Source organism: Panthera onca, chromosome A3, assembly GCF_046562875.1.
Source record: "Panthera onca isolate mPanOnc1 chromosome A3, mPanOnc1 haplotype 2, whole genome shotgun sequence".
NCBI lineage: Eukaryota > Metazoa > Chordata > Mammalia > Carnivora > Felidae > Panthera > Panthera onca.
This window is the reverse complement of record NC_138341.1, coordinates 57,610,228-57,718,271: the sequence shown is the minus strand read 5'-3', so window position 1 is coordinate 57,718,271 and position 108,044 is coordinate 57,610,228. Positions and strand designations below refer to the sequence as shown.

The following is a 108,044-nucleotide window of genomic DNA, read 5'->3' as shown; positions in this document are numbered from 1 at the left end:
GTACATGTTGCTGGCTCCAGGTAGATGGTGTCAGAAATAAGTCGAATTGTAGGACACCTCGCTGGTGTTGTAGAATCGCTGGGTGGTGTTGGGGGCCACCCCACACACATATACACACAGATGCTCTGGAATTTGGTATCAGAATCAGAGCTTTTCGTAGCAAATGTGCCTTCTTTCACTAGTTAGTGCTACTGACATGATGCATCTCTAGGTGACTTTTAATACCTATATTCAACATTCCTGCCATCTGCCTTTTTGTAGAATAAAAGCATACTACATTGGGGCTCCTGGGGGACCCAGTCAGTTAAGCATCTGACTTTAGCTCAGGTCACAATCTCATGGTTTGAGAGTTCGAGCCCCACATTGGGCTCTACACCGACCGCACGGAATCTGCTTCGGTTTCTCTGTCTCCCTCTCTCTCTGCCCCTTCCCCGCTCATGTGCTCCCTCTCAAAAATAAATAAATACTTTTAAAATGTTTTTAAAAATTAAAAAATAATAAAATAAATAAATAAAAGTATCCTACATTTAGTTCTATGCAAAGCTGATGGTGGCATTCACATGAGGAATTACAGTACTGAAGAATAGTCAACACAGATTTTCTTTCTTTCTCCCTTTTTCTCTTTCCTTCCTTCTTTCTTCTTTCTTTCTTTCTTTCTTTCTTTCTTTCTTTCCTTATTTCATAATACATGTCAGCCAGTATTTGGAAAATTATCCTGCATCCTCAACCAGTAAGTGCCCTCATGGCAGGCCCTATCGTCAGCTCTGGATCAATGAGCACTTGTGTCTATTTTTTCATTTTGAGTCATGTAAGCCAATGTGTTTACTTCCCCATGGTGCTTGTGTTCTCATCGCAATAGCTATCAAAACACATCCAAGTGACTGCTGGAGGTGCCACAAAAGTATCAAAGAAGAGCGTCCAGCTGGATGTCCAAATGAACACTTTCAAGGAACCAATGAAGAAACAGGACAAAAATCGGCAGTCAGGTATGGAGTTCTGAACCCCTCTGACTGATAACATCAGACACATGAGAGGAAGAGATGGAAACTGTGAACAGTAACTAGAAGAAAGGGTAATAGGAGACTTGTCACAACCTCAGTGGGTTTGAAGAGAACGATATCACAACACATCTCCTTGAGCCCAGGCTGGATAGTTTTGATCTGGATAGAGTAATCTATGAGTAAGAATTCCAAGTTGCAGACAACAGAATCCACTGTAGTTACGAAAAGCAAAAAAACCCTGGTTACATGGTTTTCGTGGGGAGCATAGAGAATTTCTGAGGGTAAGGAAGCAGGTGGGTTGCTAGTAGCCAGGAACAATGCAGCTAAGAGTTCTGAGTTCTGGAAGGACTGTTCTAGCAGAAGTTCCATCGATGCCACTGCCCACCACACCACACCTGTGCTAAAACTATATTATTGAAGAATATGTCTGATGGACGAAGTGTCATTAGAAATTTGACAGCCTTGTTTACCTTTCTGGGAGTGGAAACCCCCTTGCGATTTGGAGGACTATTTTTAACTTTTGCACATTCTCACGTGGAGGCACTTTTAAGACTCCATTAATATATCAGTCAGGTTTCAGTCGACAAAGAAAGGGAAGCAAAAGAACAGGTGTGCGAGGGGGAAGGAGGACTCCTACACCGAGCTTACTCAGGTCCTGCCCCCCTGCTGGCCCTCACCACCGTGACCCATTAGGTGCCAGCCTGGCTTCTCCTCTTGAGGTCCCCAGGCCCTCCATCCTCGATCCTTTTCTCCCAGGCCTGCTTATCTGGCTGAAAGTGAAGACATCAGGGAAGGGTAGTTGAAGGAAAGGTGCCCTTCTCACTACAGCAGCAAGGGGTTTGCAGGGGCGTGAAGGGCCGATCAGCGTCTATTGTGGGCGGGGCCACATGGACTACACAGAGCTCAACACTTGTCCCGTGTATGCCGCGGCCTTGTTGGCTACAATGAAATCTCCTTTCACCTTCTGCTCTGACGTCTTCTCACACTTACAAACATACTTTCCCCTGTGTCATTTCTACCTGAGGGATGCTGGGGACTTCCAACAGAGCACAGAGTTCCTCATCCGCCAGCACGCTCATGAGGCATTCTTTTGTGAACAGCAAACTACTGGTCCTACAGCTAAGTTTTCTGCTTTTTCTTCTTTTTTTCCTTCTCTTTCTTTTTAAAAAGAAATGGTTTGGAATTTCTCCAGATAACCAAAGCCATTTTCATTGGGGACCAATAGAGTCCTTACTGGAGCTAGGGGGCCACCCTGTGGCCAAGTGTCAAAAAACGAGGTCCAGGGTTCCCCACCACTACCCGACCCCCATGCATTTCTGCAATTAATCTTTTCACTCAAAGAGCAGATAGGAACACCAGGATATTTGCTAAGCTTCTGCTCAGAATGTTCTATTGGTCTTCCAGGATAGACTATTTAGGCCACATATGTGGCTAGACCAGCATCATCAGCATCACTGAGGAACTTGTGAGAAATGCAGATCTTCAGGCCCACCCCAGACCCACTGAATCAGAAACTAGGGGTGGGGCCAGCCATCTGAGTTTTAGTAAGCCCCCAAGTAATTCTGACACCAGGTAAAGTCTGAGAACCACCAGTTTAGACCCACTGGGTAAAAGGGCATCTCGCTGGGCTAGGCTAGCACAGCCACTGTACTGATGGTTACTGATTATAATTATTGTGGCACTCGTTCATTCAGCAACTGTTGTCTTTCATTCATTTAACTTTTATCCAGTATGTGGCAAGAAAGTCTATGTGATTGGAGCAGAGTGGCTGAGGGAGAGTGAAGGGAGGGAGTTTTGAGAGGCAGACAGGGGGCCAGGTTGTGTAGACAAGTAGATCATGATAAGGCCTAATGTGTCCTGGCAGCCCCTGGAACTAAGCAGGGAAAGATATAAGACTATCTTATAAATAATCACTTCGGGGGTTGTGGGTGGAGGGATGGGCTAAATGGGCAAGGAGCATTAAGGAGGACACTCGTTGGGGTGAGCACTTGGTGTTGTATGTAGGGGATGAATCACTGGAATCTACTCCTGAAATCATTATTGCACTATATGCTAACTAATTTGGATGAAAATAAATAAGATAAAATAAAATAAAACAAAATAAGATAAGAAAATAAAATAAAATAAAATAAAATAAAATAAAATACATGCACATTAAATAAATAATTGCTTCGGCTACGGATGGAGAGCAGACCATGGTGGAAGCAGAACAGATAAGAAGCTAGAACAAAGCTCAGGAGAGGGGGGGTGGTGACTTGGATGGGGTGTGGCAGCTAGAGGTGTTGAGATGACTGGATTCTGGGTGGATTTTTGAAGGTAGAGTCAGTAGGATTTACAGATGAACTGGATGTGAGATGAGACTGGGGGAAAATCTAAGTTGATTCTAAGATTTTATGCCTGAGCAAAACTATATTTAATGAGAAATAATTAAGTGCCTACTAAAGATATACTTAAGGTGTATTGCATACAGACCAAATATCTCAGTAGGCAGGACCAATTAAGTGAAAATTATGGGTTGTTTTTCTTTGCACATAATTCTTTGTTTTAGTCAAAATATTTCATCTTTCATAAAAATAGGTTTTAATTTCGATAAGTAACTTGGTGGAATTTCATAGGCCATGTTTTCATACACTGGTATCTGCAATGAAGGCAGAGGTTGTGCTTAAGGTAATCAAGGGCTATTCTTCATATTAGAAGTTGAAATAGAATTCCTTTACCAATTTGCTACTTTTGTGCTTCCTGCGGTACAAATTAGCAGCAATTATGCATGCTTGCAAACATACATTTTAATATATAATAGAGCCAGCCATACCCTCCCCCATTTAACTTAGGAGTCAGATACTTGGCAACCTCAACTATTTGGAACTCAGGTATGAATTCCCAAACTCTACTCAGCAGCTTAAGTGATGTGTCCGAAATTAAGGTTAATGATTTAATAAGCTTAATTATTTGATTTCTTCTGGCAACCTTCCATTCTTCCCAGGTTTAATCCAATTCAATGAATGGTTATTGACTGCCTACTGTGAACTGGGCACCCTATTAGGTAGGCTGCAGTGAGGAATGTAAAAGGGACAGCAGAGAGCAGATTACAATCACATGGGGGACCGGGGCGCAGACCAGCTGTCTGCTGCAAGGAGGAGGGAGGGCATGGGAAGACCACCGCCTACGAAAAAAGAAGTCTCAGATCTTCTGAATTAGCACTATTAATAACACCAGATAATTAAATAGCTCCCTAGGCTAGAGTACAGCCAGCTCAGTGTCTGAGCTTTCCTAATAATGACGAGTCATAAAATTAAAAAGGAAAACAATTGTTAGCAACTCAATTTCGTATTGGGAAATGACACAGACATTTTAGAAAACGTTTAACCAAAATAATTAGCATTTAACTTAAAGGGGGTCTTCTCTAGTTGTCTAAGTGATTAATTAAATTTGGACTGTCTCATTTTCATTAGAATTAATAGGATGTTAATTAAGTGTAAATGTATTGTAAATGTACCTGGAAAGTTCTATTAAGGAAGAGTTTGAAAACTGAATCTTGACCGGCCAAATAGACTGCTGGTTTGGATCTTTTCACATTAATGGGCTACAGGCTAGGTGAATGTGTGGAACAGGGAATGGGGAAGAATTGCTAACTTGTTCTTGTTACCTTGGGTTCTTTCCTTTCTTTAAAATCTCCCACAATAAAAGGTTTTTTAATACACATAAAACTAATAGAATAGCGTAAAGAACCTCCATATATTTGACCCACTGGTTGACGCATTGATAAATCTCATTTCATCTATACCCACCCACATCCCCCTCCTGCATTACTTTCTTTAAGTTTATTTATTTTGGGAGAGAGAGAGTGAGCAGGGAAGGGGGAGAGAGAGAGAAGAGAGAGAATCCAAAGCAGGCTCTGTGCTGTCAGCACAGAGTCCAAAGCAGGGCTTGATCCCACGAACCATGAGATCACAACCTAATCCAAAGAGTTGGATGCCCCCCTCCTGCATTATTTTGAAGCAAATCCCAGACGTCATGTAATTTTATCCATGAATATTTCAATATATATTCCTAATAGGTAAAGACTCTTTAAAGAAATTCCCAAAATTCCATGATCATATCTAAAAAATTAACAGTAATCCTTTAATGTACTCAAACTCTGGTCAGTTCAAATTGCCATTTGCTTCATAAAGTTACATTATGTATTAGTCTGCTATGAAGATAAATCCACTTGTTTATGACTTAAGTGCAGTTGTTTTCATCCACTTGCTTATGACAAAGACAAAACCCAGTTGTTTTTAGAAGTTGTTTTGCTATAAGACTGAGGTTAAGTTGTGTCAAGATGCCATCATCTCTTCTGTGGAAGCACTCCAGAGCTCAGTGCTGAGGGGCCCTGCCCGGGCTTATACATAAGGACGTAAGAAACAACTCTGGCAAGGGGACAGTTAGACTATAAATACCGAGAGTTTGTGAGGACATCAGAGAGTGTTTAAGCACACCTGTACTTTGCTGATCTAAATAGTTCTCTGAGGACCTTGGGCAATTAGGTCCTGCCTTGGTAAAGGCTGCAGTAAAGATGACTCTTTCCCCCAGTCGTGAAAGCTGAGCAGCAGCCGTAAAGGAGATCCTCTAGCCCACCTGCAATGTGTCCTAGCAACTGGAGATTTTTACTTTTGCCCTGGCCGCTGGACGTCAGATCTAGGTTAGTTAAACCGTCTCTCCTGAGTATAATCATATACCTCAATTAAATTTAGACTTTGCTCCTTTCGTCTTTCCTTGCCCGGGACAATTATGTGATTAATCTATCATTGGTTTGGAGATTGTTATTTCCTTGCTGGCTTGAGACATTATCCTGTATGCTATTGGCTTGTGAAATTCCCACAGTGAACCTGTGTTGAACACAGCTGACCCTTGAACAACATGGGTTTGAAGTGCCCAGGTCCACTTCTACGCAGATTTTTTTGGATACAGTACTGAAAATATATTTTATCTTCCTTAATAACATTTTCTTTAGCTTACTTATTCTAAGAACACATATATGTATATAACATATATATATATATATATATATATATATATATATAACATACAAAAAATGTATTAATTATTTGTTATCAGGAAGGCTTCAGTCAACAGTAAGCTATTAGTGGTTGAGTTTGGGGGGAGTCAAATTTATACGTGAGTTTTTGACTTACATGGGAGGTTGGTGCCCCTAACCCCCATGTTGTTCAAGGGTTAACTGTAAATTGCTAGCAAAGTCATACTCGGTCCCTGAGCATTAACTTGCCTCCCCAAACAAGTTATAACTTTTAAAAAGTTTATTTGAATTAGGATCTATATCAGGTCCACACTGCAGTTGATTGGTATGTCTTAGTCCATATATCCCCCATGCCACCCCACCTGTGCCCTTTAAAACTTTTCAATTGCTCGGGGCGCCTGGGTGGCGCAGTCGGTTAAGCGTCCGACTTCAGCCAGGTCACGATCTCGCGGTCCGTGAGTTCGAGCCCCGCGTCAGGCTCTGGGCTGATGGCTCGGAGCCTGGAGCCTGTTTCCGATTCTGTGTCTCCCTCTCTCTCTGACCCTCCCCTGTTCATGCTCTGTCTCTCTCTGTCCCAAAAATAAATAAAAAACGTTGAAAAAAAAATTAAAAAAAAATAAAAAAAAAAAAAAAAACTTTTCAATTGCTAAATGAGAACTTCTCCCTCCCATTGAGTAGTGTGGTGTGAAGATGTACGATTTGGGACTGCTGCAAACCATTTTGCTGCTGTGCAAGGGGAAAGCCCATCAAGGTCCCAGCGGGAAACAGGTGGCACAGCTAAACTGGGCAATTTGAGGAGCAATTAATATATATATAAATATATATAAGGACGATTCACCGTTATAAGCAAGGTGTAGGGAAAACTCCAGAATAGTGAGGTATCTTAGGGCTATTACCACTCTAGATCTACAGAGGGTGGTGACTGGAATACAGAGACAGCAAGAGCTCTATGGAGACAATCACCTCACAGGTGAGGGCTGATGGTAATCTGTTGTGTGCCCCAACAAAGACAGAAGTTTAATAAATACCCCAACTGTCCTCTGAGATCTTCTAGTGCTCCACACTGGCCAAACCCAAGTGGAAGGCAGAGGGCAAGGGAGGGCACCAGTGTAATCCAGTAAGTGACTCTAAGGTCACTGAACAGCATGCAGAATAGAAAGACATGAAGAGGCAAAAAGAAGATATGAAGCATAGGTATTGATGCCAGGAGAGGGGAGAGGGAGCCAAAAGGGGCAGGAGGGGGTGTGAAGACAAGCTGACACTACAAAAGGTAAAATAGGAAAACAGCAAAACCAGATCACTTGCGGTGCTGAGTTGCTGGATCAGATATCACTTGAAGCTAGATGCTTCTGTATTTCTCAGTTCTATGAGCTAATAGATTCTCTTTATTGTTTGAGTATTACATGAAACATAAAGAAACCTCATAGATGTAAGAAGTCTCCAAGTGTGATTGAGCTTTCAATAAGCAGAAATAGAGAAAGAACTTTCTGGAAATAGGGAACAGCATAAGCAAGGCAAAGGTGGAAAAATGGGGGGCACGATTAGGGATCCACATTTGGGTAGGCAGTTAACTGGCCTACCCAAGTAGGCCAAGTAGAAAAGTATTAGGAGAAGATACAGGAAAGGTAAATTGGGTCTGTAGAATGGAGGTCCTAGAACTTCGAGGTTGAGGATCTGGGAGCTCCTGCAATTGGCAATGGTGATCCGTGAAAAGTTGAATTGTGCTTATAATTACTATTTTCTTGATGGTTTTCAGGGGGTTCTGGGGAAGGGGCACCAGAGCTGGTACATGTAATTGTGAATAACTTGATAGCACGAAAAATCAGTCACTACAAAGCAGGAGAAAGAGGCTAAATGGGACCCAGCTGCAGAGCTATACTGAGGGCTCCTTGGCTGCCATGAAAATCTGATCCTGGTCCCTGCTAAGCACCTCTCCTGCTCAGGTTAAGCTAGCCCCACTTATTGTGTCCTCCCAGGAGGCCCCAAATTGTTGCCCAGCTGACTATAATAACCACTGCAAAATCAGCTCTCCTCAAAGCTACTCCTAACACCAAGGAAGCTGGATGACAGCTCAGAGCTTGGAGCCTGCTTCAGATTCTGTGTCTCCTCTCTCTCTGTTCCTCCCCGACTCATGCTCCGTCTCTCAAAAATAAATAAACGTGGGGTGCTTGGGTGGCTCAGTCGGTTGGGTGTCTGACTTCAGCTCAGGTCACGATCTCGCGGTCCGTGAGTTCAAGCCCCACGTCGGGCTCTGGGCTGATGGCTCAGAGCCTGGAGCCTGCTTCCAATTCTGTGTCTCCCTCTCTCTCTCTGCCCCTCCCCCATTCATGCTCTGTGTCTCTCTGTCTCAAAAATAAATAAATGTTAAAAAAAATTAAAAATAAATAAATAAATAAACGTTAAAAAAATTTTAAAAAAGAATACAGGTTGTAGAGGTGCCTGGCTGGCTTAGTTGGTAGAGCATGCAACTCTTGATCTCAGCGTTGTGAGCTCTAGCCCCATTTTGGGCATAGAGATTACTTTAAATTTTTTAAATTTTAATTTTAAAATATATTCTCATCACAAGAAAAAAAAATGCTAGTTGTAGAACCAGACTATTTGGTTCAACTTTTAGCTCCATCACCTACTAGTTGTATGGCCTTAGGAAGTTAATCTCTATGCACTTCAGTTTCCTCATGTATAAAATGAGGATAAAAGAGGCACATGAATACCAATAATAGTATTTGATAGTAAAACTCTTGCTGAGATTAAATGAGAAGTATTAATATGTGAATTTCTTAGCACCGCCTGGTACATAGTAAATGCACCAGGTACACAGTAAATGCCCATGAAATGTTAACTAGAATTATTGTAATGGCTATTAAATTAGAAGTTTCAATGGAGGCACCAACATACAATAGATTTTGGATACTAATGTGAGTTGTGAGTTAGCCTAATTTGCAGGATTTTCCAAGTAGAGAGCTGAGATCTATTAGAGAAATTACCCAGATCGAGGCTATCAAAGAGTCCTGGTGGTTGGACATGAGGAGAGAAGAATTCCTGGAGCATTGCTTTAGAGTGATAAAGAAGGGGATTGGTAGGCATTGAGCTAAGTATGACTCCTCAGCTTGAAACCCACCCTCTGCACTAGGCTTCAGGATTCTGGGTGGGGGCTCTCCCTTGCCAGCCGCTCATTTTAGGCGCTGCCAGTAGGGGGCGGCAGAGGAGATCACAAGACTGGAGGAAGAAGGGCTTTTTCCTTCCTGCCTGCATACTGTTCCTGTCGCCACTACCCTAGCAATGTTTCTTCACCTTGGCAACAACAGTTCACGCCACTGGGGTCAGTTGATTGAAATTTAGTTTGCCACCTCCCTCTGATGGTAGCTCATCACACCCCCTTGGGCATCCTGCGTGAGCCGGCAGGCACCCCCTCCTCAGAGGTCTGAGTTTCAGCTCCGCAGGCCCCTCAACAAGCTTCCACATTAAATAATTCCAAATGCTTCTCTTTGCGCCCCCAGCCCTCGGTGTGGTAGTGGCTTCATGCAGATGCCGTCTCCATGAAATCTTACTGTCCTTTTGCCTTTCAGTTCTACTTAGTTAACAACTTTCATGTTAACTTTTCTCAGTTAAAATCAACTATGTGGTTTCCGTGTCTTGACTGGATCCTAAGAGGTGGGGGGTGCCTGCCTTCACCCAGACTAAGTGAGAGGGGCATCAACCAGAGCCCTTAGAGAGCTGGATGTGTGTCCTCTGCAGCTATGGAGGCAAGTGGATGAGTGTCTCGCCCTCACTCACGAAATCTAGAGGCAGGAGACAGGCTGATGAGCTGCTTTGGAAAGAGAATGGATGGGCCCTCATGCCCAGTTTCTCAGGGCATGGAGCATGAGAATGTGTCTCATGGACGCGACCGTAGCCGAATGAGAGAGAGATGGACCAGCGGGGTGGTCTCAGCCAGCCACTGAAAGGCCTACCTGAAGGACTAATGGGACCACAGCTGAAAGGAGAAGGTCTAGGTGATGCTTAGAGACCGTGTGGAGGGAGCAAAGAATCTGCTGCATCCCCACGTTGAGAGGACTCAGGTGAAGCCAGCAGTGGTAGGGTTCCTGAAAGCGGACCCCACGAGAAAATCTGTTTATATGCCTCCGGGCCGGGAGAGCAGGGAGCCATCCCACTATAGTACCAGGTGCAAACATACTTGGCCCCCTCCAGCTCCTACCTCCTGTAATCCGAGGGATCTAAAAACAGAGTTAGAACGCTGGGGTGGAGGAAGGAGGACTGGAGCTGGGAGCAGGTGAAGACTGATTACTTCTTCCCCTCCCTCCCCCACCACACCTCATAGCATGCCCTTGTAGGGAGAGGGGAGAAGATGTCACATCAGATTGAGAGTTCTGACTACTTAGGGCTGATATCATAATGGCTACACTGGGACTTTGTGATTTTTCTTTTTTCTTTTAGCGAGAGACAGTGAGAGCATGAGGAGGGGAGGGGGCAGAAGGAAAGAGAGAGAATCCCAAGCAAGCTCTGTGCTCAGCGCAGAGCTTGGCATGAGGCTCGATCCCACGACCCTGGGATCACGACCTGAGCCAAAATCAAGAGTTGGATGCTCAACCGACTGAGCCACACAGGTATCCCAAGACTGTTTATGACTTAAAGCAATAACCTCTTTTTACTTAAAGTGACTAGAAAAATAACGAGGCTTGCAGGATTTGATGCAGGTGAGGGAGAAGAATTACTAACCAGCCCCCCAAAGAGATGATGGGATTTAATTCTAATGTTGCTGTTTGGTGGGGGGGGTTGCCTGGGTAGCTCAGTCGGTTGAGAGCATCTGACTTTGGCTCAGGTAGTGATCTCCCAGTTTATGAGTCTGAGCCCCACATCGGGCTCTCTGCTGTCAGTGCAGAGCCTGCTTTAGATCCTCTGTCACCCTCTCTTTCTGCCCCACCCCAGCGTTGTCTCTCTCTCAAAAATAAACATTTAGGGGCACCTGGGTGGCTCAGTCGATTGAGCGTCCAACTTCAGCTCAGGTCATGATCTCACGGGCCGTGGGTTCGAGCCCCGCATTGGGCTCTGTGCTGACAGCTCAGAGCCTGGAGCCTGCTTCAGATTCTGTCTGTCTGTCTGTCTCTCTCTCTCTCTCTCTCTCTGTCTCTCCCCCACTCATGCTCTGTCTCTCTCTCTCAAAAATAAACATTAAAAATGTTTTAAAACATAAACATTAAAAAAATAAAGTTGCTGTTAGGATTATACATCATACATTCAGCTTTTTCAACTTACAGTCAGATTAGTAATGCTGATAACAGTGTAACTCCTGTTAGTAAGGCATCTTATGTTCTCTAGATATCAGAGATGTTTGTCCTCTACCACTCTCTGCAGGAAAGCTGTGAGCCTTCAGTCAGATTTGCCCTGTTCAAATGTGTCCATGTTCTCTTTGTTTTTAATGGAGAGTAGGGAAGAGCTTTAGTAAAAAGCCCCAGGAAATCTCTTGAGTTCTGTTTAATGTTCCCTTTTTTCCTAAGTACATTTTCAGAAATAAAAAGTACTTTTAGCTCTTAGGGAACTAAGTTTTGCAGTTGACTCTGAACCTGGTCAGACATAGCAGTGGCCATCCGGGAAGGAACATTTTCCTGATCAGGCCAAGGGTGTAAGTAGAAACCGACTGCCCTCCCACCATACATGTCAGGGAGCTTCCAGAAGGCAGACTCCAGCATAGAGAAGATGCTCTGCTGATGTTTTGCTGAACAAACACCGCACTTGCCTCCTCTGTCGACAGTCTGTGAAACTCTTTGTGACAAAATGGACTCCACCTTGTGGTGATACTTGAGAACTGCACCACTAACCTCTGGTTTCCCCCAAGGGCAACCAGGATCACCATCCCCTTTTTCCTAGTCCCTTCATACCTCCAGGTCTCTTAAAAAAGGAAAAGCAGGGGCGCCGGGGTGGCTCAGTCAGTTTAGTGTCTGACTTTGGCTCAGGTCATGATCTCGCGGTCTGTAGGTTTGAGCCCCACATCTACGCTGTCAGCTCAGAGCCTGGAGCCTGCTTCGGATTCTGTGTCTTCTTCTGTCTCTGCCCCTCCCCTGCTCATGCTCTGCCTGTCTCTCAAAAATAAACAAACATTAAAAAAAAATTAAAAAGAACAAAGTGTGTGATGTCAAAAATTTTTTTAAAAACAGGAAAAGTATACTGGGGCTCAGTTGGTTGAGCATCCAGCTTTTAATTTTGGCTCAAGTCATAATCTCATAGTTATGAGTTCAAGCCCCACATCAGGCTCTGCGCTGACAGCATGGAGCCTGCTTGGGATTCTCTCTCTCCTTCTTTCTCTGCCCTTCCCCCACTTGCCTGCACACACACAATCTCTCTCTCTCTCTCAGAATAAATAAATAAACTTAAAAAAAAAAAAAAGCCCCAAGTATATCAAAGTAAATATCATGCAGGCATCTTAAACACAATTTGCCTCAAACTGTTGTGGAATCACTGAGCACAACAGTCAAGAAAGACTTATTGAGATGTTGTATGGTGCAACTTAGTACATTTAAGTAGCATGGGGACAGGACCTGTGGGCCAAAAGATCTGCACTTTTACTGTATGAAGCTGGTGGTTATATGCTTAGTGCTCTAGAAGGAGGGGGTGTGCAGGGAGTATTAGATCATAAATGTTTTCTTCAAACTTCTACTCGTAAAATTACTTTCGAAAGAGTTCTCTGGTGCTTATCATTCAGCCTGATACTAACTATCGGTGAGATGTACAGGCAGTCATGAGACCCTTTAAGAACATAGCAACCAGGGGCACTTGGGTGGCTCTGTCGGTTAAGCATCTGACTCTTGATCTCAGCTCAGGTCTTGATCTCAGAGTTGTGAGTTCAGGCCCCATGTTGGGCTCATACTGGGCATGGAACCTACTTAAAAAAAAAAAAATGTAGCAACCAGTAGGTATTTGATCCTTGTCAGAACTACGCAGGTTCTAGACTGGCCTTCTAGGTCAAAAGTAAACATTTTTCTGCTTCTATCCCTCATCAAAACCATCTATATTCTTTATTCTCCAAGTCTCTATATCCTCTTCTATCAGTATTATGCATTTTCTTTGATTTCTTCAAAGCCACAATAGGCTAGGTGCTTTAAAAACATTTTCACATTTAATCCTACAATAACCTGAGAGACTGACAGATGTTACCATGACCATTTCACAAATGAAGAAATCTAGGCAGATGGGCTCAGAGGCTTTCAATAACTTGCCCAAGGCCACGCAATTAATGAGTGGGGGAGTAGGATTTGAACTAGGGCACCTGGATTGACAAACAGACTCTTTCCACCAAGCCACGCTGCCTCTTGGTTGATAGGATTTTCATCTACTCAGGTTTAGAAACTGGAAATTAGTAAGGCGTTCTTGATTCCTCTCTCTCCTTCATCCACATGTGAAGACGGTTTACTGACACCACCTCCTAAATGACACTGGCACTTGTCCTTTCCTCTTTCCCACCGTCACCATCTTACTTTGGCCCTTCCCCGTCTCTCATATGAAATACTTCAAGAGCCTCCTAACAGGGTGCCTGTCTCTCCTGCACACTACCCCACTGAAGAGAGGTCCTGGTTTTAAAATCTAGATCTGCAGAGGTACAACCCTCCCCAGAGGACATTTGGGCACATGTATCAAGAGCCTTAACAACGTCTATACCCTTTCAATCAGTAATTCTATTTCTGTGACTCTACCTACAAAAAAGAATCCCGCGTCTATAGAAAAAGCTAAATGCACAAATAAATGATGGGGTTTTGGAATGGTGGGGGTTAGGAGCTGACGGCCAAGAAAGAATTCTTGAGATGTCTTTGGTGCAAAAAAGGTGATTTTATTAAAGCACGGGGGCAGAACCCGTGGGCAGAAAGAGCTGCATTGGGGTGGTGAAGAGCGACTGGTTATATACTATGGAGTTGGGGGCTGTAAAGGCAAAAGGGAGGCCCCCAGAAAGACTTTCGTATGCTAAAAAGGACTCAGAAGATGCCAGGGACCTTGCCATTGTCAAACTAAGGCTGTTTTCCCTCTAGTAAGGCATTACCATTACAACAATAGGGGGTTCCTGGAGAAAATATATACTCTGTGTTTGTCTCAAGTATTTGTCAATGGGCTACAGGTTATAAGGAAAATTAATTTTACCTGCTGTTTCCTTATTGCCTTTGTTCCCCACATCACTATGGTGGGGAGGGTGATATTGGGACTCCAGGAAACTGAGTCTACAGGTTTTTGGAGATTAGGCTATGGATAAGATTGCCTTTTTCTTGTAATTTACTAAGATAGTTGTAAACTGATGGAGACTCCTGTCCTGCACGACTGTGATCTCTATCAGCTGTTTGTTTTTCTTCCTTTCCTTTGTGCCTGAGGAATATCACATATGTTCCACCTGGGGATGGGGTGTCAGCTTGCCTTATGCTCCCTCATCACAAAGACGGTGAGAGTGATGAGGTTTTTGGGTGATAGTTCGGTTCATGGGGTCCTGAGCCAATGGCCAAGAAAGAATTCTTGAAGTTGTGTTTGGTGCAAAAAGGTGATTTTATTGAAGCACAGGGACAGGACCCATGGGCAGGAAGAGCTGCCCCAGGATCATGAGGAGAGATTGGTTGTACACTATGGAGTTGGGGGAGATAAAGTCCAGGGGGAAGTTTCCAGTGAGCTTTTCATATGCTAAAGAAGACTCACAGGATATAGGAGGGCTAGCTACTGTCAAGCTAAGATTGTTTTCTCCCTAGCAAAGCATTAACATCAAGATAATAGATGGGGCGCCTGGGTGGCTCAGTCGGTTGAGCGTCCAACTTCAGCTCAGGTCACAATCTCGCGGTCTGTGAGTTTGAGCTCTGTGCTGACAGCTCAGAGCCTGGAGCCTGTTTCAGATTCTGTGTCTCCCTCTCTCTGACCCTCCCCCGTTCATGCTCTGTCTCTTTCTGTCTCAAAAAAAAAAAAAAAAAAAGACAGTAGGGAGTTCCTAGAGAAATGTTTTACTCAAGTATTTATTTGTCAATGAGCTGCAGGTTGTAGGGAAATTTAGTTCTATCTGCCATTTCCTTTTGCCTTTGTTTCTCACATCAGGGGCAGTATTATTGTTGTGGTATATTCATCCTCTACAACTTTTTTAAAACTCCATTAGGGAACAAACTGTCTAAATTAGTTCATTTCGGGGCCTGGGGGGCTCAGTTGGTTAAGCATCCAACTCTTGGTTGGCTAAGGTCGTGATCTTGAGGTTCATGGGTTCAAGCCCCGCAACGGGCTCAACGCTGACAGTGTGGAGCCCACTTGGGATTCTCTCTTGTGCTCTCTCTCTCAATCTCTCTCCCCCACCCCATCTCCCCCTCGGCCCCTCCCCCATGCTCACTCGCATGCTCTCTCTTCTCCCTGAAAAATAAATAAACTTTAAAAAATAGTTCTTTTCAACTCTAAACTAATAGGAAATTGTGCCCCAGGCCATCCTGGGGAGGTCCTTGGAAGCCCCTGCAGCATGGGTCATCCTTTGTCACTGTGGAGGCCCCCACTATCTCAGTTTGCCTGGTTCCCTCAGGTCTAATATCTCCCTAGCTTACATGCCACCCTTGGGGACACATGGATATTTGGTGGGGCCATTCCTTGCTGTTCCTTTCCAAGGTCTGGCCACCTCCCAAGGTGTTGTCCAGGAGCAGGGCACCCAGCCCTGGACCCCTCCCCCAGCCTGAGGATCCCTCGCCTGGTGAAAGTTCACCAGTGCCTGCCCTTGCAGGTCTCCCTCAGAGCCATTCCCTGTCTCCTCCTCCAGTCACTGAATCACCCTGGGGGGGGGGGGCGGTTAGGCTTTTGAAAACAAAGCCAGGAAGGGAAGTGTTTTGTAGGCAACTTCTTTCAGCTCCCACAAATCTCCTTGGAGGAAAGTAAATACAAAGCCCACCACCTGCTTGAGGAGGAAGGAAGAAAAATAGGGGGGGAAATCCCACATTAGTATCTTAAAAAATTATCTTACCTTGAGAAGCTGGAGCAAGCAGTGTCAAAGTGTGAATATTAGACATGAAGTCTGTGGGCTGCACAGAGATGCTGACGTAGTCTGGGCATCAACGCATTCACCCACTCATTTATTCCAGATGCAAATTTCTGAAGTTTTGGTGAAGATGGCTGAAAGAACAGATATTATCACAGCGACTGCACTTGGCTTTTCCAGTTTTATAGTCTCTGAATGCCTATAGAAATCTCTCTCCTGCCTGTAGCTTTTTCTTGGCCCTATGACCAATGATCCCATGTTCATCTCCTGCCCTGCCTTCTGAACCTCACCTCCATGTCTCCAGCCGATGGAGAAAAACACGCCTCCTTTCACTTTATGTCCCAAACCAACCTTGTTGTTGTTGCCCTGAGCCAGCTTCCTCTGCACATGTCATTCCTGTCAATGAGATGGGAGTGTATAGGCCAAGCAATGTTCCTCTCTACACTGTCCCCTTCTGGGAGCCTCAAAATGCCTGCCAAAGGCCCTAATTTAGGGGCTTCTTTGCAGAAGTTTTTCTGTCTGGTACCATCTCAAAGGCAAATGTGGAGGGAGCCCACATTTCCCTTCCACTGAAGGGAACCCACTAGTGGGAACCCAGTCACAAAGGCATCCAAGCTAGTGGCCAATCTGGACCCTCTCAGTAGCTTGGAGTGAATGTGCTAGCCAGCCAGAACACCCTCTATTACATGGTGGCCAACCACTCAGATCATCTCTCTGGGGGCTTCAAGTGTTGGAGAAATGAATAAAGTACTGAGCTTTCAAAGATGGCCGAGGGGACTAAAACAATCCCTGGTGTCTAGCTTGGAGACCCCTCTTCCGGGTTCTTCTTTGGCCCTGTTTGCCCTGTTTGCCCTGCACACGAAAACCCGCCACAGATATGGAAGCTGACAACTACAAATTACCCTTCCCTCCCTTCATTCGGAGCTCAGATCTTTGGAGAAACGGTCTCCTCTGAGCCCGCCAATGTTAAATAAATCTCTGACCCACCAAGATCTCCGAGTGACGCTTAACCAAGCGTTCCAGCCTGGTTCTGTAACACAAGGAGTTATAGTCAGAGGGAGTTGAGACAGCAGGAGAGTCAAAGTGGAGATGGAGATAGAGTTACCTTAGTGAGTCCCCATGGATTTAAATTCGGGCACTGGGACCTCTGTAGATGTTCTTTCTCCTATAGCAGGTGAACTTTCCAGACAGTTGGGGAGTAGAGAAGAAAGTGTAGGAGATGTTTGCTCTGTCTCTTCCCTCTCTTCCTACTATCCTTTTTCTTTTCCTTTCTCCTTTATTTCCCCTGCCCCCTCCCCTCCTCTTCTTTTTCTCTGGCCTACCCAGCATCTGAATAACCTCCTGGTCTGAAGGGACGCCCCTGTTGCCTGAGCTTTGGGAGAAGACAGGTCACAGTACCCGCTGTGAAAGCTGACAGCGTGGGGTACTTTCTGCCCCACACCCTGGAAGCTGGAATTTGGCAACATCAAGACCCTGCTACTGAATCAGACACTCAGAATCAGTTGAGGAATAATTGTAGCATCATCAAATGTCAACAGTGGCAGCATTTAGAAAGTATACAGTGGCCTTGGTGCCAACAGAGCATGCAAGCCAAACTGTCCCCATGGGGAGAAAAACTGCAAATCTCCAGGAACTGTGAAAGGGGACAGGGATATACCCTTTATTTAGTGAACTAGTCATCAACTGCCGTGAAACCAAGGACTCCAAAACACAGCAGGTTCGAGGGACAAACACTTATTGTGCCACAGCTTCTGTGGCTCAGGAATGCAGACCCTGCTGCCTCAGGGCCTCCCACCGAGCTGCAGTCTGGGTGTTCACGAGATTGGGGTCTCACGTGGAGGCAGGTCTTGGGGAACATCTACTTCTAAGCTAGCTCCCTTGGTGGGCGGCGGGATGCAGTGCCTCACAGGCTGTTAGACTGAGGGTCTCCATTCCTCACTAGCTATTGGCTCGGAGCCTCCCTCAGTTCCTTGTCACATGGCTCTCCTCTCCGTGGGGAAGGTTACAGCAGCCAACTTGCATCTGAGTCAGCGAGGGAGACAGAATGTCCAAGATGGACGCCCCACAAGTGACATCCCATCATCTCTGCCACCTGATGTTTGCTAGAAGCCAATCACTAAATCTATCTAGCTCATACTCAAGGGAAAGGGATTACACAAGGGTATGAATTGTAGGAGGGAAGGGCGGGGTTCACTGAGTGCCATCTCAGAGGCTGCAAACCACAGATTCATGGAATATTAACATTTTGCCCCATTTGCTCCCCCTCCCCTTTATGAAGCCATAGCTGCAGATACAGATATACGGGCTTAGGGACGCCACCCCCCCAGCCCCGCCCCACGGTTAAAAAGCCATGTTTAACTTTTTTTTTCCTTGATTTTAAGGAAGCCCTACACCCAACATGGGGCTCGAACTTATACCCCCAAGATCAGAAGTTGCATGCTCTCCCAACTGAGCCAGCCAGGTGCACCTCCATGCATAACTTTGACTCCCCCAAAACTTAACTAATAGCCTACTGTTGATCAGAAGCCTTAAAGATAACAGAAACAGTCGATTAACACATATTTTGTATGTTATATATATTTTATACAGTATTCTTATAATAAAGTAAGCTAGAGAAAAGAAGATGTTATTTAAGAACATCATAAGAGAAAACATATTTACAGTACTGTACTGTATCGAAAAAAGTCTATGTGTATAAACAGATGCATGCAGTTCAAACCTGTTCAAAGGTCAACTGTAGATTTGGATATATCTGTGTGTATATCATGTATACATACATACACACATACACATACATACTTTTTTTGGTAAAAGTGTCAAAAATAAGTTACAGGTATCGAGACATTTCACCTCTAGTTACTTCAGCATGCATCTAAGAATGAGGACATTTTCCTCCATAACCATAACATAACCACACTATACCTCTCCCCAAATTTCCCAAAGTATCTTTTATAGCTCTTTTTTTTTTTTTTCTGCTCCAGTATCCAGTCGAGGTCCCCATGTTGTTTTTGATTGTTTTATCTATATCTATTTGGTCCCTTTTCATCTAAAACAGTCCTTCCCAATACCATCTGTTTCTGGTTTTTCACACTGTTGACATTTTTGGAGAGTTCAGGCCAATTGTTTTGTAGAACGCCCCATATTCTGCAGATGATTATGTTCTGATTTCTTTTATTTATTTTGAGAGACAGACAAGAGAGAGTGTCTGTGTGTGTACAGGCACGCGCGCAAGAGGGGGAGGGGCAGAGAGCGAGGGAGAGAGAGAATCCTAAGCACGAACTGTGAGATCACGACCTGAGCTGAAATCAGAGTCAGGCGCTTAACCCACTGAGCCACCCAAGGGTCCCTGCTGATGGCGGTGTTTAACTTCTCCCTGTATCCACTGTGGTTTTTGTAAGCAGGAAGTTAGGTTAAACAATTCTGGAAAGAATACTTAGGTGGCACATGTCTGGTAGGACCACTGTTAGTGATGTTCGATGACTGCTTGATTTCTCTTTTATAAATGCATAATAACTTCCCTCTTGTCATTAGTCATCTGTGGGATGGTACTGGGAGTCTGTGTGAATATCCTGTTCCCCAACAACCTTCCTCCCAGCCCTTTAGCACCCAGGAATAGTCCTTGACTTGCTTAATTACTACATTTGGGGTTGCAAATGCTGATTGTCTAATCTATCATTCCTTCTACATGTGTCACTCTGTAAAGATGAACTTTTCTTTTGCTCCCTCTATTTCTCATGCTCAGTTTCTTCATTTTAGAATCATGATGAATTCATGTTTTTAAAAACTTATTATATTATAATCAATTAGCATTATTCCTTCAATGTACAAATTGTCCCAAAGTTGGCCAGTGAGAAACCCTTTCAGGCTTTTGGGTTTTTTTGTTTGTTTGTTTTTTAAAGTTTTACTGGGATAGAATTCACCTTCTGTACAATTCACTCATTTAGAGCATACAATTTCATGATCTTTAGTTCATTCACAGAGTTGTGCAACCATCAGCAAAATCTATTGATTGATTGATTGATTGATATTTTTTTAGAGAGAGAGAGAGAGAGAGAGAGAGAGAAAGGATCTTAAGCAGGCTCCATGCTCAGTGCAGAGCCCAATGCGGGGCTCACTCTCACAATGGTGAGGTCATGACCTGAGCCAAAATCAAGAGTCCAACGCTCAACTGACAGAGCCATCCAGCCACCCTGTCAAAATCTATTTTAGAACATGTCATCACCCCCCCCCCCCCGCAAAAAAAAAAAACATTACCCATTTAGTGGTCCCTTTCCATTCCCCCAACTCCCTCTGGCCTAATCAACTATTAATCTACTCTCTGCCCATATAGATTTGTCCTATCAATGGGCTCACATAGTATGTGATCTTTTATGAATGGCTTCTTTCACTTAGCATTATGTTTTCAAGGTTCATCCATGTTGTGTCAGCTTGTATCAGTACTTCTTTCCTTTTTATTGCCATACAACATTCCATTTTATGGATAGGCCACATTTTGTGTGTCTATTCATTGGTTGATGGACATTGTAGTTATTCCCACTTTCGGACTATTATAAACAATGCTGCTATGAACATTCATGTACTGGTATTTGTGTGAACTCACGTTTTAATCTTGGGATATATGTAGGAGTAGAATTGTGGGTCATATGGTAAGTCTATGTTTAACCTTTTGAAGAGCTGCCAGATTTTCCAAAGTGGCTGCAACATGTTACATTCCTAGCAGCAATGTAAGAGGACTCCCATTTCTCCGTATCCTCACCAACACTTGTTATTACCTATCTTTTTGATTGTAGCCATCCTAGTGGATGTGAAATGATGTCTCATTTTGGTTTTGATATGTATTTCCCTCAGGCTAATGATACTGAGTCCATCATTGAGTCAATGATATTGAGTCCTATGATAGCTTTGTTTTACTCTTATGTTTTTCTTCCTTGGGGACCCTGATGATACATATGTTGGCTCTTTGTCTTCTGTGTCTCTCACTTTTTCTCTGATATTTTTACTTCCTTTCCAAATTTACTCTTGGTTCTCCTGTTTAAATTTTTTTCCTCAATGTCCTTTTTTGAATTCTTTGTCTAACCTATTTTCTCTTAGACATCATATAATTTAGTTTTAATATCTCAAGATTATGTTTTTCTTTCCTGAGTTCAGTCAATCCTCATTTTGCTGCTTTCTATTTTGAGCTTTTCAGTATCTGATTTTTAAATATTCTTTATAGCTGCTTTTTGCTCCCTAAATGATATTTAATTTATGTTAAGAGAACTGTGCTGCAGTTTTCCTCTGCGTTTTGGTTGTATTTTCATTAGCTAAAACGGTTTGATTATTATTTTGTTCTGCAGTTATCTTATATGGATGTCAGCTGCCATTTGCTGTTTATTCCAAAAAGTCTTGGATCCTCCTAAACCAGAAATAAGAGGTGGTTCAACTGAGGGGAGACAACAGTGTAGGAGGCCTAAGTAATAGGTCAAGGTTCAAGCAACAGCTCAGAAGGAAGGAAGGAAGGAAGGATGATTTCTTAGGAAAGACATCTCTGGGGGAAAATGGAAATGTTAGATGACTGTGAGCATTTTAAAACAAAGTGCTGGTAGAAATATGACACATTTAATGGAAAAAGTAAGGACAGATACAATGAAATCTGTGCAGGTAAAAAAAATCTTTAGCTCCAGGAAAAACAAAAGCTGTAAGAGAAAGGAAACATACCATTGTACAGAACTCATTAGTAAAGAATATTTGACTTAAATTATGAAAACTGTGTTATAGCAAGTATAAGGTGGATGACAGAAAATAGGAAAGGGGTATAATAGGGCTCAATCCTCATCAAACACAGTAAAAAGTCAGCAGATCAGATCCCATATTCATAAATCAAAAATAACAGTACATTATTTGAAAATATGTAAATAACATAAGATAAAGGTAAAAATTTGAACATGAAAGCCTCTAATAAAAGAGATTATGGGGGTTGAATGGGCCGTAGACTCCTTTGTCTTACAAGTCTTTTAGTAAGACATGATTTTTTTAAGCTTATTTATTTATTTTGAGAGAGAGAACAAGCCAGGGAAGGGCAGAGAGACAGAGAGAGAGAGAGAGAGAGAGAGAGAAAGAGAATCCCAAGCAGGCTCCACACTGTCAGTGCAGAGCCCAACATAGGGCTCAAACTCACAAACCAGGAGATCATGACCTGAGCCAAAACCAAGAGTTGGAGGCTTAACCGACTGAGCCACCCCGGCGTCCCTAGTACTACATGATTAAAAAAAAAAAAAAAAAAAAAAAAGAATATATGTACATATTACTTTAATAACATAAAAAATATAATTAAAAAAAAGATCAGTTGAAATGCCAGCTGGGAGATAGTACCCTGAGAGTTTATAGTATTGTCCTTCTGGGTGAAGTGCACACTCTGAGCCAAGGACCGCTCCAGTTTCCCCCACAGGAGGCAGATGTCAGTGAACCAGCTGGTGAAAGCAAGTGTGGCACCTCTCAAATTATTCCTAATGATTCTCCTCCAAAACGTGTGCTTCCCTTTCCTCCACATCAGTTGGTTTAGATATTTAAGTGCAGTACTCACACCAGAGCCTATAACAGTGGTTCCTACGGACTCGAAGCTGAGATTGGTGTGGTCCTCTCGTGCCACTACAATGTTGGCTGGTGACTGGTCCTGACCAAGGGGACAGAGGCAGGAAGAGTATGACTAGAGCCTAGGAGATCTCCTGGGACACCTTATCACTCCATGCCAGAGATACACGCTAATGGAAAGGTACTGCACTACATGCAGGCAGGTCCACTAGGGCAGACTCCTCGAGAATAAAGATTTGGTTCACCCTATCGGGTAAAGAATCCTGGCCAGCTTGAAGGTAAGGGGAACCTGGAATGGGTAATGGAGAAGGGAAATAATCAATGTCAATGAAGCCTTATGATGAGGTACACCACTTTAGTGGTGTTTCTTTTCTTGCTGTGTTATGTACAAGTGTAGATTTTTTACCTCTCATCCTTTTCTTTCCTCTCCTTTCATTATCATATTTTTTTTTAAATTTTTTTTAACGTTTATTTATTTTTGAGACAGAGAGAGACAGAGCGTGAACAGGGGAGGGGCAGAGAGAGAGGGAGACACAGAATCTGAAACAGGCTCCAGGCTCTGAGCTGTCAGCACAGAGCCCGACGCGGGGCTCGAACTCACAGACCGTGAGATCATGACCTGAGCCGAAGTCGGACGCTTAACTGACTGAGCCACCCAGGCGCCCCTAATTATCGTATTTAAAGTATATTAGTGATGGTTTTAAATTTTAGTCTACTGCTACAACACTGAGATAGGATGATGGTGAAAGTTAGAGGAAGAATGGACGCTCAGCTACAGATGTGGACTTGGGTGCTGGGAGCCAAGGCCATGCTGCTCCAGCACTCTGGTTAGGGTGCATGCTTGCACTTCTAATGCCACCATTAATTGTTTTTCAATTCTTGTGATAATAGTTATTCACTCAAGACTCAGTTTTGTACAGGACCATTGGCTCGTCCTACTCTAGGTCATGCACCAGTGTTCTAGCTACCAATAGGCAAGGAGAGTTCTGGTTTCTATCGTGGCTTCCTCTAGACCCATTGGCTTCTAGTGTGGGAGGAGAGGCCCGGACTCCTTCCAAGACTGAGAGTACGGGAGGCTCCCTCCAAATTGGATATTCAGATGCTGGGTAGCCAATAGGAACTCCATGACAGTCCATCCTTAAGTCTGCCCAATGCAACCATCTCTCCTACAACAACAACAAAGGCACTCATCCTCTCCACAAAAGACGACAGCTCAGTCTCATGAATTATTTTATCTGCCCCCAAGTCCACATCTGTAGGTGATGATCCATTTTTCCCCTTTCAGGGGATTTCAGGTGGTTCCTCAAAGATAAGATTACTTGTCAAGCAAAAACAAAAGATGCTCAACAGAAAATTACAAAATGTCAGAGCTGAAAAGAACCTTGGGAGTCATCCATTCTACCCCCTCTTATTGATGAGTAAACCATACAGGGTAGAAAATGATAAAGGCCATAGGAAAGGTACACACACACCAAGTGCTGCAAATTTCAAAGGAGGGGCAGTGCAGGTCTCCTTGAAATTAAGGGGAGGCTTGATGAAGGTAGGGGGACCTAAGCTCGGACCTGACACACAGTGGGTGGACTATCCTGGTCTTTTGCTAAATTCTGAAGTACTTTTCTGCTCATAGTCTGCTTCTCTTAAATTCCTCCAGCCATAACTTACTTGGCTTTTTGAGATCTTACTCGTTTGGCCGTGATTTTTTTCCACATTCCCTTCATTCGGATTTTGGTGTCTTTGACCTGGTTGCCTATTTGGACTTGGCCCGGTTCTCTTTCCAGCTACGTGTCTTGGCTGGAAAACACCTGAGTCTCAGTCCCTGGGATTAGGTGACTCCCCCAGAAGTCTTAGGAGATTCAGAGAAGTCCAAGGGTCACAAACGCAAATGCCTTCTGATTTCAAGCAGGTAACAAATGTGTGAAGTGGCTGGCTGTTCATTAATACACAAGTGGTGCTCACGGGATTTAAATTTTTATTGAAAACCAAAAGCAAATAAAATTAATGTGCTGCCCAAACAAAACCATCTGTAGGCTAGTTTCTGCTTTTGCTGTCAAAAGTTCCTGACTCTTGGTTCAGACAAAACCTGTAGCTATCAGGGCAGGTTCAGGAAAACCCAACAAGTCTTTATGTCCTAAACTGCCTGCGGCCCAGGAGTTCCGTGATAAGGAATTTATTACGCTGTCCACAGCTGAGGTTCAGACATTTACAGACCTGTTTTATAAATTAGTGAGGCATTCAATGTAGCCCATATTGCCGAAAGTGCTGTTGATGCAAAAGGATCAGAAAGGAGGAACAAGTCTATGGGTTACAATGTGACCCCTTCCCTACCCCACGGTGGTAGTCCCTCTAAGCCCCAGGATTCCGCTGGGCAGTAGACGCTAAAGAGCTGGGTCATTAGACTCCTAAGTCTCACTGCTGACGAGGGTGATGCATCATAGCCTTCCACAATCAGGATCTCACTTCCCCTCGGACTTCATCACCGATTTCCTATCAGACCGGGCTGCTCCCAGAGCCTCTGAGTGTCTGCCGGCCCATTATCCAACCCTTCCCACACTTTCCGAGCCTGCCTAGGTCCCACCTCACTGCTGAAGCTGTCCCCATCCACTCGTCCTGGACACTGCCCTCCCAACCCCGCGCGCTGGTGCCCGGTGGCACCTTTTGGGCCAGGGTCACACGCCTGCGTGTTAAGATGCGAATGCGAACACGCACAGAAAAAAACTCTGAGACCGCCCCCTCCCCCCCCCCGCCCCGCCCCGAGGCGGCGCTCCAGAAACACAGCCGCGTGCCCTGCGCAAAAATGAATGAATGAACACGTGACTCAGGGTGCGACCTACACGCGGGGAAAGAGCACCCTTCCACACACCTCCAAGACTTCATGCCCCCGCAGGACCTGACTCGCCCAAAACAGGAGAACCTGACCCCTGAGCGCGGAAGGCGAGGGAAGAAGGTTGCACGAAAATCAGGCTTCCCACAGGCCAGAACGGCACGAGGGGCGGGCTCTTTTTCGAACAGGTCGCATATTGGTTGAGCCTCCAGCCTTAGGGCTGGGATTGGCCGCGACGCGCCAAAGGATGCCTCCGCGCGGAGAAGGGGCGGTCCCGAAGGGCGTGGCCGGGGCTCGGTCCCGCCCCGGGCGTAGCGGGCTCAGGCGTGAGGGCCTCGGTCTCCACCTGGGACCCCCGCGTCGGGGCCGCAGCGTCGTGTTGCTGGCGCCGCAGGCCCGGTCAGGGAGTCCGAAGCGCTTGAGGCAAGGTAGGCAGCTTCCCGCACGGGGGTCGGGGTTCTGCAGCTCCCGCCCGCCCGGACCCTCTGCCCAGCGGTCGCTCCAGGTCTGCGAGGCCGGGCTGGGCGCGTCGCCGGGCCCTGAGTACCCCGCCGGGAAGGGCACAAAGCCTCCCTGGGGGGGGGGGGGGGCAGGGGGCAGGGGCGCCTCTTGCCTTCGCCTCCATCTTGCAGGCGGCCCGGCGGGTGCGGGGCGCGGCGGCAGGAGGCCCGGGTTGGAAAAGCCTGAGCTCGGTGAGGCCGAGCCGAGGGGGCGCGCGTGTCCACGTATCCTCCGGTCCGAGCAGCTGCGCGTCTCGTTGGCCCCGGGCGAATTCACTTTCCCTCGCGGCCTCTCCCGGGCGTGTGCTGTTTACCCTGTGCGCTCGCCGGGGCCCAGGGAGTAAGGGGCTCGCGCTGCTCCGGTCGGGGCTAACGCCGAGACCCTCTGTCACTAGCTCACGGCCCTTCCCACGAGAAAGATGGAGACGAATGATGCTTTCTTCGTGCCGTGAATGCAGCAGCCCCCGGCTGCCGAGGGGAAAGCGCAAAATGTCTTGCTTTTTTGCTTAGAAAGGCCACCCTTTTCGGCTGTCATCACTAGAAGTGTTCTCAGCAGCCTGGAGGCACATGCTCAGGCCCTTTGTAATTATTTGGTTGGGTTCGGTGTATTGTTTGTAATAAAAATCAGCGGAAACCTGCCAGTGCGGGAGCAGATTGGACCTCACTGGGAATTCCTCGGGGGGTGGGGAGTGGGGCCTGCACGATACGCTGTATTCATAAACACCCTAACAGCTCCCAGATCTAGGGTGGGAAGGATGTTGTTAAAATGCCAGGCAAAATGTACTAGATCAGTTTGCCTAGGGTTTGGTTAAAAGAAGTACAGGTCACCACTTCTCATCCTGTTGCCTCCATCACCTGGGTCAATGCTAGACCACTCAGTACTGAAAAGAGCAAAGAACTCCGTTTCACCTCTTCTGAAAAGCTTTTAAAGCTCTTCCCCACCCCACAGCTAATAATCTCTTGTTCCTTTAGGCTACCTTCTATTGCCTCTTTTTTTTACAAGCGTCAAGTTGTGTGGTTTCCTCAGCTCCTCGCACAGTGCTTGGAACAGAGAAGGCACTCAGTGGACGAAGCCAAAAGAAAACAGAAAAACAGCAGTGTAGCCAAAAGTTGGCAAAGCAAAAATTTTCATTCCTTTAATTTGTTGGACCAGTTATTATTACTGGTTAGGGAAGCTGTTGACTTCTGGCTCTCTTAAGTCAAATCAGGCTTTATCTGCCAAGTTACTAACTCTGGATACATTATTTAACTTCTCTGTGCCTCAGCTTCCTTATCTGTAAGATAGGAGTTATAATAGTACCTGCTCCATGGGTTCTGAGGATTAAATAAGATATTGACATAGGGGTGCCTGGGTGGCTCAGTTGATTGAGCGTCCAACTCTTGGTTTCAGCCCAGGTCATGATCCCAGGGCCCTTGGTCGAGCTGTGCCTAGGGCTCCACAGTGAGTGTGGAGCCTGCTTAATATTCTCTCTTTCCCTCTGCCCCTCCCAGGGTTCCTGTGCTCTTCCCTCTCTCTCTCAAAAACTAGTACAAAAAAAAAAAAAAAAAGATATTGATATAAAGTGCTTAGCATAGTTCATGGCTCAAAGAAAACGTTCAGGAGCAGTTAGCAGTTGTTAGGATAAAAATAAACAGATACTTCAATAGATTTACTAGAATTAAGTATCTATATAGTACTTGACCCTTCAGGGTCTCTCTGCCTTTTAGTCCTTATCTGTGGCTTGATTTTAAAAAGTCCTTAAGCCTTTCGTGATTTTCCCCCCATAGCAAAAGTATTCCATAGGAGACTGTTATTCATTTAGAGCCTTACCACCCACTACAGATTGATGAAGTGCCAAATAATAACTTGGCCAAGTACTGCAGTAGGAGCTGATATACTCTTAATGTGGTCTGATACCCAGAATGGTCCTGTAAGAGCAGAGGAGTAAAACAGATGGGGCCTGTTGTGGCTAACAGGAAATCTTCAGGATGATTGCTTCAGCCAGAATGGCAGAGCTTGTGGAGATGGACTTGGGGTGGCTTCTTTTCTTAGAACTTTGTTCACATGAAGAAACTGTCTCCTGTCTTTGAAGTTGTTCACAAACACTGTGAAAAGTGGAAGAAGCCTTCTCATTGGCTTTAGACCTGTTTGCCAGACCTAGAGGTGGCAGATACAACCCCTAGGGGCTATTGCCTCACTTCCAGGTTTTCCTGTACCACCTTCTGGGGGCAGGAAGCAGGCCAAGTTGTACATTTCCTTTCAGCTGGAGGTCCCCTTGAACTGTGTTGATTTCTCTTAAATTATTTGGAGTCATCAAGACAAATGCTGTCTCTTTTTCACTTGTAACTATCACAGGAGAATTCTGGTCTCTGATTCTGTTTTTAATGTAGGCATAATGAATCTTGAATCTTTTCTAGGGAATACGGTTCTTTCTGGATATGCCTTTCCAGCTGTAACATACTTATAATTAGCTATTATATTAAAAACCTGCCACAGATGTGAACTTTTTCTAGTGTCCTATTGCAAAGACTTTAAGGACATGGATCATAAATTTCCTTCCCAAGTGTACCTGGCATAAGATAGGCAATCACTGGGGCACCTCGTTGGCTCAGTCAGTAGAGCATGCAACTCTCGATCTTGGGGTTGTAAGTTCGAGCCCCACATTTGGTGTAGAGATTACTTGAAAATAAAGCCTTAAAAAAAAAAAAAAAAAGAGAAGCACTCAGTGAATGGTTACAAAGCCACTGTAGTGGTTCCTTTCCAGCCTGCTGAAACAGGCTTACTGATTAACCTGGTGCTCCTGAAACATTACTAATCGCTTGAGATCTTGCTCAAATGCAAATTCTGATTCCAAGACTCTGGGGTGGAACTTTAACATCTACATTCCCAACAAGCTCTGAGGTGATGCACATACTGCTCGTCTGTAGACCACACTTTGTAGAAAGGTACTAACATAAGTACTTGCATTTGGTTTTTAGAAGTATTGCTAAAACAGATTATGTTTCCTTATGGGTTTGGATTTACGATCTTTTTTTTTCCTATTATGTTATTCTATTTTTAACAATTCTATTTTAATTTTTAACTTTATTTATTTTTATTTTAGAGCATGCAAGTGGGGGAGGAGGCAGAGGGAGACAAAGAATCTCAAGCAAGCTCCACACTCGGTGTGGAGCCTGAGCTCTAACTCACAACTGTGAGATCATGACCTGAGCCAAAATCAAGAGTTGGAGGATGCCCAATCGATTGAGCCACCCAGGCGCCCGTTTTTAACAGTTGATATATTTTGTTCCAAAAAATGATTCGAGAAGTCATTCCAAGGTACTTTCAGTATAACAAGATTTTTCAATAAAAGTAATTGAGGCAGATAGGTTGAAAGAAAAGTAGGAGGAAGTCAGGGGTGAGAATAGTATAAAAGGTGAGTGCCTTTCTGTCCTAAGCTTTTTGCTTGAGGAGGATTGCAGATTTGGCCCTGAGCTTCCTAGTAGTCAATGCAAAGAGGAAAATTTTATCAGTTTTGCCAATACCTATGAAGTGAAAACAAACTGGCTGTTCAGTGAAACAGTTGTTTTTGTTACTGAGACCAGAGAATTCTCCAGTGGTTTCTCCAAAAGAGGATCCTTTGGTACAGTGAGTGACATTGTTATCAGTCTTCATACATGTGACCTGACTACCTCACAGAAAATGCCCAGGACAGTAAAAGCAGTGGCCTCTGGAGCTGCAACCCTGTATGCCAGGGCCAGCTTCCTTAGACAGCAGGAGAGATTTTTGTTACAGGAAAGCTGGTTTTCTGCCTGCTCTATGGTGGGAATAGAGGATACGGTTGTTAACATGTTGAGTCCTCCACATCCTTGTAGTTTTTTTGAGTTTTGTTGGATGGGGACAGTTTGCAGAGGAGGCCAGAGAGCTTGCGTTCCAGTGGACAGGAGGCTGGGAGCTCAGCCAAGCTCCTTGTAGGTGTGGTAGTTGCATCTCTTTTGAGGCCTTCTGAAGACCTGCTTGATGAGTTAGAAGACTGGCCTTGCTGCACGGCTATCTGGTGGTCCCAGTCAGCCTGTGAGTGAGCGAGTGAGAAAGTGAGGGGAGCAGCCTGGCCACAGCCCTCCCACCAAATTGATTTAGAGGAAGCCAGTGGCTCCTCCTCAGGCCCTGGAGGACTGTCTCTAACTCTAAGCAGAACAGAGGGAAGTCGCCCTAGGAGGAAAAAGAAAGGGGCTGCTGGTGCCCAAGCATCCTGAGGATGGCATCAGCCCATTACCAATCACGGGAAACACGTTTACCCTCCATAGCTTTGAACCTCTTCTTCCTTTTCACTTGGCTTGAACCTTCAAAGGAGGTGGACGCGGCGCTCAGGGTGACCTGCCCCACAGGGAAAGACAGGGTCGGTGTGGAGGACTAAGGGACTTGGGGTCTTCAGCAGCCAGGGAAGGAGCAGGTAGAATGGCGGTTGCTCTTGGCTGTTGACCTCCCAGTCTCAAACCTGTGGCTCAAAGCCACAGCATTCCTGGCACCCACCCCGCTCTGAGGCAGGCCCTGGCCTCTTGTGACTGCCCCTTTTGTTGGCCTCCCCCACATATATATTTACCCCCAACATGGTGCTTCCCACGCCTGGATTGGCTTCTGCCTTTAAGCTTCTTTCTCCCATAAATTAGTTCCCCCAGAAGCTTTCCAGCAACCTGAAGATGTTGGATCCTACCTTGCCCCCTCCCCTGTTCCTTGTGGGCAGTTTTATGTTTTTAGGGAAAGAGCAATAGTACTAAGAGCCTCTTTGTCTGGTTCTCTGGCCAGATTCTGCCGCAATGTGTGCATGGCATTTGCCGCCTATACCTGTGGCCTCCTGTGAAAACACAAGGAGTTTGAAGCCTTTGGCCCCTAAACTGGTAGGGCTTGCTCTGTCAAGTAATACGTAGTCTGCGTGGCTGGTACAGGTGGCTGGCTGTGTGCTTGGGTACAGAGATGGGCCTTGCCTGTACACAGCTTCCCTGGCAAAGTTGGTATAAATCAGATTATCTCAGAGGGAGGTTGTGATTTAATGAGTCCTGGAGATAGTCTTTTTTTTTTTTTTTTTTGGCAGGTAGTCCTTTTTTGATTGGAGGAGGATTGATCCCTGGTTGACCATTCCTCTCTCAGAATGGTTTAGTTAAGAGAGGGGCATCATCCCTCCCCCTAATTCCCAGCCCTCCTTTGTCCATCCTGGATGGGAGTGAGTGGGAGGAAGGCCTGGCAGCTGTGACAGGGCTGCACGAGAAGGGTCAGATGTCCAGGCTTACAGAGTCAGCGTTGCCACATACGTGACGTATGAGCGTATTTTTACTGTAGGGCAAGCGGATGCCAAGCCTACATCACTCCTAATTATATATATCTGGTAGGTCATATGGCCTCTGCCGGAGACTAATGAAGAATTTTAATAGAGTCCAGGTGGTTGCTACACTATCCTGAAGCTTATGTGGTTTGTCTCTTGGTTTGGCCAAGGACAGGGCAGTTCTGGGACATACAGATTTTTCAGATGGAGGGTTGAATTCATTGTTCGTTGTCTATGCTCCGAGGGCTCCAGGCACTCATTCCGACCTTGTGGTTCTTCCCTGGTAGGGAGGAGGCCGGCTAGCTCGCAGGAACTCTGTAAGATACGTTATCTCTGAGCAAGGAGGCCCCCCACAGAGTAAGTAGTAGGTTTTGTAAAGCTGTTGACCTGGGAGACAGTGTTGGTTCAACACCACAAGTCATATTCATGGTCCAGAGCAGACCATTTTGAAATGGTCTTTGAAATGGGTGCTTTGAAAAGGAGTTAAGCTGCTTCTCATTGGAAGTGTCTAAGTGGAACCCCTACCTCCGTCCTCACCCCAGAAAGTTAGAAGAAATGATGTGTAATGAAGCTATAGAAATGAGGGCTGGACCTTCATGCAGTATTACAGCTGCCCACCTGGCAAGCGTGGATGGAGTTGAGGCTCAGAAATCTAAAACTTGTGCATTTTCTAGGCCACTTCATCATGTTTGATGTTTTAAAAATGCCTTTGCTTCCAACAGTCATCACTTTCAGTTTTCCCTGATTATTTCTATCCCGGTTGACTTCTACTTTTGTATTCTGTAGCATCTTATATACAACTTGAAATGCACTCTTACAGACTTTGAAATCTTTTCTTTCACATGTATCTGTCTCCTCATAACTTGTGGAGCCAAGGGGAGAGCATGATTTGGTAGGCAGATTAATAAGTAAGATTAGGAAAAGACTGTTTATCCAGACTGAGGAAATAAACCTGCCTTTTATGCAGTACTGTTTCCATGAAAATCATTCAGTCTCAGACCATCTTACCTGGTTGCTCAAGGGCCTCTGGCGACAGTGTTAACCTAGTTCAGGTTTGTCTGTACACTTGAAAGTTACCTAGGGTGTCTTCTAAGTAGCTTATAATTCTAGCTCACCACTCCCAACCCCCCAGAATAAATGGATAGCTTCTTTTTGAATAATGAGGTCCAGACAGGACAAATTAAAACTACATCATCAAAACAAAGACCGATCATTTGCACCCTTTTTTTGCCCCAGCATCATATTTCAGCCCTCGTTGCAAGACCACACCCTTTTGGTGGAGGGAGAATTAGCCACCCATCAGGCCTGACTCTAGCCATTGAGAGAGTTTCTAGGAATGGAGCAACAGTAGAAGTTGGGGGTTACAGGTTAGATTTTCCCAGTTCATGGTCTCCACGTATTTCTCTAGTTGTGAAAACAGAATTTGCCTGTCAACAGCTTCATGTGTAGTTTTTTAACTAGCCACAAGGTGAGGATGTGGCTCCATGAACATGTTGCAACAGGACTTGGTCACTCATCTCTTTGTCCTGTCATTCTCTTCCCTCCTTCATGTACTTTTCTGCTTTGTAACTTGTTGCCTTTGATGGTTCAGAAAGAGCTTGGGTTCTGGAGTCACACAGTCCTGGATTTAAATCTCTCTGAGCCTTGGTCTCCCCCTCTGTGAGGGAAGATAAGAGGACCTGCCTCCCGTGGGAAACTCACTCTGGCATGCTGCTGGTTGGGGTATAAATTGATGCCATGCCTTAGAGGGCCACTTGGTAACGTATGCTGAGGTATGTGCAGGTACCCTTCGCCTCAGCAGCTTTTCTTCTGGATGTTTCTGCTGTGCACGTGCTAGCATGCATGCAAGAGATATGTGCCCTTGATGGTTCTATTTGGTCAGTTGTTCGTTGAAGCATGGGTTGTAATAAGGAAAGATTGGAAATAATCCCAGTATTCACAGATAAAGGGACAGTGACACTTTTAAGGTGGACTATGGTACTGGGCAGTGACGTAAAAGAAAGAGGAAGCTCTCTGGGTATTGTTGAGAACAGATGTCCAAGATACTGTGTGTGTGTGTGTGTGTGCGTGTGTGTGTGTGTGTGTGTGTGTGTGTGTGTGTTTTAGAGGGAAAAAAGGAAAGAAAGCGTTCTGAACAGGGTGTCCTGTACAGTGCTACTTTTATGAAAAGAGGGAGAAGGGTGAAATAGATTGTTGTGTTTGCATGTACATCAAGAGCTCAGTGAGAGACCTATGTACAGAATCAATGAGACTGTTTACCTGTTTTTATGGGAGTATCTAGTAGTAAATATTTTGCTTGAGTTATATGAGAAATTGGCTGCTTTTTCTCTCTCTGTTGGACTCCTTTGTTGCCTGTAAGGTGACTTGTTACACTGATTCTGTGCCTTACACTCCCCCCATGACACTGTTGGCACCAGCTGACCCACAGCACACTCCGTGTGCCAGGCAGTGTCTTAATGCCCTGCATCATGCAGGAGCTTGTTACAGTGAGGAATGGGGACAAGGACAGAAGGAGACTTATATCTGCAGTGCATTTTATATTTCATCCACAGATTACCTGTCAAAAAAATTGTTCTGCCCCATGCAGCGGTTGTGAGAAGAGAGTCAATGTGAATTGTGTGCTCTGCTTTAGAGTCACCTCCGAATGGGTCTGGAGCCTCGTGTGCCCAGGCAAGCAGAGTAGGACCCTTTTCCAGTACCGGGCGGGGTGTTCTGAAGACATAACTGTGCCCCGCCTGGTTTCCCCGGTGTGCAAGCTGAGCAGGATGAGCCCCAGTCTTCAGCCTCCGCCTTCCCCGCTCCTCCTGGCACCTCCTCTTGCTATCACTGCTTCTCCTGGTCTCTGAGGAAACAAGGCTATTTTTGTCCAGGTTCTAGCTTTGAGGTTCGCCCAGTGCATTCCAGGTGACCGCCAAAATCCTGGGCACTTTTGCTTCCCTTGTTCCCCTTCCAAATCTTATGGGAGTCGTTCCCTCCTTCCAGCTTTTTGGCCTGGCCCCGTCCACCGGTGCCCCCAGGGGCAGTTGTTGCGTATACTGTTAGGCTGAGGGGAGCTAGTCTCTGTCTGTAATCCCTGAAGCTCTTACTGGAACAGGCCTATTTCACTTTCAGCTCCCAGATTGTTCCGTCTTCCCTCCGTGAGTGCTCGCCCAGGTTGTCCCTCACCTGCCTGCCCTCCAGCCGGCCCAGGGCTCTCACTGTCATATGCATGCATGCTTTGTGGCCATTACCACTGTCACCCACCTGGATTTCCCTCAGTGCGAGTTAATCATAACCCGAGCTGGTGGGAGAAGAGCTGCTGCTTGCTCTCTCTCTGGCAGGAATAAATCGCTACCTGCTCCACCGCCTGGGATGTGGTTTCTGTGCTTTGAGAGAGGGTCCTGCCTCCTCTGCCAGGCAAAAGCAGGCACTGTATGAAGACCCTGGGCTCAGCCAAGCCCCGAGCCTGCCCTGACTTGCTGTTCCCTACGGCAGAGCGGTCAGAGCCAGGCCAGAGCTGCCTGCTGATGGGAGTATTGCAGCAAAAGAACTGTCGTGGGGCTGGCCCAGGGAGGGCCCAGGCCGGGCCCCTTACCCCAGTGGCACTAGGCCAAAGGGATGGGGACGAAAATGTGGATTTAAGCCTGGTCTCTGATTTGGACCTGTATTGACCCTCCTGGGCACCTGGTGCTGGGGCTGGTACAGGCCATATAAAAGCAGAGGACAAAATGGTTTGCTCCTGCATCCCCTTTGGAAGGCTCTGGGGCCAAGGAAAAGCCAGACCTGTGTTCTCTTCAGAGGAAATAGACACCATTTGTTCTTTCTTTTCTTTGGCCAAAACAGGGAGAGAGGGAGGGAGGAAAGAGGTTGTCCTTAATTTTCTTTTTTTAATGAAATATAGTTGACATATTAGTTTTAGGTGTACAACATAGTGATTCAACAATTGTATACTTAACAAAATGCTTACCACAATAAGTGGATAAGTATGGTCACCATACAACATTATTTCAGTATATAGATTATATTACAATATTATAGACTATATTCCCTATGCTGTGCTTTTCATCCCTGTGATTTACTTACTTTATGACTGGAAGTCTGTACTTCTTAATCCCCTTTATCTATTTCACCCATCAACCCCACCCGCCGCCTCTCTGGCCGCCACTAGTTCTCTATATTTATGAGTCTGTTTCTTTTTGTTGTTGTTTTGTTTTTTAGACTCCACATATAAATGAAAACATATGGTATTTGTCTTTCTCTGAGTTCTTTCACTTAGCATAATACCCTCTAGGTCCATCCATGTTGTCATAAATGGCACAGTCTCATTCTTTGTTTATGGCTGAATATTCTTGGTAATATTCCATTGTATGTATGCACCATATCTTCTCTGTCCATTCACTATGGATGGACACTTAAGTTGTTTCCGTGTAATGCTGCAATAAACATGGGGGTGCATGCATCTTTTCAAATTAATGTTTTCAGTTTTCCTCAGTAAATATCCAGAAGTGGAATAACTGGGTCATCTAGTACTTCTATTTTTAGTTTTTTGAGGAGCCTCCATATTGTTTTCCCCAGTGGCTGCCCCAGTTTCAATAATTTACATACACTGCACAAGGGTTCCCTTTTCTTCACCTTGTTGCCAACACTTGTTATTTCTTGTCCTTTTTGTTCTAGCTGTTCTGACTGGTGTGAGGTGATGTGTCATGGTTGTTTTTTGTTTTTTTTTTAAATGTTTTGTTTATTTATTTTGAGAAGGAGAGAGAGGATCCCTAGCAGGCTCCTTGGTGTCCGTGCAGAGCCCAACAGGGGGCTCCATCTCAGGAACCATGAGATCATGACCTGAGCCGAAATCAAGCCAGATGCTTAACTGACTGAGCCACCTAGGCTGCCCTGTCATGGCGGTTTTGCTGTGCATTTCTCTGATTAGTGATGTTGAGCATCTTTTCATGAGTCCATTTACCATCTGTGTCTTTTTTGGAAAAATCTCTATTCAGGTCCTCTACCCATTTTTTAAATCACATTATTTGGTTTTTTGGTATTGAGCTGTATGAGTTCTTTATATATTTGGATATTAAACCCTTATAGGATACACGATTTGCAAATATCTTCTCCCATTCAGTAGGTTACCTTTTCTTTTTGTTGGTGGTTTCCTTCACTGTGCAAATGTCTGTCTTAATCATTAAAAAGCAAGGTTTCCTGGACACAGATGCAGAAAATACATCTTTTTTTTTTTTTCTTTCCCATTTTGTAGAGAGCTGAAGGCCTCAGGGGAACACTGACCTAGTGACATCTCAATGGCTTTGGGAGAAGAAAAGGCGGAGGTGGAGGCCCCCGCAGACACCAAGGCCCTGTCCTATGGGCAGTGGAGCTGCAGGGAGCAGGAAGTGGACACCCCAGGGCTCACGAGCGGGGAGCAGGAGCAGCCACCACACCTGGAAGCTGAGGGAGGGCTTGCATCCCCGGTGTGGGGAACAGAGAGGCTACCTGCCCCTGCCTGCTGTGACAGGGCTGGCCCCAGCCCCTCTGGAGCCTACCAGCCACAGGCCAACAACACCAGAAGGGAGCCAGTAGCTGGTAGATCTCAGCCTGCTCTTGGTTGCCTGCTTCCTTCTGCTGGCCCGGGGACTGGAGACCTTTTGCACTCTGTGGAAAGCCAGGTAGGTGATAAGGCAAATGGGACTTTAGATTTAACTAATGTGGTCATTTGGCAGTATGTTCTAGCATTCTTCTCACCCTCTTACCTGCTTTCCCAGCTTCTGTACAAGGTGGGGACTTAAGGGAGTCTGGGTGTGATGATTTCTGATTTACAGGCTCACCTGGAGAGTTGGGCCCTGGGGACTCTGTCCACAGTGTCTCCTGTTCCTCAAAAGTGTGACTGGTGACCTTGTGAAGACTGGGGATGCTATGGCCAAGATCTGTTGCCCAGAGGGCTAGACCACGGGGCCGTGTCTTGTTTCTGACTTGGTGGTCTGAAGTCTTCAGGGGGAGCCCTGAGGAGACTTGGGTCCAGGGCTGTGGGCTCCGAGACTGGATCCCCTGGGACCCAAGGAACCTGGCAGAGGCTTGGAGCCCCCGTAGTAGGCGGCACCGTCCTTGGGGAAGAATTTCTTGCGCCTCCCTGACTGCAGGGAAGCCTTGCCTAGTACGAGTCACATGGATCAAGGAGTCCTCCTTGACTCTGTGACCTCAGACGTATCACCAAGTCTTTCAGGCCCTCAGAAAGGTGAGGGCCTTGGGAAGGTGACCTGAATGATCTGTCCCTTCCGGCTCTGGCATCCTATTATGTTCTGCTTGCCAAGGCCTTCCACAGAATGGCTTTGATCTTGTTAGTATCACTCTGGCCTCGGCTGCTGAATACTGCCCCCATGCAGTTCTGTCCTGTGAGGATGCTCTGAGTATGCCTGTCTGGGAGAAAACAGAAACTGGACCCATCTGCCTGGGAACCAGGGGTGGTGGGACGTTCAGGGCACCCGTGAGAGATTCAGTGAGGCAGGAAGCACATAAGCAAACATAGAAATGGGCTATTTTGTGAGCTTACTAAAAATGGGCTGCTTGTTGTAGTACCTGTTGTTTGTTGAGCTCTTACCCTGTGCTTTTCACATGTGAGCTCCTTTCATCCTCGTGTCCTGAGGAAGTGGTACCGTTACCATCCCCATTTTACAGATGAGGGAAGTGAGGCCCAAAGTCATACATCTGGAAGGTGGAAGTTAGGGGTTGGCATCGAGTCTGTCTGGTTCCAAAGCCCACGCCTTTAACCGGTGTGCTATCCCGCCTCCCCCGGGGCAGGTTCTTCACTGAGCAGATTAAAAACTCAGAGGGAAGAGGCTGAAACGCGTGACTCGCTTTGCCAGCGTTCAGTTCCCGCAGGTGTGAGCGGAGCAGGGTGTGGCCTGGTGGATCCCTGCCCGTTGGTTTGGATGTGTTTCCTTCACACAGTCAGAGGTTTCTTCTGCCCGGGATGCGCTTCTCAGAAGTTAGGTGGCGGGCTCTGTAGCACGACAGAGCTGTCGGAGTTGCACCTGCTCTCTGCTTGCATGGAGGCCAGAGGGCGAGATCGGTTTGGGGAGGGCAGTCTGCTTCCCGGAGCACGCAGAGTTTCCGTGCCGGAAACTAGCCGCACGCTGTCCGGTTCTTGCATCGGATAGCAGACTCTAATTTCAAGACCTTTCCTGAATATCGTCTAGGCCCCCAAGGAACATTCCAAAGTTGTCCTTTAAGAACGAAATTTGGTTTGCTTTGCTTTTACTTGACTGCTTTTTCTTCCCTCTGTCATTACAGATGGAGGAGACCAGGCTTTCTGCCTCAGAGGAGCTACCTCAGACTCTTACTGTTCCCAGAGCCACAGGTCTCTGCTCAGGACATGATGCTGATACCGAAGATGACCCGTCCCCAGTTGAGTCGCCACGGGTGCTGGACCTCAGCCAGCAGCCTCACAGCTCAGGTTTCCCTTTCCCGACAAGATGGAGGTCTGTGGTGAGCCAAGGGACGGCTGTTCCTCAGTTCTCCAGCCGCAGCGTCTCTGCCTCCTCCCCGGGCAGCAGTCTCCAGGGTCACCAGGAGAAGGCGGAACCTCAGAGTTGCTCCATTGCCAAGGTCTCATCCTCCCTGGAGCTGGCCATGCCCCACTCAGCCCCCTCTGTGGGGTCAGTGCCACGGCTCCAGTGGTCACCACAGCCTGCGTCCTCTGGGGTTGATGCTCCTGGGCTGGGCAGGAGGCGCCTCTCCTTCCAGGCCGAGTACTGGGCCTGTGTGCTTCCAGACTCCTTACCTCCTTCCCCCGACCGCCACTCCCCACTCTGGAACCCGAATAAAGAGTACGAAGACCTGCTGGACTATACTTACCCACTCAGGCCCAAGCCTCACCTCCCAAAGCACCTTGACAGCCATGTGCTGGCTGACCCTGTGCTGCAGGACTCAGGTGTAGACCTGGATAGCTTTTCTGTTTCCCCCGCGAGCACCCTGAAGTCACCCACTAATGGCTCCCAGAATTGCCCATCAGCAGAGGCCTCTGCCCTGCCATTCTCTAGGCCCGGAGAGCCAAGCCTTAGGCGGTGGTCCTCTGGCATACCCCAGAAGCAGGGCAGTGTGGGGTTGGCGTCTTGTAACCAGCTCACATCTACCCCCAGAGCCCCGGGCGGTAGGGATGCTCCTTGGGAGAGCAGAGAGCCAGCCCCGAGGGGTGCGAAGGACTGGCTACCCATGGGCAAGCACCCTGAGGCAGGCTCTCCCCAGCGGAGGACATGGGAGAGAGGGTGGCCCTTGCCCAGGACAGAGAGAGAGAAGGGAGCCAGCCAGGGTGTCTGGCACCCTGCCTGCACAGAATCTGGATGGAAACCAGAAGAGGAGGTGGAAAGTGATGACGAGTATCTCGCCCTGCCCGCTCGGCTGACGCAGGTTTCTAGTTTAGTTTCACATCTAGGTTCCATCCCCACCTTGGTAACCCTGCCCACGGGGGCTGCCGAAGGGCAGACCTCCCTCGACGTGTCAGACAGCGATGGGCCAGCTTCCCTCCCGTCGGACTCTAGCCAAAGCCAGCTTCCTTCTGAGGCTGCCCTCAGAGGGTCCAGGGGCCCTGAGGGCCAGAACCACCGTTTGCTCTGCTCCTTCATCCATGCAAGGGGCTCTGCAGGGGAAGGCGGTCTGGGGAACAGCCAGGCCCTGGGAGTCTCCTCTGGACCCCTGAGAGCACACTCTTCTTTGCCAGCTGTGTGGGATCGGCATGCGTTCTTAGACCTAGATGCTGCAGGGCAGCCTCCTGGGAAAGGAGAGCCCGGAAAAGAATCACTCGTGCAGTGTGTGAAGGTAAACTCCACGTTCAAGAGGCTTTGCCTAGAGGGAGCTCTTCTGCCAGTGCACGGGGAATCAAATTTAGTGACCTTGAGCACTTACATGTGCCAGGCACTGTGCTGTGCCTTAGTTTACTTGATTCTCACACCTCTGCCCGATAAGGACTATTGTTGTCATTTCACAGTTGGGAGAAAGGCCTTGAAGGGGTAGGTAACTTGCCCACCCAAGGGCTGGAGCCTAAGTTTAACCATTACTCCTGGCTGCTTCCTAGAGCTCTTGACCTTGAGGATTAAGAGGTATTCTGCACGAAAAAGGTCCGGGCTCGATTGTCTGAACTAAACAATGGTAAATGACTTTCTTGACTGCAGGACTCCTCAGAGCTTCAGTTTGATAAAGTGGTGGCACTTCGGAGTTAGAGTCACTTCATGTACTGTTTCCTAAGACATTTTGATCACCAAACCTCTTGTGGACTCATGACTCTCTGGAGATAGAATTAATACCCTGTGGAATGAGGTCGTCAGCATCAGGCAGATCTGAATTTCAATCATAACACTGCCATATTTGGAATTTCAGCTTAGTCTTTTGAGTTTGCTCATTTGTAAAATGTGGAGCCTTGCCTCTCAGGGATGTTGTATGGATTACAATGAAACTTTTTTTTTTTTTTAATGTTTATTTTAGAGACACAGAGTGCGAGTGGGGGAGGGGCAGAGAGAGGGAGACAGAATCCCAAGCAGGCTCCAGGCTCTGAGCTGTCAGCACAGAGCCCCATGCAGGGCTCGAACTCACGAACTGCAAGATCATGACCTGAGCTGAAGTCGGATGCTTAACCGACTGAGCCATCCAGGCACCCCTACGTGAAATAATTCTTGTTGAGGGCTTTGTATAGTCCCTGACACTAGGACGTTCAGGTATGTGGCTCTCTGCACATGGAGAGTCCCACATATGGCCTTGTGTCCTGGGTGAGCGCATGGACACTGCACACACACAGCAGCACAGGTGGCTGGAAAACCTTGAACCAATGAGCCAATGCAGATGTTTCCATTTGTCCCGTGAAGCAGGTAGGACAAATGTTAGCATGTGCCTCTTTTGTGATAAAAGACTGAAATACTGCGAGGCAAAGTGCTTGTCTCATAGCCTCCCTAGGGTGAGTGGCCAGCAGGAGTCTAGGAGCCAGGTGCCCTGGGCATTGTGGGAACAGAACAGGGACGAGCAGTTGTAATTCACTTGGTTTCCTGCCGTAGGTTCAAGTTAGTCGCGATTATAGTCATTTATCTTCTGTTTTCCTCAGGGACAGTTAACAAAGTTAGCACTGGTGCTCACTCGAGAATTGGTTTCCGTGGTTGGCATGCTTTTGGGCCATTCCCTGTCCACGGCCCCTCCCCTTAGCTGCTCTCTTCTCACGTGCAGAGCAGGCTTTTCTCAGCCTGTCATTTTTGCTGTCACGAAGGCTGAGGGGAGACAGCCAAGGTGGGGCTCTTCATATTGCGCTGGCAGAGGTCTGGAGTCCGGGTGGGAACAGGTTGGGGGGAGGGAGGGGAGTGACCCCTCAAGTGAGGGAACGCTCCAGCAAAGTGCAGTCTTTCTCCTAGAATCCCTTGGATTGCAAATGTAAACAGCAGTTTGGTCAGTAACACCATGTGTTCTTTTATTTGCCTACAGACATTCTGCTGTCAGCTGGAAGAGCTGATCCGCTGGCTGTATAACATAGCAGATGTTACCGACCACCTGATTCCATCCAAGTCCAATCTTACAGGTCTCAAGTCTTCTCTGCAGCTTTACCGGGTAATACGTGGTCCTGGCTTCTTAGCCACCAGAGTGGTGGCTAAGTACTTGATTACAAAGTAAAAGCTCAAATAACTGATACTCGGTATGTTACGGCACAATTGACTGTTCTACCTGAAATCTAATCAGAGGTCCTTTCCAAATTCTTTTTGTTGAAAAACTGCAAAATGTAGTTCTCTCCCAGGCCAAGAAGAGTTTGGAGAAAATCTATTCATCCTCTGTCTAATATCCTTAGGGATGATTTGTAATGTAATTTTCCAAATGTCTCAGGGATTAAGTATAGATCTGCACTAGTCACGGAGTCACCAGTCACATGTGGCTCTTCAGATGAAGGAGAATTAAAGATTCCTATTTCTGTTACACTAGATACAACCACAAGTGTCTGGGCATCACATTTGTCTAGTGACTACCATATTGAGCAATGCAGATAGAACATTTCCATCATCACAGAAAGTTCTTTTGGAAAGCACTGACTGGAATTTGCTTCTGTGTGTTTTGTTTTGGGGTTTTTTGGTTTTGGGGGTTTTTTGCCTCTTTTTCATTAAGGTTCCGTTATTTTTAACGTCTCTGTGTGTTCTGGTTCATTTGACTTTAGATCAGGTGTATCTGGAATGATAGTTTGTGCCTGTTCTAGAATAATTATCAACAGGTTCCCCCTTCATTCTCAGAAGTGTTCTGAATTGGAGGATCAATTCTACAGTTATGCAAAGTATAACATTAACCTTGACTGAACTACCCAGAGGCCCGTAGCACTGTCTGGTTGGCCAAGCATTTTTAACCTCTTCTGAAGGAGCAGAGGTAGTTAGGAATTGTGGTCTGAGCCTGATGCTAGTCTCGAAAGGGTTTTCTGAGACAGTTCTTTGAATTTCTGTAACCTAATCAAGTGCCTTCAGAGGAAGATGTTATTGACCCTTGCCTCAGCCAGAGTAGCACCAACCCAGCCCCCGGCACATCCTGGCGGGAGGGAGGAAAGGCCTTTGGTGTTCCAGCTTGGAGCCGAGTAAAATTTAGGGAGGGGCCTCGACTGGGTAGCCAGCTGTCCTGCCTTAGTGGGAGTGCTACTTCCTGCTGTGTGGAGAGAGGTGGCCCTGAGTTCCTTGCCCAGAGTGTGCTGGAGGGAGGAGGAGAAGGCTGAGTGTGACAGCGCCCTCTGCGCGCAGCTCCTGAGTGTGCTTGTGTAGCTGAGCAGGGTTCACCCCTTGGGGGTCCAGGGGCAGTACCGCTGTGGGGAGAGGAAACTGCCTGGAAGTTGCCCTCAGAATTATCTGGGTGGTCTCTCCAGAGTGCCTCGGCCCCATCCCCGTCAGAGCAAGTGCCAAGTAGAACAAGTCCATTCCCTCCATTGTATCCCTCACTATCCTTCTCTGCCTCACCTTCCAGGCTGGCCAGAGCAGCTGTCTTGTTTTGTGGGTAGAACTGAGATTTGAGCTGGGAGTTAACCCTCACAAGTCAGTGAAGACTGTCCCTCTTGTGTCACCACACAGCTGTGTCATAAAGCACGACAGCTCTGTCAGCCCCTTCCCCACACAGAATGGTGCAGGACTCATGAATATGTATGAGCTGCCTTGGCGCCCCCCCCCCCCCCCGCTTAGATAGCTCATACAAGCAAGTGTGTGTGTGTCCACATGTTGTTACTGTGACTCTGTCTCACTCTCTGTCTTAACACGGTAGGTTTATGGCAGCATATAAACTAGAGAATACTAAAGAATAAAATAATCAGCATAGGTATTAGGGCAAAAGAAAACTAAAGAATATGGTTAAATCCAAGAGTAAAACGATAACTTGAGAATGTGAACCACCAAGTTCTGTACCCTGTACTAAAGGTTGTCATGGATTTGACTTTACACGTCTTAGTGTTAAAGGAACATCAAAACAGTCGGCTATAATAACACTTGGTACCCATGAGGAGAAAAAAAGTCAGCTACTTGGGAGACTCACAGCTTCCCTGATGCCTTCCCCAAGGTCTGCACAGAGTAGGACGTTCCGGGAAGAAATGGGTCGAGGCACCTCTTACGTGGCTCTCACTTCCCAGGTCCGTTAGAATAGAAGACATTGTATTTTGAGAATCCCATAGTGAGTTGTGAGTTTAAAGAAAACCCAGTGAGGTATAACAAAAAGAACCCCTGCCCCCCAAGCTGTTCATGAACCAGGCTCTGCCAGGGAAAAGAAAACTCTTTTGTCAGACTGTAAACAAAAGAAAAGATTGACTCTGTATTTATTTTGGGTTCAAAGAATCAAAGAAGGGAGAGTTAAACTAATGTACTGTTTACTTGGGGAATTCTGAAGATCGAGTGGGTTTGTCTTCCAGGTGAGAGGGGAATAGAACTACCTTTGCAGAGGATCATTTTGAGTAAGTTTTATAGAACAATAGTAACGAAGCTTTTTTTCTTTATTTTCTCATATGCTTTAAGCAATTTAAGAAAGATATAGATGAACACCAGTCCCTGACTGAGAGTGTCTTACAGAAAGGGGAGATTCTTCTTCAGTGCCTGTTGGATAACACCCCAGGTGAGATGCTTGAAGATTTGAATTGAGCCCGCGCTCCATCCCTCGGCAGCAGGTCCAGGGAGCCACACTGTCACTGGTAAAGACCCCCCTCCCCCCAACTGCCATAGATTCCTGTGGCTGCGGCCCTCCCACTGTCGTTGCCCCACGGCCACAGGGGGAACCAGTCACGGTCAGAAAGGTAAGTTGAGTAGAAGGCCTGGAGCCTGCAAGAGTGACACACTTTTACCTTTTCCTGGTAGTGACCTGCACAGGAGTGCTGGTTTTAATCCAGCGGTCTTTGGTTCTCTGTTAGGATATACACAGTAGGGAGCCCTCAGGGGTTCCGTTCCTATCCCAGCACAGGCTGGACCCCTCTCTGGTTATCTGCTTTGTGTTCTGCCTTGAAGGAGACTTGTTTCAGCATCTGAGAGCAGCCAGTCTGTTCTAAGGGAGCAGACTAAGGGAAGAAGTGAATTGATGAGAGAAAGGGACAGGTGGATAGTGGTATACCAAGTAAGCTCAAGTTCATTCTGTAGGATGGGCTCCCCACTTAGGAAAATGTGAGGTCACAGACATTAAGAGTATGCCTAAGCCTGCAGGGTGCAAGGATTTACAGTCGGCCTTGCCCTTGCTGAGGGCAGATGGGAGGGGGAGGATGAGGTGGGGAATGCTAGCTTTAAAGCAGAGAACTGATGGATCGCCAAAGCAGCCCCTCATTTCCTAGAAGACTAAACAACCAAGAGCTAAAAGAGCCCATGTAGATTATGCCTCAGTTTTGGAGTGAGGTGTGGTTTATCCCGGGAACAGACCACATTGTCAAAGCTGGGCGGGGCCCTCGGGCTCGAGAGGCAGTGAGGTGGCACTGTCCTGACCAGCAGCGGTGGGTGCGTGTTAGGCAGGCGGTATAGGGCGGTTTCTCGACCTGGGCATTATCAACATCTTGGGCCACGATACTTTCTTTGTGAGGAGGGTTGTCCTGTGTGTTGCGATGTTTGGCAACATCCCTGGCCTTCGGCCATTATATACCAGTAGCACCTCTTCTCCAGTTGTGACAACCCAAAATATCTCCAGACATTTCTTCCCCTGGGGAGAAAAATGACCAGGGTTGAAAGCTGTGAACAGGCAGAAGGGTTTCAATGGGACAGGGAACTACTGAAGGATTTCTGGCGGGGATTATCCAGTGTGAATTATGTGAGCCCTTGGCAATCCCCTGCCCTCAGGAGGCCTTTGTTTTGGCTCTTGCACTAGGGTTTTTTGGGTTTTACGGGGGCAGAATTCAGTACGTCAGCCTGCTCTGCTGCATGTAGTTACATCAGCATCGTGCTGAACACCGTGTGCCAGGCACTGTGAAGTAGTTAATGTACCAATTTTTTTTTCCCATTTAATCCCAGCCTCGTGAGATAGGTACTCTTCTTACTCTCACCTCGGAGTTGTGAATTTGCCTGAGACCATACAAGGAGTGGCAGCCTGGCTCAAACCCCTTTCTGCCGACTCCCCTGCTGCTGTGTCTGGAAGTGCAGGGGCCTGAGCAGGAAGGGAAAGCCCTCCATACCAGGAAACTCTCCCAGAGGCCGCATGAACAGTGGGCCTCTTAAAAAACTACAGGTTCTTTGACCTTCATTTAAAAACCAATCCAGTAATAGTTCTCGGTGCTTAATCTGTAATAACATTTCACTTTGCCCTTGTCTCAAAAGGAGTCTAAAGGTATTTTACTGCCAAAGTAAGGCATTTGGGGTTTCTGTGATTTTCAGATACATGCGCAGGCTCTTTAAGACTGACACACTGCCCCTCCCGTCCTCGGCTTGGACTAATGAGGAACTTTGGTGTCGTGTGAACATCACAAGTTCCCCTAGACGTGCACAGGGTTTCTCCAGCTATGTGCAGGACTGCTTAGCTCTCTGTGGGGCGCACCTCCAGAGTCCGTAGAGCCTGGGCACAAGCACTCCTACCCAGTTTCACGGCCTGCTTCCTTCTGCAATCACCAGTGCAACTGTAGGGACAAGAACCAAACTAACTCCCCCTCCGAAATGTCCATCTCAGCCTCCTGCCGAGGCCTCCCTGTGGGCAGCTGGCTTTTCGCTGCGCTTAGGCTCAGTGCTTGGGTGCCCGTGTCGCCAGTCCTTTCTGGAGCCCACACTCCTTAGCAGTGACGATTCAGGCTCCTGTGTGTATGTGTTCAATTAAAACAGGAAAGTCTTACTGGGAAAGATTACTTCATTCTTACTCCCAGCTTTCCTTTTACTTGGCCCCAACCAAATACTCTAACATCCTAAAATAAATGTTTAGAAAAAAAAAAAATAAAGGTCCCCGAATTCTGACAAACACACAGGAGGACTGAGCAAAGGTCTGGAGGGGAAAATCCAGCCCAGTCGCTCTTATAGACGAGCTGTACCGTGCACCCTGGCCGCACTCCTCTGCCGGGCCTCGCCAGGACGGCACTCCGCCCAGATGACATGGCACTCATGTGGCTTCCCCGGGGGCCTGATCTCGGCACAGCGAGCCTATGTCCCTTCTCCTGCCACCCGTCTGCCAGCATCCCCTGCAGATACGCAGCTTCCCCTTTCCCTTCCGCTGCTGGCAGATGTTGCAGCTGTAGCAGGAAACCAGAGAGAGTGTTAACACAGCTGATAAAGGCTCAGGAAGCTAAAGCAGCCTTTGTGTTTCACAAAGGAAATAAGGTTTCTCAAAGAAAAACAAGCCTGCTGTGTGTGATGCACTCTGAACCTAGCCTATCCCTTCCGCAAATGAACACTTGGCCTGTAGGAGGAAATCTTGGCCTTACTAACCTCTTGTCTTACTTAGCCTGCTTTCAGGTAATTTTCTTTTGAAGTCTGTTCGCTTAGGGCCCAGAAAAGGTTCACGAGCATTCCCAAATACGTTCCCAGACTAGCTGCATACATGCCAAGTAACAGTTCCCCAGCCAGTAGAAGCTGTTAGGAACCTGGCAGCGGGGCCCAGTGTCCTAATCTTGGCATATTGTTTCGTCTCATTTAAGCCTCCTGCCCCGTAGGGTCTGGGTGTGCCCTGTGTCTTAACTCTAAAGGTCAGATGATGATAACCAGTCACCAGAGCACCCTGTTTCTGTGCCTTTTGGTGAATTACGTAAATCCAGAGTGAAGCCAGTGAGATTCTTTGCTCCGCTTTAATCATAAGTTCACAACACAGATTCTCCAGCACAACAAACACCAGTCAGTGAGATTCTTTGCTCCGCTTTAATCATAAGTTCACAACACAGATTCTCCAGCACAACAAACACCAGTCCCTAGAGAGTCACCGTTAAAAAGAGTGGACATCCTGAAACTATTGCCACGTTCCTGTTTTGTGTAAAACACTGCACCCTTATATATGATTCTTCTAAAACACACATGTTGGGTGTTGGGGTTTTTTTTTGTTTTTTGGTTTTTTTTGGCTTAAATGCTTTGAACTTCATTTGTTAGTGTTAAAGGATGTCCTCGGGAGGATCTCGAAGCAGCCCAGTGAGCTGGAGAGCCATGCAGATCGCCTGTATGATGCCATCTTAGCTTCCCTGGACATGCTGGCCGGCTGCACCCTCATCCCTGACAACACGCCAGTGGCGCACAGGAGCACCGACGTGAAGGGGATTAGTCTGGTGAGTAGGCAACCCGAGAGAAGAAAACGTGTCCACTGGACCCCAGTGCCAGGTGAGGGTACAGAGCTCCTGCTCTAAAGGTTGGCTGTCTCTTTGAAGACTGTTGAACCAAGAGTGACTGAAACAATGAGATGCTAGAAGACCCAGACGCTGAAAAAGGGAGATGCTGCCATTGCCAGGAAGAAGGTTGGGGGTCTTCCTGTGGGAAGCTGGCTCACTGAGGTGCTTTCCATTAACTCCGTTTCATCCCCACTGCCCACTAAGGACTAGGGTGCCCCATGCTCGCACTTCCGTGGCAGTCCCTTCACCTCCAACCCCTCAAAGACAACAGTGGCAGAACTCCTCTGTGCCTACTTTTTTATATGTGTGCGTCTCCAGTAGAGGGCCATTCTCAGGCTGCCTGTTCTGGAGGCTCTTCTGGCCCATCTTCAAGCAACTTACTGATAAATCCTCACCCCTCCCTTCCCAACAATGATCTCTGCAAACTCCCTTCTAAAAAGGGCTAGGGGATAGGTGGGGTAACGTGCCTTGGAGACTTAACAGTACAACTTTCTTTTCATCTTTGGGAAAGTCCAACAGGGAATGATAGGGAAAAGGAGCTGAGAGCAGAGGGGGTTCGTGCCCAGTGTGGGGCCGCCACTGCCCAACCTGCTTTCCCTGAAACTTCCTCTCCTGCAACCAAAATGTGGTGCGTCACTCACAGACCTTCTAGGTAAGACTTCACTGTGAAAGTAAAGGATAAAATCCAGGTGTGTCCACTTGGGACAGGGAGGCCCTGTACTTGCATCAAGGAAATCTGAGCAACAGTCATTGTAGTTCTAAAATGAACACAGTGCCTGCGGGTGTCCTTTCTTCCTCTGCTGCATTCTGCCTGTAAAAATGTTTCTCTTTCTCTTTCAGGCATCTTCTAAGGCAGAGATGTAATCTGTCGGCTAAAACCTGGCTGGTGGGAAGCTTTCAGGAAGCCCTTGTAAGAGCCATTTATAACGCTGAAATCACAGGGGGAACTTAACTCTAATGTAACTAGTTTTAAAATGCCTTTCTCTTCCCTGAAGTAAGGGCTATTGAGTTCCTATCTTTATTTAAAATGAATCCTTCCAAACTAAGGTTTTCCTTTTGGTGCTTCTCAACAAAAGCATGTGGCTTTGCAGTTTTTGATAAAATAATGCTAATAAGGCTTACAGGCCTTTCATCCCCTTCAATCCAGCTAAAAAGAGCAGAGCTCCTAAAATAGTCTACCTGATACAAAGGTCATTTAAAGAAGGTTCGTTTGAGAGAGAAGGTACCAAATACGTGGAATTCTCAGGCATACCAGAAGACCCAGGAGACTGAAAAAACTGAATGGTTGGCCAGGAACTTGAGTCTTTTCATAAACTTAAGCTTAGGTTTATAAATCCCCCTTGAAGATTTTAGAAGAGACTTTAAGTCTCCAAATCAATAGTTCTCAAATTATTTTGGGTTGTTAGGACACCTTTTAAGTTATCTTAGGGGCCTAGTAATGCTCCGTCTGCCTGCCTAAGATCTTAAAGGAAAACGTGTCAGACAGAGGGAACTGCTACTGAGCTTTGCAAGACTATGGACCTGATTATCCACACCTAAAGGGCACCTCTAGGAGGACGCATCTATCCACGCATTCCTACTCTGTCTTGGAAGAACAGTCCAAGATCAGGGAAGAAAAGGGCGTGCGGTCAGTAGGGAAGGAAAAAAGGGAAATGTTTGGTTGCATGATCTGTAACTTGATAGGGAAAAAAAGAAATCTATGGATCAACCATTTAAAGCATCAATTGTAAAGCTTTTTAAAGCAAAACGATCAGCTATTGCTGGTAACCAATTCTGCAAAAAATCAAAACAAAACAAAAAACAACCTTTAAAACATTTCTCTTGTGCCATGAATGAACACGGAAGAAAGCATGTCTGTCCGTGTCCCCCCCCCCCCCCGTATCTGTAGCGTTACAGTGGGCTAGGACTTATGGAAAGGATTTTTTGCACTTAAACATCTTTCTTCAAACTCCTTCCAGATTCTCATTTGAGGAGGGTTCTTTTAAGAAAGGAAGAGCTTATGTTTATAAAAAATGCACAGATCATTTTAAATCTAAAGGTGACATTAGAACAATTATTCTCACGAGATTTCTGATACTCCTCAGAACAGAACATTTAATACAAAATTACCTTCTTTAAAAGAAATTCAGGCCTTTAATCTTGGTTCCATAGTGAGATTTAAGAAGATAAAACCCCTCCAGAGCAAATAATTCTATATGTAAAATTTCCTTAGGAACGACAGATATGTCTAATGGCCTTTGTTCTTTTACTTTTTTTTAATGTTTATTTATTTTTGAGAGAAGGACCGAGTATATGTGCAGGGGAGGTGCAGAGAGAGAATCCCAAGCAAGCTCCGCACCGTCAGAGCTGGACGTGGGCCTTGATCTCATGAACTGAGCCAAACCAGGTGCCCCTAATGGCCTCTGTTCTTGAATTGATCTATTTTCTCTTCTCTTTGTGGCTAAAATTGGTACGTGCCTTTCTACTGAGTGTTACGGGATAGCCCTGAGGCATTAAACCCACTTATTTGCTAGTATATGAGAGACAGTTTCTATTAGGTTCACCAAAAAACCTAAGATGACAACCCTACAGAAACAGACTGGCCAACGATACAGCAACTGAATGCTGAGTATGCCATTCTGTTCCCATCCAGCCTAGTAATTACCAGCTTCACCTGACAGGAATTTTCAGAGTATTTTATTTCGGAATAACCCGTTTCCCAGGAAAGTATTACTTTACTTAGAAATAGGATCTAAGATACTTTTGTTTATCTCCTTTGAAATAAGGTGTGAGACTGAAGATACTCGGGACCTGGCTATGAATGCCACTGAAGAGTATCAACAGAACCGTGAATTATGTCTTTAGCAGTGCTTATAAGCAGTTTAAGACCACCTTGAAGACTCAGGTTGAAATCGTTTCATCCCAGGAAGGTGCTGCCAGCAGCATTTCCATGGGCAAACGTGGCGGGGTCAGACTCGCAGAGAGCCCGGCTGGCCACTGCACCGACTGCAGTTGGTACACATGAGCCTGAAGGACAGCGTTAGCTTGCACTGACATAGCCATAGTTACCTGTCGTAAACTTTCCTAGTAGTCCCTTTAAATCAGTAGAATTGAAGTCCACGGGCAAGTGGTAGTACTAAGAGCTGGACTGGCGGTTTCGAGCCCTGGGTTTGTGTTGCAGCTCCGTGGCTAGGCTCATCTGCAGATAGGAGACAGTATCAATACGGGGCTGTTTTTCAGCTTAACTGGGGACATAAAGTAGGGCTGACCTAAAAGATGCTGCAGTGGCAGCATGCATGCTAAAGGCAATTTCAGTCGCAAGTCAAAGAACGGGACATTTTGCTCAGGCCAGAATGGCTATCGTTCTGCAAGGACTTCCCAGAGATTGCAACCAATCAGGCTTAGAACACTTCCCTTACTCCCATAGCTAATTCATGGAAGCCACTGACATTAAAATATGACAAGTGGGAATTCCCCTTATTAAATGAACAAATTATTACTTGAAGCGTTTGTACTCGGAGACATCTTGCGGGAAGCCCAGTCTTGACTGCTGTGGGGGAAAGAACACTAGATTTTCAGACCTAAATAAGTATGTAAATATGCTTACATCTTAAAATAAGTTCATGTAATGTTTCTTGCTAGCTCACCAGTAAGCTGACAGTTGGAACAGCTTGCTGTATAAACTGAAGTGCACAGCATCACACTAACATTTGTATTCTTCATCTGTTCTAGGAAATAGCTTCTGAATTCTTTCCCCCTCTATACGGTATCAGTAAGGCAAAAAACAAACTTCCGAAAAAAAACACAACTTCACCCACATAACTGTTGGTAACTTGAGGGATTTTTCAGTTGCCTTATGCGAGGATGAATAGATCCAACAAGCACATCTATAATACAAAGTAAACTATGATTTTATTGTGAAATTCTCAGATGGAAAATTAAATTGAATATTCTGTCCATTTCATTTTACAATAATCTTACCACTTATTTTTGTACCATGTATTTCAATTGCCTGTTCAGTGAAAATAAAGAAACCTATCATTTTTGGCTTGTTTTTAGTTAAAATTTTATCACTGGATTAAAGATCCCACCGTAAAATGTGTTGCCAACAGCCACATCCCAAGTGCCTAACAATGTTTTGGCTGCTATTTCAACCCCAAGGAAACCATCTCTGACTTTACCACCTCAAAATGCCATCGTTAGCAAAAGATTTTTGTTCCCCACAATAAAAACAAACCTTAGGCTCTTTAACAAAATTTTTCACATGTGCAAAATTCCACTGAAATAAATACATTGTTTTCATTTATCATTCCCACCCTGCATTTGTGTTCTTGGTTAATTTTTAGGGATATGATTCCTAAAATTAGGGCAATCAATAGTAAATTTCCTGCTTTCTACTTTAATGCTTTAACTCTCCTCCAACCTAAATTATACAGTTGTGGAGGATAAGATAGTTGACATCTGACTCAGAGCACTGAAGAAACAGTATCAGCACACAACATTAGTCTGATCACTTGCCAGTTAGGAAAAATGTGCTGCTTTTCACCTCTACCGCAGAAGAATTAACAAAAATGTTGATCGATGAAGCCGTTTCAAATGGTTTTCGAGAAGGATCAGAGATAAGAGACTAGACAGCATACATTCTAAACTTGTTTTCCATATAATTTAGTCTCCCTGAACCACTTAGCCTGGTTAAATCCCTATACAGCACAGAAGCCTCCCTAGGTCATTTACTGGATATATTATCTGAAAAGCATATTGGATGCTGCTCTAAGATAGGTCTACAGTGCCCTGGTTGCACACACAAATGGCTGTTTTGAGTATAATGCAAGGCTCTATTTCCCTTTAACCATAAGAATTAAAACAATACTTATCACCATACAGTTTGATATTACTTCCAATAAGTACAATATTTATTAAACATATCTTCAGTTGTTTTGTTACATAGTGTGCAACAAATTACAATATTCTGCAGCCACAAATTATATGCAGAGTATGAAGAAACTATTAATCAGATAGTGTAATCTTTCCGTTTATAACTCTACAAGGAAAAACTAGCAAATCAGATCTTACATATAACATCTCACTAAACTTTATGCATGGAAAGTGACAGACACTGGTTGTGCTGTTTGATACAAAATGGCTGAACTTCATCTTCAGAAGACTAAACCTGACATCTAAACATGCCAATATAAACATCAAAACAAAATATATTCTAACCAACCACGGGAAACAGTCTGGTATCAGGAAAGCAACAAGGATTACACACATTATTTTATAAACCAGCACACAAAGGTTTAAAACAGTTCTGAAAATGAAGTTAGCTGTCTTGAGTCAAGGGAATAAAAAAAAAGTCAGTATTGACCATTTACAATCTCTGACCTTTGTGGAGACGGTAAGAATCTGTTGTAGTGCAGCTACATACAGTACAATTCAGGCAATTTTGTTTTTTTCACTTGGGTTCAGATTGCAAATTCATTGCTGTGAGAGAAGGGCGGAGGCAAATTTTAGCAGCAACCTCCACCTGACTGCTTGACCGGAGTGCTCTGAATTTTAACATTGGACTTCTCTGCACCACCAGCTGTTGCTCCAGGACCCATTCGCTTTTTAATCTCAGCTGCCATCGTCATGAAAGACTGTTCTACATTCGTTGCATTCTTAGCACTGGTTTCCAAAAATGGAATTCCAAGGGAATCCGCAAATTCCTAAGAGAATAGTAAGGTTTAATTAACACAAAGTTTCTTCCACTTAGTGCATTTCTGTCATCTGAAGCGGGGAGTGAAGGAAGGACTAAGTTTGCTGAATCCAAAAAGACACTACGCGAACTGCCATTATCAGCATATGCTACTGCACGTATTTTATTATTTTTTAAAAGTTTTTATTTACTTTGAGAGAAGGCAAGTGTGGCAGGGGCAGACAGAGGAGGACAAAGAGAATCCCGAGCAGGTTCTGCGCTATCAGTGCAGAGCCTGACACGGGACTCAATTTCACAAAACATGAGATCACGACCTGAGCAGAAATCAAGAGTTGGGTGCTTAACCGACTGAGCCACCAGATAGATGCCTCTCCAGTGCACGTATTTTAAAAGCTGTAAATGGTCGTGGCTGTTGTGGGACTCCATACCCATACATAAATAATTCAAACTAAACACCTTCAAATGCAGTTTGAAAAACCAAACTTGAAACATACCTTTGCTGTTGTGTAGTCTACTACTTTCTTTGTGGTCAGATCGCATTTGTTCCCTACCAACAACTTGTTGACGTTTTCACTGGCATAACGGTCTATTTCCTGCAGCCACTGTTTAACATTATTGAAGGACTCCTAAGAAGACAGACATTTTTAAGAATGATCATACAGTCTGGACACAACTGCTCTAAATAAGCACGTAAAAACAGAAGTGTCTTTCCTGGCCTGAGGAGAAGTAGACAAGTCTAGCTACAAAACAGTAACTAAAGTGCTGGGAAGAAAGTGAAGTGATATATTACAATGACTATACATATATGCATAAGACATTAGAATGTGAAAGCTTAAAGGAGGGAAATACAGTTCACCATTAAACTGCAGTCAGATCTGTTTTGGAATAAACAACTTAAAAGCACCTATAAAATCTTGTGTTTTGACATTTGATCAAATTTTAGTTTATGAACAAGAGAGCCTACCTGAAGTATTAATACTAGAGATGTCAAAAGGTATTATTAAATAAATGAGTCCAAGGTAAAGATGCTTGTTTCCTTTCCCACAAACCTATTTAGGGGAGGGAGATTTTCTTATTTAAGTATTTCATGGTAATGACTAGAGACATTTTTAATTAGCACTTCTTTGTTTTCCTGTTGATACTACTCCCCCAATATTTCTAATGGCATGGACTCTATAAAGTCTATGATTCTAGTTATCTCCTAATTAGCTATGATTTCATAGTTGAGATGAGACTTAACATTTGACGCAAGAAAAACAAATCCTAATTTTCAAAGTTTATTTTTCATACTTTGAGAGAAAAAAAAGACCCTGAAATTCTCTTTTTGATCAAAAGAACAATGATGGCCCTCAGACCACATTATTCACACCTTCTCTACACCCTCCTTCCTACCTTCTTGTAACAACTAATTTTTAGATCCTCATGGTCCTCTTAAAAGAATCGTCCTCTAGCTCATCCTATTTCTGAACCACCTGCAGACGCAGAGATCTCTAATCTTGCTTTTGGCAACTCTGAGAGGTCTAAATTACTAGCAAATTGCTGCTAAGTAATTAGTAATTGCTAAAACCAAGAACACAGTATACACCAAACAATCCACAGCTCCCTATGAACTCTTGTCAAAATGATCAGTTATTAGTCCATAATAAATATAAACAGAGTCCCTTGCAAGCAAATGTAAAACCAATTACTAAGTTTTCTATTTGCTAAAGGAAAATACAAAATTTTGGTCAATTTATTAGTATAACAGAGGGGAGAAAAGTAACAATATACCTGTTGTTCTTTTTTAAAGTACTGCTTTAAAATAAGTATTTTTTAATGTTTATTTTATTTTTGAGAGAGGGAAAGAGTGGGGGGAAGGGGCGACAGAAGATCCAAAGCAGGCTGCATACTGACAGCTGAGAGAGAGCCTGATGTGGGGCTCGAGCTCATGAACTGTGAGATTATGATCTGAGCTAAAGTCAGACACTCAACCAACCGAGCTACCCAGGTGCCTCTAAAATAAATGTTTTTTATGTGACTCATTTATTTGGGAGTGGACAAAGTATTCTGCGCTATAAATAATACTGATGCCAAATACACAAAGTAAAAGAATCTGGTATTTATCCAATAGTAACCTCCTACTTTGTCACTGTAACACGACTTCCTCCTGGAACTTACCTGATCTGTCACATCATACACAACTATGATGCCATGGGCTCCTCTGTAATAACTGGAGGTGATTGTTCGAAATCTTTCTTGGCCTGCTGTGTCCCACTATTATAAAACAATCAAGAAATCCAAACAGTTCCATTAAATAAGAGGTGGGGAAAGGGCAGGAAGGAGAACAGTTTCGTTTACGCAGCTTTGGAGATTATCAAGATTTGACATGGGAACGTTAACCCTCAATGCTCACACTACTAGATTGCACGGTAATTGCCAAATACCTGAAGGTTCAGGATGAAAAGGTTGTGCCAATACTTCAGCTTGTGGTAATGCTCCCGATGAGTTCTTTGAGTCACAGACTATGTCATTCTCTTGATATTCCTTCCTACAGCCTTAGCACTGTGCAAGGCATTTAGTATGAAGGCGGACAGGTTGACCTGATTAGGAAAGCTAGTAGCCTAACACCTCTTGAACAGTATACTCTCACAAATAAGACAAAATCACTTGTTAGGACATTTTACCTTCATGGAAAAGCACTGAAAGGACCTAATTCAGATAACTACTAGTCACGATAGCACTTTAACCATCTCAGGAAGATACTATCTCAGTTCTGGGAAAAACAATGTAAAGAAGATGATTCTAAATACATTAAGATTCTGGGTTTAAAAGACTAATTGTTAAAAATATCAAGAGGCAAACTCAATGGTTAGATTTTAAAAGCCTTGGTTTTAAGAAAAACAGTAAGTTTGTTTGAATTGCTCCTAGTCAATGACATCTTCTTAAAATGTGTGTGTAATCAGAATAGCTACCTACCCCACTAAAAGCACCTGGTAAAAATAACACCTTGACTGATGGGGAAATAGCAAAATGGGAATTGTTACCATTGAAAACAAAAACCAAAAACGGGCTTGATGCCTAAAGCAAGTGGAGATTAACATGCAACAGCCTTTAAATTAAGGGAGGGAACTGTAAAGTTTTGGATCATATAGCTCATGAGTTTTACACTGATCTCCATTAGTGTCTTAAATGGCAAAACTAAAGGTTCAGTTGCACTCAGTGAAATCACTTCCTTTTTTTAAGAGCCAGCCCAAACAGGGCTGTTGAAAACAAGTTACAATTTTGGGGAAATGTGAACACAGCTCGGATATTAAGAGAATATTATGGCAGTAGTGTCAATTTTGTTAGATGTGAAAGTGGTGAAAATAGTAAAACAGAGATGCATACTCAAGTATTTTTGGAGTAAAATATGATGTCTGTAATTTACTTTAGCATGCTCCAGTAAGAAAAAGAAAGAAAAAAAAAAAAAAGATGTTAAAACTGTTAATCTAAGGCAAACCAAAAAAAGTCACCACAGCTTCATTACCTTTTTTGTCCAAAGTACTAAGCTGGAGCGTGCAGAAGACTATGTAGATATGCTGTGTAAGTAAGGAGGCTCAAAGTCTTTCAGGATATCCATGGAGAAACAAGAACTTTGGAGTCACACCAACCTGACCTCCAATCTAGGTTCCTGGTTATTTAACACTAGGGAAAGTCACTTAACAGTTTCCTCATCTACAGATCACCTTATAGAACTGCTAAAAGGTTTAAATGAACTGATGTTTATAAACTGCCTAGCCTGACTATAGAAGCTGCTCAACAAAATCTTAGCTCCCTTTTCCACCAGCCCTTTCACTAACATAGCAAAGTTAGACAAGAAAAGGAAGAAATTGTTTCTGAATAAATGCTAACAAATAACTGTGACTGGTGAAGCAATGACGTCCAAAGAGTAAAATTTCTGCTCTCCTTGCCACTCTGAAAACTCCTGAGTTTTCATCCTAACAGTACCTACCGTCCTCTCTAATTGATCACCCTTAGTATATAATTCTCATAACCCCTCATAATCACAGGGTAACTGATTTTTCCATGTTTGTCTCTCCCACTGAAATGGAATCTCCTCCTATGGAGCTCTGTTTCCTTCATCTCTGTAACCTCGTATCTATTTTTGAATGGATTAATTATGAGGAAAGGGCAGGAGTCCTGAAGTGCAGGAGAGGGGGGAAAAAAATTCAGAGTCCAAATCAAAAGAAAACTTAGCCCATGTAGCCCACACTGGCTAGACTCTTATCTCATATTTGATTTTAGGAATCATACCTTAATAAAAGGCACTTCTATCATGCAAGAGTGATCCAAATTGTGAAAGGTTCTGGAAGCATGCTTCCAGAAAGGAATGACTGACTTCAGAGGTAGAAGGTTGTGATAAGACCAATCTAAAGAGCACAGGTTGCCAACAGAAAACAAATTAATCGTGTTTAGGCAGCTCCAAAAGGCAGAGGAGTAAGAGAAATTAAAGGAAATTGGCTTTAGCTCAACATAAAGAAACAATCAGAAGTTATTTATAAACAGAACTAGCTGCTTCCCAGAAGTGTTCAAAAAAAAAGGGCACCAGAGAGCAAAAGGAAATTCCTACTGAAGATGAAAGGAAGACTGAATGACCTGTAAGATGCCTTCTAGCCCAGTAAAGTCATAATAAATGAATGTTTCACAAATAGATATTCAAAGCTTACCGAGACCAGTGATCATACATGACATAATCATTTCACACCAGTAATTAGATTAAAGGCTTGAGTACTTCTTTTTTGAAACAGTCTTTGTGCTACCAAGTATAAAGTCGGCACTCCACATACAATGGGAAAAATCAATATAGAAGGTAATCTGTTCACTGGTTGAAAGTATTTAAAGCTATTGCTATCAAAGGCAGATAAGAAAAGGGAGCAACTAAAAAAACAAGAAGGAATCAAACATCCATTTATTTGGGTATGTCACATCACCAGTAACATTTACATAATGCCCTTCACAAAGGCCTTTCGCACACATTATTGTATCCACATACACAGAGCTACTGGGTCTGGTTCTCACAACTACCTTACGAGTTAGTAAATCAAGTATCATCATGGTCATAGAAGAGGGAAGTCCCAGTTTGAAAAAGGTTGAAGTGAGTTAAATACACGACTGACTAGTAAATACCAGAACGAAGACAATAAATCCAAGTTTTCTTTCTGACTCCAAATCCAGAAAACCAGCAGTCACTGGTTTTCTACACCAACACCAAAAGATACTCAGAAATTAACGTTTTTAAAGACCACTGATGTGTACACTGGCAGTACCCAGACCCATACAAAGCTGATATAACTGAACTACCACAACTGCCTACTTTTAATTCGGGGTTGGGGATGGAAGGATGGATAAGCGGACTCGGATGCCACAAGGGCACCAAATACTGAAAAAAGGGAGCAGTGAGTCACTCGGTTCTGCCAGTAACTGTGGGCAAGTCATTAAATCCCTTGGCGTTAATTTTCTGAGCTATGAAACATGTTAGAAAAGCTAAGTTCCTTTCCAATAAAATTGTTTCTACAGAGTTGGTACATATAAACTAATAAATACAAAAGAACTAAATAAAACTCATCTAAGCCACATATGAAGACCCTCTCCTACGTTTCTTTTAATGTTCCACAGTATTCAGCACGGTAAGGCATCAGAAAATACTCAAACTACTTTCACTATTAGGACAAAGTAAACTTCAACTTAGACCCCCCTTCCTCCCGCCCCCTGATAAAAACACAAGAAAAAGAACTAGGACCAAGTCTGACTTAAAACGTATTTCTCTGCTTTATGAACAGAAAATTCAATTAGGAAGGTAATCTTAGAGAAAACGTTTTTAACCTAAACAATTCTGATTCTCCCACTCTACCACAGGTACATGAGATTCTGAAGATCATAACAAATACATTCTAAATTTACCAAAATAATTTCCAAAACAAATTCTAGTCTAAAAATGACTTACTATTTGAAGCTTGATTGTTTTCCCATCTAACTCTATAGTTCTTATTTTGAAATCCACACCAATTGTGCTGATGTAGCTTTCTGTATATGTATCATCCTAAAGGGAAAAAAAGTTAATAAAATTAATGTTCAATAAAGTAAATAAGAAAATACAATTTCAACTTTTATCTATAAAGTTGATAAAGTTTATAAAGCATAACATGTTGAGAACAGCTACTCCATCCCAATACTCAGTTTGCGTTCTGATTACAATGCACTATTTAATAGTTTCTTCTTGGGATTTTCTTAATAGCTGTTCTTTAATTTTATCAAACATCTATTTGCAAATTCTTTACATACATCATATAGAAAAAGGTTTCATATTTTTAATGATTACAAGTGATGTTTCTAGTTGTTAATCAGCAGAACACTCATTCCCCTCCGTGACCCTCCATCCAATATATTCGCCACAAAGGAAGGAGGTCCTTCTCTTCTTCCATTTTTGTAGAAGTCAATTTTATTTCCTAGTTATGACTTTTAAAAGCTTGTGCAACCATCACCGTTATTTAATTGCGGAACATTTTTATCACCCCAAGAGGAAACCCTGTCCCAGTAAGCAGTCACTCTTCATTTCCTCCTCTCCCCCAGACCCCAGAAACCACTACTAAACCACTTTATGTCCCTGTGGCTTTGTGTATTCTGGACATTCATGTGAGTGGAATCATGTATATGTGGCTTTTTATGTCTAGCTTCCTTCACTCAGGATAAAGCTTTCAAGGTTCATTCATGTTCTAGCATGTACCAGTACTTTATTCCTTTCTATGGCTGAGCATAGTTCATTGTATGGATATAAGCCATTTTGTCATCCATCGATCAGTTGATGGACATTTGGGTTGTTTCCACATTTTGGCTATTACGAATAATGTTGCTTTATGAACACCTATGCACAAGTTTTTGCGTGAACAATGTTTAACTCAATAAACTTTTAAAATTAACACCTATTTTTCTCAAGTATCTGCCATGACATTTTATTTAGAATGGAAACAAAACTTTTTTTTTTCTCTTTAACTGAAAATGTTTGTGAAAAGATATGTGAAAGGAGAGATCAAGCTATCACCACCTAAACCCACTGAAGAATCTTAGCAAGCACAAGGTAACTCCTATGAAGTATTCTGCCAACAAAGATGGGCCTAAATCTATTAAGAGCAGCCCTGTCAAACAGAACTTTCTTTGATGATGGAAAGGTTCTACAAACTGCTAGTCAATACAGTTACCACTAAGCTAATGGAGAACAAGGAACTGAATTGTAAATTTTATGCATATTTAATTAATTTAAATTCAAGTGACTACATGGGGCTCATAGCTACCATAAAAACAGCATGGTTCTGGGGCTTCCAATTACTGTAACAAGAAGGATAAAGGAACAAGTTTTAAGACACCACAAAAAAGCAAAGTGACAAATCTAAAATGTTGGAAAATCTATGTGACAACTACCCAGGTTCTGCAAAAAGTAAAAGACATAAATAAAAAAGGAGGTTGGAACAACTTAGATGAAGCAGCAAACAACCAAATGGAATGTATAGAACATGCTTGAATCCTGATTCAAACCAACTGTGACACCACATTTCTGAGACAATCTGGGATATTTATTCATTTTGTAAGCTCACAATGGCAGTGTTACTTTATAAAATGTCCAGTTTTTCATTAAGATTTTATTTTTAAGTAATTTCCACACCCAATGTGGGGCTCCAACTCACAACCCCGAGATCAAGAGTTGCATGCTCCACCAAGCTGAGCCAGCCAGGTGCCCCGCAAAATGTCCAGTTTTTAGACATGCACGGTTTGTGAGATCAAGCCCTACATCAGGCTCACACTGACAATATGGAGCCTCCTTGGGATTCTCTCTTCCCTCTCTCTGCCCCTCCCCAGCTCGTGCACACTCTCTCAAAATGAACAAACGTTTTAAAAATCTTATTTGTTTTTAATTGATTGTCTAATAAACATCAGATACTGCAGAAAGTGGACAGAGAACAAAATGAGCGCAATGAACATTCACTTAGCACTCCTACATGATAGATGCTTTGTTGGAAATACTTACGAATGCTTTGTTAGAATTCTTATAAATCCCTACATGTGCCTTATTTGCATGCCTCTGAGCCACTGCACATGTTCTTCCTTCTGTCCAGATTTTCAACATCTCTCTCTGCATACCTCCTAATCCCCAGTCCCCGGGTCACAATTTTTATTCGTTCTTCAATTCTGAGCTCAGGCAATACTGACTGCCAAAACATTCCTCAACTTCCTTGGCCAATTCTTAGAGTTTCTTCCCTCTGTGCTCCCATAGCTTATTATACATTTTTTTTTAAGTTTATTTGGAGAGTGAGCGAGTGTGCAAGAGCAGGGGAGGGGCAGAGAGAGAATCCCAAGCAGGCTCCGCACTGTCAGTGCAGAGCCCGATGCAGAGCTCAAACTCACAAACTGCAGAGACCATGACCTGAGCCAAAATCAAGAATCAGATACTTAACCGACTGAGCCGCCCAGGTGTCCCTATACATTTCTTTATTATACGTTTTGCAGCTCATCTGTATTCTAGGGGCCCAGGAATCAGTATTCTCTTAAATGCTTAAATGCTACCATGTAGGTGGGTAGTACTGAAACCCGTGGCTTAGATCAACAGGCATCCCAGAGAGGATTTTCTTTGAAACAGACACCTCAGGCTATAACCATTTTCATCAAGAGATGCCAGATTCTTCCCACATACCCAGGATTGCTGATTTACTATTATGGATGATTCCTGATTTTAATATTTGCCAATTTAATAAAAAGTACTACCTAATTTTAAAGTCTTTACAAATAAAATTGAACTTTTGTCAATTTTTATTTCTTCTTTTGTGAACTGCTCACTCATGTTATTTGCCCATATTCCCATTATGACAAATATCCTTTTCATACTAATATGTACATTTGCTTTATATATTGAGAATATCCCCTCATGTATATTTTTTTGCTAGTATCACTGGTTTTTTAACACTTTTAAGTGCTTGATATTAATTTTAATGCAATCAAATTAATAATCTTTTCTTTCCTGATTTGTTTCCATATTAGGAAATATTTTCACACAAGCTAAAGAGCCACCTATGTTCTATTCTAGTAGTTCCTTAGAATAAAACATAGGTGGCTCTTTAGCTTGGTTCCTTGGTTTCATTAACTGTTTTATATGTATATACACATATACATATATACATATATATATAACATATTTTAAGTGGTATTAATACTGTCAATCAGAAAAGTCAAGTATGACATGCTGTCAAGTTCACAGTGAATTTCAACTTTTCTAAACTTCTAATTTTCCCCTGAAAGCTTAAATTTCATTACATACAGCAAATGCTATCAGTTATTTTCCTTGAAATGACAGTCTCAGTACATTGGAGAAAATGTCTGCCCAATACCACCAAATTCTACATAACTACAGTTTGTCAGCTGTTCTTTCAAATAAGAAACAAGTGAAAAGAAAAAGAAAAAAGGAGCTAGTTCAGCTCACAACTCAAACAACTATACAAGTGTTTTTATTTTCCTCAAGACAACCAACATACTTCAGTCTGCAGTTCAAGTGCTTTATATTTCTCCTCATTTTTTCACACAGAATATTTAAAAAAGAATACTCAAGGGTCAAGACTTTTAAAAATTAATCATTTTCACTGTTTTCATCAAAGACACTCTTAAGTGAAAATCACCCCCTGACCCCCCTGCCGCCCCGCCATCCCATGAGTAAATACAAGTAAATACTTTGACTAGAGTACAGTTTGGCACTTAGCACTGCCTTGATGTGGTGCTAAGGCACCAGAGGTTTAACCCACCACTGCATTTGCATCATCAGAGCAAATGTCAACACGGTGAAAAAGGCAAATGTCTTTTGTCTTAATACTAAGTAAATACTTACTTAGTAAATACTAATGGCTTAGTATTATTAAGATAAAAGTTTTAATCTCATGGACCCTCTGAGAAAGTCTTGATGATCCCCAGGGGTCTTTGGACCATACTCTGAGAACCAATGACCTAAACAGTGAGAAGGAAAACAAGCTAAATTTGAAGGCAGTTGATAAAGACTATGGAAGACTGTGGATTCTATTCAGTAGGTTCAAAGTTACATATCTGTTTGTGAAGTGTAGCATACAGACTATGCCATCGTCAAGAAAAAGAAAAAAGAAAAAAAAAAGTGTACCAGGCCCTGCTCTTTCTTTTATCCTACTAAAATTTTACTTGAAGATTCATTTCTCATCAAGTCACTTAAACACAAGCCAACTATTTGAACTCTACCAAGAGCGTTAGACATTCTAACTTTATAATCACACTTTGCTGAATTTCTTTTAAAATCAAGAGCCTAAGAGTCCAACATATCACTGGGAATGTATACTTGGAGACTTTCAAATATATAAATTCTGGAAGAACTACTTTATTCTGAATAAAATTGTTTAATCCTTTGACTACCTAGAAAACACAGCATAAACTTCTTTAAAGGCATTTCAATTTCAACTTACTGCAAACCTAAGGAGGAGGCAAGACTTTCCAACCCCAGAGTCGCCAATCAGAAGTAACTTGAATAAATAATCACTGCAAAAAAAAAAAAGAAAATCACATTAATAAAATGCATACCGCACTGTAGGCTCTACAACCAAAATATAAGCCAAGAATAATAGCTCACTTGAGGACTCCTGAAAAGCCCGTGAATGGCTTCAGAAGCCAAAACTGCAACCAAAAGCAAAAGCCCTTTTCATGAATCACTGAATAGGACACAATTCTATAAAAGTAAGACAGGCAATGCCACCCGTGATCTCTATCAGTGAACTTCTACTTCCAAGGAAAGAATGAAAGGAAATATAATTTCCTTTATTTATGAAACATAAATCTCTCCTTCAAATTCCAAGATCAGATCATTATTTCTTAGCAATCCTCCAAAGAAGGGGTTTTTATGTTCCTTTCCTAACATCTGCCTGGAATTCTACCCTTAAAAAAAAAAAAAAGAATCATTTAACTTCTGAAACCTGTATTAAAAATATTTTAGACTAGAGACACCTGGGTGGCTCAACTGGTTAGGCATCTGACTCCTGGTTTTGGCTCAGGCCATGATCTCATGGTTTGTGAGTTCGAGCCCCACTTCAGGCTCTGCACTATCAGTGCTTGGGAGTCTCCCTCTCCGTCTCTCTGCCCCTCCCCTGCTCTCTCTCAAAATAAATAAATAAACTTTAAAAAAATAAAAGTATTTTAGATGAGATTGGTAAAATCAAATGCTGCTTCTGTCAACATACTTTACCAACATTCTAAGTTTGATATTTAAAGCATTCTTCAGAAAATGCTGAAAGCTAGGTTCTATTTATGTATATGAAACTGCCAGGACTAACTAAAAAACCAGCCCCAGGGATTCCTTCACGGAGCAGGATTCCTTCCTGGACCAGATGGCCTCCATACTGCCCAGTCCCTCATATCTCCTTTCTAACTCGGACTACTTCTGTGTTCCTTTAAGAATTTCAAAAAAAAAAAAAAATCCAGAATTTGTAGATTTTTTTAAAGAAAATCTATTCATAATTTTCAGTTTTGTCCTTTGTGATTTTAAAAGATGATACTTACAAAGGGAAACAAAAGCAAAAATGAACTATTGGGACCTCATCAAAATAAAACCTTCTGCACAGCGAAGGAAACAATCAGCAAAACTAAAAGGCAACCGACAGAATGGGAAGATATTTGCAAACGATGTATCAGATAAAGGGTCAGTATCCAAAATCTACAAAGAACTTCTCAAACTCAACACCCAAAAAGCAAATAATCCAGTGAAGAAATGGGCAAAAGACATGAATAGACACTTCTCCAAAGAAGACATCCAGATGGCCAACTGACACATGAAAAACTGCTCAACATCACTCATCATCAGGGAAATACAAATCAAAAACACAATGAGATACCACCTCACACCTGTCAGAATGGCTAACATTAACAACTCAGGCAACAACAGATGTTGGTGAGGATGTGGAGAAAGAGGATCTCTTTTGCACTGCTGGTGGCAATGCAAACTGGTGCGGCCACTCTGGAAAACAGTATGGAGGTTCCTCAAAAAATTAAAAATAGAACTACCCTATGACCCAGCAATTGCACTACTAGGTATTTATCCAAAAGATACAGAAGTGCTGTTTCAAAGGGGCACACACACCCCAATGTTTATAGCAGCACTATCAACGATAGCCAAAGTATGGAAAGATCCCAAATGTCCATCGATGGATGAATGGATAAAGAGGTGGTGTATGTATGGTGGTATGTATATATATAATACACAATGGAGTATTACTGGGCAATCAATAAGAATGAAAGCTTGCCATTTGCAACTACGTGGATGGAACGAGAGGGTATTATGCTAAGCGAAATCAGTCAGTCAAAGAAAGACAAATATCATATGACTGCACTCATTTGAGGACTTTAAGAAACAAAACAGATGAACACAAGGGAAAGGAAGCAAAAATAATATAAAAACAGGGAGGGGGACAAAACATAAGAGACTCTTAAATATGGAGAACAAATGGTTACTAGAAGGGTTGTTGGAGGGGGGATGGGCTAAACGGGTAAGGGGCATTAAGAAATCTACTCCCGAAATCATTGTCGCGCTATATGCTAACATGGATGTAAATTTAAAAAATAAAATTTTAAAAAATGATACACTTAAAGTGAAACCCAAATATCACAATTTAAATTTAGATTACAATTATTTAAATGTAAGCAATATGTAAAACGTTCAGAAATGATTATCTCTGTAGATATCCATCAACTGCTACCTAGGTTTACACAGTGATTATGTATTACCTAAAATGTTTTTCTAGTTTTACCAAGTTATCATAGTACACTTATTGTCCCTAATTATATCTGAAAAAAAAAAATTAAAAAAAATCCAAAGTGCCCTACTCAGCAACAAAATAAAAATCATAGAAGGAAACAAGAAGCTCTTAAGTCATAAAGGGGATTTAAGCACAGGATGAACTAATAAATAATTAACATCCTTTCCAGTTTGAGATCCTAAAGAAAAAAGGAGGGGAAGGGAATAATGACTGTAAAATTTACCCATAATAAATAATACTGAACTGACGTTAGTACTACTGACATCCTGCTTAGACCAAATAAAATTTTTTTAAGTTTATTTATTTTTAGAGAGAGAGAGACAGAGCATGCGCACATGCGTGCACAAGCAGGGGACGGGCAGAGAGAGAGAGAGAGAGAGAGAGAGAGAGAGAGAATGAATGAATCACAAGCAGGCTCCGCACAGTCAATGCAGAGCCCAACATGGGGCTCAAAACCACAAACTGCAAGATCATGCATGACCTGAGCTGAAATCAAGAGTCGGATGCTTAACTGACTGAGCCACCCAGGCGCCCAAGACCAAATAAATTCTTAAGAATGATGAACATTAGCAATGAGTACATGTTAACAATTTACATTGCAGTTAGCAAGAATAATCACACCACTGATACTACTTTACTTAGCTTTTAACAGAAATTTAGACACAACAAATGCCCTGAAATCACCAATCTCCCAGAGCACAGTGCCAGGCATCCAGTGAACACTCAATTAACACCCCCTGAATCAGCTGTATTGGACCCTGTTACAATAAAAGACAGCACTGGGCCACAAATGTTGCCTGAATACTGTTCATTACCTTAAAGATCAACCTTCTCTATTTCAGCATAAACATAAGGCTGGAAAAAAACAAGAATGCTTCCTAAGTGTGTTACAAATTACATTATGGTTAAAAGAAATTAACAGTTAATTTTCTAAAAATCAACTTTTTCATTTATCACATTTTTTAACTTTTACAGTGTTATTTTAAAACAGTTAACTTATGAGTTTCTGATAATTTACAGTTCACAGCTATTATAAATAATATGAACAGTTGAGCACTCTTCTCTGCAATGAGCTAATCACTGGAAAAAGTAAAAACTTTTTCCAGTTTTACTAACATGACAAGAGACTTGGAGGAGAATGGCAAACAAAATCAAACTCACAAACTTCTTCCTCTTACTGAATACACATACCTGGAGAGTGCGATCAATAGCACGTTACTTGCATTGGAACATTTAAAATTGCCTACTACTGTAGTAGCTTATTTCTAAATTATTAATATACCAAATGTTCAAGAGAATTCAGAGATTCGAGACTGCTTAAAGATATTTCTCTAACTATAATTTACAAAACAGAACACAGTAAAAATGCTGACAAAAACACAAAAATCTATAACTAGAAAGCACGAGGTGACAATTCTGGTATAGAGTCAAGAACAGTTTAGCAAATGTGTTTTCATTTATTCCCCAAGAATTTGGATTTTCAGTTTACAATATAATTTTGACCAGAGTGCAAAAAAAAATAGATTATTCTAGTTCAGAAATCTATAGAGTTACAAAATCACCACATTCTTCTAAATTAGATTCTCTAATTTCAGTTCAGGTCATGACCTCATGGTCCTGAGATCAAGTCCCTGGTTCCTGGTTGGCTCCACATTGGGCGTGGGACCCTGCTTAAGATTCTCTCTCTCCCTTTGCCCCTCCCCTGCTCAGACACTCACTCTCACTCTCTCTCTCAAAAAAAAGAAAATCCATTTCCTTAATTCCCTTCATTTCACAGACATACCTGTGAGTATGAAGATAAACTAACTTACTCATCTGTATATCCAAAAATCTGGCATTGTACCTTTTACAAAGCATGTGCTAAGAGACCAGAGAACATTTTAAATTTGCATTTTTAATCAGGTCTCTTTTGTTGTGAGACACAACTAAAGAAGATCTATGGCCATCCTTGATTAACATTTTGGCAAAATCCTAGGGGTAAAAAATGGATGGGGACACGGCATGTTAAAAGGACACAGGAACCAACAGAAAGTTCTCTCACTGGCCAAGGAAGAATAACCTGAACCACAAAATAAACCATGTATTGGGTTATAGGCCAATGAATAAAATAAACAACCATGAGTTCATACTGGTATCAATTATTAAATAAATAACTGGGAGATCAATCTTCCTTATAGGAGTCCAAATAATACATGTAGAAGGAATAAGAGAAGTAGAAAATCATCAATAGATCACCACAGTAATAACTGCTGCAGGCAAAATCCAACAATGAATTCTAAAATTTGGGGGTGAAACTTTAAGGAGAAACAGGATATATACATGGCCTCAAAGTATGTCCCCTCAAATATTTATTACTGTGGTGGCTTTAACTTTGCCCACAAATTCTTCGAATACTCCTCCATCTAGAAGATGGACTTAATTCCCTTCTGTTGAGTGTGCGCTCTTCAAGACTGCTTTCTAAGAGTATGGAAAGGGAAATATAGTAACTTCACAATGGAGGAACCAGACAGACACCACCTTAACTGATTAAGGTGAATATCATCAGTAAGAAGTCACGCTGATTTCATGTACCTTCTGACACAATGTGATGAGTAGAGTACTCCGCCTCTAAGGTATCTTCTCAAAGTCCATAACCCCAGTTTAATCATGAGAAAACATCAGACAAATTAAAACTGAAGGACATTCTACAAAATATCTAATAGCACTCTTCGAAAGTGTGAAGATCATGAAAAACAGGAGACTGAGAAAAACACAGACTGAAGAAGGCTAACATGTATAACAAGTAAATACAACATGGTATCCTGGACTGGATTCTATAATAGAAAATGGACATTAAGAGAAAAACTGGAGAAACTACAATAAAAGTCTGTAGTTTAGTTAATAATGTACCAATGTTAATTTCTTTTTTTTTTATAATTTTTTTAACGTTTATTTATTTTTGAGACAGAGAGAGACAGAGCATGAACGGGGGAGGGTCAGAGAGAGAGGGAGACACAGAATCCAAAGCAGGCTCCAGGCTCTGAGCTGTTGGCTCCAGGCTCTGAGCTGTTAGCACAGAGGCCGACGCGGGGCTCGAACTCATGGACCACAAGATCATGACCTGAGCCAAAGTCAGAAGCTCAACCGACTGAGCCACCCAGGCGCCCCCAATGTTAATTTCTTAATTTTGATAAATGTACTTTGGTATGCAAGATGTTAATATTAGGGGAGGCTAAGTGAAGGATATACAGGAATTCTCTGTACTATTCTTAAAACTCTTCTATAAATATATTTCAAAACAAAAAGATTTTTAAAAAACCACAAAGTAGGGGCGCTTGGATGGCTCAGTTGGTTAAGCGTCCGGCTTCAGCTCAGATTATGATCTCAGTTTGTGAGTTCAAGGCCCACACTGGGCTCTGCTGTCAACACAAAGCCCACTTCAGATACTCTGTCTCCCCTCTGTGCCCCTCCCCTGTGCGCGCTCTCTTTCTCTCTCTCTCTCTCTCAAAAATAAACATTAAAAAATAACATAATAAAAAAATAAAAACAGGATAAATACAAAGATGGAAGGAGTAAAATATTTTTTGAAAAAACACTAAGCATGAGGACATTAGTGAAATGGGCACAGAATAACAATCTCTTTGAAAAGCTATCTCCTGGGGCACCTGGGTGGCTCAGTCGATCATGCATCCAACTTTAGCTCAGGTCATGATCTCACGGTTTGTGGGGCTGGTTTGTGGGTTTGAGCCCCGTGTCAGGCTCTCTGCTGACAGCTTGGGGCCTGGAGCCTGCTTCAGATTCTGTTTCTCCCCCTCTCTCTGTTTCTCCTGTGGTCACACTCTGTCTCTCTCTCTCTCTCAAAAATAAACATTTAAAAAAAATTTTTTTAAGAAAAAGAAAAGCTAGCTGTTATTTTTTAAACATAAGAGAGACATATTTTGTGTTTTCTCAAGTTAAATCAACAAATCAGAAATCTTGCTGGAATCTACAAAATAAAGACTTAAAAGCTGCTTTTGAGGCACAAGTATTAGAGAAAACTCTTGAACTGCTTGAACTTATATTAACATGAGCAAAGATTACATTTTAATTTAAACAGGAGATAATTCAGTGAGAAAGCAAAGACAGTTAAGGTAGACTGACAGATTAAGGCTGGATAGAAAGAGACAGATTCAGGGAAATAAACAGCCTTTTTAACGGGGCATCAAAGATAACGGTGATTGAAAAAAAAATTCTTTCACTATCTCCTGTAAGTCAATTCATGGTCTACTTCAGCAATATTGGAAATTCTCTATTTCCATTATTTATGATCTGAATATAATCTTGATACCTCTGCCATTTTTGCATGCAAGCACTAACAGATAATTTTCTGTATTTTTAAAAAAGTCCCTATCGTGAGAACATGATTATACTTTAAACAAGTTACAAACTTTGGTTCAAAATTCTACTTAGGTAAAGTGGTTTCCTTCTCATGAAGTTACCACACTGTACATAAAATGCGTAGTAAGGGATGAATCCACTTATGTCTGAATCTAAAATGCCACTGGGAGGGGTGCCTGGGTGGCTCAGCTGGTTAAGCTTATGTCATGATCTTGCCATTCCCAAGTTCCAGCCCCGAGTCAGGCTCTGTGCTGACAGCTCAAAGCCCAGAGCCTGCTTCAGTTTCGGTGTCTCCCTCTCTCTCTGCCCCACCCCCACTCATGCTCTCTCTGTCTCTGAAAAATAAATAAACATTAATAATAAAAATAAAATAAAATAAAATGCTACTGGGAATTCTAAAACCTGTAGAGACTGTTTATGTGAAACACTTGTGAAAAGATTACATTTTGTTTAGTATAATTCATTTCCCACTTTTGTTTTTAAAAAATGTTCACATACATAAAAGATTTGGGAGAAAATGGACACTTCTAAATTTTAGGATTACAACTGATATCTTCTTTACTTTTTTCACAGTCTGCAATAAATACATATTACTCTTATAACAAAAAACAAATTATTTGAGAGGAAGAAAAGTTTTAACGAGAGGTTTTTTCCAAAGACTTAACACCTCTGCAAGTTCATCCAGCATTACTACCATAACATAAATGATTTCTAAATAGGTAGAGCAGAGTCAAGATAGCACTGGCACATTCCCAATATAGCCACAAGTATATGAAGTCAATTTTTTGGATTAAATAAGAATAAACATTTTTCTTGTATGAAATAAAATTTAGATTACCAAACATAGGTCATATGTAAGAGAAAGCTGACTGACATTAACCCAACTTTCAATATTCCACCCTCTGGAAACATACCAAGGAAGAAAAGACAAAAGCAAAACAATTGGCTATAATATAAAGTCGTTTTTATCCACACAGTACTCCCAAAATACAAACTTCATGTCACCTATATCTTAGAAAAGGCCTACTATTTTTAAAAGTTAAGTGGAAAGTAAATGTGTTTTTCATCCAGAGCAAATTCCCTTGCATGAAAGGAATGTTATTCTACCTTTTTTTATAAATGTCATACTTGAAAATAACCTAAGCTCACATAAAAAATTTAAAACAAAATTAGGACTATGATATTATGACACAGTGGCCAAATTTTAATTCACTATTAAACTATACACTGTTCTATTAGACTCTAGGGTAAGGAATGATTAATAAAAACTTGGGCTGCAGTTAACTGTGTCTGACATCAACTTTTCTTCTTCACTTTTTTTTTTTTAATGTTTTATTTTTGAGAGAGAGAGAGCGCACGCGCGCACACGCACGCTTGAGCAGGGAAGGGGGAGGACAGAATCTGAAGCAGGCTCTGTGCTGACAGCAGAGAGCTCCATGTGGGACTAGAACCCAAGAACTGTGAGATCATGACCTGAGCCGAAGTCGGACGTTGAACAAACTGAACCACCCAGGTGCTCCCCTTCACTCATTTTAAGTATGCTCCACAGAAAACAATTCAAAATTGACCATCAGGCTGGAGAAAAGAGGTAAAAACTTTTAGTTCCTTCACATATTTCCATTGTTTGAATTTTATAAAGCACATATTACTTTGAAGACTAAACTACATAAAAAACAAAACAGGGGCACCAGGGTCCGACTCTTGTTTTCAGCTGGATCATGATCTCATAGTCTGGGAATTCAAGCCCTGCACTGGGTTCTGCACTGACAGTGCGTTGTCTGCTTAGGACTCTTTCTTTCTCTCTCTCTCTCAATAAATAAACAAACAAACTTAAAAACAATAAAAAATAAATTTTCAGCTATGGACAAAAGCACTGTCAAAGTAATCATCAAGTATCTCAGAGTACAACAGTCTTTCTTCCAAATTTAACGAAATACCCAAGCAATTTTTTAAAAATTGTCCCCATGAGCTATTCATAAAAGTACACGTTTTTCTTTGATATTTAGAGACAATAAATTAATTTTCCAGGTTCCATTTCAGCTCAGTTTAGAAGTGTTCCAAAAATTCAAAGTTGGAATTCTGAAAATGAAGGAAACTTTGGTAGCTCTAAACAAAGCGGCAAGTCATACAAGAGGACAAAAAAAGTAGATAGGTCTTACAACCTATGTAACCAGTATTTGCTGAAAAATATGCCAGGGAGGAGATGTAAATATCCTCTACTTCTTTTACCTTTCAAAGCCTGCACGGGTTTTAGAGCTGGAACGACCTGTATTTGAATTCAAGCTCCACCCTCTACCTTAGGTTTCTTGTCAGATTTAGAAAAAAATGCCTCTAAAACCTGTAGCACAGTATCTGGCACATTACAGAAGCACAATAAGTGGCAATTATTATTTTTCCTTCCTCCCTCCAAACCGCTAGGTAACCTGACGAAAACCTTTAAGAGCTTTGACAAAAACTTTAAAGCTATTTATCCAAACCCTCTGTTCAGATGATGGTGACAAAATACCACAGGAATTTACTAGTATAATCTAAAATAAAGGTTTAAAAATTACCAACTAACAGTTATAAGTACTATGATCACACCAGTCACAACTCCCAAAGCCTAGCATAGTAACATGGCCTGCAGCAAGGGTGCCCTCTCCAGCAAAAGAAAGGCAGTTCTCTGCTCCACTTGCTTTACTCACAGAAACACATCCATGACTTCCAAGGCCCCAAGTATAAATATTCAAGAATAGTCATGAGGGTAGAAAAACTGAGAATGGATACAGTAATTGACTTCAAGCCTAAGGAAGCTTTAAATACCAACCCAAGATGTGAAAGAGAAAGTCAAAGACCATAATATGTACCTCGTAACATGTATTTCACAAACCTTTAACATTTTTAAAAAGACCTCTCTAATCATAAATTTTAAAAGACACTGACCACAAAAATGTTAGTCGCCTAATTAACTGGCTCAAATTTTAAATTTCTAGAGTTAACCACACACAGTAAGTTGGAAACCGCATACTAGGACTGTGAAATCACAGGCCCTTGAGTTAAAATTCCAATTCTGCTGCTTATTGAATGCCCTTAGGCAAGCCATTAAACTCTCCTCTGCCTTTGTTTCCACATCTATAAACCTAGGACACTATTTCTTCACAGGACTGAAGGAAAGAATGTACATAAATAAAATTTCTGGCTATTGATGACAACTCAAATTGTTAGCTCTTGACTACATCCCAAGACTAGCATCAAGGGTTCTGGAGAGTCCTCCTCAGTACTCTGTTACTCTCCAGCTAAATAAAACATAAGTAAAACTTCCTGTTAATGATAGAAATCATAAGCCCTTTCTCTAAATCTTCTGTATCACCTATTCTGCCATGCTATTTTTTAAAAGTATCACAAGATTTAATCTGTGATAATACTGTGATACCAATTATACTTGTTTGAGCATGAGCCATTTTTTTTTTTTTTAAAGTTAACTTATTTATTTTGTGAAAGTGAAAAGCATGGATTGGGGAGGGGAAGAGAGAGAGAATCCCAAGGAGGCTCCATGCCACCAGCACAGAGCCTGACACACAGCCTCCATCCCACGAAGAGATCATGACCAGAGCCGAGATCAAGAGCGGGACACTTAACTGATGCTTAACCTACTGAGCCACCCAGGTGCCCCCATGAGTCATCTTCTTAACAAATTGGTATGCACCTGCGAGCAGAGTCCATCTTTCACAATCAAACCCCCCCCCCCCCATCCCCTGCCCCAACTCCTAGCATATTCTAACTAATGACAGAGAAAGGGCTGGCTGTTTTCTTTACCAAGCTTTCTTGTAAGGTTGAAATTACCCTTGTGTGTGTGTGCATGCATATACACACACACACACACATAGGTATGCATTTACTAGAAGATTTTTTTTAAATTTGTATTAAGAAAATTGTTAAAGTAGACAAAAACAGACTAATTGGGTGATGAGTAATCATGTGTGAGAAAAGCTTTAAAACTGAAACCACTGGCCATTTATAGTCTAATATCCCTTATTAGAATATACATGTCAAATAACATCTCTATAGCACTGTACAGTTTACTCTTGAGACTCAGAACTGAGGTGGTACTAATCACATTTTATAGAGAAAGAAACAGGCTAAAAACGCATAAATGACTTGCAGAGGTAAGTGTCAATCTGAACTTAAACCTAGGGTTTGTAACTCCAAATGCTGTTTTTTATCACACCATATTCCTTCAGTGATGTATTTTACATACTCAGATGATAAAAACCTTAAGTTAAGTCATACATATAAAACCTATCAGAAGGAGTCAAACGATTATGAACTAGTACACAGGACCTGACCAAATACAAAGTAAAGTGTGATTCACTGCTTAAATTAACTTAGAACATTTGTGTTGGTAGAAAATAAGTCAGCTTGGCTCAAAAAAGCATGGTAAATTTTACAATTCAGACTTCATTAGCTTTAGTAAGTGATGAATCCAATTGGTCTTTATGAAGACAGGTGCTAGCCACCAATCTACAAATAAAACACTAAATGATTATCCAGTGTGTATTTCACAAAGTTGCTTCAAATGTCCTTTTATAAACCTAGCTATTCGACTATTTGTATAAGTTTCATCAAACACTTAAGACTATATCACACTTGGCTAGGCATTATCCTAACTATATCCTTTACTGAGGTAGTAAAGATACTACAGAAATGATCTATTGTTCTTAATGCAAACACTAATGTTCTGTGAACTTCATGTGCCTGTTTCAAGGCTCTTGGGAACAACTCATATTAGTAATTCAATGAGAAACAGAAAGGTAGCATTTTAAAAAAAAGAGAAGAAAAGCACAGAATAGTTCACGAAAATAAAGCATACCCAAATAAATCTCACATTTTAAAGCTAATTAGCTCAATACCAGACTTTAAATTAAACTGAGTATAAACAGCATGCACTTTTATGCAAAATGTTGTAAGTATGTATGCACAAAGGGAGCATGTCCACAGATTTCATCAAATGCTCCTAGGGGTACATGACCATAATAAATGGGTTAAGAAAAACTGCTTTATATTTACCCAAAGAATACAAGAACACTAATTCAAAGGGATACATGTACACCTATGTTTATAGCAACACTATTTACCAGAACCAAGATATGAAAGCAGCCCAGTGTCCATCGATTGATCCATGGACAAAAAAGATGTGGGGTGTGTGTGTGTATATACACAACGGAATATTATTCAGACATAAAAAAGAATGAAATCTTCCCATTTGCAACAACATGGATGGAGCTAAAGCATATGATGCTAAGGGAAGTAAGTCAGAGAAAGACAAATACCTTACTTCACTCATATTTGAAATGTAAGAAACAAAACAAAAGGGGAAAAAAATGAGAAACAAATCAAGAAACAGGCTCTCAGTTATTGAGAACTGATGGTTACCAGAGAGGAGGGTGATGGAGCGTGGCTTAAATAAGCATGGGGATTAAGGAGTGAATTTGTGGTGATGAGCACCAGGTGATGTATGGAAGTGCTGAACTGTTGCAGGTGTAATTGTACACCTGAAACTAATATAACAATATATGTTAACTGGAATTAAAAAACAAAACAAAAAAAGAATAACTGCCCTAAATCAAGTTATTGGAAAATATCTATAGGCAGAGTGAAAAAAACAAAGAATAATTCCATTTAAGTACTATTGTTATTCAAAGGAAATATATTCAGACAAGTTGAATCTATCACTGTTCATAGAAAACTTCAATTACATAATTTATGTAATTGCTCACTAGTTTGAAGCACAGACTGCAAAAAAAATGCCCCCGAAGCCAGGTGGCTGGCACATAGTAAGCACTCGTTAAATAGTAGCTTCTGTTAAAAAAAAGATGTTTCCAAAGAATGGTCCCCCTTATAAACAAAGGCGTTTACATGAACACCACCTGTCAGAATTAGGAAATCTACAAACAGGGAACAGTGTAAACTTAATCAGAACCTATCACAACCTTGGATTTAATAAAGCAGAGTGCTCCTAGCAACTGAGCCAACCAGTCACAAAACTACCAAGGAAAACTTCATTTCCTACTCCTCCTCTGTACCCCATTTCTCAACAAACCAACACTTGTTCTCTCGCTCCTCAGGACTATTATTTTTTTCCAAATATCACCCCACATTACCCTTTTATTATCTGAAACACTCACAGAGCAGTTTGAAAGAAAAGCCAAGACCTAGGTGTTCTTCCCTAAATAGTATTCTAGACATCAAAAAAGCAATCTCAGCTCCACCTTCTACAGGAAAAGAGAGGAGTAGTCTGACCATGCCTCTCTCCTTGGTGGGGGAAGGGGGGAGGCATTTTGCCTCTTTTACTGAAACTCCAAAGTTGAGCTCAGACAGTGGTAAAAAGCTGATAAGCTACATATCTAAAATACCTCATGCATTGGCATTCTATATCCATTTTTAGTTTATTTTCATCTTAAAACACTCAAAGTATTTTTTAGCAAACCTTAAATCTCAGAAACCTTAAAAAGCATTTTACTTGACCTTAAATATTTTCATACATTAGAAACAGACAAGAAAAGATAACATTAGCAAAAAAAAAAAAGCTATTAATTATCAAAAATGAAACTTTACTACAATGGCAAATAGTAAAACTATCCTAAACGTATAGTCAAAAGTTGCCAAGGAAAGAAATACATGCACACAAAGGATTGCTAGTAGGATGTGAATATAACAAAATGGTAGCACATAGATAAATTACTAAGACTGCTTTCAGAATACAAAAGACTGAAATATCCAAGAAACAAAATTAGAAAGCAAAATTCTCTTTAAAAGTCAACTAAAGAGTTTTCAAGAGAACACTGGATTCTGAAGCTCTTTCATCTTTTAATATTTTTTAAAAATTTTTATTTGGAATATGTAAGAAACTGTCAAAAATTCTCATTTTAACTTAATGATAAAAAAAATATTAAATGCCAAATTTCAGTTCTCTTCAAATGACCTGACAAGATCATATATTCACACAAAACTCTTAAGATTCATGCTGCAGATTCTACATAGCTGCCGGAAACACACTCCCCCAAAAAAATCACACATGCTGATTCTCTACAGAAATTAAGAAAGTATATTCTGGATGGTGAGAATACTGGTTATTTTTCTTCTTTAAACTTTTCTGAATTTTTCAAACCATTACCAACACCACCCAAAACTCATCAAGACAACCAAAAAAAGGCAACTTACTTTAATTGATTTCTTTTCTAATAAAAAAAGTTCTAAAAAAAAAGTGTATGAAAGCCAATTATGACATACTTATTATTGTCAGATAACAAAACATATTAAGTTGCTTTTACTTTCAAACTCTTATGTTAAAAGTGCAGGCAGAAAAAAAAAAGAAAGAAAGCAAAAGGCAAATGTTCATTAAGTCTACTATTATTGGTCTCCTGTTAGAAGAGCAAAGTTTGAAAGACTGATTAAATCCTGAGCCATGATCTCAAACATCATTCGGAAGCCGTGTTAAAACATAAACAAGGCATTTACTATAAAACTTTTTTTTTAAATGTTTATTTATTTTTGAGACAGAGAGAGACAGAGCATGAGTGGGGGAGGGGCAGAGAGAGAGGGAAACACAGAATCCGAAGCAGGCTCCAGGCTCTGAGCTGTCAGCACAGAGCCTGATGCGGGGCTCGAACTCACGGACCATGAGATCGTGACCTGAGCTGAAGTCGGACGCTTAACCGACTGAGCCACCCAGGGTCCCCACTATAAAATTTTTCTACATTAAAGAACTACAGGTGATCCACGAAGACGACTATAGTCCTTCCTATTGTAGTTAATTGGTATATCCATGATAAGTACCCACACTTTATTCTTAACACACTCCTTACAGATGAAGTAGCCAAAATGGTTTTCTTGACATTAAAAAATCCACCAAAAGCTTATGGATTAGAAAAAAATGTTTCTGGTATGACAATAATGCTAAGTATTTCTTAACCAGTGTGCTGAAATAATCACTGCCTGCTTCACCACCTAGCTCAAAAAATCTTCAGATCTCCAGAAAAAAGAAGGATTTGATCTTTTCACCTACTTTTCCCACTATTCAGATTCCACTTCCAGTTGCTTTTTCTTTTTGTTTGTACTTGAAATTCACAAATCAGTCATTACCCTTAATTTCTGCCATAAAGATAACCCAGGATTGTCATTTCTCCCATATTAGCCAAATAATGTAGAAAGTAGTCAAAGGGACAGCTTAAAATTTAATCTTTGGCTGCTATATTTCTCATTCTCCTCCTCCCAAACCAAGTTTACAACTAAAAGATCATAAAGTAATATAAGTAATATAAGATTGCAGTAGGCAATCTTATATGTTGATCAATAATCTAAAAAAACCCTGTTCCTTCTGAGAGAACCAAATTTTTTCTTTTATCAAGAACCCATTTTCATTTTATCAAATTCAGTGGCACCCATGAAGCAGACTTTAAAAGTTTCTAAAAGGAATAAGATAAATTAGATGATAAACCAAAAACAAGGAATATTTAGAGAGCACTTTTAAACATTATCTAGTGTTCTACCCTTTCACATCAACATATGTGTATGCCAAAATACACACGTATTGTAACGTATATTATACCTAACATATACGGCTATAAGTATAAGCTGTTAAGACAACACCATAGAATTGTGAAAGCACTCACCCATTAAAAGTTTTAATTTAAGAAAAAATAAAAGATTTTAAAGTTTAGAACAGGTACTAAAGTAAACAGACTTATAAGAATTTTTGTTCTTTTCTCTATTTTCCGATTTTTCATTAACTACTTTTATGATGGTTAACTTCATTAAAGACAAAAAGAAAAAACGCAAGTCACATTGTTAAAAATCTGCTTGCTGCTTGCCCTTGTGACCTTCCCTAATAAAATACCCATCACCTCCTCTCCAAGTAATTTTCACTAATGCTCTTCAAAGGTTTTCCCAACTCCTATTTTATTAGACACAGTCTAGACTAGAAGTATTAATTGGCCAGTTACGGGCATACTCGATAGCAGAAAAAGTATAAAAATGACTTCTGGGTTTGATCCTGTTGAGATCATTCATCTAACGGATGGTTTGGCACTTACTTACGAATTACTATCATTGCCATTTATTAACGATTTTTCTTTCTTCTCCCTTGAAAAATCCTCCCCACTCCCTGGAGCTTCTCTAAATCTACTGCTAATAATTCTCTCACAAGCCTCTTTTCTATGAATTCTTCCTGAACCCAACTGCCCAACCACAACCCTCCACCCTCCTGTGAACTCTTGTTGTTCCTATCCATGCTGCACATCTGGAATGAACTCTACTGGCATTTACCAAACCATTTTCTACATTCCATTATACACTCCTTAAGGGTAAGGATTATATTCCTAAATCCTAGCACTACTAGAATGTCACACATGATAATGACATGACACACACCACCTGGAGTGCTCTTCTTTTGCATACACTTGAATCTCACAACTACCCTGATAGGAATACTGACTGCTATCCTATTTTATAGAAGGAGAAACAAATTCAGAGGCCAAATAATTTGTCATGGTTCTGTTAAACTAATCTTCAAAATCTATTTATAGTACTAAATATATTCAGCAAATAGAAGGAACTCCCCTAATGGACAAGATTTACAGGTCTCCATAAAGTGACAAATCCATGTACTTTATTGTTGCCAGGAAAACCACCAAATTAGGATCCTCAAGTTCAACTCTCCCTAAATGTGCAAAACCAACTTTGTCCTAGGAGTCTGATAAAGAAATTAAAAACTGCCAACATAGCAAACATGGCACTATGGGAACACGATCCTCAATTTCTTAAAGTATGTAAAATGTTAATGAAATAGAATGGCTTCTGTTTAGTGCAAAAGGGGACATTTCAGCATCAAACCACCGTATTACAAAACTTGAAGTCAGAATGCATTTTGCAAGAACCATGTGACACACACATGACAGTCAGCTAAACTGATGGGTAGACCTTTTAGGGGAACTGTTTAGCACTAACTGACCAAAGAAGCAAATAAAGTCAACTTTTAAAATACTGACTTTTGCTTAAAAAAAAAAAATTCCCTCTCTACCCCAAAGCCTTCTGATGCTGAAGAACACCAATTAAATCTCCTCCATTCATTAATTTATATATGTAAGCTGAAGGAGGACTTTTTTTTTTAAGGGCCATTAAAGAGAGCCCAAAGAAGTCTTCCCAAGAAAAGTGAACACCAGTTCCCAGGAAAGGTGCCAGGTGTGTCACATATGCTGTGGTGACTTCTTGAGTAAGAAAAAGAAATGCATTAACTTTTCATGACACGTCATGGAACCTCATTCCCTATCTTCGAGCATTCAAGAAGGTAATCCAAAACCTACAGATCATAGAGCCCATTCGTTTCTCTTTCAACTTGACAGCAGTCTTCCTTTAGTTTGATAACATCAGAAAAATGTTCCTACGTCTTAGTTGTTTTTCTTTTCTCGACCTACACAAGACAAAATGACTTGAGTGTCCTCTAAAAAAAAAAAAAAAAAAAAAGGCAATGGGCCCCGTGAGTTCTTGAAGAACCCCAGGGAATAAGTTAAAAAAACAAAACTAAACTAAAAATGTAAAATAAAATCTCTTCTCACCATCTACTCATTCCCCTCAATCCCACGCAGTGGGAAAAGCATCCATATTACCTGCAGCCTGGCCGGGAGAGTGAAAGAAAGAGCCAACAAGCTCAAGATTTACAAGTAAAGCAGGTTTCCACCCTGACGATTCTGACAGCTCCGCAGAGTGCGGGCGCAGGGTCCGACAGTGCCCTCTAGGACAGCTCTCCCAGTCTATCCTCTCCCCCCTTAAAAATAAGTCTTCCTTCAAAAGTCACTGCCTCTGCGAGAAACTACCCCTTCCCGCCGCCCCACCACCGACTCCCAAACTCCCCAACCCCCTCAACAGACTATTCCTCTGCACCGGCCCGGCACTGAGGGCCTCCAACCAGACCCGGTCCAGGCCCGGGCGGCTCACCCCTCCGACCCGACCCCTCCCCCCGGCCACCCCTCTTCCGTCAGACAATGGGGCCCGACTCCGGGCCACCAGCATCTCCTGCCTTACCACCCTCACCTCACCCTGGCCGAGGCCCTCACTCCCGCCTCAGCCCTCTTCGCCCCTCTTAAGCTTTTCCAAGCAGGCCCACGGACCCAGCCGACCGGTGCTCTCCTGCACTCACTATTCGGGATTCATGCTGGACATGTCACTGCAGCTGCCGCCGCCGCCACCGCCGCCCTTGCTGCTGCAGCCGCCGCCCTGACTCTCCGCGCCACGGGTAATCGAGGGAAAGGAATGAGATAGGCTGTTCCGGGAGAGCAAACGTCTTCCCCCACTCCGTCCCCTAAGAACACAATCAGCAGCCGCCGCCACTCAGCTATCGCTTCCACCCAAAATGGCCGCTGGCGAACCAGGAAATAGGAAAGCCTTAGACCGAGGGGTCTTTACACAGCCCAAAGGGCGGCCGCACCGCGTGGGACGCCGGGAAAGAGAGTTCGAACCCACAGCGGGAGCTGGAGATGGACGGTGCGGTGTGTCAACCAGGACTCAACTTCCCGCCACACCCCGCGCCTCTGGCGCATGCGTACTTGAGAGCTTGTCGCTCGCCCCATTCCCCACTCTCTCACCTCCCCACCCTCTTGCCCCTCCCTGGTCCCCGCCCCGCTGACTCGCTGGCTTGGACTTCGCTCGGACTCCCCCTAGCGGATTGGCTAAGACCGAGCGGCCCTGGTGATGTCATCAGTGAGACGTGGCAGCCGGACGAGTCAGCCCCCCAAGGGGGAGGGGGAGGGGAGGGACAGAGGGCGGTGCCGGCCAAGGCTGGAGGATGAGGGTGGGGGGTGATCTGGGGACTCCCAAAGGTGAGGAGAGAAGGGTAGAAACCAGAGGGACTGCTTTAGAGCGGAGGCTGCGAGGACGGGCAGGCTGGAGGATCTGCCTGGCGGGTCCGCCTGGCGGGTCCTTCCGCCTATGCGCCTTTTGCTGGCCTGACCAGCCTGAGGCTGGAGCTTTCCAGTTGATCCCAGGACGTCCGCGTTAAGGACGGAAGAGGAATTGAGGGGCCTCTGTTCACAACTTCGGGCCTCTGGAGAACACGGAGCCGTTCTTTCAGTTCACTTCCTCACTCACCCAACCTTACTGGGTCTGTTTATCGTCTAGTGTTGGTTGCAGACACTATTTTCTTTTTTCATTTCTTACCATTTCCTTTACACCCCGGCTCTGATCACCTCAGCCTGGATGTTACAGTAGCCTCCAAGTGGACTGCCTCTATCTCTTCCTTGTCCCAGACATTTGCAAACGCAGCCAGATTTATCTTCCTGAAACAGCAGTTCCATAACAAACCCTTAATTTTCAATGGTTCCACTTTTCGTGGATGCGATGCAGCCCAAAGTCAGCCAGAAATTCAAGGTCTTCCTGCTCTGGCCCAAGGCTTGAGGTTGAACTGTAATTTTAGTTGTTATTTAATGCTGAGCTGTTCTGCAAGATAGAAAAATAATAAGCGATGGAAACATGCAATTCATCACTACATAATGCCTAGAAACTCTGGGAGTAATATTAACATTTTAAAAACCTAATAGTCTTAACTCTTCAATCAGCTCAGGAATTTAAATCTCCACTAAACTTTAACGTATTATCTTGGGTTATTTAATTGCAAAGGGCATAGTATAATACATTGTCCAAAGTTTATCTTCCAACTTGTTCTAAGAACCAAGAAAATTATCTCCCAAGAGCGATTGCAAAATCACTTTAAATTCCCATGACACCGTAATACAGAAGGAAGGCAGTTCTTATTATCCACTTACTAACTATACCCCTTAGCCCCAAAATTCTGCCATGTTGCCTCAGCTGACAACCTCATCAAATAGCACACTAGAGTTCCTTCACATCATACTGGCTTCAGAAATGAACATGGTGGCCACACCAGCAGAAAGAAGTACCTTGAGCTGATCAGTGATAGACCTAAAAAAAAAAAAAAAAAAAAAAAAAAAAAAGTTTATTACCCTGGACTCTTGTCCTTTCTTGCTTATTGTGATTTCACAGAAGAACAACTGCAAAGAACTTATCCTGAACTAAAAATAGTTTTTAACCTGCCCCTTCCTTTGGAAGTATACCCCTAAACTTCCTTTAATTATCTATTTCCTTTCCCAACAAAGAGTTACTTCCTACTTACTTTTAACTTCAGTGAGAAAGTAGTTGTGAGAATTAAATAAAACAGTATAAAGCATATAACACTATGACTATGGGTTGCTTAGCATTACCTTTCTCCTTCCTTTAACTCCCTCGGAAGTTTTAAGTGCATGTGCTGTACACTAAGAACAAAACATCTCATATCTCAGTTATGATGGTGTGATATGCAAGGAGATCAGAGACAGCTTAGCCTGGGATTGGTGGGTGGTTGTTTCCTACCCACTAGCAAAACTTAGGTCACTTACATTAAGACTTCCTTGGGGCACCTGGGTGGCTCAGTTGGTTAAGTGTCCAACTTTGGCTCAGGTCATGATCTCATGGTTTGTGAGTTCAAGCCCCGTGTCGGGCTCCATGCTGACAGCTCAGAGCCTGGAGCCTGCTTTGGATTCTGTGTCTCCCTCTCTCTCTGACCCTTCCCTGCTCATGCTCTGTCGTTCTATCTTACAAAAATAAATAAACATTCAAAAAAATTAAAAAAAAAAAAAAAGACTTCCTTCCCAAACTTAGAGTGTCTGTCTTGCTGATTCAAACTTCAATATATTTTATGTTTAGGTGTTTAACTGCTTTTGTAGCTCGGATTAAGAAGTCAGAATAATTCATTAAACTAGTGTGTACCCTGTCAACTGCCCCACTGCTGAATCAGAATTCTCCTAGGCCTATTTGTCCATTCTTTGGCTCATTCTTTTCTTCCTTTATTTTTTCTTTCCTTCCTTCCTTTCTTCTGGTCTTCCTTTCTTTCCCTTTTCTTCGCCTTTTCATTTATCAAATATTTGTGACCTGGCACATAATGAATGTGTTTGGAACTTGTGCTTGGAACCATGAGCAATGCAAAGGTGAATGATTATAGCTCTCTGCCTGCAAGGCGATTACAACCCAGTGAAAGAAAGATGTGTACACAAATGAAGCCTATAGGGGGAAATGCTATTTAAACGATATAAGGTGCATAAGGACAAAAAAAACAGACCAGTGATTGCCAGGAACTAGGAATGGGAGGAGGGAATTGTCTATAAAGAAACACAGGAAACTTTTTGGTTTCACTAAAATACTCTATAACTTCATTGTGGTAATGGTAAGTTACTCAACTATGTATGCTTGTCAAAACTCATAGAAATATACACTTTAAAAGGGGTGAATTTTTCTGTGTATAAATTATATCTCAGTTATGAACCTGACTTTCAAAAAAACGATATGAGCTTAAAGTACAGAGGAAGGAAACAATTCTGACTCAGACTATTAGGAATGTTTTCATGAAGAAAGTGACATTTGAATCAGGCCTCGAAAAAAATAAAATACTGATTATTGGCAGAAATGGGGGAGAGGGAGCCATTTATCCTAGAATGACAAAAGAATGTGAGCATAACCCTAGAAGTGTGAAGATGCACATGTTTAAGAAATAGAAATCACAGTTTCCATGGTAGAAAAGGGAGGAGGTGTTTAGGTTAAAGCAAGTAATGGGGGCCCCCAAATGCCTGCTAAGGAGTTTCAACTTTGTTCAATAGGTCATGGAGAGAGCCAAGAAAAGTTCTGAGAAGGAAAGTGAAGTGATCAGCTCAGTTATTTATTTATTTATTGTTTTTATTTATTATTTTTTTTCCAGCTCAGTGTTCTAAAAGGAGCACTTTGGAGTTCTGTGGAGACTGGAGATAGGGACATTAGTTAAAAGGTAATTAGATTCACTTAGGCAAGAGATGATGTGTCCTGACCTAGGGCAAATTGCATCCAGAATGGAAGGAGAGGAGACTCCAGAGAGAATAGAACCTGAAGGTGTGGAGGGAGGAGAGGAGCTAAAAGTGACTCAGAGACATCCAGTTTACCTGCCAGCATGTAAACCAAGGCCCCAATTAAAGCCAGAGAACAGAAGAGAGGGGCATTGGAGAGGGTGCAGGTGGAAGACTGGCAGTGCTATGCAGTTTGAGGGCAAAGTTAAAGCTGCCCTGGTGTAGAAGCGCTAGAATGACCAGGAATTGTTCCCCTTCTATATCAGCAAACACACACACACACACACACACACACACACACACACACACGATTGTCAAAGACAAAACCAGAAAACCGTAAAGACTCCACCAAAAAACTACTAGAATTGATAAATGAATTCAGTAAAGTCACGGGATCCAAAATCAATCTACAGAAATATAGTGCATTTCTATACACCAATAATGAAGCAGCAGAAAGTGAAATGAAAAAAAAAATCCCATTTACAATTGCAGCAAAAATAATGAAATATCTAGGAATAAATTAACCAAAGAAGTGAATGATCTATACTCTGAAAGCTGTAAAACACTGATGAATGAAATTCAAGATGATGCAAAGAAATGGAAAGACATTCCATGCTCATGGATTGGAAGAAGAAATATTGTTAAAATGTCCACACCACCCAAAGCAATCTACAGATTTAATGCAATCCCTATCAAAATACCAACATTTTTTCACATAACTAGAACACCCCTAAAATTTGTATGAAGCCACAGAAGATCCTGAATAGCCAAGGAAATCTTTTTTTAAAGCACTTTTTAAATAGAATTATTTTATTTTAATTTTATTTTAAGTAGGCTCATACCTAACGTGGAGCTTGAACTCACAAGCTTAAGAGTCACATGCTCTACCGACTGAGCCAGCCTGGTGCCCCAGCCAAAGCAATCTTGAAAAAGAATAACAAAGATGGAAGTATCACAATTCCAGACTTCAAGTTATATTACAAAGTGGTAGTGATATTTTTTAAAGATTTTATTTTTAAGTAATCTCTACACCCAACGTGGGGCTCAAATGCACAACCTTGAGATCAACAGTTGCATGCTCTTCTGACTGAGCAAGCCAAGTGCCCCACAAAGCAGCAGTAATTAAAACAGTATAGTTTTGGCATAAAAATAAACACATAGTTCAATGGAACAGAATAGAAAACCCAGAAATAAGCCCACAGTTAATCTTCAACAAAGCAAGAAAGAGTATCCAATGGGAAAAAGACAGTGTCTTCAACAAATAGTGTTGGAAAAACTGGACAGCTATGTACAAAAGAATGAAACTGGACCACTTTCTTTTACCATACACAAAAATAAACTCAAAATGGATTAAGGACCTAAATATGAGACCTGAAACTATAAAAATCCTATAAGAGAGCACAGGCAGTAATTTTTCTGACCTTGGCTGTAAGCGACATTTTTCTAGATATGTCTCCTAAGGCAAGGGAAACAAAAGCAAAAATAAACTTTTGGGACTACATCAAAATAAATAGTTTCTCCACCATGAAGGCAACAATCAGCAAACCTAAAAGACAACCTACAGAATAGGAGAGATATTTGCAAATGATATATCTGATAAAGGGTTAGTATCCAAAATATATAAAGAACTGATACAACTCAACACCCCCCCAAAAAATAATCCAATTAAAAAATGGACAGGGGCGCCTGGGTGGCTCAGTCGGTTAAGCGGCCGACTTCGGCTCAGGTCATGATCTCGCGGTCCGTGAGTTCGAGCCCCGCGTCGGGCTCTGGGCTGACAGCTCAGAGCCTGGAGCCTATTTCAGATTCTGTGTCTCCCTCTCTCTGACTCTCCCCCGTTCATGCTCTGTCTCTCTCTGTCTCAAAAATAAATAAACATTAAAAAAAAAATGGACAGAAGACATGAACATACATTTCTCCAGAGAAGATATCCAGATGGCCAACAAACACATGAAAAGATGCTTAACATCACTCATCACCAGGGAAATGTAAATCAAAACCACAGTGAGCTACTACCTCACACCTGTCAAAATGGCTAAAATCAAAAACACAAGAAACAAATGTTGGTGAGGATGTGGAGAAAAAGGAACCCTCTTACCTGTTGGTGGAAATGCTAACTGGTGCAGCCACTGTGGAAACAGTATGGAGGTTCCTCAAACAATTAAAAATAGAATTACCATATGATCTGGTAATTCCACTGGATATTTACCGCAAAAATACAAAACACTAATTTAAAAGGATACATGCTCCTATGTTTACTGCAGCATTATTTACAATAGCCAAACTATAGAGGAAGCCCAACAGTCCACTGACAGATGAATGGATAAAGAAGAGGTGGTATATCAGAGCACCTGGGTGTCTCTGTCAGTTAAGCATCTGACTCTTGATCTCAGCTCAGGCATTGAGTTCAAGCCCACCATTGGGTTCCGTGCTGGGCATGAAGTCTACCTTAAAAAAGAAAAGGAGAGATGGTATAAATATACAATGGGATATTATTCATCCATAAAAAGGAATGAAATCTTGCCATTTGCAACAAAATGAATGGAGCTAGAGAGTATAATGCTAAGCAAAATAAGTCACCCAGAGAAAGACAAATACCAAATGATCTCACTCATATATGAAATTTAAGAAACAAAACAAATGAGCAGAGGGAAGGGAGAGAGACAAACCAAGAAACAGACTTTTTTCTAAAGAAAATTTTTAAGTTTATTTATTTTTGAGAGAGTGAGAGAGAGAGCATGCACATATGTGAGAGAGGGGCAGAGAGAAAGAGGGAGAGAGACAATCCCAAACAGGCCCCATGCTCTCAGCATGGAATCCAACAGAGGCCTGATCCCACAAACTGTGAGATCATGACCTGAGCCAAAACCAAGATTTGGACACTTAACTGACTAAGCCACCCAGGGGCCCCCAAGACTCTTAACTAGAGAGAACAAACTGATGGTTACCAGAGTGGAAGGAGGTTGGGGGACGGGTGAAACAAGTGATGGAGATTAAAGAGTACACTTATCATCAAGAGCACTGAGTAATGTATACACTTAAAAAAAACAAAACAAACAAACCAAAAAAAAAAAAAAAAGACAAAACTAGACAAAAGTTAAAGTGGTAAGAGGAATAGACTTCATCAATAACAACAATTGCAATAGTTGGAAAAAGGCCCAGTGTGAACTGAACTCACCATCACTAAAATAAAAGCTACACTTTTTAAAGCTGGCATGTGCTAAGGAAAAAGCACTGAGAGGTGTTAACAGGGTTAACACATGTCTAGGGGTTAGTCCATGTGTCTAGGCCACCTGCGTTTGTTAACTGGCACTTATCCAGAAGACAAACTTTGTGCATCTTTATGACAGGAAGCAGCAGTGCAAATTAAAGCAAGGTCCTCAGTGCCCACTGGGCTGAGAGTGAGAGTTATCTCCTTGAATGTTTGCATTTCCAAGAGACAGGAAGCAAGGAAGGATTTATAATAGCAAGCTTTCTAAAGTGACTACTCTAAAAGGGGTTTTGGAGACCTCTCTCCCTGCCACCATGTTTTGCCTAGAACAAACAATAAATTCCTCAGGCAGCACTGAGCTTTCTCAGGCAGGCTTGGGTCATCCCAAAGACATGGCCTTCAGCAGTTAGAAACTATCCTGGTGTTTGTTCAAATCTCTTAGTGTATGGGAGCAGATAAAATCATTTATGCTGAGAGTCAGTCATTTTTATAAGCCAAGGTTGAGACCTGTTTGAGAAGAGGGCTCAAAGGAGCCTGACTAGAGTTTGGTCAAAGAGAGCCTTTGTCAAAGACAGAATCCTGCATTTAAGATGTCCAGTGATTGTGTAAGAAACATTTCTTTATGTCAGTGGCTCCAATGTACCACATTTGATCTGCAGGCAGCAATGGCAAAAAGTCTTAGGGGAAATTGCAAAGTTGGAAAATGTTTCCAGGACTTGAACTTCCCAGCTACCACCACCCCCTTCTTTCAGACACCCTCTTCCCATACCCAATCTTACCCCAAATATATACTCTCAATATACATTAAACTCATCCCTACTTCACTCTAAGGTGCTTCCCTCTTCTATTCCACCTTTCCACACCTATTACCTTAGGGGTGAGAGACTTTAGAAGTGAGGTTACTACTTCTTTACCTCTGCTTTGCTCCTCCAAAACAGAAGGGTGTTGAGGCCGTAGACTCTTGCATCCATATATCCTCCACCCCCCATATCGAGTTCCATTCTCCACCCTGAACAAGACTTTAAGTTGGGTGACATTGGACTGCACCATTTTGTTCCACTAAAATATAACAGGAATCAGAGAGCACTGGCACAGGACAGAAACCTGGAGAACATTTAGTAAAGAAACCTTGATTTCGTTTTAGACAAAAAACCTAAATTCGTGTGTGAGTTAATGACACAGCAGAAATAGAACCCATGTCTCCTGACTCCCATTCTCGTGCTCTTCACATTGCCCTTCAGATTATTTGCTCAGACCCCTGGAGAGGAAGTGTCAAAGGGCACGAAAGAGAGACAATTGCCTCATAAAATCCAACCATCTTTTTAACACAATAGACGAATGAAAACCAAAATAGGACTCTACTCTGTTCCATATTTACTCTCTGGTACCCCCAACAGTGCTGAGAAAGTTCCCAGAAGCTAGTGCTATCTTCTACATATTCTTCTCTCAGAATGCTACGTATTCCTAAGGACCACCTGTAATCACACCCCTTTCTGGAAGCCTTCCCTGTCTACATCAACCTGAAGTAGATGACCTTCGTCTTCTCTTATCTACCTCAGCTCTTTTGTTAGTGCTCATGTCATACCTCATACAAAACTATCCAATTCAGAAGCCATGATCCACATATGGCTATTTAAATGAGTTAAAATTAAGTTAAAAATTCAGGTCAGTTCCTCAGTTGCATTATCCACATTTCAAGTACTAAACAGCCACAAGAGGCTAGTGGCTACCATATTAGACAATACACATTAAAGAGCATTTCCATCATTAGTTCTATTAGAACAGAAAGTTCTATTAGACAGCTCTATATACTATTATGATTTTTTTTGAGAGAGAGAGAGAGAGCACACATGCACACGTGGGGAGGGGCAGAGGGAGAGGGAGAGAGAAAATCTTGAGCAGGCTCCATACTCAGCGTGGAGCCTGATGCGGGGCTCAATCTCACAACTGTGAGACCAAGACCTGAACCAAACTCAAGAGTTGGATGCTCAATTGACTGAGCTCCCCAGATGCCCCTAGTTATAATTTTGTATGTATATATTTTATTTTCCCAGATAGACTATGAGCTCCTTGAGGGCGGGGACCACACCTTTATCAACTCTATATCCCTCCCCACCAGCATTTAGCACAGTGCCTTATACCTAAGAAATATCCAACATATTCATTGATTGGGTCCTCAGGAAAGAATTGCCTCATTAGGAAGCTCTAGGATTACTCAAATCTTTTTCTTTTATTCTCAACCAAAAATAAAGCTCAGTCCATCTTTCCATAAAGAAGAACAATGTGTCAAAGCCTAATAGATAAGAAACTCCAGTCCACACAGGCATGGTCAGCAGGAAGAAAGGGCAAAGGAAAGGACTGGCTAAAATGTGCTATGCCTGCCATAGATGTTGAACTCCAGACCTTCAACACTCCAAAAAGAACCTCTGTCTGCACAGCTAGTTCTCTGACTTCTACCTCCCATGGAGTCGTCCCCAATTTGGAATATTTTTCAGGTCAAGGTGCTGCCAAGGTCACCACAGTGTTCAGCAAATGGCAGGTCAGGGGCCACGCCACAGGTGTGTCAAATAATCAGATAAAAACAATTCCCTAAATAGGTCTCAGAACCATTACAGACGAGTGTAACACCTGTGACTAAGGGCTCGGTGCACCTATCTGAACCTGTTTCAGAGCTCACCTCTCACAGCCTGACCTTCCCCAGCTCTCACCTACCTATCTGATCTCAATCAGAGAGGCTTTTGGATTTAGTTACCGAAGGCTAATCTCTCCCAGAAATCCTCCAGCAAGCCAGAGCTGAACCACACTTGACTATATTCAGTCCAGTGTTTTCCTTCCCTATCATCTTCTGTTGTTTTCTGATTGTTCCAACTGTAATACTTATGTCCTGAGAGGAAAGACCTCATTGTCATCCTTGCCCCCTATATTTTTTTTAACAGTTTTTTTTTTTAACGTTTATTTATTTTTGAGACAGAGAGGGACAGAGCATTGTCCCCTATATTTTTTAAGATGATTAAAGGAAGGTGATGTTTGTGAAAACAACTGCTGTGGAAGACGCCTCAAAATTGTCTCCAAAGACACCTCAAAATTTGGGCATCTAGCCCTGAGCTATAGCTCCTTTTTCTCTTCCTCCAAGGAAGGTACATTTAAAAAATTTTTTTTTCAACGTTTTTTATTTATTTTTGGGACAGAGAGAGACAGAGCATGAACGGGGGAGGGGCAGAGAGAGAGGGAGACACAGAATCGGAAACAGGCTCCAGGCTCTGAGCCATCAGCCCAGAGCCCGACGCGGGGCTCGAACTCACAGACCACGAGATTGTGACCTGGCTGAAGTCGGACGCTTAACCGACTGCGCCACCCAGGCGCCCCAGGAAGGTACATTTTAGAGTCTTGTCCATTCTAATGGTACATTTTAAAGTCTCCTTTATCTCCATGAACTCTCTCCTGACCACCCAGGACATGATCCCTCTCTCCTCTGAACTCCCACCACCACACTGCTGAGCCCCTCAACACTCTGTTGGCATGAATATTGTTGCTTTCCATTAGGCATCTTGAGGATTTTTTTACTTGGTGCCTCCAGCGCTTAGCCCATAACAGATTTTCTATAAATAACTAGTGTTTGTTTATAAAATCAACAAATATATATATTTTTTTATTTTTTTATTTTAGAGAGAGAGAACGCATGAGTGGGCAAGAGGGGCAGAGGGAGAGAGAGAGACAGAGACAGAGACAGAATCTTAAGCAGGCTCCATACTCAGTGTGGACCCCCACATGGGGCTCGATCCCATGACCCTGGGATCATGACCTAAGCCAAATCCAAGATTGGACACAACCCATTAAGCCACCCTGGCACCCCCAAATCAAAAAATATATTTTAATAAATAGTTAATTATATTAAACACACAGTCATCAGTCATCAGTCATCTTGCTCCATAATAGAATATATTCAGGACAAGGCTTTTCTTTTTCTTCTCTTTTCTTTTTTTAAGTAATTTCTGCACCCAACATGGGGCTTGAACTCACCGGCCCAAGATCAAGAATTACATGCTCTACCGACTGAACCAGCCAGGCATTCCAGGACAAAGATTTTAAAGTGCTCTTCAAAAAATATTCATATTTCAAAGCACTTTACATAGTGCCTAAGATGTTTTAAGCGCTAAGTAAATGTTGAGTGAGTGAAGCTTCTAAATAAGCCCTATAGAAAAGCAAGTCACAGTCTTCTGGTCACTTATATTCTTTTTTTTTTCTTTTTAATAATTTTTAAATGTTTTTTTAATTTTTTTAACATTTATTTATTATTGAGAGACAGAGAGAGATAGAGCATGAACAGGGGAGGGGCAGAGAGAGGAGGAGACACAGAAACCGGAGCAGACTCCAGGCTGTCAGCACAGAGCCCAACGTTGGGCTCGAACCCACAAGCCACGAGATCATGACCTGAGCCAAAGTCGGACGCCCAACTGACTGAGCCACCCAGGCACCCCTTAATGTTTATTTTTGAGAGAGGGAGAGATAGAGCGTGAGCAGCAGTGAGGCAGAGAGAGGGAGACATAGAATCCCAAGCAGGCTCCAGGCTCTGAGCTGTCAGCACAGAGCCCCACCTGGGGCTCAAACCCACAAAGCACTAGATCATGACCTGAGCTGAAGTTGGACGCTTAACCAACTGAGCCACCCCGGGACCCCTGGTCACTTATATTCTAATATGTGTATAACAGTGATGGGCTTCGGGTGCCTGGCTGGCTCAGTTGGTTGAGCATCCAACTCTTGATTTCAGCTCAAGTCATGATCCCAGGGGCATGGGATGGAGCCTCACATTGGGCTTTGCACTGAGCATGAAGCCTGCCTAAGATTATTTCTCTCTCTTCTCTCTCTCTCCTTCTCTGCCCCTCTCCCTGTCTCCCCATCCCCTTTCTCTAAAAACAAACAAACAGGGGTCGCTGGGTGGCTCAGTTTGTTGAGGTTCCAGGTCTTGATTTTGGCTCAGCTCATGATCTCATGGTTTCAGAGATCTAGCCCCTCACCGGGCTCTGTGCTGACAGCACAGAACCTGCTTGGGATTCTCTCTGTCTCTCTCTGTCTGTCTCTCTCTCTCAAAATAAATAAATAAACATTAAAAAAATAAAAACAAACAAAAATCCAAACAACGCAGCGGTGGGCTTGTATCAGCAACACTACTGACTGACAAATATCAGCAATGGCTCTTCTTATGTCCCAGTGCTACTGCCAAGGCACCACCCATGAGTGTAATGCTCTCATCTTCACAGGATCACTCAGGTTCCAGTTGATGCTGTTTTAGGAGAGCATCTTTTTCCCTCTATTCATCTTAAGTTCATTGGTGATACCCTGTAAATTAAACTAATAAAAAAAACAAGATGAACAAGAGAAAAACAGAAGCTTATTAGCATGTGCATCATGCATACACATGGGAGCACTCAGAGATGAATAACTCAAATGGGTGTTTAGAACTTGGCTCTTACACGGGCGCCTGGGTGACTCAGTCAGTTGAGCATCTGATTCTTGATTTTGGTTCAGGTCATGATCTCATGGAGACTGCTTGGGATTCTCTCTCTCCCTCACCCATTGCCCCTCCCTTGCTCATGCATGCATCCTCTCTCTCTCTCTCTCTCTATCTCTCTCTCAATAATCTCAATCTCTCTCTCTCTCTCTCTCTCAATAAATAAATAAATAAATAAATAAATAAATAAATATCTTGGCTCATACAGCATTTTAACATAAGAATAATACATTTCTAGAGAAGTGTATACAAAGGAAAAAGACTTTGAGTTTCTACTGGCAGCATATTGTGGGAAGGTAAATATTTGGGGAATGAATGGAAGACAAAGGCTAGTTAGTAAAGTTGGTTACATAGATTCCTCTGGTGTCATCTCTGGGCTAATAAGGGTCTAGAGTTGCCTCTGATGATTAAATCCTGTCCTTCCAGATAGAAAAACAAAAAAAGAAGGGTATATCTTTAGAAATTTATATCCTGCTTTTAGGCAAATAGGGGAGGACAGAGAGTTTTTCTTAGATCTGCTTCTTCTCAATTGCTTTCAGCTCAAAATAATCCTCATGCCAAAGTGGCATATTTTGGGGTGGCTTATTAGCTACCCCTCACTCTTCAATTAGCCAAACCACACTGACATATTATGGGCCACAAGGAACTCATTTTCATTCACTTCTCAAACAATGGCATCCCTGTGGACAACTTCTATTTCACCTAATTGCAATGTTACATAACTAGGTTGGGGAAATCAAAATTATAAACTAGTATATAAGCATCTGTATGACAACATGAGATTACTCTCAGAGCCCCTTGTAAAATCCTTATAGTTGTGTGACGTTCTCTGGAATTGGGTTAAAATGGAAGCGTGAGAAAGTGGAGCTATCTTCTCTGATTCATTTTGCCCCAAGATTCTCAGCCAGGATGTCTCATCAGTAAGAGTTGCCCTTGCACTCCATGAAATCCCTCTTGGTCTGTCATCCACTCATTCATTCAACAATTATGTATTAAGCACCTATTCTGCTCTGACATGAAGATAAACCAATGAAAAAAACCTGATCAGGTCTATGCCCTCATGAAAAACGTAAATTATCATAAGAGACATATCAGTTAACTACTATATTTCCTCAAATCTAAGGCACTGTTGATTTCCATCATGTATTTAATAACAGTTTTTTGAGGGGAAAAAAGAAGTGCTACCACATTAAATATGCACCATCAAATCGATGTCACCATCAAAAATTCCTCCCCAAACATATCATTAAAGCAATGTGTTGATACGACAAAACTCAGTTTGTTGCTTACCTAGTTAAGGGAAAGCATTATCTAGATAAGCTTTGTAGCATCTCACAGAAGGTTAAGGGAAAAATTGAGCTATTTATTGAACTTTAAAAGTCTGGTTTAAGGTGGATCTTTCACTGGGGGGAGATGGAGTCTTGGTGAGCATTGGATAAGGATCATGATATAATAGTTTATGATTGGTAGACACAGCAATTGAGGCAAAGGGCTCAAAGAGTTTTGAAATAGAAATTGTCATTTGATGTTTTATTTTGAAGAGTAGATGAGCCTTTTATGCAGGTCTTGGAATCAACAATTAAGTCATGTGTAACATTAACCTTCCTGGTAAAGAGTTGCCTGGACTAGTAGAGTCATGTTGATGACAGCAGTAGAAGAGTAAAGTCATGTTAATGTATACAGTAAGCTACTTAGTGCCATCAACATGTGAAAAATATACTCCTTCAAAGAAATAAAGTAACTACACAATTAAGGATATGTAATTGAAATTGCAAAATGATCTGTGATGGATGGGGTGCTATGTTGTGTTATGCACATAACTGGGGCCCCTCACCTACTCCGCAAAGGTCAGAAAAAGCATTTTTGAGGAACTTGTGCTTGAACTGAGGCAAAATAATGAATTCATCAAGATGAAGAAATGGAGAGGTGGGGTAGGAAGATAAGATAGTATGTGCAAAAGTCCTATGGCAGGAAAGAATATGGTATAAGAGGACTTGTTGAAAGATTATCAGGACTGGAGCACAAAGAGTGAGAGGGAAGAGGCACACAGTGAAGACTAATTGACTAGGGGGCAAGAGATTGATGTTCATTGCTATGCTTCAGAGTGATTTTTTATTTTTGAGACAAAAAACACCTAATGCTCTGAGGTCTGAAGACAATACCCCAGAATTAAAATCTAACATTCTCAAAGCTTTAGAAAGAGTGATGAATGAGCCTCCATGCTAGGCTACCATACAACATCACATTCAAATTGTTGCCCAACAATAGCAAAACCAGTTCTAGAATATCCTCCTCCTTGTGCTCAAACTTGTGATCAAACAGGTTATTTTGATTCTGGCCTGGATATTTGGCCATGCCCAAGAGGCCAGATAAATTAGAATGAAAGAGTTATTTCCCAGTGTTTAATTCATAAATGAGCAAATTGATAATTTTTAAAAAGTCTTGGGATTAAGACCTCTGCTTTATAGTGATTTGTTTTATATACAATAATTCATTTATTCAAAAGAATACTTCAATAACTTCTACTGGTACAGGCTGCCATACTAAATCTTGAATGAAAGTCGCTTTCTGTTTTTTAGGATTGTAAGCAGTCAAGGGTGGGTTTAGAACCACATGGTCAAATGAAATTCTTTATTCAGGGGCCTCTTTGTTCTGGTTCTCCATGACTGTGTATAAAAATTTATTATTGTCTGTCATGGGTTGACTGGGTTCAACTCAGCAGTTTTTGCTTGATGTCTCTCATGTGATTGCAGTTGGAAGTCACCTGGGACCGTGGTCACCTGAAGGCTCAACTAAGTTAGACATCCAAGATGGCTCACTTACTTGGCTGGCAGTTGATGCTAAATGTTGGTCAGGAACACAGCTGAGACTATTACCCAGAGCCCCTGCTTGTGGTTCCTCAACATGGTCCCTGCATCTTACAACAGGAAGGCTGAGTTATGACTGGAAGCAGCCAAAGAGCAAGTATTCCAAGAAGCAGGAGCAGAAGCTGCTGGGCTACTAAAGGACTAAGCCAAGGACTTCCCCGGTGTTACTTCCACCGTATTCTATTGGTCAGAGCAGTAAGAGGGCCTTCCCAGATTCAAGGGAATGCAGAAATAGATGCCACCTCTTGATGAGGGAGTGACAAGTTAACATTGCACAAGAGCAATGGGGGAGGGGTAGGAGATACCATCGCAGCAATGTTTGGAAAGTACAATCTACCATATTGGAAGAGTGATAAAATTTGGATGATACTTTACTAAACCTTACAAGGAGGAGGGGAAAGATGCAAAAGAGTAGCAAGCATTACTCTTCCCTTTGAGGTAGTACTTGGCCATGGTAAGCTCACACTGAGAGAATTAGTTAAGGTACTTCCCAAATCACATACCAATAAGTATGGACAAATGCACAGGCATCTCCCACACAATATCAGAAATGCTCTTCTGAAGAGTAGAAACTATGTGTGAAAATCCAAACCACGAGCATATTTTTGTAGAATTTAAAGGGAGAAAAGTAAAACATCAACCCCAGACTCCCAATCAATTTTGTAAGTCATAACTAAAACACTGCAAAGCACCTATATATAAGTGATAATCAACTATATTAGATTGTAAGGTGCTTAAAACATTTGTTCCCCGATCACTGAACAATTAATATGAATGTCTATAAATGACTGCTTTGTGTCAAGAACCATGAAGGATTTGAGATTTTTATCCCACTTGCAAGCTAACAAGTTAGTCTGACACACTTTTATAGATGCTAACCAAAGACAAATCTCCTGGGTTACTGACGAAGAACAGTTTATTATTCACAGCAATAGCGGTAGCCAGACAACTACTATTTTCTCATATTAGTTCCTGGACTCCAGTTTCTCCAGGTGACATAATGAGGGCTGGGTGGTGCCTACACGTGCAGCTAATTGCATTCCAAGAGAGGAACCCCAAGATTAAGAAACTTCAGTTTTGTATAATGGACAGCAAGCAAACCCATTGCTCAACTTTTGTTCCAGAGGGAGACATTATCTTTATTACATTGCATAGCATACAAAACTGGAAATAGATACTGTCTCCATCTTTCTATACTATACTATCCTTGAAAAGATAGTAGAGAACAAAATACCATTGGTGCCTCTGCTTACAAGATGTGAAGAAACATGAGAGACCGTGGAGAATTGTCTCCCAACACTTTGTGGACAGTAAATGCTATATTCTAGATCAAGCAATAGCTGAATTGTGTGCCCCCTTTGTTGACATTTGATATTTTCTTTTCTCTCTCTCTCTCTCTCTCTCTCTCTCTCTCTTATTTTAGAGAGAGAGTGTGTGAGTGCGGCTGTGGGAGGAGAGGAGCTGAGGAAAAGAGAGAATCTCAAGCAGGCTTCATTCTCAGTGCAGAGCCCACCACGGGACTCCATCCCATGACCCTGGGATCATGACCTGAGCCAAAATCAAGAGTCAGACGCTCAACTGACTGAGCTACCCAGGTGCCCCTGCTCTTTATTATCAATTAAGGGTTAAGACTCTGTAAAATTACTTACTAACATGTTCATTTGTGTCTGGTAGAGATTTGAATAATATCTCTTCAGTAAAAAATGGTAGTAGCATCAGTGGTAAGCTGGTAAACTGGCTGGAGGAAGAGAGACTGGCTTGAAAAGTTCCTGAATATGTAATAATAAGGTGGTATGATCCAGGTCCAGCATGCTACTTGGTAACTTCAAAAAGTTATGGTTTGTTACCCTGTAGGACGTTAGCCAATTTTGTCTCTAACCTAGCAATCTTAATCTAAGATTTTTTTAAGGATTATATAAACCCTGGTTTCTCAAAATGTTCTTTGAACCAGCTTTGCCATCTAACTGGTTTCCCAATAAATTAATATTTTAATAATTAATAATAACTAATAATAAGTAATAATTAATAATAAAATTAATTAAAAATAAATTTTCTAGAGAGAGAGCTCATGTGCACAAATGGGGGAGGAGCAGAGGGAGAAGGAGAGAGAGAATCTCAAGCAGGCTCCGTGCTCAGCACACAGCCCAACATGGGGCCCAATCTCACAACCCTGAGATCAGGACCTGAGCTGAAATCAAGAGTCGGGTGCTCAACCAACCGAGCCATGCAGGTGCCCCTATTTGATTAAATGTTGACCCATTTTCATTTCATATTTATATAAGAGTCATGAGTTTTAAACTTTTCAAAAAATTATATTTTCATTCTTAAAGTGTGGTTTCATCACTTATATTCAAGAATGGTGTGTCACAATGAGAAACCACTTCATACCCGCCAAGAAGACTAGATCAAAAAGTCAGATAATAATAAGTGCTGGCAAGGATGTGAAGAAATCAGAACTCTTTTTTTTTTTTTTTTTTTTTTTAATTTATTTTTGGGACAGAGAGAGACAGAGCATGAACCGGGGAGGGGCAGAGAGAGAGGGAGACACAGAATCGGAAACAGGCTCCAGGCTCCGAGCCATCAGCCCAGAGCCTGACGCGGGGCTCGAACTCACGGACTGCGAGATCGTGACCTGGCTGAAGTCGGACGCTTAACCGACTGCGCCACCCAGGCGCCTCAATCAGAACTCTTATACAGTGTTGGTGGGAGTATAAAATGCAGCAGCTACTTTGGAAAACAGCATGCAGTTCTTCAAGTGATTAAACACAGAGTTACTACATACCCAGCTATTCCACTTCTATGTATATATCCAAGGAAAATGAAAACCTATGTCCACAGCAAAAGTTGCACACAAATATTTGTAGCAGCATTATTCATGATAGCTAAGAGGTGGACACAACCCAAATGCTCATCAACTGATGAATGGATAAACAAACAGTGGTATATCCATACAACGGGATATTATTCATTCATAAAAAGGAATGAAATACCGATACATGGTATAACTTGGATGAACCTTGAAAACATTATGCTGAGTGAAGGAAGCCAATCACAAAAGTCCACATATTAAGTGAGTTTATTCATACAAAAGTCCAGAATAGGCAAATCCATAGAGACAGAAGATATATTAATGGTTGCCTAGGGCTCCTAAGGGAGGATGAGAAAAGAGAATGACAGCTAAAGGGCACAAGGTCTCTTTGTGAGGTGATGAAAATGTTTTACAACTAATTGTTCACATACTAAAAGCCATTGAATTGCACACTTTACATGGGTGAACTAAAAAAAGAAAAGAATGCTGTGGTTCACGGTGTTAAATGCTCAGAGAAATCAAATGGGGAAAGAATAGTGCAGGGGGAGATGAAGCAAGAAATGAGTTAGATTACTTTCTCAGGAAGTTTGGCTGTGAAGGACAAGCTAAATATCTAAGTGGGTATAGTATTGAGGAAATATGGTTTTTAGAGTGAAGCTAAGAAAAGATGTCTAAAGATGTCAGTAGAGAGGATGAAGTTAGAGAGACAGGAGAAACAGATCGGTAGAGGTCCCTGAGGCAGTACCAGTTGGAAAAATCCAGGGTACAGTTGGAGACAGTCTGGGGAAACCTCTTGTGGTGAAATGGTAGGGGATGGAGGCAGGTAGGTAGGTGTGGAAGCAGGTGGGTTTGTAGGTTTAGTCACAGGAACTTCTGAAAGTCCTCTGATGGCTTCTGCTCTTGCTGTGAAGTAGACTGGCTATATGAGGGAGTAAGGAAGAAGGTGATTGGGCTGGAAGCCTGAGAAGTGGAAAAAGTTTGAAATGGTTCCTTCTCACAATGGAAGAATGGGTTTGCAGTGTTGCAGAAAAGACGGTGGTTGTAAGAATCTTATCTAGGTCCGGCTCAGAAAGTCCAGAGAAATTTAATTCATAAATATATCCACCAAGATGAATAGGAGAATGATGGACTCCAGGGTTAGGGTCGCCCCATGGGGATTCCTTTTAGGATAAATAATTCTAGGTCTGGGTCTAGAGATCTGCAGTCTAATTTCAGGTAAACAACTTATCTGTTGTGTGATCTTGAACATCAGTTAACTTCTCTGTGCTTTAGTACTTTTTTCACTGAAATTGTATTTTTTAACTTTCACTTTGAAATCATTTCAAATTTATAGAAAATCCAAAGAGAGTACAGAGAGTTCCCATATACCTTTCCCTAACGTTAATGTTGTACATAATCATGGCACATTTATCAAAACCCAGAAATTAACATTGGTACAATACTAACCTACAGCTTTTATTTGGATTTTACTAGTTTTTTCACTAGCATCCATTTTCTGTTCCAGGATCTAATTCAGGATGTCACATTGCATTTACTCATCATGTTTTCCACAATCTTGACAGCTTCTTAGTCTCTTCCTATTTTTTCATGAACTTGACACTTTTGGACAGTAGTGGTGAAGTACATTGTAGAATTTCTCTCCATTTTGGGGTGTCTGATGTTTTCTCATGAATATATTGTGGTTATAGATTTTTGGGAAAAAGTAGTAAAGAAATGATGTGCCCTTCTTATCATATCAGGGGGCACGTGATATCAACATGACTTATTACTGGTGATGTCAATTTGATCGGTTGGTTAAGGTGGTGCCTGCCAGATTTCTCCATCATAAGGTTATTACTTTTTCCCGATACTCCATTTATTAGAAGTCAGTCACTAATTCTAGTCCCTATTCACGAAAAAGGGGGTTCTGTGTTTCTGTTTCGAATCTTTGCAATGCAGAAGTTTAGCCTCCCAATTTCTATGATTCTAGGCTGTTTTCTATAGTGGTACAATCTGAGAGGAACCAGGAAGTTCCGCAACATTAATCATCCATCTATCTATCCTAGCCAATGATTGAAATTCCAAAATTAATGAGGCACCCACGGGGTTTTGCCTTGCTTACTTTCCAAAGGTCTTTCAAAATGAAGTCATTTCTGGAAGAACCAGTATCATCTAATTGTGACTGGGTACTTAAGGATGCTTGGAGGCCAAATGCAAACATTTTTATTGTGTACATGAATGTGCAACCTGAAAGTGCCTACTGGGCACACCTTACTCTGGTCCTTTGCTCCATCTTGAGACCAGGCAAAGAAATTATCTCCTTACACATATACCTAAAAAATTATTCCCAAAGTGCCATTTACTGATATTTTCATGGGCAGGCTAAGCCTCTAACAGCCAGAAGTTCCCATTAGATATCGCTCTTCTTTCATTCAAACCACTCCCACCTCAACTGACCAGTTCTTAATCTTTTTGCACAGTCTGTCCTCTACCCCCTCCATCCCCTCTAATATCCCCATCAATAAGTACTCAGCATCTCCCACTAGTAAAACAAAACCCTAAAGCAGGTTAGATAAGCCCCAGGGAAGATCTTAGTCCAGCCTGTCATATCTAGGTCATACCTAGGTCATACCTAGCTTTTTTTTGAGAGAAAAAGCTAAGAACTCTGCTCCCAAAGAACCAGCACTTTCACCAACAGTTTGCAAACATCTCTAGGAGGATCACTCTCTAGGACTCTCAAAGCCCATCCTTGACCCTCCCCCACCAAGGTTGCCAGTGTTCTGTTGTGTTCCTGAAACCTGGCCATTCAATTCTGCTTGATGTAGTTGATCACTAAGTACATCTGTTCTCTGGAGTGACAATGAATCCCCCCCCCCCAACATAATTTGCTTTTCCTATATTTGAGGACTCTCAATATAACCCTTACTGGTCTTCCTATTTTTTCTGGCCAACCAGCTTCATTTTCTTCTGTTATTTCTTAATGTGATATGTTTGCATAACTTTCACCAGCCCGGGCACTTCTCACTGGATTTAAGACCAATTTTCAGAGGCTTTTTAAACATTTTTTTTTAAGTTTATTTATTTATATTTGAGAGAGGTGGGGGGAGGGGCAGAGAGGGAGGAAGTGAGAATCCCAAGCAGGCTCTGCACTGTCAGCGCTCAAACCCACAACCTCTAAGATCATGATCCGAGCCAAAATGAAGAGTCAGACACTTAACCAACTGAGCCACCCAGGCACCCCCAGAGGCTTTTTTTTTTCAATATATGAAGTTTATTGTCAAGTTGGTTTCCATACAACACCCAGTGCTCATCCCAAAAGGTGTCCTCCTCAATACCCATCATCCACCCTCCCCTCCCTCCCACCCCCCATCAACCCTCAGTTTGTTCTCACTTTTTAAGAGTCTCTTATGCTTTGGCTCTCTCCCACTCTAACCTCTTTTTTTTTTTCTTCCCCTCCCCCATGGGTTTCTGTTAAGTTTCTCAGGATCCACATAAGAGTGAAACCATATGGTATCTGTCTTTCTCTGTATGACTTATTTCACTTAGCATAACACTCTCTAGTTCTATCCACGTTGCTACAAAAGGCCATATTTCATTCTTTCTCATTGCCACGTAGTACTCCATTGTGTATATAAACCACAATCTCTTTATCCATTCATCAGTTGATGGACATTTAGGCTCTTTCCATAATTTGGCTATTGTTGAGAGTGCTGCTATAAGCATTGGGGTACAAGTGCCCCTATGCATCCGTACTCCTGTATCCCTTGGGTAAATTCCTAGCAGTGCTATTGCTGGGTCATAGGGTAGGTCTATTTTTAATTTTCTGAGGAACCTCCACACTGTTTTCCAGAGTGGCTGCACCAATTTGCATTCCCACCAACGGTGCAAGAGGGTTCCCGTTCCAGAGGCTTTTTTAAAATGTGATAACCCTGGGGCACCTGGCTGGCTCACTCGGAAGAGCATATGACTCTTGATCTTGGGGTCATGAGTTTGAGCCCCACATTGGTTGTAGAGCTTACTTAAATAAATAAATTTTAAAATAAAATAAAATAAAATAAAATAAAATAAAATAAAATGTGATACCCCCAATGAGATGCCACTTCACACCCATCAGACTGGCAAATCTGACAGTACTCAGTGTGGCAAACCACTGTTGGGTAAATAAATTAAAGGGTATATCCATTCAGTGGAATACTACATAGCAGTGAATGAATGAACTAGAGTTATGTGTGTCAATACAGATAAATCTCACAAATATAATATCGATCAAAGTTGCAGAATGATACATGTAGTATGATTTCATTAATATAAATACATAAATACATGGAAAACATCTCTATATATGTAGTTTGATTTTATTTATATGAACATAAAAATACATGAGAATAGTAAATACGAAATTTGGCATGGTGAGGCCCTCTGGAAAGAGGGAGGGGATTAAATGGAAAGAGTGAACAGAATAATTCAACTATTCAACTATTGGTCTTGTTTTACTTCTTAAGTTGGGTGGGGAATACCTAAGTGTTTCTGGTATTTATTATAATGTAAAAATAAATAAAAGTGGATCCAATATTGGCAATATGTATTTTTTTATTATTTTTTTTAATGTTTATTTTTGAGAGAGACAGAGTGTGATTGGGGGAGGGGCAGAGAGAGAAGGAGACATAGAACCCAAAGCAGGCTCCAGGCTCTGAGCTGTCAGCACAGAGCCCGACACGGGGCTTGAGCCCACAAAACCGTGAGATCATGACCTGAGCTGAAGTCGGACTCTTCACCGACTGAGCTACCCAGGCGCCCCAGCAATATGTATCAAAAGCCTCAAAATCATTTATATACTTTCATTTGCTCCTTCCCCTTGTAAGGAATTTTTCTAAGGAAATAATAAAAGATGTATACAGATATACATATGAATGGTTGTGGTGGTTTCTTTATAATAGTGAAAAAAGTTACAAAAAACCTAAAGGTTCGACTCAAAGTGTTTAAAGATTATGTTCCATTGACATGATGGATGAGTAGAATGAGGCCACTAAAATTTTTGCATTGGGAAAGTATATGGTGGAATGGGAAAGTACTGGCCATTTAGTGTAGTTTTTTAAAGGATGTCACAAAGTAATATGTACTATGTGACTTAAACTTAAGAATGCAGATATGTGGACATAGGGAATGGACAAATTGTGACATATTCCTATAATGCAACACAAACTAGCAATTAAAAAAAAATCAATTAGCCCTCATTCATCAGCTAGGTAGAGCTCAAAACTATAAAGCCCAATGAAAAATGTCACAAAATGATGCTACCATTTATAAAAAGATTAAAAACATATAAAATAGTATCACATCTTGATTATGGATGTGCACTATTTGAAAAACACTTAGAATAATAGTACCTGGCACATAATAAGTGCTTGTGGCAGGTTGTATTTTCCAAGATGGCCAGAACAATGTTTTGCATCCTAAATGATCTTCCTACAATGTGGCATTCACAATTCTCCCATCAAGAAGTAGAGGAAGTCTATGTTCCCTCTTTTTGGATCTCCGTGGGCTATGACTATTGCTGACATAACACCATGTGACTTCTGAAGGTAGATCAGAACAGTCCCTCCCGGAATCCACCCACCATGCTGTAAAGAAGCCCAAGCTGCATGAAAAGGCCACATGCAGGTGTTCCAGCTGACAGCCCCAGATGAGGTCTTAGCCAGCAGCCAGCATTAGCCTCTAGGCCGGTGAGTGAGGAAGCCAAGAGACTCCAGCCCCAGCAGCCATCTGACTGCAACCTTATGAGAGATACACCTCGCTGAGCCCAGTCAACCCACAGAACCATGAGAGATGATAACACAATTGTTGATGTTACTTTGAGCCAGTAATTTTTAGGGTGATTTGAAATGCAGCAGTAGATAACTGTATGGTGTTATATAAGAGTTTATTAAAAGAAATAAAATGGTAAAAGTATAAAAGCAGAGACAGGAAGTGTACCTGCCAACCTCATGATAGTAAATACATCAGGGAAGAGAGGGAAGCAAACTGAGACTGGGGAGGACTTAATATGATAGTTCTTTAAATACAAACAATTAAATGCCAAAATTAAATTCAAAAGATGATAAAATTAGCACTTGTTAATTCTGGACTTGAAAGTTTTTAATAAAAAAATTGTTTGTCTGGTCCCCCTGCCCCCCAATACACACATACCGCTCCAAAAAGGAGATACAGGTATACAAAATGGACTCTAAACCTAACAGGTTTAATCAGTGCTATATTGCCCAACAGAGGAGTTCTGGAGGGTTGAGAGGTTCCCAAGCGTGCGTGCCAGTGTGGGGAAGGGCTGATGGGGCAATAAAATAAAGAGGCTGAGGGTGCAAGTAAGTCAGCTCCACTTCCTTCACAGTCGAGGGCCGACTATGAAGAAGGAGGGTCACTGCGTATCCTATTACCACCTTACCTAACTCTGTCTCTCATGCAGTAATTATAATAACACAACTCCTTCTGGAATGGGAGGGAGGGATGTGGAGGCACCAGAGAGATTTTCCTTAGCACCCCTCTAAACACAGGAACCCAACCAGAGCATCACGAACATCTTACAAGTGTCCCCCTTGCATAAGATCGGGAGGAAATGAGTCTGTTGGGAAAGGATTCAGAAGACTAGAAGGGCACAAGGAATGGAAATTGATTCTCCATCAAAGGACTGATGTTTGCAGGTGAAGACACTGGCTATCATGTGTCCTCATACTTGAAGCAGAGCAGCTAAGAAGGATAAAATAGTATTATTCTGTTGCCTAAGAAATATTAATGAAGACAGCCATCCTTGGAGAAGACAGTATAGTACTGAAAGAATTTCCTACGACAGCACTTCTCAAACTATGGTGAAGGACCAGGGGTTTTCATTTCCAATCCAAAATGAACTGACACTTTTGCTAAATGAAAACAAAGTACTAGAAAAATAATTATGCTTAGATTGCCATAACACTTCCTAGATGCCTACTCTTGATTTCTGTGCTTGTGTTTTCATGGATGGACAAAGTTAATTAACAGTTTGCCTCTGGTCCCAGTCAATGGGTCACACCTTGAGTAGCACTGCCCTACGAGGCTGTCTTAGGAAGGTAAATCTCATATTGCCAAATTTCACAATAAATAAGTCTCTTATAAATGAAACACCAGAGAAAGGCAGGAGTTCCTTATTACATTCTTTAATTTTAAAATAAATCCATTCAACTTCTACGGTTTATTTTTCAAGGAAGCTGGTTCATCCCAAGCAAGCATATTTTAAATGGCTTTTATGGAAGAAATTAGCACAGGCTTGCATTTTGTAAAGCTCAAGTCTTAAATATAGAATATGACAGTTGAAGTCTCAGAAGTCAAGCTCTTTTTCCTACTTGGCAATGTGTATTAATTGATCCACCGGTTAATTAAAAAAAAGAGAGAGAGAAGCCCTGCGAGTTAATCTAGAGCCTGGGTTGTCAAAATTGTTGAGCATAAAATTTTACTGCTCTTGAGACATCTCGCACCTGCCTGAGCCAGGTGCACCTGTTTTCCAAGACAACTCCAAAGACAATGCATCTAGTCAGGCTGGCAAGAAAAGAATGGGTTTCACTCAAGGACATGCGTTTGGGGCTTAATGAGGCACACAGGATTATTATTTATAACACAATCAACATATGCAATTTATGAAGTGATTAAACCTTGTCCCAGAAGAGCTCACATGGATCCATGCCATGATGACCCAATTATTTAGAAGATTTTTTTCTTTGCTGTCATAATTTGCTCTCCTGTGATGAAAAAAGGATTTGAGCTACTCTGAGATAAAATTCAAGGCCATAATGGCCTTTGTTTTCTCCAAATTAAATGGTAGCAGAAAGAAAGACTTAGCTTAAAAAGCAAAACAAATTAAAAATAACCTCACCCTGAACCCCCAGATGGGGACATGCACATTTTGATCTATGGTTTATCATCCTTGGTATTTTTATATCCTTTTTATTCCTTAGGACTTTACATTCACATGGTTGTTATTCTTTGAAAGTATTTTTAGTTACTGGGCAAGATCCTTCCAAGCCTCTTTGGATGGGCAGTGTA

General features: G+C 42.3%; 2 protein-coding genes across 4 annotated transcripts; one reads left to right on the top strand and one right to left on the bottom strand.

Moving 5' to 3' along the window:
- Positions 1–25,652: 25,652 nt before the first annotated feature.
- On the top strand, positions 25,653–51,881 carry CEP68 (centrosomal protein 68). Of its 3 annotated transcripts, XM_060604445.3 has the most exons (7): positions 25,653–25,801; positions 36,383–36,788; positions 38,410–39,933; positions 41,578–41,700; positions 44,112–44,208; positions 47,625–47,797; positions 48,698–51,881. In XM_060604445.3, the coding sequence occupies exons 2-7, from the start codon at positions 36,426–36,428 to the stop codon at positions 48,719–48,721; spliced, it is 2,304 nt and encodes a 767-aa protein (XP_060460428.2). In that variant the 5' UTR covers positions 25,653–25,801; positions 36,383–36,425; the 3' UTR covers positions 48,722–51,881. The 3 variants fall into 3 exon arrangements, with proteins under 3 accessions (XP_060460428.2, XP_060460424.2, XP_060460436.2); XM_060604441.3 differs by lacking the exon at positions 48,698–51,881 and having other exon boundaries at positions 47,625–48,402; XM_060604453.3 differs by lacking the exons at positions 36,383–36,788; positions 48,698–51,881 and having other exon boundaries at positions 47,625–48,402.
- On the bottom strand, positions 51,725–82,126 carry RAB1A (RAB1A, member RAS oncogene family). Its single transcript, XM_060604526.3, has 6 exons — positions 81,882–82,126; positions 64,013–64,085; positions 59,494–59,589; positions 55,689–55,784; positions 54,026–54,157; positions 51,725–53,541 (listed from the first exon to the last, which is right to left on the bottom strand). The coding sequence occupies exons 1-6, from the start codon at positions 81,902–81,904 to the stop codon at positions 53,344–53,346; spliced, it is 618 nt and encodes a 205-aa protein (XP_060460509.1). The 5' UTR covers positions 81,905–82,126; the 3' UTR covers positions 51,725–53,343.
- Between the last annotated feature and the right edge of the window lie 25,918 nt (positions 82,127–108,044).

Bases quoted from the DNA above. Each gene is read 5' to 3' on its own strand.
- CEP68 (XM_060604441.3), top strand. From the start codon at position 36,426: ATGGCTTTGGGAGAAGAAAAGGCGGAGGTGGAGGCCCCCGCAGACACC. The intron at 36,789-38,409 runs GTAGGTGATAAG...CTGTCATTACAG, and splicing joins TGCACTCTGTGGAAAGCCAG to ATGGAGGAGACCAGGCTTTC. The intron at 41,701-44,111 runs GTAATACGTGGT...ATATGCTTTAAG, and splicing joins CTTCTCTGCAGCTTTACCGG to CAATTTAAGAAAGATATAGA.
- RAB1A (XM_060604526.3), bottom strand. From the start codon at position 81,904: ATGTCCAGCATGAATCCCGAATA. The intron at 55,785-59,493 runs GTAAGTCATTTT...GTTTTATAATAG, and splicing joins AAACAATCAAGCTTCAAATA to TGGGACACAGCAGGCCAAGA. The intron at 53,542-54,025 runs GTATGTTTCAAG...CTATTCTCTTAG, and splicing joins TAGACTACACAACAGCAAAG to GAATTTGCGGATTCCCTTGG.